The sequence below is a fragment of the Ochotona princeps genome, chromosome 16 (assembly GCF_030435755.1).
Source record: "Ochotona princeps isolate mOchPri1 chromosome 16, mOchPri1.hap1, whole genome shotgun sequence".
Classification (NCBI taxonomy): domain Eukaryota; kingdom Metazoa; phylum Chordata; class Mammalia; order Lagomorpha; family Ochotonidae; genus Ochotona; species Ochotona princeps.
In genome coordinates this window covers 47,560,879-47,697,185 of record NC_080847.1, presented here as the reverse complement: position 1 = coordinate 47,697,185, position 136,307 = coordinate 47,560,879, and the positions used below count along the sequence as shown (strand labels likewise).

The 136,307-nt window shown below is 52.4% G+C and overlaps 10 protein-coding genes and 1 long non-coding RNA gene across 15 annotated transcripts in view; 2 read left to right on the top strand and 9 right to left on the bottom strand.

Annotated features, from left to right (window-relative positions):
* UPK1A (uroplakin 1A) overlaps positions 1-2,155 on the bottom strand; it is an 8,666-nt gene extending 6,511 nt beyond the window's left edge. The window contains exons 1-2 of the mRNA XM_058674857.1: positions 2,078-2,155; positions 1-192 (exon numbers count right to left, since the gene is read on the bottom strand). The exon at positions 1-192 is cut by the window's left edge and continues 9 nt beyond it. Coding sequence (XP_058530840.1) covers positions 1-192; positions 2,078-2,155 — 270 coding nt within the window. The remainder of the gene's footprint in view (positions 193-2,077) is intronic.
* Positions 2,156-7,785: 5,630 nt separating this feature from the next.
* On the bottom strand, positions 7,786-16,168 carry LOC105942350 (cytochrome c oxidase subunit 6B1). The gene is made up of 4 exons (XM_012929796.2): positions 16,041-16,168; positions 14,668-14,783; positions 11,622-11,722; positions 7,786-7,972 (listed from the first exon to the last, which is right to left on the bottom strand). Exons 2-4 carry the CDS (start codon positions 14,771-14,773, stop codon positions 7,919-7,921), a joined length of 261 nt encoding a protein of 86 aa, XP_012785250.1. The 5' UTR covers positions 14,774-14,783; positions 16,041-16,168; the 3' UTR covers positions 7,786-7,918.
* A 4,666-nt stretch (positions 16,169-20,834) lies between these two features.
* On the bottom strand, positions 20,835-23,369 carry ETV2 (ETS variant transcription factor 2). 2 transcript variants are annotated; one of them, XM_058674021.1, is made up of 7 exons: positions 23,048-23,369; positions 22,834-22,920; positions 22,645-22,731; positions 22,446-22,517; positions 21,744-22,190; positions 21,175-21,287; positions 20,835-21,037 (listed from the first exon to the last, which is right to left on the bottom strand). In XM_058674021.1, exons 2-7 carry the CDS (start codon positions 22,901-22,903, stop codon positions 20,837-20,839), a joined length of 990 nt encoding a protein of 329 aa, XP_058530004.1. In that variant the 5' UTR covers positions 22,904-22,920; positions 23,048-23,369; the 3' UTR covers positions 20,835-20,836. The 2 variants fall into 2 exon arrangements, with proteins under 2 accessions (XP_058530004.1, XP_058530005.1); XM_058674022.1 differs by lacking the exon at positions 22,446-22,517 and having other exon boundaries at positions 20,837-21,037.
* A 2,454-nt stretch (positions 23,370-25,823) lies between these two features.
* Positions 25,824-34,779, bottom strand: RBM42 (RNA binding motif protein 42). 3 transcript variants are annotated; one of them, XM_004595048.3, is made up of 10 exons: positions 34,553-34,779; positions 34,249-34,393; positions 33,104-33,185; positions 32,935-33,003; positions 31,648-31,713; positions 31,399-31,571; positions 29,868-30,197; positions 29,534-29,651; positions 26,155-26,349; positions 25,824-26,065 (listed from the first exon to the last, which is right to left on the bottom strand). In XM_004595048.3, exons 1-10 carry the CDS (start codon positions 34,678-34,680, stop codon positions 25,953-25,955), a joined length of 1,419 nt encoding a protein of 472 aa, XP_004595105.2. In that variant the 5' UTR covers positions 34,681-34,779; the 3' UTR covers positions 25,824-25,952. The 3 variants fall into 3 exon arrangements, with proteins under 3 accessions (XP_004595105.2, XP_004595107.2, XP_004595106.2); XM_004595050.2 differs by lacking the exon at positions 31,648-31,713 and having other exon boundaries at positions 31,399-31,550; XM_004595049.3 differs by lacking the exon at positions 31,648-31,713 and having other exon boundaries at positions 31,399-31,553; positions 34,553-34,778.
* Positions 34,780-40,690: 5,911 nt separating this feature from the next.
* On the bottom strand, positions 40,691-47,222 carry HAUS5 (HAUS augmin like complex subunit 5). The gene is made up of 19 exons (XM_004595136.2): positions 47,076-47,222; positions 46,536-46,598; positions 46,420-46,452; positions 46,271-46,295; positions 45,654-45,759; positions 45,414-45,573; positions 44,901-44,970; positions 44,735-44,817; positions 44,284-44,341; positions 44,051-44,175; positions 43,808-43,871; positions 43,583-43,713; positions 43,211-43,373; positions 43,006-43,086; positions 42,769-42,914; positions 42,482-42,593; positions 42,265-42,397; positions 41,209-41,341; positions 40,691-41,080 (listed from the first exon to the last, which is right to left on the bottom strand). Exons 1-19 carry the CDS (start codon positions 47,171-47,173, stop codon positions 40,963-40,965), a joined length of 1,902 nt encoding a protein of 633 aa, XP_004595193.2. The 5' UTR covers positions 47,174-47,222; the 3' UTR covers positions 40,691-40,962.
* Positions 47,223-57,382: 10,160 nt separating this feature from the next.
* Positions 57,383-58,912, bottom strand: LOC105942352 (uncharacterized). Its single transcript, XR_001168416.2, has 3 exons — positions 58,864-58,912; positions 57,789-57,908; positions 57,383-57,579 (listed from the first exon to the last, which is right to left on the bottom strand). It is a non-coding gene; the product is annotated as an uncharacterized LOC105942352 (long non-coding RNA).
* Positions 58,913-59,082: 170 nt separating this feature from the next.
* ATP4A (ATPase H+/K+ transporting subunit alpha) lies at positions 59,083-113,459 on the top strand. Its single transcript, XM_058674120.1, has 22 exons — positions 59,083-59,381; positions 102,787-102,930; positions 103,034-103,093; positions 103,286-103,489; positions 104,539-104,652; positions 104,832-105,084; positions 105,290-105,558; positions 106,408-106,606; positions 106,813-106,922; positions 107,005-107,139; positions 107,354-107,546; positions 107,938-108,113; positions 108,588-108,724; positions 108,824-108,974; positions 109,060-109,228; positions 109,341-109,495; positions 110,479-110,602; positions 110,691-110,836; positions 112,173-112,306; positions 112,675-112,776; positions 112,869-112,960; positions 113,160-113,459. Exons 1-22 carry the CDS (start codon positions 59,379-59,381, stop codon positions 113,186-113,188), a joined length of 3,099 nt encoding a protein of 1,032 aa, XP_058530103.1. The 5' UTR covers positions 59,083-59,378; the 3' UTR covers positions 113,189-113,459.
* PMIS2 (PMIS2 transmembrane protein) lies at positions 67,296-68,031 on the bottom strand (the record flags this gene model as incomplete). Its single annotated transcript, XM_058674121.1, has 2 exons — positions 67,296-67,742; positions 67,906-68,031. Coding segments are annotated over 2 exons (255 nt in total), but the record flags the coding sequence as incomplete, so codon positions are not given.
* Positions 113,460-116,416: 2,957 nt separating the features above from the next.
* On the bottom strand, positions 116,417-118,157 carry TMEM147 (transmembrane protein 147). Of its 2 annotated transcripts, XM_004595053.3 has the most exons (7): positions 117,956-118,157; positions 117,807-117,876; positions 117,359-117,418; positions 117,143-117,279; positions 116,920-117,004; positions 116,707-116,828; positions 116,417-116,619 (listed from the first exon to the last, which is right to left on the bottom strand). In XM_004595053.3, exons 1-7 carry the CDS (start codon positions 118,030-118,032, stop codon positions 116,496-116,498), a joined length of 675 nt encoding a protein of 224 aa, XP_004595110.1. In that variant the 5' UTR covers positions 118,033-118,157; the 3' UTR covers positions 116,417-116,495. The 2 variants fall into 2 exon arrangements, with proteins under 2 accessions (XP_004595110.1, XP_058530717.1); XM_058674734.1 differs by lacking the exon at positions 117,956-118,157 and having other exon boundaries at positions 117,359-117,471.
* A 133-nt stretch (positions 118,158-118,290) lies between these two features.
* On the bottom strand, positions 118,291-127,040 carry GAPDHS (glyceraldehyde-3-phosphate dehydrogenase, spermatogenic). Its single transcript, XM_004595055.3, has 11 exons — positions 126,869-127,040; positions 125,281-125,443; positions 124,115-124,211; positions 123,875-123,981; positions 121,132-121,222; positions 120,938-121,056; positions 120,551-120,632; positions 120,119-120,270; positions 119,805-119,967; positions 118,599-118,696; positions 118,291-118,513 (listed from the first exon to the last, which is right to left on the bottom strand). Exons 1-11 carry the CDS (start codon positions 126,933-126,935, stop codon positions 118,441-118,443), a joined length of 1,212 nt encoding a protein of 403 aa, XP_004595112.2. The 5' UTR covers positions 126,936-127,040; the 3' UTR covers positions 118,291-118,440.
* A 4,260-nt stretch (positions 127,041-131,300) lies between these two features.
* On the top strand, positions 131,301-135,782 carry SBSN (suprabasin). The gene is made up of 5 exons (XM_058674856.1): positions 131,301-132,045; positions 132,232-133,536; positions 134,752-134,814; positions 134,908-134,952; positions 135,653-135,782. The coding sequence occupies exons 1-5, from the start codon at positions 131,431-131,433 to the stop codon at positions 135,674-135,676; spliced, it is 2,052 nt and encodes a 683-aa protein (XP_058530839.1). The 5' UTR covers positions 131,301-131,430; the 3' UTR covers positions 135,677-135,782.
* The last annotated feature ends 525 nt before the right edge of the window (positions 135,783-136,307 follow it).

The window sequence follows — 136,307 nt, the reverse complement described above, 5'->3', positions numbered from 1 at the left end:
CATGGGGCGGCTGCGGCAGAGTGCTGCGCCCACCCCGAAGCTGGCCACCACGAAGAAGGAGAAGCCGCAGAAGATGGCGATCCAGGCGCCCGCGAAGACGTCGTCTTTGCCTGAGACGCCCATCAGTGGATACACGCGGTACTGGTCGGCTGTCACCCACACTGTCTCCGCGAACAGGGCCAGGCCAGACAGCTACAGCAGAGCCTTTGGGTTAGGGAGGGGGCATCCCGCCAGCGGCACTGGCTCCGTGAGCCTCTACGGGCAGCTCCCTCCTCCATTCTGAGCCTCTGTTGCCCTCTCTGCAAAGTGGGCACAGAGCAGGGGCAGAAGCTGGAGCCATCCTGGGGTCGGTTGCCTAGGGGACGGCAGGAGAGACTGCCAGCAGCGCCTGGCTGGGCCCAGAGCAGGGGCAGGCTGGGGGAGGTTTGCAGGAAAACAGAAGGTAAGCTTAGAGGCAGGTGTTTGGCACAGCAGTTAATACATGGCAGTTAATACCGTGGGGAGTGTCTGGGTGCCAGTCCCACTGCATGTGCCACTCTAGCCTTTTCCTAATGTGTACCCCAGGAGGCAGCAGGTGATGGCTCAAACACTTTAGTCTTTACCACCTACCCACCTGGGAGACCAGGATGTAGTTCCAGGCTCCTGCCTGGTTTGGCCTGACCCAGCCCTGGCTGTCTGGGGAGTGAACCCAGAAGTGAGAGATGTCTTTGTCTCTATGCCTTTCAAATAAAATACATGCAGAAAACACACACACACACACACACACACACAAATTTAGATGGGACTATTGTGATGGCTGAGTTGGCTCATTCTCTACCTACAAGTGCCAGCACCCTTATGGGCTCGGGTTCATGTCCTGGCTGCTCCATTTTCCATCCAGCTCCCTGCTTGTGACCTGGGAAAGAAGAGAATGGCCCAAAGCCTTGGGACCCTGCACTTATGTGGGAGACCTAGAGGAAGCTCCAGGCTCTCTCTGGTCAGCCCATCTCTGACTGTTGTGGCCATTTGGGGAGTGAACCAGTGATGGAAAATCTCTGTCTCCCCTTCTCTCTGTGAAAACTGCCTTGCCAATAAAAATAAGTAAATCTTAAAAAGAAAGAAAAAATGGAGGCTAAACTGCTCTTGAGGCAGAAGAATTGAAAGCCTCGTATAGTGTTTTTTCCATGCGTGTGCTGGAGCTCTAATAGTGCTGTTCTTTAAGGAAGGGCATGACTGGCCCTGACCCTGGAAATGACAAATGCCCTCTGGCCTAGCCCTTTCCCTCAACAGTAATCCTGCATCAAGGGACGGTCCTTGGAGGGGGTTCCTGGCTTCTGCCTGGCCCATCCCCAAATCTTGCAGCGATTTGAGGACTGAAGGAGCAGACAGAAAATCTCTTTTTCTGTCACTTCTCTCTTTCAAACAAATAAATCTTAAAAAAAAAAACATGAAGAGTAAAAGCTCATGAGTGTTTTCACTGTGTGCCAGGCACTGGTCCCAGTGCGCTAGGCACTGCTTTGTGTGGGATTTATTTTTGCTACCAGCCATAGGGTACCGCTGTTCTGGCCAACCCAGACAGGAACCACAAATGCCAGACTCGACACAAAGCCTATGGACCTAGTAGCTCACTTTCTGCTCACAGCACCCCTGACTCATTTCTACTTTACCAAAGGGGGTCACTGGCCCCAAGCCCCACACCTGGATCTAAACCCAGGCAGCCCAAAGCCATGGGCACGCATCACAAAGGTTGTTCACTGACGTGCTCACTGCCATGACGATAGACATCCAGGGCATCAAGCATTTCCTTGATGCCCACGGTAATGATGATGATGCTAGCTGGCATGAGCCTGGCACTTTCTCTGGGCCTCAGGCCATGTGTGGGTGAATCCACACAATCGGGACATGCAATCTATCCCAATCTAGCGGGCAGAGAAATTGAGTGGCTCAGTAGGGTTCTTTCACTGAGGAGAGGTAGAACCGGGATTGGAACCCAGACTGTCTTGAATGGGCAGTGCTGGCAAGATGGGGCAGTCCCGGGCTCCAGCCTCCCTGCTGCCCATCCCTGCATGGCAGGCTGGGTTACAGAGGGTCATCTCACCAGAATAATGATGTTGCCCACGACCAGCAACCCCACCACCACTGGAGACCCTTTCTCCACTTCTTCTGCAGGAGCCATGGTCCTGTATGGACAGAGAGCAGGTTGGGGGAGGAAGAGAGACTCACCCACTCCATCTCTACCCCACATCCCAACTGCAAAGGGCTGCTTCCTGCAGAGGATGTGCCCAGCCTCCTGGAGGCCTGGTGGACAGCAAGGAGGACACCAAGGCGATGGGGCGGTCAGTGCCTCCCCGAGTCTCAGCACCTGGCAGCTTCCCACCACTGCAGTCCTAGACTCTGCTCCTCACCTCAGCTCCAAGCTTCCGCAGCCAACTCCACTCACAGTGCCTCCCTAGCTATATATGCCCAGGCCCCTCCTTGCACCAGAATGTCAGGAGGAGGGGTGGGTAGGAGGGCGGGCTGCTGGAGGAGCTCCCTGCCACAGGGCTGATTTATGGACTTGCTATTCCTGATTGTGTGAATGTCTGCCCCCCCGCCAACACGCACACACACCTACCCCACTCCCGGGGAAGGGTGATGAACCTGTGGCCTTTGGTTCCCAGGCTGCCCTGGCAGGGAAGGGGGTGGGGTGGGAGAGCAAGTGCCTTCACCAATGCCTCTCCCTCCAGGTGGACCTTCCCAGGGAGGCAGGTGGAACCTGCTTCTGAGTTCAGAGCCCCAGAGCTGCCTCCCCTACTGTGTGTGCCTTTGGATCTGCAAGGTCCTCTTCTGGAGCAAAGGGAGGGAGGTCCAGTTAGGGATCCCAGCAAGTGATCACGGTGCTGGACTGAAGTAACCAAAGTGAACGGCATGAGAAGGGGGGTGACCGCACGGGTGGGCTTGGTGGAAGGAAAGTCCCCACAACCCCAAAACACACACACACATGTGCACACACTAGGTGTGTGTCTTCCTAAATTAGAGATATAGGTTCAAATTTCATTTCTGCCTATTTTAGGCGATGTGGTTGGGTGTGCACTTTTGTCCATTAGTAACCTGGATAATATCCTCAGCCCACTTTCCCAGGAAGTGGTGGCTAGGGGAGGGAGGGAAGCCGTGTCTACAAGCAGCCAGGGACAGGACCTCAGAGCTGCCCAGGGCTTGCTTGATGGCGCCCTCTTGTGGTGCAGGATGATGCTCGTGTGACCGAGGGGATTCCAGCATCAGAACCGGCCTGCTGGCCTCGCTGATCCTCTCCAGCACAAGCTGGGTCAACAAGTGGTGCTCAAACTGTCATCCTTTTCTCTTGATTTACGTTGGGTTCTTAAGGAATAAGAGTAAATTTATTTTAAAAATTTTATTTGTAAAATTTGTATTGGAAAATCAGATATACCGAGAGGAGGAAAGACAGAGAGGAAGATCTTCCATCCGATGATTCACTCCCAAGTGGCCGCAACAGCCAGAGCTGAGCCGATTCGAAGCCAGGAGCCAGGAGCTCTTCCGGATCTCCCATGTGGGTGCAGGGTCCCAAGGCTTTTGGCCGTCCTCAACTGGTTTCCCAGGGCACAAGCAGGGATCTGGATGGGAAACAGGCTGCCGGGATTAGAACTGGCGCCCATATGGGATCCTGACACTTTCAAGGCGAGGACTTTGGCTGCTAGGCCATTGTGCTGGGCTCATTTTCACTATTGTTCCTTACCTTTATGCAAGTTAGTCTTCAAAACAACAAACACGCACATGGGATCCCATATGGGCATCGGTTCTAATCCCAGCAGCTCCACTTCCCGTCCAGCTCCCTGCTTGTGGCCTGGGAAAGCAGTGGAGGACGGTCCAAAGCCTTGGGACCTTGCACCTGTTGGGAGATCCAGAAGAAGCTCCTGGCCCCTGGCTTCAGATCAGCTGAAATCCGGCTGTTGCAGCCACTTGGGGAGTGTCCCAGCAAACGGAAGATCTTCCTGTCTTCTCCCTATAAATCTGATCTGCCTTTCCAATGAAAACAAATACTTCTTAAAAAAAAATAATAATAATAAAAGAATAGCTTCAAATACATGTAGGAGCTTTGCTCCTAAATTTGGAATCTTGGGCGCTCCACATTCCTTCTCAGTTGTCTTTCTTAGGCCTCAGGTGTCCGTTGCAAAGGCGTACTTTCCGCCTGGTTATTTCGCACCTCGCACCTCCCGTTTTACATTTATTTGCAAAACCACATCCCAGTCTCTTTAGTGCCACCTACTGGCTAACACTGGAATAGGTTTAGTATAAAAAGGTATTTCAAAAATGTTGTGGAAATGGAATTCTAAATTTTTTGGTGGAAGACATTTTACAGGTGGAGGCTTAAATTGTTAGGCCATAATGTTGGCCCCTGGAAAAAAGTTTTAATATTCATGTTTAGTTTCTTCATAATATACATCTTGAATGAACTTTTTAATTAAAAAAGAAAAAAAAAGACCTATGGGCCTGGTGCTACGTCCTCCGGTTTGTGTCCCAGCAGCTCCACTTCCCATCCAGCTCCCTGCTTGTGGCCTAGGCTAGTAGAGGACGCCCTTAAGCCTTAGGACCCTCCACCCACGTGGGAGACCCAGAAAAAGCCAGACTCCTGGCTCCTGGCTTTGGATTTTTTCAGCTTTGGCTGGGGACGGAAGATTGACAGTGGCACCTCAGACCGCCCCCACAAGCACGTGCTGGTGGCCAGCATTGACCGCTCTCCTCACAAACTGACGGCCGCCATGGGCAAGAAGATGGCCAAACGCTGCAAGATCAAGTCGCTCATGAAGGTTTATAGCTACAACCACCTCATGCCCACCAGGTACTCCGTGGATATTCCCTTGGACAAAACTGTGGTGGACAAAGATGTCTTCAGAGACCCTGCTCTGAAACGCAAGGCCCGGCAAGAGGCCAAGATCAAGTTTGAGGAGAGGTACAAGAATGGCAAAAACAAGTGGTTCTTCCCCAAGCTGCAGTTTTAGATATTTTTTTCACTTTGTTTCACTAATTAAAGACTAAAAAAAAAAAAAAAGATTTATTTGTTTTTATTGCAAAGTCAGATATACAGAGAGGAGAGACAGGGAAGAAGATCTTCCACCCGGTGGTTCACTCCCCAAGTGACGGCAACTGCCAGAGCTGAGCCAATTTGAAGCCAGGAGCCAGGAGCCTCTTCTGGGTTTCCCACGCGGATGGGGAGGGTCCCAAGGCTTTGGTCCATCCTCGACTGCTTTCCCAGGCCACAAGCAGGGAGCTGGATGGGAAGCAGGGCTGCTGGGACATGAACCAGTACCCATATGGGATCCTGCCACATGCAAGGCAAGGACTTTAGCTGCTACGCTACTGTGCCAGGGCCAAAACAAATAAAGAGGACCTGGACTTATGAGTTGTGGGGTCCATTCCCGGGGGATCCGAGAGCAAGGCCTAAGGACGAGGGGGTGGCCTCGGTCTCCCGTGCTGGAAGTTCTCCCTGCAGAGGCCAGCTGGGCAGGAAGCAGGTGCCAAGCAACAAGCAGTGGTAGATGAGAGCTCTTCCGGGGTACGCAGCTCCCAGGGGCAGGTGTGGGAAGTGGGCTCAGGCAGTGGGCTCCTGTCTGGACCTGACACCAGCTCTGCTTTCTGGGTCATCTCCAAAGCCTGCCCCAAACTTCAGGATCCCTTTGCGTGCACAAGGGTCCTGTTCACAGCTCATCCTCCCGGGGCAGCCACGCAGCCCACCATCGCCCGACACACACCGGCACGAGACTCATCTCCACTCAGCACAACCCTCTGAGAGATCTAGAGGACTCGGGCGCTGGCCCTGTTGGTCCCGAGTCGCAGCTCCCTGCTGGCTGTGGTGACGTCTTCAGGTTGCACTGAGGTCACGTGAACAGAACAGCCTTCACTTGTCCTTCACGACTTCCTGTCACAACCCCGATTAATACGAGACCCAGTGTGCAGGGAGAAAGGATAGCTTAGGCAGAAAATCGCTTACGCTCACAGACCAAGAGGTCACAGGCCAGCATGGTGGCCCAGTGGGTTAAGGCTCTGCCTGTAGCACTGGTCTCTCACCTGGGAGTGCACAGTTCCTGTTAGTGTGCCTGAGTTTAGTGAGGTTGGCCGAGGGCTAGCGTCCCTGTCACCCAGGTGGGAGAACCAGATAAGAGTTCCTGGCTCCGACCTTCAGTTTGGTCCACCACGGCCGTTGCAGGCGTTTAGGGAAAACACCAGCGGTTACATCTGTGTCCCTCACCATCCCTTTACATTTCAAACACATGAGTGAATCTCAAAAATGTATAAAAAGGGCCTGGCATGGTAGCTTAGTGGTTAAGTCATGGCCTTGCACACCAGGGATCCCATATGGACACTGGCTGCCCCATTTCCCATCCAGTTCCTTGCTTGTGGCCTTAGGACCCTGTACCTGCGTGGGAGACCCAGAAGAAGCTCCTGGCTGCTGGCCTCGTATCGGCTCAGCTCCAGCTATTGCAGCAGCTCAGGGAGTGAACCGACAGATCTTTCTCTCCTTCTCTCTGTGAATCTATCTTAAAAAGCGGGGGGGCGGGGCAGCATGGTAGCCTAGTGGCTAAAGTCTTCACCTTGCGTGTGCTGGGATCCCATGTGGGCACCAGTTCATGTTCCGGCTGTTCTACTTCCCATCCAGCTCCCTGCTTGTGGCCTGGGAAAGTGGTAGAGGATGGTCCAAGCTTTGGGACCCTGCACCGGCGTGGGAGACCCAGAAGTGGCTCCTGGCTCCGAAAGAACTCAGCTCCGGCTGTTGTGGCCACTTGGGGAGTGAACCACAGGAGGATTTTTCTGTCTCTCCTCCTCTCTGTGAATCTTTCAAATAATAAAAAAAGGATAAAGAATTCATAATTAATTCCTTAGATATATTAGTGATGGTTCGGCCATGCTTAGACCATCTACTTGGGGTGAATGTTTTGGTGCAGTGAGCTGAACTGCAGTAGCAGACTGGCACATGGCAGTGCTGGTGCCAGTGCTGGTGCCAGTGCCGGCTGCCCCACTTCCCATGCAGCTCCCTGCCACGGAACAGGCCGGGGAAAGCAGCGCAGGATGGCCCAGGGGCTTGAGTCCCCATCATCATGTGCAAGAACTGAGAGTAACACCAGGTTCCTGGGTCTGGCCTGGACCAAACCTGGCTGCTGTGGCCATCTGGAGAGTGGACAAGTGAATGAAGATCTCTCTCTCTGTTGCTCTGCCTTCCAAATAAGCCAATTTCTTCTAAAAAATTTTTAATGCACCTGGCATGATAGCTTAGTGGCTAAATCCTCACCCTGCATTCCTGGGATCCCATATGGGCACTGGTTCGTATCCCAGCTGCTCCATTTCCTTTCCAGCTCCCTGCTTGTGGCCTGGGAAAGCAGTTGAGGACGGCCCAAAGCCTTGGGACCCTGCACCGTGTGGGAGACGTGGAGGAAGTTCTGGGCTCTTGACTTCAGCCTGGCCCAGGCCCAGTTGTTGCAGCCATTTGGTGAATGAAGCAGGGATGGAGGATCTTTCCCTGTCTTTCCTTCTCTCTCCCTGTAACTCTGAAATAATATCTAAATAATCGGGGCAGGCATGCAGATCAATTTCAGCCCCAATAAGGGCCTTAATCATACTCTGCAGTCACTGTGGTGACTGGCACACAAGAGGTGGTTGAAGGGAAAACACAGTGAAAAAGCACAGAAGACCAAGACAGACTCCCTGGAGGCCTGCTTCCAGTCAGGCCCTCACTCAGCAGAGCTTCCTGCCCAACTCCCAGCTCTTAAAGCATGTGTGTACAGACAGACACACAGACACAGACACACACACACACACGTTTCCAACGAGATTTTGTTTATTATGGTTCAGTCATGATTCAGGGTCCCAGGGCAGGGGTCAGTGTCCGCGGGTCGCCCTTGACCACCTGGGGAAGAGGGACGGAGCAGTTGAAGTGGGTGGAGCCAGTTCAGATCTTGCCAGGAAAGGTGCCTTCTGCACGGCGATCGTCCCAGGTGGAGATCTGCAGGAAGATAGCCAGGGTCACTCCCTCATCTGGGGGAGCCCAGAGGGTGCCTTCTATGCCTTCCTCAGGCTTCCCACCACCCCGTACCCACAGGCTCCTGCTATGGGCCAGCACTGCCCCAGGAGACAAAACCAGTTTCTTGGGCACAGTGCAGTAGCCTAGCAGCTAGGGTCCTCGTCTAGCACGTGCTGGGATCCCATATGGGCACCGGTTCTAATCCCGGCGCTCCACTTCCCGTCCAGCTCCCTGCTTGTGGCCTGGGAAAGCAGTCGAGGACGGCCCAAAGGGACCCTGGGACCCTGGATGGCCCTTGGGACCCTGCACCCGTGTGGGAGAGATTCAGAAGAAGCTCCTGGCTCCTGGTTTCAGATTAGCTCAGCTTTGGCTATTGCAGCTACTTGAGGAGTGAACCATCGGATGGAAGATATTCCTCTGTTTCTCATCCTCTCTGTATATCTGACTTTCCAATAAAAATAAATAAATTCCAAACAAACAAAAACCCAGTTTCCCGAGTGAGCTGATACACTGCAGCCCCACTCCTGAGGGCAGCGGGGATGCAACCACCCCGGCCTGCAGTGCTGCCTCTTGGGGCCGCAGCAGCAAGCCAGAGTCGGCGTTGAGCTGGGCACCGAACCTAGCACTCTCAAATGGAATAGGGGCCTCCCACCTGTCTAACCAGTTGGCCTAACACCCACCCAACAAAAAATATTTTAAAAGATGTGGGACCCTGTGTCCTCATGGGAGATCCGGAAGAAGCTCCTGGCTCCTGACTTCAGAATGGCTTAGCTCTGGCCATTGCGGCCATTTGGGGAGTGAGCCAGTGGATGGAAGATCTTTTTTTAGTCTTGGCTCTCTGTGGATCTGATTTTCCAATAAACAAATAAAACAAGTTTAAGGTGAGAGCAGAGAAGAGCTGTCTTCCCTTCATTGGCTCACTCTCCAGATGGCCACAATGAACTGCTCTGGGCCAGTCAGGTTCAGAGCCAAGAGCCTCTCCCAGGCCTCCCCTGTGGGTGGACAGGGTCCAAGCACGTGGGCCATCTTCTGCTGCTTCTCCCAGGTTTTTGGCAGGCAGCTGGATTGGAAACAGTGAGCAGCTGGGACACTGTGCAGGCAGCAGCTTTACCTGCCATACAGCAATGCCAGCCCTATCACTTCTTTTTATTTTTTTAAAGATTTATTTATTTTGTTACAAAGTCAGATATACAGAGAGGAGGAGAGATAGAGAGGAAGATCTTCCGTCTGATGATTCACTCCCCAAGTGAGCCGCAACAGCCGGTGCGCGCCGATCCGAAGCCAGGAACCAGGAACCTCTTCTGGGTCTCCCACACGGGTGCAGGGTCCCAATGCATTGGGCCATCCTTGACTGCTTTTCCAGGCCACAAGCAGGGAGCTGGATGGGAAGTGGAGTTGCCGGGATTAGAACCGGCGCCCATATGGGATCCTGGGGCTTTCAAGGTGAGGACTTTAGCTGCTAGACCACGCTGCCAGGCCCAATATGACTTCTTTTTAGATTTCTTTATTTTTATTGGAAAGTCAGATATACAGAAAGATCTTCCATCCACTGATTCACTCCCCATATGGCTGTAATGGCCAGAGTTGAGCTGATACTGATCCGAAGCCAGGAGCCTTTTCCGGGTCTCTCATGTGTGCAGGGTCCCAAGGCTTTAGGCTGTCTTCTGCTTTCCCAGGCCACAGGCAGAGAGCTGGATGGGATGTGGGGCTGCTGGGACATGGATCGGCGTCTACATGGGATTCCGGTGAGTGCAAGGAGAGGACTTTAGCCACTAGGCAACTATGCCAGGCCCACTTCTTTCTTATTTTTAAAGATTTACTTCTTATTTTATTAAAAAGGCAGTTACAGAGACATAAGTATCTTCTCTCACTTGTTTCATTCTCCAAGTGGCCACAATGGCCGTAGCTGAGCTGATCTGAAGCCAAGAGCCAGGAGCTTCTGCTGGGTCTCCCACGTGGGACCAAGCTCTCAGTCCATATTCTGCTACTCTTTCAGGCCAAAGCATGGAGCTGGACAGCTCAAGTCCTGGCCTGCACCCATGTGTGGGAGACCTGGAAGAAGCTCTTTGATTTGAATGGGATCAGCTCTGGTAGTTGCAGCCATTTGAGGAGTGAACCAGTAGATGGAAGATCTATCTCTCCTTTCTCTGTACCTCTGCCTTTGGAATACAAAAAACTAATACTAAATATTTTTTTAGAAAAAGTATGAAATACCCCAAAGTATGTCCCACAGTAAACAGGGTTCTTGGATGTGATGAGACAAGGCAATATTAAACCTAAGTTCTTCATTTAAAAAACCGCACAGGGGGCCCGGCGGCGTGGTCTAGCAGCTAAAGTCCTCACCTTGAAAGCCCCGGGATCCCATATGGGCACCGGTTCTAATCCCGGCACCTCCACTTCCCATCCAGCTCCCTGCTTGTCGCCTGGGAAAGCAGTTGAGGACGGCCCAATGCATTGGGACCCTGCACCCGCATGGGAGACCCGGAAGAGGTTCCAGGTTCCTGGCTTCGGATCGGCACGCATCGGCCCGTTGCGGCCCACTTGGGGAGTGAATCATCGGACGGAAGATCTTCCTCTCTGTCTCTCCTCCTCTGTGTATATCTGGCTGTAATAAAATGAATAAATCTTTAAAAAAAAAAAATAAAAAACAGCACAGGATCCAGCGTAGTGCCTCAATTTGCTAATCCTCTACTTGCAAGTGCCAGTTCCCATATGGGCGCTGGTTCATGTCCCAGCTGCTCCACTTCCCATCCAGCTCCCTGCTTGTGGCTGGGAAAGCAGTCGAGGATGGCCCAAAGCCTTGGGACCCTGCACCCACATGGGAGACCCAGAAGAGGCTCCGGGATCTTGGTTTTGGATCAGCTCAGCTCTGGCCATTGTGGCCACTTAGGGAGTAAACCAGTAGACTGAAGATCTTTTTCTGCTTCTCCTTTGTAAATTTGCATTTCAAATCCAAAACCAAAAGAAAAACAATGGGCACTAACCAACAAAAGGCCCGATCAGGTCAAAACTACGAGACAGGTGTGTTCTACAGCAGTAGGTATGAAGCCAAAGGACTGGGCTTTTGCTTCAGAACAGTCCACAAAGAAAGAAGAAAAAGAAATGGGGCACACGAAGGAAACATGGAAGAATCTTGGTGATGTGTCCGGGGCCGCTGAGCTGCTCACTTTCCTACGATGTGAGAATGATCAGAACCCAGGCCAGTCTGCCCGAGACTGTGAGATGCACAGAGTCAGGAAGCTGGCACCGTGCAGGCACATCGTGGTGACTCAGGAGCCCAGGTTCTCGAGTGGAACCATGGGGGCCGGGAGGCCCAGGGTCCCCTGTGTTCCCAGTGCACAGAAAGCAGTCAGGTGAGCGTGCAGCCACTTTATCTAAAAAACTACAGATCTTAATAACAAACACTGCTTAAAGCAAAACAAAACAAAACAAACAAAACAAAACAAAACAAACCACAAACAACAACTGCTACCAATCATCTGATTGGTTGGAAAATCAACGCAGGCCAATTCACCACAGACCTCACGGACCACGTGAAGCCTTGTCCCTCTGTGTCCCTCACAGTGCAGCCCCCACCATGTCAGCACGCTGCCCACCCTGCATTCCCCCCAGCCCCCGGAGGAGGACATACCCAGGAGATGGGGCAGAGGGATTTGTACACGCGCCGGTACCACTCGCAAACAGAGACGTCACCCCCTTTTGCTGTCATCGCCTTCTCGCAGCGGTGGAAGTCTGGGGAGAAAGAGATTGGGGGTCAGTGTGGACTGGAAGTAGTTTTTGATCAAAATTCCATGAGAAATACTATTTCGTTTTTATTTTTTTCAGATTTCATAATCACTTGTACACACACAGAGGAAAGCAGGCTTACATGTGTACTACAAAGCCATCTGTCTCTATTTGGATGCGCAGCCCCTCGAGCAGGGCTGAGCAAGCTTTTATCTGCAAGGGCCACTTGGGTATTTATGACATCATCCACGGACCCTACAAAATCGTCAACTAAAAATCAGTTGTCTACAGATTCACTGAATTTTGTTTTTCCTTTTTTTTTTTAAAGATTTTTTTATTTTATTGGAAAGGCAGATGTACAGAGAGGAGGAGAGACAGAGAGGAAGATCTTCCGTCCGATGATTCACTCCCCAAGAGACCATAATGGCTGGTGCTGTGCTGATCTGAAGCCAGGAGCCAGGAACTTCTTTCCAGGTTTCCCACGTGGGTGCAGGGTCCCAAAGCTTTGGGCTGTCCTCGACTGCTTTCACAGGCCACAAGTAGGGAGCTGGATGGGAAGTGGAGCTGCTGGGATTAGAACCGGTGCCCATATGGGATCCTGGTGCATTCAAGGTGAGGACCTTAACCATTACGCTGTTATGCCAGGCCCTGTTTTTCCTTTTTCAAAGAATTATTTTGTCGTTTTATTTAAAAGGTAGAATGAGAGAGAAAGAGGAAGAGGGAGAGAGAGCTTCTCCATCTACTGGTTTACTCCACAGATAGCAGCAATGGCTGGGCCTGGGCCACACTGAAGCCAGGAACCAAAAGCTTTACTCTAGTTCTCCCCCATAGGTTCCAGGGGTCCAAAGACTTGGGCCATCTTACACTGCCCTCCCAAGTGCATTAGCAGGGAGCTGGGTCGGAAGTGGAGCAGCCAGGGCTTAAAACAGAGCCCATGTTGGATGCCGGCTTTGAAGGCAGAAGCTTAACCTACTACATCACACTGCCGACTCCAGATTTATTGACTTTTGAGTCCTGCCCGTAGCTGCTTTGACAGAGCTGGTCTGAAACGGGCTGCTGCAGGCCAGACATTCTTGGCCTCAGGTAATGGGTGTTCCATGTGAAAACCATGGGGCCAGGAAGTATGGGGAACAAGATGTGTGGGGGTTATGGGAATCCAGAACCAGGGTAAGTTAAGGGGAAGGTTTTGATGCCAAGTTGTAGAGAGGAAGGTAAGTGAGGATTAATCTGGTTTTTCAAAGTAAACAATTAAAAAAGAAAAACATACAAGCCCAAAACAAACAAACAAAAAAACCCCCCACACTTGCTGTAGTCTACTCCTGGGTAAATTTCCCCAGAGGACAGTTCACACAGCCATAAACTCACAAGAATGTTCATGGCTGCAGAACTCCTAAAAGCTCCCATACGGAAGCCACACATGTGTCTAGGACCAGAATACACTGTCCACAGCGCATGGGAATGAAAACAGGCAAATTACATGCCAAGGCTTAGATACACCTGAACAGCCATGGGAGAAGTCCAAGCACCAAAGAACACCACACAATGCCTAAAAAGACCACAAAGAGGCAACCAGGAGGTAAAACAAATGGCAAATAAAAACACAGACAGAAAAGCTCAAGAGGGGAGGATAGGGAGGCCTGGTGCGATAGCATAGCAGCTAAAGTCCTGGCTCTTATATGGTCACTGGTTCTAATTCTGGCAGCTCCATTTCCCATCCCGCTCCCTGCTTGTGGCCTGGGAAAGCAGTGGAGGACGGCCCAATGCGTTGGGACCCTGCACCCGTGTGGGAGACTCGGAAGAAGGCTCCTGGTTCCTGGCTCCTGGCTCCTGGCTCCAGATCGGCACAGCTCTGGCTGTTGTGGCCATTTAGGAAATAAATCAGCAGACAGAAGATCTTTCTCTCCATCTCCCCTCTTCTCTGTAACCCTGACCTTCCAATAAAAATAAATAAATCATAAAAAAAGAGGGGAGGATAAAGTCTATGTTCAAGGTTAAGCAAGAAGAGGGCAGTGAGAGACACCTGCAGGCAGTACCTGCTCTTCCCTCTGGGTTAGGGTGTGTGGGGAGTTCACGTCACCACGCAGCTGGGCGTGTTCCCTTTATGTATGTATGGTACTGTATATACACACAGGCAAGCACATCCCCTTCCGTTAAAGAAATATCATTGTGGGGCTGGTACTGCAGATCAGGTTAGGCTGCTGTCTGCAATGCGGACAGTCCCTCTGAACACCAGCGCAAGTCCCTGGCTGCTCCATGTATTTACTTATTTTTTTAAAGATTTATTTTATTTTTATTGGAAAGTCAGATATACAGAGAGGAGGAGAGACAGAGAGGAAGATCTTCCATCCGATGATTCACTCCCCAAGGGACCGCAACGGCCTGAGCTGTGCCAATCTGAAGCCAGGAGCCAGGAACTTCTGCCAGGTCTCCCACACAGGTGCAGGGTCCCAAGGCTTTGGGCTATCCTTGACTGCTTTCACAGCCACAAGCAGGGAGCTGGATGGGAAGTGGAGCAGCCAGGACCAGAACTGGCACCCACATAGGATCCCAGTACTTTCAAGGCAAGGACCTTAGCCGCTAGGACACGGCGCCGGGCCCGCTGTTCCACTTCTAACCAAGCTCCCTGCTAACGTGCTTGGAAGAGCAGTGGTGGACGGTCCAGGTGCTTGGGCCCTGGTTACCCAGGCAGGATTTCCAGATGGAATTCTGAACTTCTGGTTTTGGCCTGGCCCTGTCCTAGCACTCGCAGCCATTTAGGGAATAAAGCAGCAGGTGGAAAATTTTCTTTCCTTTTCTGTAACTGTTTTTCAAACAAATAAATAAATCTGTAAGAATCAAAGTTGGACCCCCACTCTGCCCACAGGAGGGGCAAGGGCTGTCAGCTCCCCTGGGATGAGTGGGGGTGCAGGGGAGCCCTGTATCCGCCACCCTCCACGCGGTGCACTGCTTACCCAGGTAGTTCTGCCAGCAGTTCCTGGTCTGGTTCTGGTTGGGGAAGCGGCTGTCAAAAGGAGCGGTCTTGTAGTTCTTGATTTTGGTCTTGATGTCTTCGGCCATGATGCTGAGACTGCGGGCCCAAGGAGTGGTGTTAGCCTGGGTTGTGCACGTGGGGACGTCACACCCCTGGGGCGGGTGGGGACACATGACCACCTCTACACACACACCCACTCACCCATGCACACACTGGAGTGGGTGTTGGCCTGGGTTGTGCACGTGGGGACGTCACACCCCTGGGGTGGGTGGGGACACACGACCACCTCTACACACACACCCACTCACCCATGCACTCACTGGTGTGGGTGTTGGCCAGGGTTCTGTGCATGGGGATGTCACACCCCTGGGGCGGGTGGGGACACACTGCCACCTCTCCCCTCCCCTCTAGTCCCTGCCACCACACACACAAGTGCGCACACTGAAGGCAACTCCTTGGCCAAATCAGGCCTGGTAGTGCCCAAGACCTGCCATCCCTGGCCGTGCGCCTGGCGCTGCTGCACAAACCTCATGTCCACCTCCCACCATCCCTGTTGCTCAGACAAGGCACAGCGCGTCCAGGGGCCTCCCCAAGGTCACACAGCATGCAAATGGTCAATTGTCTCCATGCCCAGTGTATGCTAGGCTGCAAAAATCCCTAACCTTGCTTCCTTTCTGTTTTTAAATTTTGGTGCCACAAATTCTAATGAACCCTTTGTCTTAACTCTTCCAGAATATGCTTCAATGCATTTAAAAACAAAACTGCCTGGGGTCACAAAGGGACAGTCCTCCTTAGCTGAGAATGTGCGACATGGCACAAACTGTGAGGTCCTCCTTGGGGAGAACGCTGCCGAGTGACAGGTGGAGGTTATCACAGTGACATGAGAACAGTGCCACTTCAACCGGCTGCACATCCCACCGAGGCCACGGGGGTCCCCGTTCCCACCCGAATGGGGTGCCCTGCCGCCAGAGGTCAGTACACCAGGGGTGGAATGCCCCTTCCATGCACACGCTTGCACTACGGATTCTGCAGCTAGCTGGGAGTCTGAAGCGGCGGCACACAGTTCCCCTCAGCCATTTCCTAAGTGCCTATTTACCACGGAATCCGGGGCGACCCAGAGGACCCCCTCCCAGGGGAAGGGTAGCCGGGGGAGGGAGCGGGAGGTGGCGGTGTGCAGAGGGGAGGGAGGCGGCGGTGTCCAGGGCCGCCGGCCTAGCGGGCAAGAAGCACTCGATTGCAGGCTGGCCAGCAGGGTCCAGGGGGCCGCTCGCCCGGCTCCGGGGAGCAGCAGGGGTCCGGCTTCTCAGCCCGAGAGGCTGGGTCCCCCGCGGCTCCCGAGCCTGCCACACTCACCTCACGACGCCCCCGAAGCGCCTCCAAGCTCAATGTGACCCTCAGCAGAGACGCCAATGTCAGACAGGAAGCGGAATTCAGACGGGCGGAAGCTGGACGACGAGGAGGAGAGACGAGGGGAGGAGTCTTCCGAGGGGCTAGAGCGTTCGGGTGGGGTGGGAGTTCCCGAAGCCTTTTAGGCCACGCCTACGCGGAACTGGGCCCTCCTACTGGGCCGAATACCTGTCCATCAGGAGCAATCGGGGTCGGCTGTGCTGTGTGTGAGCTGGGTCTCATCCAGGACATGTCACCTCACTAGGAGTTCCAGGTCCCGAGGTTGATTGGAAAGCGGGAGTAGAAAGCTTGTTCCAGCCGAAGTAATTTTCCTTACGTAACAAAGATGTTTTGAGGGGCTGGTGCGGTAACTCAACAGGCTAATCCTCCACTTGTAAGCGCTGGCATCCTATACGGACATTGGTTTGTGTCCCAGCTGCTGCACTTCCCTTCTGGTGTCCATGCTTGTGACCTAGGAAAGCAATGGAGGATGGCCCAAGTCCCAAAGGAAGCTCCTGGTTCCAAGCTTTTGAATTGGCTTAGCTCCTGCTATTTTGGCCAATTTGGGAGAAAACCAGTGGATGGAAGATTGGTCTTTCTGTCTTTCCTTCTCTCTGTAAATCTTAAAAAACAAACAAACAAACAACAACAACAAAAACGAAATGAAAAGAAAGAAAAGATGTCTGGGTAGCTTACCCTGTGCTGAGGACTTTGTAAAGATTGAGAATGCATCATTGGACATAAAGCAAGAATCCCCGTTCCAGTAATTGTTAGGAGTCTGTTCTCAGGGAATTGAAAACCAACCCTCCTCCAGTACTGCTGGTTTGAAGAGGCCCACAGACTTCCTGCTTAAACACTCTCCATGGGGGCCCGGCGGCGTGGCCTAGCGGCTAAAGTCCTCGCCTTGAGAGCCCTGGGATCCCATATGGGCGCCGGTTCTAATCCCGGCAGCTCCACTTCCCATCCAGCTCCCTGCTTGTGGCCTGGGAAAGCAGTCGAGGACGGCCCAATGCATTGGGACACTGCACCCGCGTGGGAGACCCGGAAGAGGTTCCAGGTTCCCGGCTTCGGATCGGCGCGCATCGGCCCGTTGCGGCTCACTTGGGGAGTGAATCATCGGACGGAAGATCTTCCTCTCTGTCTCTCCTCTGTATATATCTGGCTGTAATAAAATGAATAAATCTTTAAAAAAAAAAAAAAAAAAAAAAAAAAAACCACTCTCCATGGGCTTGGTGCAGTAGTCTAGTGGCTAAGGTTCTTGCCTTGCGTGCACTGGGATCCCATATGGGTGCTGGTTCGTATCCTGGCTACTCTACTGCCCTTTCAGATCCCTGCTTGTGGCCTGGGAAAGCAGTTGAGGACAGCCCAAAGCCTTGGGAGCCTGCACCCATGTGGTGGGAGACTCAGAAGAAGCTCCTGGTTCCTGGCTTTGGATCAGCTCAGCTCTAGCCCTTGTGACCATTTGGGGAGTGAATCAGCAAGTGTAAAATCTTTCTGTTTCTCCTTTTCTCCATAAATCTGATCTGCCTTTTCAATAACAAAAAATCTTTTGTTTTAATAAAACCACTTTCAGAATATTCCTTTGCCACATCCAGTTGAAGTGAAAGCCGACCCATTCTCTGGCCCTAGTCTCCCACTGTCTCTCAGCCTCCGCCCCTATCCCCGTTAACTTGATGCAACCACCACCTCCATGTAGCCCTCAGGCTGACCGGAGCCCACGTGGCCATCCTCCAAGTTCTCTAGAGAACACAATGCCAGCAGCCAACCAGAGGAAGGACATGAACACATCAGGCCAACAATTGGGTGCTTGGACAAAAGCTGAACACATGTATACCTCCCACCTCCAGCCTTCGTACCAAGAACCTTACCATGAACCCCTGGGGAACGTGGGAATGAAGCCATATTGCCTAGCTCCTTGCTCAGTGTTTTCCCTTGAATGCCTACTTTTTTAGCCACCTCAGGGTCAGCTATTGACTTCCTGGGCATCGTGGGTGGACTGAGGTTTGGAGGTTGTAGAACAATCCATCCAGCCAATTTTGGGGGTGTTCTATGATGTAAGTCATCATCATCTTCAGCTTGGTCACTCCCTGGCTCGGCGTTCCTGTAGCTGCCTACAGCCTGCCCACTCAGCCAGCGGGCTGCTGTGAAGGCTGTGGTCACATGACAACCTTGCTGGAGCAGAACTCTCTCCAAGGCTTCCAGTTTTCACTTCTTTTTAAAGATTTATTTATTTTTATGGGAAAATCAGATTTACAGAGAGCAGGAGAGACAGAGATAAAGATCTTCCCGCTGGCTCACTCCCCAAGTGGTCAGTGGAGCTGAGCTGATCTGAAGCCAGGAGTCAGGAGCAGCTGGGATATGCATCTGGGATCGCAGCACATACAACATGAGGACTTTAGTCACTAGGCCTCTGTGCTGGTTCCCATTTTTTAAGTTAAGATTTACTTATTTCTATTTGAAAAGCAGACTTTACAGAGAAGGGGAGATACAAAAGAACTCTTCCATTTGCTATATCACTCCCCAAATGGCCACAACCTCCAGAACTGAGCTTATCTGAAGCCAGGAGACTCTTCTGGGTCTCCCATGCGGGTGCAGGGTCCCAAGGCTTTGGGCCGTCCTCGACTGCTTCCCCAGGCCACAAGCAGGGGGCTGGATGGGAAGTGGAGCAGCTAGCACACAAACCGATGCCTCAGGTGTAGGCTTAGCGTGCTACACTGCCACTGCAGCCCCATCTTTATTCAAAAGCCAGAATCCTTAAGCATGACTCAACATAATTTGACCTCCTTTATCCCCTCAGCTCTGACCACTCTCCTCATGCCCCCTGCTCCAGCCATAGTAACCTAGCAGATCCTTAAACATGCAGGTTGTCATCTACCAAAGGCCTTTGTGCTCACCACTTCCCCTGTTCTTGACTCCAAACTAGTCTATTTTTTTTTTTTTAAAGATTTATTTATTACGGGGATGGCGTTGTGGCATAGTGCGCTAAGCTACCATCTGCAGTGCTGACATTCCCCATGGTCACTAGTTTGAGCTCAGACTTGCCCCACTTCCAATCCAGCTCCCTGCTAATGTTGCCTGGAAAGCAACAGAAGACAACCCAAGTGTTTGGGCCTCTGCAGCTACATGGGAGGCCTAGATGAAATTTTTGGCTCTTGGTTTCAGCCTGGCCTAGCTCTGGCTTTGCACTGCATTTGGAAAGTGAATCAGTGGATGGAGGCTTTCCCACCGCCCCTTCTTTCTCCATAGAGATTTATTTATTTGAAAGGCAGAAAGAGAGAGATCTTTCTTCTGCTAGTTCCTCCCCAGATGGCCTCAGTAGCTTTGGGACTTTTTGCCCAGCATTGCCCAGAGAAGGAGCACCCAGCCGATCCCCAGGTTCAGGATTTCCAGATTGACGTAGGCCCCCCAAAGGCTATGTTATGTCTCCAGGCCTGAGTTCTACCATCTTCTGCTTGGAGTGGAAAAACAGCATAGATGTCATATGGGAAGCCAAGCATTAGGTCTAATTCCTTGAGAATCCCTAGTGGGGCTGGTTTTTTAGTTTTTTTGTTTGTTTGTTTGTTTGTTTGTTTTAAGGTTTATTTTATTTATTTATTTTTTTATTGGAAAGGCAGATATACAGAGAGGAAGAAAGACAGAGAGGAAGATCTTCCATCCGATGGTTCACTCCCCAAGCAGCCGCAATGGCCAGAGCTGAGCCAGTCCAAAGCCAGGAGCGTCTTCTGGGTCTCCCACACGGGTGCAGGCTCCCAAGGCTTTGGGCTGTCCTCGACTGCTTCCCCAGGCCACAAGCAGGGAGCTGGATGGGAAGTGGAGCTGCTGGGATTAGAACCAGTGCCCATATGGAATCCTGACACGTTTAAGCCGCCAGGCCACCATGACAGGCCCAGGGCTGTTTTTTAGAATTCTGTTTTTAGGGTCTGGCATGGTGGCCTTGTGAATAAAATTCTAGCTGGAATTCAATGTGGGCGCAGGTTTGTTTCCCAGCTGCTCCACTTCCCTTCCAGCTCCCTGTTTGTGGCCTGGGAAGGCAGTGGTGGATGGCTCAGGGCTTTGGGGCCCTGCATCCACCTCGCATAGGAGACCTGGAGGAAGCTCCTGGCTCCTGGCTTCAGGTCAGCTCAGCTCTGGCTGTTGCAGCCATTTGAGGAGTGAACCAGTGGCCAGATCTTTCTCTCTCTCCTGCTCTGTAAATGTGCCTTTCCAATAAAAAATAAAAGATAAATTAAAAAAAAATCTGTGACATTAAAATTCTTTGTTTTTAGAATCTGTGTGTCTTCCAGGGACACACAGCCAAGTGTTGCCATTAGGTTTGATTCCTTTATAAGTTGTGACTCCGGGCAGGCACACAGTGGGCCCTGTGTGCCTACCTCATCTCAGGTGGGTACCCGGTGAGCGCTAGCGATGTCTTAGGGTCTCCCCACAAACCTGGGGAATGCCTGCTCCCCAGCCCCACCTTCCAAACTGCTTGAGGGAGCTGGGCTTGCATGGAGAGAGGGGCAGCGAGGGGATGGAGCTTAGGTACTTGGGCGCGCGGGAGAGGAGGGGTCATTGGCCTGTTCTCCTGGGTGAGCCCTGCGTGGACTCCCAGGCAGCCAAGGGACAAAGACGAGTGTTTCCGGGTGATGGGAGAGAGACGAGGGTGCGGGCGCTTGGGTGGTCGTCTAGCTCCCAAATGGAAGGTTGTACTCTTGGGCGCGCTGGCGGCGCCCATGGGAACAGAAACAGACAAGCGCGCACGACGAGGCTGGGTTAGGATCATTTTATTGAGTCTCTGCCCCCAGTCCGTCGCCCGCAAAGTCCAGAGAGGTGAGACCCGGCACACAACCCCCGAAGCGGTACGTGTATTTGCGTCCCCCGCTCTTGTGCACGATGTTCCGGCGGTAGTAGTAGCGCAGGCCTCGGCTCAGCTTCTCATAATTCATACCTGGTTTCCGCTTGCGCTCGCCCCACAGCCGCGCCACCTAGGGCGGAGGCAGGGCTCAGTGGGTCCGGGGCCTGGGGCGAGTGAGGGCTGGGGTCGTGTAAGGCTGGGGTGGGGTGCTGGCGGGCCCCAAGGGCTGGAGGTCAGGAGCCCCGCGGGGCAGGGGAGTGGCCCCACCTCCTTGGGGTCGCACAGCTGGAACTCGCGGCTGTTGCCTGTCCAGCGGATGCAGCTGCGACGCGCCCTGTCGTGCAGTAGCTCCAGGAGGAACTGCCACAGCTGAATGGGACCTGCGGGGTGGACACCGGTGAACACCCTGCTTGCGGACCCTGCACCGCGCTGCTTCCAGGACTAGAAGTGGAGCTCCCTCACCGCCAAGGCCCGAGGACCCAGATCCTCCTAGCTCGGGACCAGATCCCTGAAGCCGACCCGAGAGGAAGCCTCGGGACTCAGCCGTCTGGACGCGCATCTCTTTTCGTTTCGCAATACTTGAGAGCCGGAGTCCACTTGTCCTTGGTCCCTGAATGGTTCCCTATCCACCCTCCCACCCCCACCCCTCCCAGGACCCTGGAGGGCGGGCCACTCGCTGGCTCCATCCCCTCCAGCGCTGAGGTCCTAAGTCCCGCCCGCCCCAATGATACCCGACTCTGGAGTCCTGCACCCTTAGGGACCTGCACCCTTAGGGACCTAGGGACCTGCCACCCTGTCCCAGCTGAGTTCTGGGCCCAGATTTCAAGAACCCTCACCTCGGTGGTTGGTTTTGGGGGCACGAGCCAGACTAGCAGTGTCGGAAGGCTGGCTCAGATTGGAGGAAGAGGTGAGAGCTGAACTCTGGCACCCCGAAAACGTGGCGCATTCGGCCTGCGGCCCCGGGTACCAGGAGCTGTTGCAGTCGGAGCCCGCAGGCCAGCCCCAAGACACGGTGTAATCCACAAGCGGCTCTCCGCCCAGGCCGTCGCCCCAGCAGATGGCGCCGTCGGGGCTCACAGCAGAGTCCCAGCTGGTGGTGCTCCTGGAGGTCTGGGCACACGACCACGAAGTGGCCTCTGAGGCCGAGGCGGCAGTTGCCACTTCAGCCCCAGCACAGGTGTGGGAGAAGCGGCTCCAGGGGTCTGAGGCGGGGCACGCTGGGTCGGCTGGGCACACCGAGTCCGTGCAGTTGGCTGACCACGCCTGGGCCTGAAAAGCGGGATCTGGGAGGAGAAATAGCCAGCACGTGAGGGGAGTCCAAGTGTCCAGGGGCAGCCCCTCAACATCCCCTTGAAGGGTTGGGGTACCCTAAGCACTCAGCCTTGGTGCATTGGGCGCGGATCTAGGCCAGGTCACCTTAAGGATGCAGGTACCCTAGGCCTAACTCCCTTTCTCCAGATTAGGGGTTTACATTTCCAGCCTCGCTGTCCCCAGAGCTCAGGGCACCCCTACCCCATAGCCTCTTGGCACACACTCACCAGTCCCCCAGGGAGCTGCAGGCTGCAGGCTGCTACCATCTGTGGGCGGTAATGCTTGGCTCCAGGCCAGCTCTGGAAGGGAAAGCTGACATTAAGGGATTCCAATTCCGCGCCTCCCTCGCTGCATCCCAGAGTTCAGGCGCCTGTGAACCCCGCCTCCCTGCTTCCTTAGCACCCAGGGATCCCAGCCAGCAGCCACCTTTCCAGCTAGTCTCCGCGGTGGGCGTGTCCCCTGGGAGAGCCAGTTCAGGAAAATAAAAACCGAAGTCGGCTCCTTCTGCAGGCACTAAAGGATGAGAATGGGGCCGGGTCAGGGGCCAGCCGGGCTCCCCACCTGGGCACCTGCTCCCCACTCAGGGCAGTGGTCTTGGCCCCCTTAGCAGCCTACCCAGCGCGGACAGCTTGTCCCCATGGGGCACTTCCTGCGGCGCCGTTTCTTCCCAGCTCCACAAGTCCATGGGTGCTCCGGAGCGTTCTGGGGCAGCACAAATCAAGAGGACAGTGGATGAGCCCGGAGACTCACCCCATCCATCCCTCTTCCTCCCTTGGATCCAGCAGTCCTGGCACCCTGGTCCTTCCCAACCCCAACATTCATGGCTCACCTCTGGCGACTTCTTCTGCCCCCAACTGGGGGTCTCAGCCCCATTTCATACCACCCATCCCCTCCCATGGGGGACTTGGGCAGGGGGGAAATTTTCCAAGACGTCAGAGCCTGTGGTCGCAGCCTGGGTCAAGTTGCAGGGGTGGGGGCGGGGCCCACTGCATCCCCTGCCTCAGGGCGTGGGCACTGGCCTCTGAGCCTCCAGGGTGGCTTGGGCTGGGATGGGGCAAGGAGAGCAGAGGGTGGGGCGAGACACAGGGGTTGGGGGCGGTGCACGAGGTGATGGGCGTGGAGCAGGGCAGTGGAGGAGGGTCTGGGGTCAGTTGGGCTGGGCCGGCTTATCAGCAACAGGAAGAGGGATTTCCGGCCAGATACTAACCCCCTTGCTGACGTCACAATCGGTAGGGTGCCTGTCAGGCAGTGGGGGTCAACTCAGAATCCATCACCCCCCACCCCCTGGCCAAGTTGGGGATGGCATCCTGGGGTTGCCTCTGCAAAGTGTCAGTGATAACATCAGCCATATAAACAGTAACCATAACAACAGCTAATGGTAAAGGCAGGCTCCTGCCGCCTGCTGAGCCCTGGGTCCTCATTGAGGCCTTTTAGGAAGCACAATTCTTAATCCTACTTTATGAAGGCAGAAGTTAAGGTGAACTTCCTATTCTAAGCTGGAGCCTCTTCCATAATACCAGAGTTCAGGACAACTGGGGACATTTTGAATGTGAATGGAGAGGTATGAGAGGAATTGTTGATATTCTTAGATGTGATAATGTGTTGCTATGATGTCTCTCTATCATAAGAAAATGAACACATACTGAGGTGAAGTGTTGCAATGTCTTTTTTTTTTTTTAAAGATTTATTCATTTTATTACAGCCGGATATACAGAGAGAAGGAGAGACAGAGAGGAAGATCTTCCGTCCAATGATTCACTCCCCAAGTGAGCCACAACGGGCCGGTGCGCGCCAATCCGATGCCGGGAACCTGGAACCTCTTCCAGGTCTCCCATGCGGGTGCAGGGTCCCAATGTATTGGGCCGTCCTCGACTGCCTTCCCAGGCCACAAGCAGGGAGCTGGATGGGAAGTGGAGCTGCCGGGATTAGAACCGGCGCCCACATGGGATCCCGGGGCGTTGAAGGCGAGGACTTTAGCCACTAGGCCACGCCGCCGGGCCCAAGTGTTGCAATGTCTTATAACTTGTTTCATAGAATTCAGCAAAAACTAGAAAACATTCAGTGTGTAGCTTAGCTTGATACACTATTTGGGACACATTTTTTAAAAATCTAGAATTCAGTAACTTAGGTCTCCTGTTGCTCACTCTAGCAGCCCCTCAGCAGGTAACCTGGCTTTAGGGATTGACTGCTTGTCCCCATCCTGCTGTTAGGGAATGCGTTCTCTATGATTCTAAGTCTTGTTAACACCGACATTTTCCAATCCACAGCTTCCTCGTCAGCACCTGCCTGCCATTCTGGAAAGGAGCTTGGAGGTGCTGAGGGACACCGGGCCTCAAGCAGTAGTCTCTTGGGACCCCACGCTGCTGGAGGAAGGGCCAGAATTAGATCCAGTGTGGGAGCCACAGAGCCCTGGGTGCCAGGGTTCCCCAATCCATGCAGCACAGGTGGCTGCCCTGGCCCCATGCTGCCTGACTGCACCCTAGCTTTGACTGTTGCAACATGCCTGGCTCTAGTGGCCACGTCATCCATGTTCTGAGACAGAGATCTCAGACCCCAGGTCTTTCTTCTCACAGGTTTTCTCCCCATCTCCTGTCTCTGCCTCCTGCAGCCTTCTCTGTCTCCAGGGAGGCTTCATGGGGAATCAGTGGTTACAGGGTTGGAAGGGCCAGTGCTGGCCCAGGAGTCTCAAGCTCCTGAGGCTGGGTGGTCCAGGCCAGGTGGCAGGGGGCTGCAGGGGACTTCCTGTTAGGGAGGAAGGCCATCACCCCTCTGGCCAGACTGGAAAATGTGACGTCAGAGACAGGGCCATGAAGACCGGAAAGGAGGAAATTCGACACCTCTCCTTCCCACCAGGTCCCTTGAGTCCTTTCCAAATGGTTCCCTCCCCAACCTACAGCTCCAAGGGTGTGACCCCAGGAGACACTCATTCCCTCCTGACACTCCAGCCTCTTTCCAGACCTCCAGCCCAGAGGCAGCCTCTAAGGACTGCCATGCCAGCACCCTGCTTGCTGCTGTCTTTACAGAAACATCCAGGATCCCAGCTGGGCATGCATGCATGGTCCTGCATGGACACCTCTTCAGACAGGGGAGCCCAGCCTGGGGCTGGGAAGAGCGGAGAAAGAGCAGAGACTCACACAGAAGAAAACGACACAGAAAACTCTGATTCACATGACTGCAGCCGGGGTTTGACTGGCAAGAGAAACAGAGACCCAGCAGGTGAGGATGGCAGGAAGGGGACAGAGATTCTCGGCAGAGGGCAGCTCCTGCAGGAAATCCCTCCTGGCCCACAGGCTGGTGCCTTGGGCTGCCCCACCCCTACCCTGACCACTCGAGGAGCACAGCCTGGAACTGCTTCGGTCACCATTCTGTCCCCAGTGAGAGCCTGCCGAGGAGAGGCAAGCCAGGAACGCCAGGAGCACGGGCTGCAGCTAGCCTGGCCCTGCCCTTGCCAGGAGCCCGACTCCCTCCTTTGGGCTGGTCCTGACTCAGCAGGCACTCCAGAAGCTTTAGGACATGAAGCCCACACAGGAGGGGCTAATGTGACTACCTGCTGTTTGCATGAGTGAACTGGGCTCCCCATGATGTAGTTGCAGCTTAGGCAGGAATGGAAAGGAACATAAATTTATTGAAACTTGTTTTGGGGTAGGCGAGCGGATAGCTGGGGGTTTTCCAAAGAGAACTGCGGGGAGAAGCCAGGGCCCAGCTGGGTGGGAGCAGGTGCCCAGCCACAGGCCCTATCTCAGGCCCAGCTTCTTCTTCTCCTTCTGCTTCTTGCGGACCACGTCCAGGTTCCGGTCCTTCCACATGCTCTTGCGAAGCTTGATGGGGCGTGAGCCCACATACTTTCCTATGGGAATAGAGAGTTCAAGGTTAGGATAGGGTCAGGCTTAGGCCAGAGGCCTGCCATACCCAATGTCTGGGGAAAGCCTCACTCACCATTCATTTCGCGCATGGCACGCACATAGTCACTGGGGTCCTTGAAGCTGACAAAGCCATAGCCCTTGGTCTTGCCTGTGCGCTTGTCACGGATCACCTTGGCCTTAAGGAAGGATGGGAAGCGGCTGAAGGCGCGTGCCAAGATGTCATCATTGACCTCATTGCCCAGATCCCCACAGAAGATCCGGAAGTCATCTGGAGTTGGGAGAGAACAGGTCAGAGAATGCAGATGCCTGGCCTGGGGCTTCTGTGAACAGCCCTCCCTTCACTGGAGGGATACCCTAGTCTTCCTCTCTGTCCTCTACACCTCGCCCTAAGACCTCTCAGTAAGAACAGACCATATCTGTAAGTACCCAGAGAGATTTTGACACACTGGGTGTTTCCAACCCTTTTATAAACTCTGAAGAGAAAGTTCACACCATAGCCCAAAGTTACCCAACCTAGAAGTGCAGAGTGGGAGCAGGGCTCAGAACGCGGCTCGAGTCCTCCCAGTCAGCCTCTAGCTGTGCTGTCCTTCCAGCGTCCTCCAGGCTGGCCTCTAGCTGTGCTGTTCTCCAGGGCCGTGTCACCCATCCCCAGTGTCCCCTGGGCTCCTGGGCATCTCAGGGAGATGCAGGCCTGCCACCATCAGCTTCATCCTTCCTCAGCTCTGCTCCTTCTGTGAAGTCCACTCTGACTGCCCACCCAAACCTGGACATTGCCTGACTGCGGCTGCTATTCTTCTGCCCATCTTTGGCGTGGGCCTGCGCCTCTTCTGAACGAGCTGAATTCCAATGCTTCCTTAGCTTTCCTAATGAGGCCTACACGATTACTCCCAGGAGGAAAATGAAGTTTGAAAGAGAAGTAACTTGTCCAAGGTTACAGAACTAAGTTCTCAGATCTGCACTGAGCCAGGATCAGGACAGGTGGAGAATTCCAGCTGAAGAAGCCCACCCAAATGAAGGCCTGAGTGGAGGGCAAGGTCTCTTGTGAGCTGTTGCTGCAGTTGCCAGGGCACTGAGAACCAGCTAGGCCACCCCGAGAGACCTTAGGAGGCCTAGGCATGTCACAAATATTACGTACAAATCAAAGGGGGGAAGACGGAGACCATTCTCAGAGAGACAACCTAGAGGGGCTGGTATTGTGGCACGGTGGAAGAAGCCACTGCTTGTGAGACAACGGCAGACTAAATTAGAGTGTGGGTGTGAGTCCTGGCTCACCCGCTTCTGATCCAGTTCCTTGCTCATAACGCACCAGGGAAGGCAGTGCAAGGCGGCCCATGTGCTTGGGCTCTGCCCGCCCAACGGGAGACCTGGATGGAGTGCTTGGATCCTGGTTTCCACTGGCTCAGCCCTGGCCATTGAGGCCATCTGGAGAGCAACCCATAGATGGAAGATTCTCTCTCTCTCTCTTTTACTCTGCCTTTCAAATCAACAGAAATAAACTTTTAAAAAAATAAAGAACCTTCATCCTTAGATCAGCGATATCAACATTTCAGAACTAGTGAAACCACCCAGTGCGATAGCTTAGTGGTTAAAGCCCTCGCCTTGCACACGTGGGATCCCACATGGGCGCTGGTTCTAATCCTTTAAACCTTTTAAATATTTATTTTTATTGGAAAGTCAGATATACAGAGAGGAGAAGAGACAGCGAGGAAGATCTTCCGTCGCATGGTTCACTCCCCAAGTGGCCACAACAGCCAGAGCTGAGCCAATCCGAAGCCAAGAGCTCTTCTGGGTCTCCCACGCGGGTGCAGGGTCCCAAGGCTTTGGGCCGTCCTCGACTGCTTCCCTCGGCCACAAGCAGGGAGCTGGATGGAAAGTGGGGCCGCCAGGATTAGAACCAGCACCCATATGGGATCCCGGTGCGTGCAAAGCGAGGACTTTAACCACTACGCTATTGTGCCGGGCCCAATAAATAAATCTTTAAAAAAAAAAAAAAAGAAACCACCTGGGTAGAATCCTTGGAGTATGCTCCACACTGGGGACCCTGGGCTGACATCAGGTGGCCATTCCCCATTCCGGGGTATGGGGTGGTTGGGAGGCTGTGTATAGCTTCTCCCCTTATCCCCTCCCTTCCCCCAGGAACAGGAAGAAAAAATGGAAAATTTGGGAACAACGATTATACCCACTTGTCCCTGATCCTTCCCACTCTGATCAACTAAGTAAACATCATCTAAAAAGAAAAAAGTGGAGTAACTAGAGACATACAACTGTATACATCTTGCTTTGAAGAAAAAACAGCTCTAACAGCGTTGGGACAAGTAGAGAAACGTGCATGAAGTTACTGAATTCTGAAACAATTAGTAGGATTGCTGTTAACCTTTTTTTAGATGTGATAATGGTGTTATGAAAGAAAATATCTTCTTGTTTGGAAATGACTACTGAAGGTGTTTAGGACTGAAGTAAGAACTTCATTTATAACTTGCTTCAAATAAAAAGCCCCCTGCACATAAACAGAGGAATACTATGAATACAGCAAATGTGGACTGCTGAATCTATGCGGTGGCCAGATGGCCCTTCACTGGGTCATTCTGTTCAAACTTTCTCAGAAGCTGGGAGGCAGATGCCTTCCTCTCCCCTAAGATTTATTGTTTTATTTTTTAATCAGAAATGCAGATTTACAGAGAAGGAGAAACAGAGAGAGAAAGATATCTTCTGTCCGCTAGTTCACTCCCTAAGTAGCTACAACGGCCAGAGCTGAGCTGATCCGAGGCCAGGAGCCAGAAGTCTCTTCTGGGTCTCCCATGCAAGTGCAGGGTCCCAAGTCATTGGGCCATCCTCGACTACTTTCCCAGGCCACAAGCAGAGAGCTGGATGGGAAGCGGAGCAGCCGGGACAAGAACCGGTGCCCCTTTGGGATGGCAGCACTTGTAAGGTGCCATTGAGCCACTGCACTGGGCCCAGGAACCAGGTGTTCGGCCTTGCAGTTAAGATGTCTGTATCCCACACAGGGTACCTGGGTGGCACCAGCTCTGGGAGGCAGCAGCAGCAATGACTCAGGCCGCTGTGTTCCTGCCACCCACAGGAGACGTGAATTGAGCTTCTGGCTCTGGCCTGGCCCACTGCCAGCTGTTGCGTGCATTTGGGGGAGTGAACCAGTGGATAGGAGCTCTGTTTCTCAAGTAATGAAGAAACAAAAAGCTGGGAGAACCAAAAATATGTAACAAGTTTTCTGATTACTGGCAGGTTAGGCTCTACATGAGTAAAAAAAATCTCTCAGTACCAATCACGTTCAGCTGGAGGAGGGGCCTGCCCCACTGGGCCGTGGTCATGATCTCCGTGAGGTGGGCTACGACAGTACCTGTCCTACAGAGCAGTGTGCTGCGCCCTGGCTCACTGCCTGCCTACAGCCTGTCCTGGGCTGTAAAAGGTCAGCTCTTGCACCTTAGTCCACTCACCCGCATCCCACTCCAGCAGGCTGGGGTCCTCCCAGCTGCTCCCAGCTGCGGTGCGAATGCAGCGCTTCAATTTTTCTGGCTTCCCTTTCTTCTTGTCGTCCCCCAAGGGCTCTGGGACCTGCAGAGGGAAAGGGGACATGGTGTACAGGGTCTGGAGTTGCCTCCCGGCCCTCCTTCCACCACCCTAGAGGACTGGATGGGAGGGACAGACGTCTCCCACCCCCAAGTCCTCCTGCCCTGGGATGCAGCACTGTGTGCTCCTGCACGGAAGCGCTTAGAGGTGCCCATCTGCCTCCTCGGCCCCTCTGTCCCCTCACTGCTGTTTTCAGCTTACCTCAAGAGCCATGAGGCCAGGAGGCGGCTCAGGCCGAGGGGGCCGTGGTCTTGGACGCAGGGACAGCAGTTCTGGAATGCGCAGAGGAGGCAGCAGGCCACGCACTACCTCCAGAGGGAGGGGCAACGGCTCTGGCTCTGGCAGTGGCATGGCCAGGGCCAGCGGGAGACTGGGTCCGATGACTGCAGGGCCTGCTGGGGCACCTCCTGCCCCCACAGCCACTGCTGCACTGGCCTCCTCCAGTCCAGCTGCCGCCACCACTGCTTCCTCCTTCTCTTTCAGGCCCAGGCCCAGACCCAGGCCCAGCTCTCGGGGAGCTGCTGGCTCTTCCTGTGGGTAAGAGGAGGACGTGAGTGGGGACCAGTCATAGGCTCTGACTTGACTTCCAACCCCATCCCGTGCAAGCAAGATCTGGGAGGCAGAAAGCAGGCAAACAACACCAAGACAGAGAAAGGAGTCATTGTCAAAAATACAAAAAGCGTGGTGGCATAACAGGTAACGCCGCTGCCCATGGCACTGGCATCCCATGTGGGCACTGGTTCCTGTCCTGGCTGCTCTACTTCCAATCCAATTCCCTGCTAATGCACCTGGGAAAGCAGCAGAACATGTCCCAAGTCTTTGGACCCCTGCACCCATGTGGGAGACCAGGAAGAAGCTCCTGGTTTCAGCCTGGCCCAGCACTCTTTGTTGTGGCCATCTGGGGATTGAATCGGCAGATGGATAATCTCTTTTCCACTTGCTCGCTCTGTAGCTCATTCAATAAATCTAAAACAAACACAAACACGAAAACAACCCTTGGGCAGAAACGGAGAGGCAGGCTGACACAGGGACAAAAAAAAAAATGTTAAAGACAGAAAAGCAGAGAGAAACAAAGAGAGGCACAGACATAGGATTACTGTTAATTTTCTCCGGTGTGACAACATTATGATATGAAATATCTTTTTCTTAGGAGATGAATACTGACATGTTTTAGATTGAAATAGTAACTAGTGATTTCTTCAAATGACTGAGCAAGGATGTCAGGGTGATCTGGCTGCGACATATGTCGCCCCATTGATCACCAGGGCTGATTCGGCTGATCTGGATGGCTAGGCGGGTGTCCCCTTCCTCCCTCACCGCTCCATGTGCGTCCCTCTCAAAGCTGTGTACTCGGTCGAAGAGGACGACCATCCCCACTAGAGGAGGACCGGTCTTCGGTCAAGGGTATATGAGTAGTTGGGCTCTCCTGCTAGAACCTCCAAACAAGCTCTCAAATGACAGCGCAAAACCCAAACAAAGCCTCCATATATTCACAGAGAGAAATAACATGAATAGAGCCAAATGTATAGCATGAGTATTTTGCTGCTTCATAAAAGCAAAGACAAAGATTTGGCCAAAGAAAGGGAAACACAAAGGCACAAAGAGAGACAAAGCTGGCACGTGAGAAAGCAGAGAAAGGCATGGCAGGAGGCCAACTCAGACAGCCTGGCGGACTTGTACCCAGAGCCTCCTGCCTTCTGCACTTGACTGTCAGCTCCCTGTGTACACTTACCAGAGGAGGCCTCAGAGCAGCCATGGAGCTCAGCGGGGGCCCTGGGGCTCGCGCCATGGGGGGCAGCATCATGGGAGGTCCAGGAGGCCCAGGCAGAGGGGGCCCCACGAGGGCCTGGTGTGGAGGCCGCAGGGCCATAGGGCGGGGCCCACCTGCTGCAGGAGAGACAGACTCTGTCAGGGTGTTAGCAGGAGAGTCCAGGGGCCTCGAGACAGTTACGTGGCATGGATGATGCTCCTGGCCCCTCACCTGCTCTCTGTAGCACGTGGGGGATGAAGGCTGGACACAGGATAGGGGCCCTCTGAGGGACCACAGCTGTGGGAGAGAGAGATGGGTGCGGTGTCACGGGCCAGGGACACTAGGGGTAAGGTGTGTGTGTAAAAGCAATCCTGGAGGAGTCTGAGGGCCCTTCTTGAGGTGTGGGGTTCTTTTGCTACTGGGGAGCTGCTCCGGGCCCTTTGGCAGGTGATGCCAGGAACACAGAGAATGCTGCTTCTTAGGGTGCTGGGCTCCAGCCTAGGAAGGCCGGGGAGCTGTTGGGGCCTAGAGGAGCACTCCAACCTAGCCAACAAGTCTTTGTGAGCTGAGATCTAAGGGGTAATGAAGACTTAGTGAAGTGATGGGTAAGTAGAGATGTTTTGGTAAGAGGATATTTCTAAGTAAGTCTTTACCCCTGTTGAGTTTAGTGTGACTGTAAGTTGGAGGTTAGAGAGCACTGTGAGGGTGGGGTAGGGCAAGAAAGCGGTAAGCATCAGATCACAGCCTTCCCTGCCAGCAGTGGGTGTCAACTGAGGGCACAGGAGGAACAGCAGCTCCGCAGGCCAGCCCAGGCAACTAGGTCACATGCGCATTTTGATCAGAACCACACTACAGAATATTACAACTTCTCAGGTAGCACACACAAGTCCTACTAGGACTTAGGTAACAATCAACAAGTGTGACTTAATTTTACAATCAAATGCACAGATTCAGCCTTTTTAAGTAAACAAGAAAGTTGTATCACATAAAATGGCAATGGGCTTGGGTTTCCTAGCAACACAGGCCGGGATGTGGAGATGGGCCCGTGGAAAGGGCAGGCCGAAAGACTACTGCTGGACAACAAGGCACCTGGGAGGAGAAAAGACCAATAGGCTCGCTGCTGGCACAACTCAGCACTGTGCAGGGCTCCTGGCCAGGCCATCTTTGCTCCTCCCGCCAACAGAGAGCCTGTAATGCCTGCCTGGTAGCCGGTTCTGAGCCTTTCGCCCCTCACGGAGCTTCTATTTCTGAGGAAATGATGACAAACATATTAAGTCAGCCATGCAGCTTGTGGAGTGGAGGAACACAGTCAAGCCGGGGATGAGGGGTGAGTTTAAGGGGCTGGTCTGGGATGAGCCAGCCATTCACGCTAGGCTGACCTAAAGCCACCAGCAAGCACATCAACAGGCTGGTGCTACAGAGACATCAGGATGGGGATGGGATGGCAGGTGGAGACGAGCTGCTGAAGCTTCCTCACCAACAGCGCCTGGCTAGCTGTGCGTCCCCAGCCCAGCTTACCTGCACGCCGCAGGAACATGGCCTCCCGGGCCTCTGCGCTGTCCAGCCGGTCACCAGGGCCAAAGCCAACTGTTGGGAGGTGAGAGACACAGATGGTAAGATGGCCCTGGGTATCCCTTTTCACATGCCCCTGCCTGCTCCCCAACACCTCTCACCTTGTTGCACTTACCTGGGCCCACGAAAGGACCACCCACCATGGGAGGCACTACTGTGGCTGCAGCAGCGGCCCGGGCCTCCAGCGTCTGTTGGACCTGTGTGGGAGGAGGCTGAGATGAGAGGCTGTTCGCCCCCAGCTCTCTGCTGAAACGTCGCCTCTCGGGGTGGCCTCTGGGATCACGTAAGCTACTCTCAACAGCAACTTCTCCCACTACTGTCTTCTCTCCCCCACAGCACTCGGTGGGTATCATGTTCGACCTCTCCTCCAGTCACCTGGGATACCACCCTGCGCAAGCCACCTGTATGTGTATCATGGAACCCCAGTCCCTGGATTCGGTGACTGAGTCCTTGCCCTGCACAGTCCATTCTCCACATGGCCAGCCTAATGTTGCCAACCTGTCACATCGGGCCATATCACCCATCTTAGAGAAGGAGGCCAGTACGCACAACCTGGCCTCCATCCCCTTTCTCTCCCTTTCTCTCCTCTCCTTTGCCCTCCTGCTCTCCTCTTAGCTCATGCTGCCATGGGAACACGACAGGAGTGCATCTGTCTCTGGGCCCACCACTGGCCAGGGATGCTCCGTCTAGGTTCTTCCCATCGTCTCCTTCGCATCTTGGCTGGTACCACCTGACTATGGTGACTAAGCCCTGCTCCCTTTACCACACTTGTCTCTCCCCAGTAGAATATAAGCTCCACAGAGCCGGCATCTGTGGTTCTTATCTCTGACCTAAATGCCTGCTGTCTCCAAGTACACAGTGCCTAGAAGGTGCGATACTGACAGCGGTGAGGTTTAGGTACACGTACACTCACTTAACAGTCTCTTCCTTTCTCAGCTAGCCACATACGCGGTTGGCTACTAAGTATACGAGATGTGTTCAGTGGTTGGCTACTAAGTATATGAAATGCATTCAGCGAGGAGAAAGCACCTAACTTGACTCTACAAACTTTAGACACGTGACATGCCAACCCTGACAGAAAAGTCTGACTGGACAACATGCCCCAAAGGGCCCGAACAGTGGGGGTCTCAGCCCTTCCTCCGGCCCAGATGCCCTGCACAGACGCTATTGGTGATGCGCAAGAATCACCAAGGCGGACATCCACAGCTCTCCTACCCGAGCACCGCGTTCCCGGACTTGTGCATCTCGGCCCCACATTACCTGTTGGTACGTGTTGGTCGCGATGATCGGGCGGATCACGGGGGCCGCAGGGACCTGCATGGGGTCCACCGTGGGGACCGTCGGCACTGTGGGCACGGCTGCAGGGATTCCGGGCACCGGAGCCCCCAGGACCTCCTGCTCAAACCTGAGGGTGGGGTGGGGGACACACGGGCCACCGTCAGGACTTGCTGATAGCGCCCCGCTCCCAGCCCCCTTCCCCAGCACGGAGCTCCGAGTCGGGGCTCGCGCGGCCTGGAAGCTCCGGCTGCGGAGGAAGCCCATCCCACCCCGATGCGGGCCTTACAGGGCCATCTCCGCCTCCATCTCCTTCAGGCGCTCCTCGCCGCTCTTGCCCGGGAGGCCGGCACCAGGGCCCGGGACGACGGGTCCTCCTGCACCCGGGAGTCCCGGGGCCGGCCCCGCCCCGGCCATTGCTGCTGCCGCCGTCACTACAGTGTCGGAGCAGCCGCCGTCTGTTGTGCTGTCTACTCTCAGCCTTCGTCAGAGTAGGCGGCCGGGAATGACCTGCGGGCCAAGCGACGGGCCCCAGTATGTGACGTTTACATCCGGGTGCGATGGCCAGTGAGACGTGGCCACACCCCTAAGGGAGAACATGGACCAATCAGAGACCGGAAGGAAATTGCAGGAAGAACCCGGACTCCCTCAGAACGCCGTGAAAGCGCAGCGGCCACTCCCTAATGCAGAGACGTAGCCCAATGAGAAAAGAGAGGAGGCGCTGGTTCCCGCCCCCTAGGGCGGTGTCTGTGCCTCCGGGAACGACAGGAAGTTCAGCGGCCCCTCCCGGCCACCGCGAGCTTCGCGCCGTAAATTGATGTCAACGCGGAAGTGGGTGTCCGCGCTAGGCTGCGGCTGCCAACTAGGGGATGCCTGGGGAGTCATGTTACAGCAAATCCCAGACATTTACCAGTTTATCCGATATCCTTTCTAGCAGATAGTAAGCTGTTTATTTTTAAAAAGATTTATTGGAAATTCAGATATACAGAGAGGAGAGACAAGAAGCTCTTCCGTCCGTTGATTTACTTCCCCAACCAGCCGCAAATGGTCAGAGCTGAAACCATCTTAAGCCAGGAGCCCGGAGCCTCTTCTGGGTCTTCCACGTGGGTGCAGGGTTCCAAGGCCTTGGGCTGTCCTCGACTGCTTTCCCAGGCCAAGCAGGGAGCAGGATGGGAAGCGGGGCTGCCGGAACCGGCGCCCATATAGGACCCCAGCGCATCCCTTTACGTTTTGAGCTGCAAACTTTTTTTTTTAGTAAGATTTTTTTTTTACGTTTTTATATTGTTTTATGATACAGCTCCATAGATCCCTGGTATTTCCCTTATCCCATCCCTAATCCCCCCCCCCACTAATTCCTCTATATCATTATTATAGTTCTTCATACACAGTCCTATGTCCATCATTGCGGGTATGGACAATGGCAGAGAGTCCAGCATCCTATTGTCAAGATAGAGTAAACAGTTTCATTGTAAATCCATCTTTGCCTGGAAGTAGAAATGCATACTACATTGTATCCTCACATCTGGATATGTTAGCCTCCATTTCACAGCTACTGTACATCCCCTCAAATGAAAAGTCATAATACCAAGTCAACAATAGAAAAAAATAGAAATTTACAATGCCATGAAGGTAAATAACATGTTACTAGATATGACAGTCGCCATTATACAACTACTATACACCCCTTAAATGAAAAACCGCAAAACAAAATCAGCATCAGGAAGAAAAAAGAAATTAACAACACCATGAAGTTAAATAACATGCTACTAAATGACTAATGTGTAGCTTAAGAAATGAAAATCAAGAACCTTCTTGAAGAAAATTGATGGTACTGTATGATCTATGAGTCATTGAAGAATTTAATCAGAAGAAAGTGTTTTGAAGAGATGAAACAGAAAACATCAAAACCCATGCGATATATTTTCTGCTGATTTTTGTTGCTGAAATGTGTCTCTTCTAGACAACAAATAGATGGGTTTTGTTTTGTAATCCAGTCTACTAATCTATGATGTTTGAGCTTAAGCCATTTATATTCAGGGTTAGTATATAGGGGTGGTACTTTGGTCCTGTCATTTTAGTAATGGGTTAATTTAGTCTTCTGTTGTCATTTTACTGGGATGTTCTTCACATTTGCCTTTGGTTTTGGTGGGTGCTATTCCTCTTCTCTGTCAAGAGAACATCTTGAAGTATCATTTGTAGGACAGGTTTGGAAGAAGCAAATTCTTTTAACTTTTCTTTACTGTGGAAGAATTTTATTTCATTTTCAAAGACAAGAAGGCTTTGCTGGACATTTTATCCTAGGCTGACAATTTTTTTCTTTTTGAATATGGAATATGTCACTCCATTCTCTTCTTGCCTATAGAGTTTCCTGTGAGTTTAACTGGCTTTTCTTTATATGTCAATTGATTTTTTCCACGTGCACATTTCAGGATCTCTTGCTTATGTTCAACTGAAGAGAGCTTGATGATCATATGGCTTGGTGAAGATAGCTTTTGATCAGGCCTGTTGGGAGTTCTGTGCCCCTCCTGGGTGTTGTCTCCCAATTATTTCTCTAGATTAGGGAAATTTTCCTTTATCATTTCATTAAATATATTTGTAAAACCAGTTTCTCTTTCTGCACCTTCTGGGATTCCCATAACTCTTATATTTGGCCTCTGAATAGTGTCTTTCAATTCTTGAATACTTTTTTTTGGCCTGATCCAGCTCTGCTTCCAGCTTTTTGTTTGCTTTCCCCTGATGACAGGAAATATCTTCCAATTCTGAGATTCTTTCTTCTGCTTGCTTCATTCTATTTTGGAGACTCTCCACTGTACTTTTAATTTGCTCTACTGTGTTCTTAATTTGTTATATAAGCCTTGATTTGCTTTATTGTTGCTATTGCTTGTGCAAAATATTCCTTAAATTCTTTGAACTCTTGTATGTGCTTCTCATTGTTAATCAGAAGCTTTAAAATAAGTTTTTTGAATTCTGTGTCCCCCATTTTCTCGATGTCTTCCTCAGTTAACTCTGAGGTTGGCATAGAGTTTTGCTCCTTTGCAGGGGAGTTTTCAGTAATATACATTTTGCCTTTGCCTCTTCTTTTGCTCTTGGTCATTGTACTTCTGGTTAGCAGAGTCTTCTCCTTGGGGCAGGTTTCTAAGCTGTGTCACCCACAGGTCTACAGTTTGACTTTAGTTATTGCAGTTGGTACACAACTCTTTGCTTGCAGCCAATTGCGCCACTCCCTCCAGCGAGTTCCAGGTCTGGGTTCTTATGTGAGATTTCCACAACAAACTCCATAGCCCCAACTCCTGGCTCACCAATCTCCAGCTCCTGTGCTACCATGCTGAAGCTGCACCATTGTCTGTACAACCTTTCTCCCACTTCCGGTTGGAGCAGGTCCCAAGATTAGGGAGACACCAGATGTCTTACATAGCTAGGTTGTTGGTGGCGCTGATCTTGCTGGAACCTGTTGGACGTTAGGTCTGGGTGCCACACAGACCTATTTTGACCTGTACAATCCCACAGTCTGTATTTTCCTGCAGGACCAGTGCAATCCACGGAACTCAGTGAATTCTTGCGAGCTCAGCACATGCGCAGTTCACTGCAGTCCTAAAGCTTTTGCCACAGTGTACAAAATGGCGCCTGACGTACCCCTACTAGAGTTCTTGATATGCTGGCCGTCAGGTCTGAGGGCTACCTAGACTTGTCTTGGGTGGAACCTGTAGAATGCCACATTGATGCAGTTCACTGAGTTAGAAAAGAGTTCACTCCCAGGGCCCGGCGGCATGGCCTAGCGGCTAAAGTCCTCACCTTGAACGCACCAGGATCCCATATGGGCACCGGTTCTAATCCCAGCAGCTCCATTTCCCATCCAGCTCCCTGCTTGTGGCCTGGGAAAGCAGTTGAGGATGGCCCAAGGCCTTGGAACACTGCACCCGCGTGGGAGACCCGGAAGAGGTTCCTGGTTCCTGGCTTCGGATTGGCGCGCACTGGCCGTTGTGGTAACTTGGGGGGTGAATCATCGGACGGAAGATCTTCCTCTCTGTCTCTCCTCTCTGTATATCTGACTTTGCAATTAAAAAAAAAAAAAAAAGAGGCCACTCCCAGCTCAGCGTATGCTCAGTCCTTTCCCTTGCCTTTGCCCCCTTACGCAAAATGGTGCCCAATTCGGCTCTAGAGGGCTGACTGGGCTGTGAAATCCACCCTGTTCTCATACTGCCTGTCTGGGATTTGTTGCTCTGTCTCTGTCCCTGGTCAAATCAAGCAGACCAGCAGGATGGGCAGTTCTTTGTCTGTGTTCACCTCCCAAGCTTCCAGTGAAAATGCCTTCCCACCTTGTTGTTGGTGGAGTTCCGGCTGCTGGTGGAGTTCAGATGGCTGTTAGCTGAATGCCACTGGAGTATCAGTCACTGCAACACCACACTCTTGTGTTCACTGCTTTCCAGTGTCTGTCACTCTCCAGACACCCCTCTGCTGTTGTTCTGTTCTCTCCTATTTCCTGGAATGTGTCCTCTCTGCTTCATCCTGATTAAATATTTCTTCCTCCATTTAAACGTGTCCTTACCCTATTCTGCCATCTTGATTCTCCTCCTGAGCTGCAATCTTTGTTTTTAAACTTAATGGAATTCAGAAAGTCAAGGGGAGAACCTCCATCCATAGTTTCACTTCCCCCAAATATTTGTATCAGCTAGGGCGGGGCCGGACTGAAGACAATGGCAGAGAATTCAATCTGGGGCTCCCACTTGGAGACCTGCTGCCTCCCAAGGTGTGTATTAGTGGGAAGCTGGATTTGAGTGGAGTAAGGACTCAAAAACTAGATACTCCATGTGCCATGTGGCTGTCCCAAGTGGCATGGTACCTATTGCACTAACAGCAACCTGCCTCAGGTACAGATGTTTTCTGACAACCCATTAAAAGATTTTTGCACTTTTTTTTTTTTTTGCTATGCAAGACTTGTTTTTTTTATGGGGCTGTTGTAATGGTGTAGGACTGCAGCGTTAGTACCAAGTCCCAGCTGCTCCACTGATGTTCCAGCGCCCTGGTAATACACAGGAGAAAGCAGCAGAGGGTGGCCTCGGGCCCCTGCACTCATATGGGAGACCTAGAAGAAGCTTTGGGCCTTAGGCCCAGCTTTGCAGTTGCAGTCATTTGGGGAGTGAACCAGCAGATGAACCAGCCATCTGTCTCTGGCTTTTTATAACCCTTTCAAGTTAAATGGATCTTTAAAAAAAATTATGTAGTTAAATGCATCAATATTTATTTATCTACTTATTTATTTGAAACACAGAGAAACATCTTCCATCCATTGGTTCATCCTCCAAATGTCTACAACAATCAGGACGGGGCCAGGGCAAAGCCAGGAGCCTGGAATTCAGACTGGGTCTCTCACAGGGATGTGGCAGGGCCAAGTACTTGAGTGGTTATTGTCTCTCCAGGTGCTCTGATGTGCAATGAGGGAGTCCCCAGTGCACCCTAACTGTTGGCCCAAATGCCTGCCCTGCAGCTAGCCAACAGCTCCCCTTGCTGCATCTAGATTTTGCAGCACAAGCGTTGCTAGAGTTCTAGTTTATAGAGATTCACCTTTATGAAGCTCACATAATATTTACTTTTTTTTTTAAAGATTTATTTTATTTTTATTACAAAGTCAGATATACAGAGAGGAGGAGAGATAGAGAGGAAGTAGAGCTGCCGGGATTAGAACTGGTGACCATATGCGATCCCGGCGCATTCAAGGCGAGGACCTTAGCCACTAGGCCACGCCACCAGGCCCGAAGCTCACATAATATTTAAGGGAGAAAACAAAAGATACTAATAAACAAAGTACAACGATTTATGTTAGAAGATGTGTTATGGAAACCAATTCAGCAAGGAGAAGACCTCCTACATCCAGAGACTAGTAGGACGCGCTGTGGAGCAGGGGACACTAGGATGTGTGAGCAGGGTAGCTAATATGTAAGACTGTGACAAGGCTCCAAGAAGAGAAGCAAAGTTGGGAGTTGGGGGGTGGGGTCAGGTCTCAGAGGAGCTGGGAGGAGGTGGACAACAAGGTTCAAGATGGCAAAGATGTCAAACTATCATCCATTGGCTTTTGTCTGGAGCTGGGAAGGTTAAGTGCGAATTTCTCTTTATTTTAGGGGAAAACGTAGCAAGCAGACAAGCAAACCTTGAACAACAAGGACTATCTCACATCCTACAGGATATCACAAAGCTTTTGTAGCCAAAGCACAGTGGCAATGACAGGTGGAGAGTGACACTGGACACAATAGGCTTGGCACGTGCCACAGCTGCCGCCCACGAGCCCTTCTCAGACACTCAGCTGGAAGGGGGCCTACTGCTTAAACCACACACGCACCTGTTCTATTCTCTACAGCAGCTAACCTATCTACTTGTCAACGATCTGTCTCCATGTCCTAGATTGCAGCTCCCAGAAGACATCCAGGAGCATCCAGAGGAGATGCTCAATTGCTTTTTGATGAGAGTGAAGGTGACAAGGCCTTTCAGGGGTGCTTGGAGTGCCCTCTTGGCTGAGGGAGGGGGGATGAAGGGGCAGGGCAAAGGCCTTGTGAGCAGCCACAGGACAGCATGTGAGCAGGGCTGCAGATGTGGCGACAGGCAAAGGGGTGGGGGCCAAGTCCTGGCAATGTGTCCTTCTGGGAAGTGTGAAGTGGCTGTGATGGGTGGACAAACATGAACACGGTGACTTTTGTTTGAGACCGTTCATCTGCACAGCTGCTGTAGGGCCCCCTGGGCCTGCACCCAGCGCAGCCGCCACTGGCACAGGGACAGGCCTTGGCAGAGCTCCTCGGTGAGGGCGCCTTGGCCCGGCTGCTCCCACCTGGGGAGAGGCACAGTGTCAGCGGACAGGCCCTGCATGCAGCCTGTCACTGACCTCGCAGGGCCCCTGGCCTAAATGCTGACTCGCCCAGGTGCCAAGTGCCCTGCTGCCCCCTGGCCCCAGCTTACCAGTCTGTCACAGCCACCTGCAGCTCGGGGATTCGCTCCAGTGCCTGTTTCAGCAGGTTCTCAAGCCTCCTCAGGGCTCTGCCGGGATTCTCCTTCTGTTCCTTTTCCTGCACTGCCAGGATCTGCAGCAGCTCTGGAAGGGGAGAGATCGCAGGTGGCTGAGGCCTTGGGCTTGCAAGCGCTTGTCAGCCACCTAAGCTGTCTCCTAAACCTGTCCCTCACATCAAAGTAGCATCTCAGGTTGCTGAGTGTTTCCCCACCAGCTTCCTCACTGGGCCAGTCTCTGTTCTGGTGTACCCTCCATCAGACAGCCAGGGTGATCTTCCTGAAGCCTAAACCTGATCCTCTCTCTCCCCTGCCTGGAACCCTCTGGGGCTCTCCACTTCTCCCTAGGCAGAGTTCAAGGCTGCAGCCTGGTGTCTGAGAGTTTGCACTCTGTGCTCTTGGCTCAGCACACCTGCAACCAACCTGGCCTCGCCTCTGAGCCCAGGGGAAGACACCACCTTCTCTCCTGAAGCACCTTCCCAGCCTCCCTCTGCTGGGCCTCCCTCCTCCGACTGCTCCAGGCCTTCACTCTGGTGGTGCTTCTCTCCTCAGGCTGAGTCCACGTCCACGTGGCCAGAACTGTGACCAGCTCAGAGCAACTGCAGCTGCGCAGTGCAGTCTTGGCTCTCAATCCTAGTTCCACCTTGATCCTTGACCTGTGGCCTTGATAGCGACACTGGCCCTTTCTTGTGCTACATCAGCTGTCGGGTGAGATTATGTGAGCTGTAAGCTGGCAGGGCAGGGGCAGATGGGAAGACTTTGATGATGAAACTGACAGGGCTTACTAAGGAGTGGAAGGTGGAGGATCAGGGGTTGAGAGGAATTCCTGGTGACTCCTGGGATTCTAACTGCCATACCTACAGGAGGGTAGAACAACTCACTGACCTATATTTAGAACACTCGGCACGTGGTAAATGCCATGTGCGTGAGGGTGTTGTGTGTGCTAAGCTCTGGAGGCCAGCAGCTGGCAGCGGGGCAGAGTGCCACACAGGGGAAGCAGGGCAGGCCTACCCTGGGGGGATGGTCCTGGAGGCAGGTTGGTCTTCACTCGGAGCAGGTCCCAGCCCCGAAGATGCTGCTGGTCCTGGAGCAACAGAAGGTCCTGGCGAAGAGAGGCGGCCCTCGGGAGGAGCAGTTCTGGTGCCTGGAGGAAACGGCATGATGCTGGCTTTGAGTAGGGGGTGGCGATGGAGGGAGGCAGCTCATGCCCCAGGGGAAAGGCACTCACCTGCCCTCTGGGCAGCCCCAGGGTGCCGGCTAGCGCTATGAGGCTTGAGCTCTGTGGGGAGGCAGGGTGCAGCTGGTAGACAGACGGCAGGAATGTGGGAAGGGGTTCCAACCTGGGGAAAAAGTTCAGGTAGGGTCAGGCACCGAGACCAAAGCCTGGTTTTAGAGGCTGTGGGGACCTGGAAACTCAGAGGTAAGCCCAGTGACAAAGATGGCAAACTGGAGCTGGCAGCTAGAGGTGAGTTCTGGCCCCTGGGGGACTTGGGGGTGTGGGGATCCTGGTCTCACCCTCCGGGGCTGGGCCGTAGCAGGCTGTTCAGGGGAAGGTGGGCCAGATGACTGGCTTCTTCCTGCAGACAGCGAAGCAGCTCCTGGCTCTGTGGGGCTATTGCCTCCGCCATGGGGACCACCTTCCGCTGAACCAGGGCCAGCACCTGTGAAGAGGCAGAGGCAGGAGCTGGGCAGGGCAGCCCTGGGCCCCCCAGCCCCACTCCTCCTCCGATTTCACCCTAACCCCCAACTGACCTCCCCAGGGCTCCGGCCCAGGCGGGTCTTGCTGGCCGAGTTTCCCTTGATGAGCAGGCGGATCTGTTCCTGTGTCTCCTCCTGGGAAGCAGGAGGCCGCCAAGGCTGAGCGCTCCTCCGTCCCTCCCAGCCTCAGCCATCTCTCTGCACTCTTGGGCCCTCCCAGGCAGGCCCAGCCACTCCATCCCAAGGCTCCGCCTCTCACCACCCGCCGACGCCAGTGTAGGATCCGCTGCTGTTTGGCCTGCAGCTCTCTCAGCAGGAGCTGCTGGTGCCTGGCCGCATCCTCCAGCTCCTTGCTCTGGGCACGCAGGGCCTTGAGTTCTGCCTGCAGGCCACACCTCCGAAGCTCCAGCATTAGTGCCTGCCTGGTGGGGGGGGTGCGGGAAAGACAGCAAAGGAGGTAGGAGGGGAAGTGGAGTGGGGGTCACACCGCAGGAGAGAGACAGCACAGGGCTGTCTGCAGAAGCGCCCAGGGAGGAAGGCAGGGAGTCACAGGGCAGAAAAAGTACAAAGCCTGGAGACATCTGAGGGGAGGGAAGGCCCGGAGGCCCCTGCTCAGGGAGGCCGCCCTCACCTTTCGCTGGATCCCAGGGTACGGCTCCCCACCTCCTCCACCAGGCTCTGAAGGTGCTGTCTCAGGACTTGATGCTCCTTGAGGAGGGCGCCCCGCTGGGAGAGCAGTGCACCCACAGTCTGCCAACCCTCCTGGTAGGGGGATAGTCACAAAATCAGGGCGGGTGTGGTCCACGGGGCTGAGATGATGCAGTGGATCTTGGGATGGGAGGGTGCCTGGGGTTACCTGGAGGAGATGTACCATGGATGGCAGAGCCTGGCTGGAGTCCATCTGGTCCAGGGCCTGGGACCTGGGACAAGGACAAAGCTGCTGAGGGAGGAGTCCTGGGTCCTTGCCTTGGTGCCTGGGGCAGCCACCTTGGCCCCACCCCCATCCCACTGCCCTGTCAGAGGTGATACTCGGTTCTGACGCTGTCCCAGCTCACCTGGGACATGCAGGCCATGCCTGCAGGAACACTCTATTCCTTACCTGGGTGGCTCCACATCTCCCAGCCTGTGCCCACTGCACAGGGACTGAATCTCAGACTCCCGCTCTGCAGCTAGGTGCTCCAGGGCAGCCAGCACATGGCCTGGGGGGTGGTTGGTCAGCAGTGTCTGATGGGAGGCAGAAGTGAAGTCAGAGCAAGGGCTGGGAGCTGGGACCCTCAAGTAGGACAAGGGGGTTGGGGGGGTATGGCCTCGCCTCAGAGTCCCACCCCTCACCTCCACAGAGCTAAGCCACTGCTGGTAGGAAGCTCCAAAGTGGTCATCAGGGATGGTTCTGTGGGGTTGGGAAAGTGGACGGAGAATGTTGTGAAGTCACATCAGCTGTCCTAATTATCCCACTACCCTGTGGGGGAGGGGACGGTACTGTTCCACCCATGGCTGCTAGTGTGGAGTTTCTCCCTCCTCACCAGAGAGCCCTACCCTCCCTGCCTCCTTAGCTGGGTCAGACACCTCCTGGGTGCCCAGGGCCTCTCAGGCTTCCCCCTTCCAGGCCCGCCAAGTCCTAACTACCAGGCCATCACTGCCTGTGTCCTCCTCCCAGCCTGGGAGAACTGTCAGCTCAGGGCTTGGGACGGCCATAGTCCAGCAGGTGTCTGGGGAATTCATCAAGTAATTTCCTCAAAGCTCAGTTTCTTGGGAGGGGCTCTGGGGTTTGGGAGATGCTCACGGGACACTGCCTTCCCTGGCCTGGGGAGTCAGGAGGTTCTGCAGGAACTGAGCCCGGAGGGTGCAGACTGTTCGGACATCACGCTAAAGAGAAGAGGATGGAGTCTGAAGGGGACCCAGGCACCTGCCTGATCCCCAACCCTTCTTCCATGGCCCAGGGCTCTTACCAGGACCACAGGCTCCATGCCCAGGGATGCTGGTGTCAGGTGTCCAAAGGTCACTTCTGCTTTGGCCTTCCTGCAGGAAGGAATACAGCTGGGTCAGGAGGAAGAAGCTGGGGATCTCACTTGGGGCAAGTGAGACCAGTTGAGGGACACCAAGCCTGGCTGCCAGGGCCCACCTCCAAGGTCAGGTCGCTGTTGTCTCCCACATTAGCCTCCCCCGGGTCTCTCTGCTCTTGTACCCCCAGTCTGTTCTCGACCCAGAGGTCAGTGACTGTCAAAAGCTAACAAAGAGGTGGACACTTGGAAGGATCACAGTGCTGCCAGGGAGACTTGCACCATTGTGAGCACACTAGAAACAGGTGACCGAGGTGACAAAACCCTGGACCTTAAGGGCTCAGGATGAGCTCAGCACTCTGCACTCCTAGAAAGGACCAGGACAAAGTACTTGGGATCTCTAAGCAGACTGTCCAGCTGGCCAGCCTGGTTGCGGCTGGTCTCTGGACGTGTGATGTCCACCTTTCGATATCCTGCAGGTGGCTGAGCTGGTTCTGCAGCCGCTGCATGGGATCTTGGAGCCCACGCTGCTGTCTTCTCATGGCTCCTGCTTTGGCCCGGAGGAGGAGAGCACAACGCTGCGTGTCTCGCACATTCTGCAGTGCCTGTTCCATGGCCGTGTCTGCGGGAAGATCGGGGGTGTCTGTCAGCACCTTCCCCAGGCCGTGTTCTGCCACCCATCTGCCTGGCCCTATGGGTCACCATGAGTCTCGTTCTCTTGCTCTATCAGCTCCAGGCTCTGTTCCAGCTCTTGGATCTCTGTCCGTAGATGGGCCACGGTGGCTTCCAGCTCTGACTTCTGACGAACCTGGTGGGATCCAGTCCAGGGTCAGATGCATAGGTGTGATTGGGGCTTAGGCCCCTCATCTGCCAGGACTGGGGCGGCCCAAGGTTCTTCCAGAGCAGCCTGTGTGCTGGACTGAAACAGTAAGATGCTATCCTGGCCACCTCCTTCCTCCTAGGTTGGCCTCACCCACCTGTGTCTTTCCAGTCTGCTTCCCGTTTCTGAATGTGGACACCCACACGCCTGACTCAGACCCAATCTCCTTCCTGAGACACCCACCTGGGAACCGTAGGGCCTCCCGAGGACCTCCCCCTGAGATATCACGGGGACCTCTTACACCCCACTGGCCTTGGCATCTCTCCCATATCTGCTCCCTTTATCCAATCTACCCTCACCAGCTTGGATGCTACAAATCCATGTCCTTCCTTTCCACCACCCCCAACTCTTTTGAGTGCAGGAGTCAGCCATGTCTCCAGATCCGGTGACCCCCAGCATTCTCCAGCACTAAGTTGCACATATAACACATGCTTCTCACCTCTGGGCTGTCCTGGTGGCCATACCTGAGGAAATGAAGCTGGAGTTAGAGTCTGACTGGGGGCAGGGCACGAGATATGAGGCTGCGGGTGGGAGTAGTGGGAGAGGCGGCTGGGAGGACAGCAGGGGGGCAGTGTGGACAGCACTTACCAGAGCAGGTTTCCTCGGATCTTCTTGACAGTTCTAGAGTGGGGAGGCAGAAGGAAGAGGAGTGACTGGGGAGCTCCCCCTTCTCCTCCCTCCAGCACTCCTGCAGCCCAGCTCACCTCTGGCTGTACACATGCCGCAGGACGTAGGCCCAGATGTCGGCCCCCTGGCCCAGACACAGCCTGTGGGGACAGTGGGGACAAGTGAGTCTGGGGTGTTACTGTCACGGGAGTCTTCCTGAGGGAGTTGTCACTTTGCTGGAGTGGGGGGGATCTTTTGGGGGTTACATACTCCTTCCTGGGATGCTGTCTCTGAGTGTGGGTGGGTGGGAGGAGAGGGGAGACGGATTGGCTCTGGTCTCTCCCATGGATAGATTTAACGGCCAGTGAGTGGTCAGTGGCCTCGCTGGCTCCAGGGGTGTCGGGTGGGGTGGTGCTCAGAAGACAGCCCATTCTCACAGGGGCCGGGGTCCTCCCTCAAGCCGCCTCGCAGCATAGGGGCAGGAGGGCAGGGTCGCCACCAGGGCGTCCGCACAGCAATCTAGCACCCGCTTTCTGAAAAAGGCGGGCAGCCCTTGGAAACTCGCGGTCATTCTCGGCGGGCCATGGGTTGAGCTCTCATTGAGGGCACGGGGTCTCTCAACCCCGGGAGACTCTCACCTACGCAGCGTCGACTCCGAGGGCCGGGCCGCCGCGGGCACCCCCATCTCCTCGGCCGCCCAGCAGCCCAGTGCCCGCACTTCCTGCGCCAGCTCCATGACCAGTCGGGCTAGGAAGCCGCCCCCACCTCCCGCACTTTCTTCAAAGGTGGCGCCCGGTTCTGACGTCACGAGCGCGCCGAGGGGAAGCTGCCAAACTTGCGGGTCCGGATTTCAGAGAATGGCGGCTCAGGTCTGGGTAGCGGGGCAGTTAGCGTACCCCACTGTTTCCACGACACGACTTCTTGTTGACTACTTCGTAAAGGTTCATGGAATCCATGACGCTGGAGCCATCGTAGGGGCCTAACAGTGGAGTGAGGAGAGCAACGCCTTCTTTTGCAGGGCTGGGTGATAGAAAATAAGCAGGCGGGAGATGAAGGGGTCAACTTGGGACGCAGGGAGTGTCCGAGATGCAATCGTTGCCGTCCACAAAGCGTGAGGTCAGCTGTTCTGGAGCGCCCATTAGTCGAGGACGGAGATACAGGGGTGGCTGTGGGGTCTGTGAGAAAATCCAGCCTCAGCCAGGGCCCCCCTGAGAAGCACCAGCGCTTAGGGATCTTTGGTCACTAACCCGCCATGCTCCCTCCTAAACAGTTGTTGAATAAACAGAGAGGAAAAGAGGAGATTGTGGGTCGGAATAAGATGAGATAAAAGCCGGGTACCCCCAAGGAGAAGGCTGGACGGACTGCGGAGTGGGGTCAACCAGGTTGTAGTGCCGGGTCCTGGGTATTGTGTGCGAACCTGATAGGAAGAATGGTTGAAGAGGAGATGTGGCGCCCTGCGAGGGCAGAGAGCCAGGGGGGCCTCTGAGAGGAGACTCGGGTCTTGAACAGTGATTACTACTGAGACAGTGGCTTTAGGCTGGATATAGGGTAGCCAGCTTCATACATTTCCCAAGGACCAGGATGCTGACTACGGAGGATTGAAGTGGTCCAAGTGGGTGTTCTGGAGGCAAGATGCCAACTGTGACTCCTTGGTATCTCGCTTCTCAGCTGCCATTCCCCCTAAACATCTCCAACTTTCTAACCTGTGTGTTTCAAGATTTATTTATTTAAAAGGCATAGTGGGGCCCGGCGGCGTAGCCTAGCTGTTGAAGCCCTCGCCTTGAACACGCCGGGATCCCATATGGGCGCCGGTTCTAATCCCAGCAGCTCCACTTCCCATCCAGCTCCCTGCTTGTGGCCTGGGAAAGCAGTGGAGGACGGCCCAAAGCTTTGGGACCCTGCACCCGCATGGGAGACCCGGAAGAGGTTCCTGGTTCCTGGCTTCGGATGGGCGTGCACTGGCCGTTGCGGTCACTTGGGGAGTGAATCATTGGAAGGAAGATCTTCCTCTCTGTCTCTCCTCCTCTCTGTATATCTGACTTTGTAATAATAAATAAATAAATCTTTTAAAAAAAAAAGGCATAGTGGCAGAGAAAGAGAGCCAGAAGGTGAGATTTTCCACCTACTGGTGAACTCCACAAATGTTTGCAGCAGCCTTGGCTGAACAAGATAGAAGTCAGGAATGTCTTGCTATTAGAAACAAAAAACAACAACCCCCCCCCCCCCCAAATCAGACAACATGTCTTCCATGGATGGTGAGCTTTCCTGGAGAACTCTAATATGTTTGAGACCTTTAGAACATACTGCCTGGGGCTGGTGTGTTGGCTTAATTGCTAATCCTTCACACTGGCATCAACATCCCATATGGGCACCAGTGTGTGTTCCAGCTGTTCCACGTCCTATCCAGCTCCCTGCTTGTGGCCTGGGAAAGCAGTGCAGGACAGCACAAAGCCTTGGGACCCTGCACTCCTGTGGGAAACCTGAAGGATGTTCCTGGCTTCTGGCTTGTAGACTGGATGACATTTGCAAACAGTAAGTAAAGGCTGAAACCCTGACAACAACAAATATTGGCAGCGATGTGGAATAGCAACAGTTCTCACTTGTGCTGGTAGAAGTGTCAAACAGTACAGCCATATTGGATGACTACTGGCAATTTCTTTTCTTTCTTTTTTTTTTTTAAGGTTTATTTATTTTTATTGGAAGGATAGTTTACAGAGAGAAGGAGAGACAAAGTGGTTGCAACAGCCAGAGTTGACCTAATCCGAAGATATATATATATTTGTATATGTATATGTGTATTTATATATGTATATTTATACATGTGTGTTTATATAAATATATCTATGTGTTTATTTAGTTTGTTTGAAATATTTGTTGAGAGCTGGCACCATGATATATTAGGTTGGGCCTCCATCTGGATTGCCCGTTTAAATCCTGGCTGTTGAACCTGGGAAGGCAGTGAAAGATGGCCCAAGTCCTTGGGCCGCTGCACCCACGTGGGAGACCCAGAAGAGGCTCCTGGCTTTGGGCTGACCCAGCTCTAGATCGTGTTCTCTGTCTCTGTAACTCTGCATTTGTAATAAAAATAAATAAATCTTTACAAAAATATTTGTTTATTTGAAAGGCAGACTTACAGAGAAAGAGAGTCAGAGAGAGAGATTGAGATCTTCCATCTGCTGGTTCACTCCCTAGATGGCTGAAATGTCCAGGCCTGGCCCAGGTTGAAGGCAGAAGCCAGAAGCTGCTTCTGGGTCTCTTGCATGGGATACAGGGGCCCAAAGACTTGGGACCATCCTCTGCTGCTTTCCTAGGCACATTAGCTGGAAGCTGGATAGGAAGTAGATCATTTGGGACTTCAACTGTGCCCATAGGGAATACTGGCGGTAACTTAATTGATCAGAGCTAGCCCTGATCAATTTTTTTGAAAACTGTTTTGAACCTACTAGGCATATAAATTGTGTTTCATGTCTGATTTGAAAGTGTATTAATATATTTCATAGGTAGGTGGCAAAAGCTATTGTCATGTTTGACTCTCTCTTCATCTCCCAGACAAAACTTCTTTATGCGCTTCCTTTTTTAAAAAAGATTTATTTTATTTATTATTATTTTTTGGAAAGTCAGGTTTACAGAGAGGAAGAGAGACAGAGAGGAAAATCTTCTGTTCAGTGAGTCACTCCCCAAGCAGCTGCAACGGCTGAAACTGCTGATCTGAAGCCAGGAGCCAAGAGCCTCTTCCAGGTCTCCCACGTGGATGCAGGGTCCCTAGGCTTTGGGCTGTGCTCAACTGCTTTCCCAGGCCACAAGCAGGGAGCTGGATGGGAAGCGGGGCTGCCGGGATTAGAACTAGTTCCCATATGGGATCCTGGTGTGTGCAAAGTGAGCCGCTAGGCTGCTGTGCGGGGCCCTATGTGCTTCTTTTAGAAAGATTTATTTGGAAGGCAGAGTTACAGGGAGAGAGAAAGAGAGGTGTTTCATTTGTTGGTTCACTTCCCAAACGGTCTCAACTGGGGCTGGGCCAGTCCAAAGCTAGGAGCCAGGAGCTCTTCCAGGTCTCCCATGTGGGTGCAGGGGCCCAAGGACTTGAACCATCTTCTGCTGCTTTGCCTTACACATTAGCAATGAGCTGGATCTGAAGTAGAGCAGCCAGGGCTAGAATTGGTGCTCATATGGGATGCTGGTATTATAGGTGATGGCACAGTGCCAGGCCCTCCCCTCCTCATATTTTTCTTTTTATAAGATTTATTTATTTTTATTGCAGAGGCAGATTTATAGAGAGAAGGAGAGACACAGATCTTCCATCTGCTGGTTTACTTTTTGGATGGCCACAGTGGCTAGAGCTGAGCTGATCTGAAGGCAGGAGCCAGGAGCTTCTTCATGGTTTTCCACATGGGTCCAGGGTCCTAAGGACTTGGACCATCCTCTGCTGCTTTCTCAGGCTATAAGCAGGGAACTGGATGGGAAGTGGAGCTGCCGGGATGTGAACCAGTGCCCATAAGAGATGCTGGCACTGTAATGTGGATGATTAGCTGGTTGGGCCATGGCACTGCCCTCTTTTCCTCCACTTTTTTTTAAAATTTATTTTTTGATGATGGTAACATAGTTGATCAGGATGGGAAGGATCAAGGGACAGGGAAAATGGATTTAATCATTGTTTCCAAATTTTCTATTTCTTTTTCCTGTTTCTGGGGGAAGAGAAGAGATAAGGGGAGAAGCCATACCCAGCCTGCCAGCCGCCCCAGTACGCGGGAATGGGGAATGGCCGCTTGATTCAACCCAGGGTCCCAATGTGGTGCATGCTCCTAGAGTTGTGCCCAGGTAGTTTTGGCAATTCTGAAATGCTGTCGATCTCATTGATTGAAGAATGAGGAAACCCAGTGTCCAATGGCTGACACTGTAGACCTTAGAGTCTGCATTTGCCCCAATTTTTGCTGTCACCTTTTGGCTATGGCAGTTGTCCAGTCTGTCCTGCTCTCCTTCCTCTGCTGTGGTACTAGATGTCCTCTGCAGGCACCAGCAGGCTGCCGCATTCCCCATGTTCATCATGCCCTCTGCCCACTGCTCTGTCTTCCATTGAGGAGGACCAGTTCTCACAGGCTGGCCTAAGGCCCCAGACCTGTGACCCAGGCCCTGCCAGACCTCTGTTCCTGGGGCTAATGGACCTGGCACCTGTGGAGCACAGGTGAGCCCAAGGACCCAGGCCAGGCGATCTGGACCCCACCAGACACCCCACCCTCAGGGAGATGGTGGCCCAGGCCCACCCAAGCCCATTTGTTTTATCCAGGTTATTTCTATATCTAATTCAAGCATGTTTTTTTTAAAGATTTATTTTATTTTTATTGCAAAGTCAGATATACAGAGAGGAAGAAAGACAGAGGAAGATCTTCTGTCTGATGATTCACTCTCCAAGTGACTGCAATGGCCGGTGAAGCCAGGAGCCAGGAACCTCTTCCGGGTCTCCCACGCGGGTGCAGGGTCCCAAGGCTTTGGGCCATCCTCTACTGCTTTCCCAGGCCACAAGCAGGGAGCTGGATGGGAAGCGGAGCTGTCGGGATCTCACACACACTGGTGGGTCCATGGCCCAGCTTGACTTGGCTCACCTTCTGTCTTGGTAGGAATAGCAGTCTTGCCTGACCAGTCCACACTCAAACTGCCTCCTGTTGGGTGCTACAGCCCAGCTACACCCAATCCACCCTCAGATCCCCAGATTCACTTATTGAACCAACTCTCACGTGTTTCAGTCGGTGCTGAGGCCTAGCCCAGCCTGTCCACCCATCTTAGTTCTTGTGAGGTGCTAGAGTCAAGCCCAGTCTGGTACCCCTTAGACTCAGTCCACACCTTGCTGAGATACACTGCAGTCATGTCCAATGCAGTTTGTCAACCCCATTCCAGCTCTCACACTCACCAGTGAGAGCTACAATCCAGCCAGGGCATCCCCTTCGCTCCCCAACCAGGCCTGCTGCCAGCCATATCTCTTGCATGTGTTAGTGGTTGCTCTGACCCAGCCTGACATAATGCATCCCTGTCTTTGCTTTTGTCATCAGATGCTGCAGCCTGGCCTGTCAAGGCCTGCCCCCAGTCCCAACTCTCACTGGTGAGTGCTATAGCCTAACACTGCCCAGTATGCTCCCATCAGGTGCCCCCATCCAGTGTGCCCTACAACCGGTAGATGTAATAGCTTGCCCAGCATGGCCCACACTCCATCCTGGCTTCTGCACATGCTAGTGTGCTTAGGTTTGACCTGGCCCTGCTCTGCCCCCCTAGAACCAACCCACACACTTGCTGACAAGTGGAACTACCTTGCCTGGCCTGACCAACACCCAGGCCTGAATCATATGCTTACCAGCAGAAGCTATGGCCCACCGGGGGAGTTCCCCAAGTCCCTCACCAGGCCTACTTCCAGACGCAGCTCTCACATATACCAGCAGGTGCTAGGTCCTTACCCAGCATAGTTTGCCATGCTCTGTCTTGGTCTTTGTGTGAGCTGGTGGATGTGGCCTGGCCACATTGGGTGTGCCTATGGCTGCTGCAGCCTGGATCAGCCAGGCCTGTTCCCATTCCCAGTACCTAGTACCCATGAGTATTGGAGGGTTCCGTGGTCTTGCCTAGTTTGGCCCATCACTACCCCCAGCACTTGAGCAAACCAGTGGATATTGTAATTCCACAGGGGTGAGTCCACATATCCCTCACAGAATCTGCCCCAGATCTAGTTCTCTTGCGTGGTTAGCATCATGGTTCAGCCTAAAATTACCTATCCCCTCTTCTGACACTCACTGGCTGGTCCCCAGCCGTAGTTTTAGTGTATGCTGGTGGGTGGTGGTCTGTACTGGTTGATGCTAACTAGCCCAGCTCAGGTCTTCCATGTGGGCAGGTGCATCAGTCTGATCCAGAAAGGTCCTCCAGTTTCTCTCCTCCAAACCACTTTGTCTCACCCCCCTATCACTTGCCTGCAAGTACAGTGACCTTATTGATGGAAGTCCCCAGAAATCATTCCTCATCTGCAACATACTCCTTCAGTGGTTCTCCCTGAACAATGCACAGTCCCAGTGTCTGGGATCACATGGGTTTCCCATAGCCTGGTCTTCCCAAGTCCAGTCTTCTGGTGGGGTGGTATGCTGGCCTGGAGCTCTGCCTGCCCACTAGGAACCCAAACCATAGACTGGTCCCCAGATCTGGTCCTCTGGTACACGTGCTGGCCTGGGACCTTAACCTTCCTCCCGCCTGGGACAAAAGTGCATACTCGAGACTCCAGGACTGGCCCACCATGGCATACCACAGGAGTGTGGGTTTTTTTCCCTTGTCCCTCCCCACCTGAAATACGTGCACAATCTCAGGCCCACTCCGATAGCCCCCAGCCCCCAGCACAACTCCCAAGTCCCCAAAGCTCATGGAAGAGAGCAAAGCCTCTGACGATTCTGTCTCTGCAAGGCGCAAGATAAACTTTTTTTTTAAAGAAAAAAACTTCAGAATAAATATTATGAAATATACACGAAATATAACCATGGAAAACTACAAAATATTGCTAAGAAAGAAATTGAAAAAAGGTCTACATAAATGGAGAAATAGGCTATATTCTTCAATTAGAGCTGTTGAGTCAATGACTTGTGGATCTCAGTGACAAAGTGACAATATGCACAGGCTTTTTTTTTAATTGACAAGTTTATTCATAAACTTGTTTGTAAATAACTAGAATGGGTAAAACACCTTTGAGCTAGAAGAACAGGAATAGGGACTTGATGATCTTTTAATTAAAGGCTTGTTATAAAGTCGTAGTGATAAAGACTCTGGTTAGCAGCCTGTATAATGAAAAAGAACATTAAATTCTTGGTTCAGAAATAGATGAAAATATACATGGAAAATTGAGTTTTTAAAGGTTCCTAGGCAATTCATTGAAGAAATCTAGTCTGACGAATGGTCCTGGAATAATTGAATATCCATATGCAAAAAAACGAACACATCTCTGCTTTGCACCAAACAACAACGAACTCAGTCTGGATCCTAAGCCTAAGTATAAAACTTGTAGAGGAGAATATTGGAGAAGATATTTAGGAAAAGATGTACAACGATAAAAGTATTATTAAAAATTGATAAAATTGGTCTCCATTAAAAATGCTGCTGTTATTCAATTTCACCATTAAGAAATTTAAAAGACAAGCTGCAGACTAGAGGTGGTATATATATACCACATTTGACAAAAGGCTTGATTCCATAATATGTCACGAATGCTTAAACCCCAATAGTAAGAAGATAAGAGGGGCTGGTGCCATGGATCAGTGCTTTTTTTTTTTTTTTAAGATTTACTTATTTTTATTGCAAAGTCAGATATACAGAGAGGAAGAGAGACAGAGAGGAAGATCTTCTGTCCAATGATTCACTCTCCAAGTGACTGCAATGGCCAGTGAAGCCAGGAGCCAGGAACTTCCTCCAGGTCTCCCACGCGGGTGCAGGGTCCCAAGGCTTTGGGCCATCCTCTACTGCTTTCCCAGGCCACAAGCAGGGAGCTGGATGGGAAGTGGAGCTGCCAGGATTAGAACCAGCTGCCCATATGGGATATCAGCACGTTCGAAGTGAGGACTTTAGCTGCTAGGCCACCGCGCTGGGCCCAGTGGCTCAACACATTATTCTTCCACCTTCCAGTGCTGGCATCAAATTTGGGTGCTGGTTAATGTCCCAGCTGTTTCACTTCCAATTCATGTCTCTGCTAATGCACTTGAAAAGCAGCAGAGGGTAGTCCAAGTCTTTGGGACCCTGCATTCACCTGGGAGACTTGAAAGAGACTCCTGGATGCTAGGTTCGGATCAATTCAGCTCTGACTGTTGCAGCCATTTGGGGAGTGAACCAGTAGGTGGAAGATCTCTCCCTTCTGTTTCTACTTCTCTCTATAAATCTACCTTTCTAATAAAAATAAATAAAATATTTTAAAAAAAGGAAAGCAGGAAAAATCCAATTAAAATGGGCAAAATATTTGAATAGACAGAACTCCAAATAGGTTTATAGATGGCAAATAACTATTTGAAAAGGTGATAATGGAAAAGTCATCAGGGAAATGCAAGTAGAAGTTACAATGAGATACTTATGAGAATGACTGAAATTAAAAAGGCTATTCCAAGTGCTGATAAGGATATGGAGCCACTGAAACCATTAAACACAATAGCTAGAATGAGAAAATGGTAAAACTACTTTGGAAAAATACTTAAGCAACATCACTGGAAAAGATAATCTTTTTTTTTTTTTAAAGATCTATTTATTTTATTGCAAAGTCAGATATACAGAGAGGAAGAGAGACAGAGAGGAAGATCTTCCGTCCGATGAATCACTCCCCAGGTGAGCCGCAACGGCCGGTGCGCGCCAATCCGATGCCGGGAACCAGGAACCTCTTCTGGGTGCAGGGTCCCAAAGCATTGGGCCGTCCTCGACTGCTTTCCCAGGCCACAAGCAGGGAGCTGGATGGGAAGTGGAGCTGCTGGGATTAGAACCGGCGCCCATATGGGATCCCGGGGCGTTCAAGGTGAGGACTTTAGCTGCTAGGCCATGCCGCCGGGCCCTGGAAAAGATAATCTTTTAATCTGATATAAAAATATGCTTTTGTAGAAACTCTCTTTTCTGTAAAAGTTTCTAAAAAGTTAAGCCTAGTCTCTTCTTGCTCATAATTCACTGGCTCAGAGTAGATTGGTTCTGGGGACATTCGGTCCACCAGTTCAAACACTGGAAGGCAGTTATCATGAGTCAAGACCCTACAGTTTGATGGCTTGGGTTTGAATGCCAACTGTACTGTCACAAGGCTTAATGACCTAATGCGAATCTCTTGGCATCTCTGGCTTCAATTTCTATTATGAGTGAACTGGAGACCATAAATGTGAAGTACTTACCTTTCAGTGTCAATGTGGAGTTTTCATGAGCTAATATCCACCAAACTCCTTGGGCACTCTCTGGCTGGAACACAGTTTACTGATGACGTGGTTGAGGATTCAGCCTCTTCCTCCTGTAGTTCTTGCTTCCTCCTTGGCTCTGTACCATCCTGGAAACCCCAGGCCACATGGTAACAAAATGGCTTACCCTTACCCTTTGGGGTTGGAGTGAGGAAGAATGGTGTGGTTGTGAAAGATGTAAGCTGCCTCTCTATTTTTAAAAATTTATTTTGAAGGAGACAGATCTTCCATCTGCTGGTTTACTTCCCAGATGGCCAAAATAGCCAGCACCAGGCTAGGCAGAAGCCAAGAATTTCATTTGGGTATTCCATTTGGGTGGCAGGGGCCTAAACACTTGGGTTGTCTTCTTGCTTCTTTTCCCAGGTACACTTGAATGGAGCTGGATTAAGAATGGAGCAACAGGGACACAAACTGGTGCCCATATGAAATGCCTGTGTCACAGACAGTAGCATTACCCACTGCACCACACCACCAGCTCCAGCCTCTTTCTTGACTAGTAGTTTCAGACACCAATTAAGCCTCAGTGCTGCAGGTAGGGTCAGACTCCCCTTGGCTGAGCTAGAGTGTGGCTCCTCAACCTTCTAATGACCATGACACTGTTCTTTTTAGACTGTTCTCTACCTAGTCCATCTTGGACAATGGTGGTACAGTATCCCCATTTCCACTACTTTCCTTCTACACCATCTCCCAAAATTCTAGGAGGGTGCTGTGGCTACAGGTGACTTGGCCAGCTTCAGGGTTTTGCCAACAGACCTCGAACCCAAGTTAGAGCATTGATAAACGTGTCTAGGTTGTTGTTCAAAAACCCTTTAAGAAACAGGTACAAGACTGATTATTAGGTGTGTCCAGTCCCCAGCTTGTTAGCCTTTGGTATGACAACTGTTATATTGAGTGGTAGGTTAGAAAGAACATTTGAGTTTCTTCCTTTTTTTTTCCCCCTTGAGCTTAATTAGCTTGGGATTCCAAGGGTTGATGAGCCAAGTGTCCCCCTCGCCACAAATAAGTATTCACAACCAGGGTAATTGACACTGTTATATATATTTGATGATTTGTTCATGAGCTGGGAAGGGGGTTATTTCTGAAGTAAGTACAATGAAAAAAACAACAGGGGGATAGTGAAGATTCCCACAACAATGCCTGAGATAGCCATGTAGTACGCTCGTCTGGAGGTCTTGGCTGCCCGTTCATACTCATTCGATTGATTGTAGTGCATTGTCTGAAGTTCGGGGGGGGGGGAGGGAAGACAGGAGAGGAGGAGCTTAACAGTGTTACTGATTGTGGGACACTAAGGACCCAGGGTGGGCACTGAACCCACAAGAGGGGCTACCACTAGGGTTCCTAGCACAAAAAGAACAAGGGAGCAGTAAAGTTGGGGTCAGAGTGAGGATGGGAGAGGACTGGGGACTGGTGATGGTAGATTCTCACCTTGTGAGATAAGATCAAGGCTGCAGTGCCTAAAGGAAGACACCAAAGGAAGGCAGTAAGGGACAGGCAGAAGTGGTCATTAGCTTCGATGTCCATGTGGTCAACCATAAGTTCAAACTCCTAGGAGCAGAGAGCAGTTATGCCTGAGTGAGCCTTCTGGATCCTCCCGTTCCTTGCTACTCCATCCCCACTACCCCCACACACCTCTCCTTGTTTGCTAGAAGATCTTCATTAACGCACCTCCTTAACATTGACTCACTTCCCACCAGGTCCCCTCTAACCTCTATCCATTTTAACACCTTCCTACCCCTAGAATCTTCTAACCTTCCCTGTGGTCCCTTGCCTTTGTCCTATAACCTCTTCCCCAGCCTCCATCATATTTCTCACTTGGTCCTCTCTTCCTCTACTGTCTCCCAAGGAATCCCGGACTCTGATGGCACTCAAATGGCCTTCCTAAAACCCCAATTGGCCTCCCCATAACATTTTGTTCCTATGACACCATCACCACCCCCAAATCAGCCTTCCCTTTGCCCCCTCAAACACCCTACTAAGATGAACTTTACTAAACATGTGAACATTTTCCCTTTCATCAGCAAAACACCCGTTATAAATTCACTGTTTTATGATAAAGCCTCACCCTGCGAAGCTCCTCATGTCTACAATAGCTCTATTGACTGTCCCATCTATAAAACCCCCATTCCCTCATCCTGTGAATCCTTTATAGTCTTGATATGACCTTAAACTGTTGACCCCATAACTGCCCCGCCCCTAACCTCTCTGGTGATTCCTCTAAGACTTCCGATCACTCATCAACTCTGCGGGACCACCCATAGCCTCTGCTCTGTCCAGTTATAAAGTCTAACTGCCCGGTCTCCCTGCAACACCCCTCTGCCGGGAAACCAGCATGTTGATCCTTTGAACAACGCCATGGATGCATAACAGCTTCCCTGTTCCCCGCGGTGGCCTAGCGGCTGAAGTCTCCTAAACCCTAAATACTTCTCAGTTCGCCCGAACCACCCCTCTCCCCCCTAGTGATAACTCTTCTTGACCCCCTCAAACGTTCCCAGTAGGGTACCTGAACTTGGCACTATCAGAGAGCCACGGGGGGGGGGGGGGGGGGGGGGCTACTCAGAACCAAGGAAGAATTACCATGGAAATCAGACAAGCCCTTTCCTATTGGCAGAGGGGTGGCTGTGGCTAATTGGATTGCAGAAGCCAAGACCTGGCTGCTAATTGGTGTGGTGGTGGGGCGGGTCATTTTGGTTCTCTCAAGTGACTGGTCAACTTGGCTCAGGTTCCGCCTCCAAGCAGGAAAAAGGCGTGGCTTCCTCGTGCTGACTTCATTGCCCGGTCCCAGCCCAGAGCCCTGAGAGAGAATTGACCACACAGCGGGGAGGGGCCAGCTGAAACCAGGAATCGGGAGCCTCCTTCGGGTCTCCCAAGTGGGTGCAGGAGCCCAAACAAGTAAGCCATCTTCCGCTGCTTTTCCCAGGCCATTAGCGGGAGCTGGATCAAAAGTGAAGCTGCTGGTATAGGAACTTGTGACCGTAAGGGATTCAGGTTGCTGCTTGCCACAAAGTCGGCCCCTAAATGGTACTGTTTAAAATTTTATCTGTTGACTGCTCAAGGCTAGCATATATCTTGTGTACTGATACTGCAACCTGCAGGCTTGCTGACCTCGTTTTATTAGTGCTAGAAGGCAAACAAGTCAACTGTAATTAAAGGTTGTTGGACTCGGTCCAATCAGTATGCTATTTCTCTCTTTTTGTGACTTACTGTGTTGATCTGGACTTGCAGCTGGAGATTGAGCAGCCCACAACTTGCCAAGCTGTCCAAGCCCAGACAGCCTCAAAATGACGTGGGAGAATTGTACTGCTTGGTATCCCACCAGCCTGGCACCAACTTTTACAAGCGCCTCTCCCCAGGCATACGTAAATCATCAGTGTCAGTCAACACCTGTCCAAGTTACCTGCTCATACCTGCCTGACCGCAGGGGATGCGGTCTCTGCACATGTAGGACTCCCTCCCTGGCTGGGGATCCTGTGTAGAGATGGCCACCTGCACCACGGGGGCCCAGCTGAGTGACAACCTTTCTTCCCCTACCATGTGTCCTGTCACTAAGAAAAGTCTTGGGCCTGGCGCGGTGGCCTAGCTGCTTAAATCCTCGCCTTGGACACGCCAGGATCCCATATGGGCATTGGTGCTGGTCCCGGCAACCTCACTTCCCATCCAGCTCCCTGCTTGTGGCCTGGGAAAGCAGTGGAGGACGGCCCAAAGCCTTGGGACCCTGCACCTGTGTGGGAGACTCAGAAGAAGTTCCTGGCTCCTGGCTTCGGATTGGCTCAGCTCCAGCCATTGTAGCCTTTGGGGAATGAATCATCGGATGGAAGATCCTCCTCTCTGTCTCTCCTCCTCTCTGTACATCTGACTTTGCAATAAAAATAAATTAATCTTAAAAAAAAGACTTATTTAATTTTATTGTAAAGTCAGATATACAGAGAGGAAGATCTTGCATCCAATGGTTCACTCCTCAAGCGAGCCGCAACGGTAGCTGCTGAGTGCAGGGTTCACAAGGCTTTGGGCCATCCTCTACTGCTTTCCCAGGCCACAAGCAGGGAGCTGGATGGGAAATGGGGCTGTCAGGATGAGAGCTGGTGACCATATATGATCCTAGTGCATGCAAGGCGAGGACTTTTAGCTGCTAGGCTACCGACCTGGGCCCTTTTGTTTTTGTTGTTGTTGTTCTTTTATTTTGTCCTGTTTTTGTTTTTCAGGATCAGAACATCAACATCCTTTTCCAGTCCTAGTCTGTTGAATTTCTGTTGGGAATTCTTTGTATTAGTTGATGTGATCATGTGGTTTTCGTTCTCTAGGCAGTCAAGATAATAACTGATTAATGAATATATTCATTGATCTTTTTTCTAATATTGAATGAGCTTGGTATTTTGGGACTGAACTTCAGTTGTATTTTTTTTATTATTGCAAAGTCAGGTATATGAAGAGGAGGAGAGACAGAGAGGAAGATCTTCCATCCGATAATTCATTCCCCAAGTGACTGCAACAGCCTGTGCTGCACCGATCTGAAGCCAGGAGCCAGGAACTTCCTCCAAATCTGCCACGTAGGTGCAGGGTCCCAAGGCTTTGGGCAGTCCTCGACTGCTTTCCCAGGCCACAAGCAGGGAGCTAGATGGGAAGTAGGGCTGCCGGGACCAGAACCGATGCCCATATGGAATCCTGGTGTGTCTAAGGCGAGGACTTTAGCTGCTAGGCCACCGCACTGGGCTCGGTTGGTGTATTCTGTTTGTATACATCTTGTTTGATTGGATAATACCGTTTTGAATATTGTTCTGTTTATATTCATGTATAGCTTTCTGTTGATAATATATTTTATGGCTTTCGTGTTAGTATAATACTGGCCTCGTACAGTGAGTTGAAAATAGTCTCTCCTTTTTGATTTTGGGAGGAGACTCTATGGAAATGGAGTTATTTACTTGGTATAATTTGCCAATGAAGCCATTGGGTTCTGGAGATTTTCAGAAGGCTTTTAGTTACAACGTCAGTTTTTTAAAAAGCAGTTTATTTGAAAATGAGTTATATCAGAGAGAGAGAATCTTCCATCTGCTGGTTTACCCCCTGCGTGGCTGCAGTGCTGAGCCAGGCTGAGATTAGGATCCAATTACTTTTTCCAGATCTCTCAAATGGGTAACAGGGGCCCAGGCATTTGTGTCATCTTCCACTACTTTTCTCAGGTTATTAACAGGGAGTTGGATTGGAAGTGGGACAACCAGGGCACAAATCAGGGGCCATAAGGGATTCTGGTTTTTGCAGGCAATGACTTTACCCACTATGCCACAAGGCTGGCCTTAACATCAATAATTATTATGTATTAGGAATTATTCAGGGGTTGCAGTGTTGTGGCTCAGCAGTTTAAGCTGCTGCATATAATACTGGAGTCCATGTCAGAGCCTGGTTTCCAGTCCCAGCTGTGCTGCTTCCAGTCTGCTATCTGCTTATGTGTTGTCTGGGAAAGCAGCAAAAGGTGGCCCAAGTACTCAAAAACCTGTTACCCATGTGGGAGACCAGATGGAATTCTGGGCTCCTGGCTTCAGGCTGACCCAGCCTTGGCTGTTGCAGGCATTTGGAGAATGAACCAGCAAATAGATCTCTCCTCTCACTGCCTTTCAAGTAAATAAATATATTTTTAAAAATCATTATTAAAAACAAATGGTTTGTTTATTTCAGCATCATGATATTGTGGGTAAATCTGCTGTCTGTAGACCAACATGTTATATGGGCAATGGTTTGAGTCCTACTTGCTCCATTTATGCTCAAGCTCCCTGCCTATGGCCTGGGGAAGCAGTGGAAGATGGCCTGCATCCTTGAGCCTCTGTACCTATGTGGTAATCCTAGAAGAAGCTCCAAGCTCCTAACTTCAGATTTGCCATTGTGGTCATTTGGGGAGTGACCCAGCAGATGGAAAAATCTCTTTGTTTCTCCTCTCTGTAATTCTGTCTTTTAAATAAATTAAGTCTAATAAAAAAAAATTATACCAAGTTGCTTCACACCAACTTTTTAACAACAACAACAACAACAACAACAACAACAGATTCTATTTATTTGAGAGATAGTATTACAGAGAGGAGAGCTACAGAGATCTTCTATCTGCTGATTCACTCCCCAGGTGGCCATAATGGCCAGGACTGGGCCAGTCTGAAGCCAGGAGTCCAGAGCTTCTTCTGGGTCTCCCATGTGGGTGCAGGGACCCAAGCACCTGGGCCATGCTCGATAGCTTTCCCAGGCCACAAGCAAGGAACCGGATGGGAAATGCAACAGTGAAGGCTGAAACCTGTGGCACTGGTATGGGATACCAGCATTGCAGGTGGCCACTTACACCACTGAATCACAACACTGGCCCAACCCACACATTTTATTTTGCTGACACTGCCTCTTTGCTCACTAGATAAGAACCACCTCCAAATCAAAATTATACAGTAGATTCATGTCCAAGTAAAGGATTAAAACAATATATAAGAAAACAATATCCATCGTATATTAAAAGAACAATAGATTATGACCTAGTAAAATTTTCCCAAGAGTACAAAGGATGACTCATCAGGAAAAATTTGGTTAACTAAATCTGGATAAATTAAAATTCCACATATTACCTTAATAGATATTGGAAAATATCTGTTGTACTTCAACACAAATTTCTTTAAAAATTTTTTTTAAAGATTTATTTTTTTTTTAATTGCAAAGTCAGATATACAGAGAGGAGGAGAGACAGAGAGGAAGATCTTCTATCCAATGGTTCACTCCCCAGCGGCTATAATGGCTGGAGCTGAACCAATCCGAAGCCAGGAGCCAGGAACTTCTTCTGGGTCTCCCACACGGGTGCAGGGTCCCAAGGCTTTGGGCCATCCTCCACTGCTTTCTCAGGCCACAAGCAGGGAGCTGGATGGGAAGTGGAGCTGCCAGGATTAAAACCAGCACCTATGTGGGATCCTGGCACATTCAAGGCGAGGACTTTAGCTGCTAGGCTACCACGCCAGGCCCCAACACGAGTTTCTAATGAAAAGTATCTTTAAGCCAGGCATCGAAAACAACATATTAAAGCAGATGGAATTTTTGCCAAAAAATCTATATCAATTGTATGCTTTAATAGTAAAACCTTAGGAACAATATGACAATGCCTGCTATTATTAATAATACTTTGTATTTTATTGAAGACTTTAGCTAAAGAGCTAAATGAAAACTATAGAATGGAATCCTAAAACTGTTGAGAGTTCAAATTTCACATAGGCAATTCATGCATGTAAAATGATGGATTTTATACCCAAAAAGTTCAGCATGATAATCAAAGCAAATATTGACATGAGAAAATTATCCCAGTGAGCGTTTGGCCTGGTGCTGAGACACCATGATGGGCTGCCTGCATCTCATATTACAGTGTTTGCACTTGAGTCCTGTCTCGGCTCCTAACTCCAGCTTCCTGCTGAATACCATTTTGGGAAAATAGTCAGTGATGGTTGAGTGGTCCCTGGTACTCACGTGGGAGACCTGGATTGTTCCTGATCCTGATTTTGGCCTTGGCTGTTGTGAGTGTTTAAGGAATGAATCAGCAGATGGGACATCTCCCTATCTCTCTGCCTTTCAAATAAATAAAAATACAGAAAGAAAAAAGAAAGCATCCCAACAAATAACTTAGATTGCTCTGATAATAGCTTAGATTACCTAATGAAAGAAAGCTGTTTATTATAAATTTTTATTTAGTTTTTTGAAAATCAGAGTGACAAAGAAAGGGGAAGACAGCGAGAGACACCTTCCATCTGTTGGTTCACTCCCTAAATGATTACAATGACCAGGAGCCAGGAGCTGTATCCTGGATTCTCACATGGGGGGTGTGGCAGGCTGGAGCCCAAGTATTTAGTCATTGTTGGAGCTGAGTTGGAAACAGAGCAGCCGGGACTTGAACAAGTCCTCCAATATGGGATGCTAGAGTCACAGGTGGCAGGTTAGCACATTGTACCATAATTCCGGTCCTTATAAAGGTGAACATTTTGATCAGTTTGACCTTGTAATAATAAAACATATCTTTGGGCCCGGCGGCGTGGCCTAGCGGCTAAAGTCCTCGTCTTAAACGCCCGGGGATCCCATATGGGTGCCGGTTCTAATCCCAGCAGCTCCACTTCCCATCCAGCTCCCTGCTTGTGGCCTGGGAAAGCAGTGGAGGATGGCCCAAAGCCTTGGAACCCTGCACCCGTGTGGGAGACCCGGAAGAGGTTCCAGGTTCCCGGCTTCGGATCGGCGCGCATCGGCCCGTTGCAGCTCACTTGGGGAGTGAATCATCTTCCTCTCTGTCTCTCCTCCTTTCTGTATATCTGACTGTAATAAAATAAATAAATCTTTAAAAAAAACAACAAAAAAAAACGTATCTTTATAACAGTTCAATAGAACTGAAATACCTGTGAAGTTATCTGCAACACAGGTATCAGAAAAAGCATTGACTCCATGAAAAAAAAGGAAGGAAAATGTTATCAACCGTAAGAAATAGACACCACAGAAAAGTGGGAGTTAGATAGCACACATGATTTCTAAAAGAAACCCAAGTGATACAGATTTAGGTCCTTGATCCATTCAGAGTTCATTTTTGTATAAGGTAAAGGCGGCATCTTGTTTCTCCCTTCTGCTTGTGGATATCCAGGTGTCCCTACTGCATTTGTTGAAGAGGCCAATGTTTTTCTCTGGGTTGAAATAAAAGAAGGACTGTCTATGAAACTGTTTAACATACCCTGACAACTTGATACTAGATTTTCTTCCATTGCCTATACCTACAATGTTATGATACACTTAAATAGCAGAGTGTTGGGATTGTGACTGTAGCTGAAGGACTACATTATTCTAATAATATGGGAGAGATGGAAGGTAGAGAGAATGGGGAGGGAGGAAGAGGAGCTAGAGTAGGGAATTCCTGTGCCTTCAAACCTGTATCATAGAAAATCATAATAACAACAATAATAATAATAAAAAAAAGAAACTGAAAGGATTAGCAAGCATCTGAGTTGCTTGGACCGTCCTAACTACCTGCCCGAGCCTGGGCTGTGCATTTCCTCATACTTCTGAAGGCTGGCAATCCTGCAGCGTGCAGCACAGCCAGGTTCTGGGGAGGACTGTCTCACTGGTCTTATCCTTAGGTCCTCCCAGAGGGCAGAGGCAGAGAAGGAGAGCAAGAGAGCGAGAGAAAGCGAGACAATGAGAGAGAGAGAGTACAAGAGAGTGAGAGAGTGCGAGAGGGTGAGAGAGAGAGCAGAGAGAGGGAAAGAAAGAGACAGAGAGAGAGAGGTCTCTTTACTCTTGGGAACTAATGCTGTCACAAGGACCCACTCCCCTAACCACCTGCCACCCTGATTACCTCATAAAAGCCCCTGTCTTTACACACAGTTGTCCCTGGAGGTTTGGGCTTCATTGTGTATCATTTAAGAGGAAGAGGCCAGGGGGACATAACTCAGTCCCAAGCAATGACAAAATACACCACTCTGTGAGAAATGTAAATTCCACCAGTAAAGAGGGGCAGGTGTTTGACTAGGAGGCTAAGAGGCCGGCACTCTGGTTTGAATCCCAGCCAGCTTCTTTCTAACATGTTCACCCTGGGTCCCTGCTGCTTTTGTAGGAGATCTGGATGGAGTTCTCCACTTTATTGGAAAGGAAGATATACAGAGAGGAGATGCAGAGAGAAAGATCTTTCATCCACTGGTTCACTCCCCAACTGACTGCAATGGCTGTAGCCGAGCCAGTGCAAAACCAGGAGCCAGGAGCCAGGAGCTTCTTCTGGGTCTCCCACACAGGCACAGGGTCCCAAAGCTTTGGGCCATCCTCTACTGCTTTCCCAGGCCACAAGCAGGGAGCTGGATAGGAAAGAGAGCAGCTGGGATATGAAGCAGCATGCCCATGTGGGATCCCAGGTATGCAAGGCGAGGATTTAGGCACTAGGGTATTGTGCCAAACCCATGATGGTGCTCTTTTTTTTTTTTTTTTTTTAAATATTTACTTTATTTTTACTACAAAGTCAGATATACAGAGAGGAGGAGAGGCAGAGAGGAAGATCTTTTGTCCGATGATTTACTCCTCAAGTGAGCGAAATGGCCGGTGCTGTGCCGATCTGAAGCCAGGAACCAGGAGTTTGCTCCAGGTCTTTCACACTGGCGCAGGGTCCCAAGGCTTTGGGCCATCCTCGACTGATTTCCCAGGCTACAAGCAGGGAGCTGGATGGGAAGTGGAGCTGCCGGGATTAGAACCAGCGCCCATATGGGATACCAGCACATTCAAGGTGAGGACTTTAGCCACTAGGCCACCGTGCCAGACCCGATGATGCTCTTTAAAAAACATTTCTTTAATTAAAGATTATTTGAAAGGCAGAGTTTAAGAGAAACAGATATCTTCCATCTCCTGGTTCACTTCTCAAATGACTGCAATGACTGGAACTGAGTCAGGAACTACATCTGGGTTTCCCATGTGGGTGCAGGGGCTCAAGGACTTGACCAACATTCTGCTGCTTTTCCAGGCCACAAGCAGGGAGCTGGATTGGAAGCTAAGCAGTTGGGTCTTGAACTGGTACTCAGATGGGATGCCAGTGATTTTTGAATCTTAATTGCTGAAAGAGGCTTTTTATTTTACTTTTTAAAAAATCTCACTAGGAGCCATTACAAGCATAACATCCTACCTTGAACAGTGAAACCCTTAGAGAAGGAGCAATGATTCAAATTTCTAAATGTCACTCCATGTTCGAAATGGTTGTGTATGCTTTCCAGACAAAGGAGCCAGGCTCTAGAGAAGGATTATGTTCAAGGATGTAACTTTCTTTTTTTAAGCATCAGAGGTGGTAGGATGTACACATGTGTCAGCCTGATCTCCATGTCAGAGACCTCACAGTTAGGATGTCCTGGTATCACATAGCTTACCAAATGCACAGCCCTAGTGAAACACAGGATGAGCTCACACACACACCAAAACCAGAATATTCCCTTCAATTTTATTTGCTTAAATAAGTATTTGGACGATCAACCCAGTGTCCAGGAAGTAAGGGAATCTTGGTACATGGGTCTCTCAGGTGGATGGAGACAATGCTGGAGGTCAGTTGTGCTGAGGTAAGGCAAACAGGTGGTCTGGATATTCCTGGGCTGATGGGTTAGTTGGATGTTGAATTCCTTGGTTGGTAGATTTCTTGGGTAGGGAATGTCTTAGCTGTTGAGTTTCTTGCATGGTGGCTGACTTGTGTCTTCGTGGGTAGATCTTTCAGGGCATTGACCCCTGGGATGCTGGGCCTGGTCTTCAGGTATATAGGGCTAATCCATAAATTAGGCCCAAACCAATGAGGATGCCAAATACACTCAGCCAGCCGGTTCGACCTGAGTTGGCGTAAGCCTCTTCCCATTTGCTTTCCTTGTTGGCGTCTATCGTCTGTAGGGATGGAAGCATAGTTGTGGGTTTCAAGACCAGATAGCATTGGAAGGTTGGATAACTTCAGTCACTGAAGAAAAACCCCGACCCAAGTCCTAGGATAGAAGGAGATGCAAAGAGCAAGTAGAGGACAGGATAGGACATAACATGGGCATTGTATTACCTTTTTGCAGAAGTAGCAAGCTGCAACTCCCAAAGGGAAAAAAAGAATTATGGCCAAGATAACCAAGCACAAGTAATTTGGAGCATAAAATGCCAGTTCTTCTGGTGTCTGTTTTTCTTCTTCTTTTTGTTCTTTGGCACCAGGAGCACCAGGGGCACCTGGGGCTGCTTTGGCCGCTGGGGCAGCTGGGGCTGCGGGGGCACCTGGGGCAGCTGGGGCTGCTTTGGCCGCTGGGGCTGCTTGGGCTGCGGGGGCACCTGGGGCAGCTGGGGCAGCTGGGGCTCCTGGGGCAGCTGGAGGAGGTTGGTCAGCTGGGGCAGCTGGAGCAGCAGCTGGGTCTGCCATGCCTGAGGGTGTGGGGGCCAAGACCCTAGATAGACCCTAGAGCTTGTTAGAAACAGAGCCCCTGCCCTCCACTGCTCCCCTTGTATCTAAAATCCCAAGCCCTAGACTTAAAAGGCTAGTCTTCACAATGGAGAAACTAGCACCTCAATCCTCAATGACTGCTCTCATAAAAGGGTGTGGCTCCAATGTCCCCAGCCTCCCCAGGCCTCAGACCACCCTCTCTCTCCAGGACTGCCCCACCCTCCCATCCCCTTTGCCAACTTTGGTAGGGCTTGGCTGAAAGTTCCAAGTGTTGAAGCCTGATTCTTCTTCCTTACTGTATACTCTGGTCTGCAGTCAGAGAATGTGGGCAGAACCAGGAGGAGCTCTCCCAAGAGCTGTGGGATGGAGTAAGTAGACAAGGTTAGTAGGAGAATTAGGAGATTTCCAGGTAGGAGAAAAATATACAATGTCAGTAGTGGATGATAAAAAGCACTGGGTTAAGAAGAGATTCTCTCACCCAGGCTGACAAAAAGAAGGAAATAAAGGATGACAAAAGAAGGTGAATCGAGGGAAACTTTCTTAAAAAAGGATACCACCTAACGAACATAGATGGAGTGATGCGGTAGGAAATTACCAGTGAGGTAGGCAGAATTTTCTGGTGACCCCACGGTTCCTACACCCTGCTGAAAATACACACACCTTCCTCCCTGTTAGTGAATCAAACACTAACTTGTGAACTGCTGTAAAAGGATTTTGCTGATGTGATGAAAATCCCAAACCCAAGTTTAAGGAGTAAGAGTAGCTTCAGGTTAAATCTTATGAAGGTGTGAGTCTCTCTGAGCAAAGAGGCTCAAGACAGGAGAGGCGGGGAAACACCGGAGGGTCTCCAGTGCTGGACTGGGTGTGCCTGAGTGAGGCAGCAGCCTGTAACCCAGCAAGCAGCCAGCCAGGAAACAGGGAGTTCAGCCAAAGGGGAATAAAGCAGGAGCAGGTAACATAGTTAACTATATGACAGCAAGGATGTGAATGTTGCTGCAGCCACATTCATTGGGAAGAGCACCTTGAGTTCCGAATGAGAGCTCAGCCTGGCTGGCCTTAATTTCAGCCATGTGAGATCCTGAGCCATTCTGACCCGCAGAACTGTTAAGTGAACTGTTAAGTTCGTAGGAGTTTATCATGTGTTTTTCGAACACTGTCATTTGCAAACACCATCGTTAATTATTGAACCACGTAAGAAGCACTAGCAGATGTCACCAATGCAGTGCCACCAGGTTGTAGATGGTGGTTCCTTTAGCTGCTTTTTAAAAGAATATACACTGTATAAATTTTATTTTTGAGACTTTTTACATATTTGATTAGGGTGCAAAGGGTTAAGGGCTAGAGGAAAGTGGGTGTGATCACTGTTTTGACATTCTCTTTTTTCCTTTCTGTATCTGGGGCATGGAGAGAATCCACACCCAGCCTCCTAACCATCCCAGGGTCTACCATGTGGGGCATGCTCTGAGGGTCCTGTTCAGTGGTTTTGATAGTTCCACAGTTCTGTATTGCTGCCAGTCTTGCCCATCCAACCACGAAGAAATCTTTCCAGAATCCATCAGCTGACATAGTCCACCTTAGAGTCTCCATTTGCCCAAGTATTCATTGACAACTCTTGGCTGGAGTAGTTGATTGGTTTGCTCTGTGCTCTGTGCTCTGTTGTGGTACCAGGTGTCCTTTGCAGGCTCCAGTGTCCTCTGCCAAATCCTCCATTTGCATCTGGGTATGCTGTCCACTGCTCTGTCTAAGCCAATGAGGAGGCCCAGCTCTGACACGTGAATTCCACAAGCAAACCATGGAACCTGCAATTTCCTCCATGGTTGAAGTTAGGAGTCCAGAGGTTAGGTTGGGGGGATTCCCACAGAAACTTTATCTGAGGTGATCCCAGACTGATTCTTGTGTGTACATGCCAATACAGGGTCCGGCACAGTCCATCACCCAAATTGGCCTACACGCACAGTTAGTTGAAATTACTGGGTCAGTTATCTCCATCCCTATCTTCTTTTTTTAAAACTATTATTTTATTTTTATAATCTTTACATAGTTGATTAGGGCACAAAGGATCAAGGGCTACAGGAAAGTGGGTATGACTATTGTTTCCACATTTTCTTTCCTTTTAAATATTTATTTATTTATATTGGAGAGGCAGATGTACAGAGAGGAGGAGAGACAGAGGAAGATCTTCTGTCCGATGATTCACTCCCCAAGTGGCTTTTAAAGTGTCCGAAGCCAGGAGCCAGGAACTTCTTTCCAGGTCTCCAAAGCGGGTGCTGGGTCCCAAGGCTCTGGGCTGTCCTCGACTGCTTTCCCAGGTCACAAGCAGGGAGCTGGATGGGAAGTGGAGCTGCCGGGACTAGAACCTGCCACCCATATGGGATCCCAGCGTGTTCAAGGCGAGGACCTTAACCACTACACTATTGTGCCAGGCCCACCACATTTTTTCCTTTCTATATCTGGGGGGCGGGGAGAGATAGATAGGGGGAGAATCCACACCCAGCCTCCCACCCATCCCAGAGGCCCCGATGTGGGGCATGCTCCAAGGGTCTTGCTCAAGTGGTTTTGATAGTTCAACAGTTCTGAATTGCTGCCAGTCTCACCATTCCAAACATGATGAAATCTCTCCAGAATCCACTGGCTGACATAGTCTACCTTAGAATCTCTGCCCGGATTTTGACCGACAACACGTGACTGGGGTAGATGATCCTTTTGTTCTGTCCTCCATCTTCTGTTGTGGTACCAGATGCCCTGTGCAGATTCCGATGGACTGTCATATCCTCCATGTGCACCGGGACATACTGTCCACTGCTCCATCTGAGCCTCTGAGGAGTCTCAGCTCTGATACATGCACTCCATGATCAGACCATGGAACCTGCACTTATCTTTGTGGTTGGGGTTCTGAGATCAGCAGTTCAGTTAGAGGGATCCCCAAAGAAATTTCATCTGAGGCGATTCCAGACCTGATTCTTATGTGTGCTTGCCAGCACAGGGTCCAGCACAGTCTGTCGTCCCAATCAGCTTATGCTGGTGGTTGCAATTGCTGGGTCAGTTCAGTTTCCAGACCTGTCTTCCACACGAACCAATGGGTGTTGCAGTCCAGCCTGAGTCTGCCCAGCACACACTCAGCCCTCACACAAACCAGTGGGAGCTGCAGCTTAGTCAGAGTGACCCACAATAACCCCCACCAAGCCTGCCCCCGTCCTGGTTCCTGTGCTTGCCAGTATGTATGGCAGACTGGTCCAGTCTGCCCCACATCCCATTTAGCTCTCATACATGTCAGTGGGCATTGAAGCCTAGTTCAACCTAACCAGACCCACTATCCAGCCCACAGAATTGCTGGCGGGTGCCGTTCTGTCCAGCCACGTCTGCCCCAGTCCTGGTTTACATGGTCTCCAGTGAGAGTGGTAACCCAAGAGGGGGGTACCCATTATTTCCCTACTGGCCCACTCCCACTCCGGCTTATGCACTCTCCAGGTGGTTCTGAAGTTTAACCTGACAGAATTAGCTCCCAGAGCCAGCATCTGCCAGCTGGTGCTGTGGCTAAGCCCAACCAACCCTCACCCACTCTGATTTATGCTTGCACCAGTAGGAACAATCAGCTCAGCCTGGCTTTTTCCTGATCTAGCTCACATGAGGCCCACAGGTGTTGTAATCCTGCTTAGTCTGGTCTGCCCCTATCCCAGCTCATGCTGTCCTTGGCCGTGGTGGTCCAGCAGGGGAGCCCTCCCCATTCCACCTACCGGTTTTGCTCCCTTCCCCGCTGGTTCTCATGTGTGTTGGTTGAGTGCTGTGTCCCGTTCTGGCATGACCCGCCTCATCTCGGCATTTGCCAGTGTGTCCTGTAGCCTGGCCAGGCCCGGCCCACCCCCAATTCCAGCTCAGGTTGGTGGGGTTACAACTTAGCCCAGCCCAGCTGACACCCAGTCTCAGCCATAATGTAAGCTTATATGTATTGCGACTGAGCCTGGCTCGAACCATACTCTATCAAGTGAATTTTTTGACTGAAAGGACCTTTAGCTGGTCTGTCAGTTTGTCTCTTGGCTAGAGCACCACTTACCACTTACCAATAAGAGAGTGAACTGAGAAACTACTTTTTATGCATAATATCATAGCAGGTGAACTGAAGAACAGTGTTCAGTGTGAATGTCTCCTTGCTATGGGATGGCTTAATGGATGGCCTTCTTGATCATTGGAGGTGATTGGATAGAAAGAGTTGTGCGGCTTAATAGTTCATGACGACAGCAGGGCAGGACATTTTCCTCCTGCTCCATGCTCAGTTCTGGATAGAAGATTCATGGATGTGGAAGGGGTTGAATATGTGGGAGGTTAGGCATTAAGCATTGGAAACAATGCCACATGATCATAATGTATACAGCAGCTGGGACACCCAAGGGAAGGTTATGACAACTGAAGGCAGGTGAATGATCTGATTAATATATATATATATTTTAGGCTATTTCTCATCCTTCTCTGCCTTCACCATCTCCTGATTTGTCTTTTTTATTATTTTCTTCTTCATCTTCCTTTCCCTGTATGGGAGCTTTCTTTGTCTTGTATGGTTTTCAGAAAGTAATGAATTTTCTAGTCATTAAAAAAAAACAATTAAAAAATTAAAAAAAAATATTGTTTGCATAGTTGAGAACAATACACTGCCATGTGAGCCTCTGATTAGGGTAGGGAGGGTTGAGATATGGAGAAAGGTGGGTGGGACAAATATTTCAGATTTTAAAATTTTTCTCCTGTGTCTACAGTTGGGGAAGGGGAGGGAGCTGCTCTTTGCTATCAAACTACATCAGAACCCAGAGTTGGGGGTTTGATGATGCCGTAGAGATCCTGAATGGGGAAGAATGTTCTGAGGGTGTTATTGTTTTTTTGTACCCTTTAAACATTTTCAATTATTATTATTTTAATTTTTAAAATTTAAATTATTATTATCATTTTATGATACAGTTCCATAGGCCTTGGGATTTCCCTTCCCCTTCCTCAAGTCCCCCTCCCACTGAGTTCCCCTGTATCATTATATAGTATAGTTCTTCATAAACAGTCATATGTCCATCATTGTGGGTATGAGCAATGGCAGAGAGTCCAGCATCCTATTGTCAAGATATAGTTAACAACTGCTGGGGGCACCCGGACTGGGTCGGACCCCATGCTTGGGGCCCTGGCTACAGCTACCATGACCACAACCATGACCACGCGGTGAGCTGGGCCCAGGCCTGCCTGGGTTCAAGAGGCTTCCTCTTCCTGGTGAGTACGCTGGGAGGGGATCTCTTGGGAACAAGGTGGACCTAGGCTCCATCTGCCACCAATATTGAGCAGTGGGAGGGACCAGAGGTGTGTGACCTTGGGGTCTGGGTAGATAGAACTTTCAGCAACCACAGGCTGCTGGGGGCACCCAGGCCAGGTCGGACTCTATGCTTGGGGCTCTGGCTACAGCTGCCGCAACCACGCCATTTGGCACCAGGCTCTGCCTGTTGGCCACCTGGTGGCAAACTCTGGGGTCTTAGGAGTGTGAAATTGCTGCCTAGGTATTTCCATGTTGAGGCTGCTGTGCGTGTTGGTGAGGAATCAATGCTGAGAGACTCTCAACAACAGAGTAACTTTTCCTTGAAGGTAGGCGAGGGTACTGAGACCTGGTGGTTTTGAGGAGGGAGACTGGATGATATAGGAGTCAGATTGATACACCAGCCCACTTATGAGTCCTATATGGGACTTGTTATCACTGAACAATGCTGACCACCACACACCAGTCCATGCAAAAGCTAAGGCTGGGGCCCTGTTTAGCAGGGTTAGATCCTAGTACCTGACAGAATGTTGGATCAGGGCATAGGCCACACTAGGCAGGGCCATGACACTAACCAGCACACAAAAGAACCATGTCCAGGGGTAGATTCTGTGGAGGATGTGTGGGCTAAACCCTGTGGAAATACTAGTTCCGCTGGTTAGCTCAAGAGTTGGAGTGGTGATGGGCTGAGCTAGGTGTGATCATGGAACCTGCCATCAGTCATGGGTAAAGGAATCGACAGCAGTCTGGGCAAATCAAGGCAGCAGCACCCAAATGTGCATCCTAAAACAGGGTGAGGAGTGGGTCAGGCTGCAATGATCACCAGCTCATACAAGGCCAAAATGGAAAGGTAGACTATGCTGGGCACTGGCCTAACACCCACTGCCATGTATGAGATCTGGGTCTGGGAGTGCGTCAAGTGGGAGAACTTGGGAAACTCCCCTAGTGGGTCACAACTCTCTGATGAGCACATGGTCCAGGCCTGGGGGTTGGACAAGCTGGGCAAAGTAGCTCCAATTGCTGGCTAATGTGTGGGTTGGATATGTAAGGGGGTAGACTGGGCAGGGCCAAGCGAACCTTAGTTCACAAGCAAGAACAGAAATCAGGCTGGAGCACAGGTCATGCTGGGCTAGGATATCACACCTACTGATTTGCATGAGCCAAGGATGCTAGGCCACAGCATCTAAGGCAAAGGCCAGGACAGGTGAAGGGTGACAATGGAGAGAGGGCTCCCAAGACCAAACTTAGAGGGGATCATGATCAGGGACAGGAAGGGAGAGGAGAGGAGAAAGCAATGAGCAGGGTTCTGGGTGCAGGGTTCTGGGCAAGGCTAAGAGCAGAATGGGGGTGTGCAGGTCATTGGGATTGGGAACTGGGAGGGTGGGGTGGGAAAGGGGTTGCAGCTGGGAGCTGGAAACACACCTGTGGAAAGGGTGGCCAGGTGGGGTTGGAGGATCATTCTCCACCTAGCAAGCCAACCAACTTGGCGCAAGTGCAGTAGCTCTCCCTGCCTGGGGATACCGCCCCATGGATTCAGGCACCAGGGGCTGGAAATGCTCGCCCCCAGAAAACTGTATTACATTGAGCACATGCAGCCTTTGTTCCTAAACACAGTGAGGCAGCTGCTTGCACAGCAGTTTCACTGTATTGGACAGTCAATGAAATCTACAGGTGGGGTTGGGCATGCAAGCGGGAACTTCCACCCTACCAGCTGCACGCAGTTTTGACTTGTAGGAGGGAGCGCATCCTAGCTTCCTGACCCAAAAATTTCACCTCGCCAGCTGCTTAAATGCAGCTGGCACCATCTTGGGTCAGGCAACCAGGGTACCAATGTTTTAGGGTAAAAGCCCTCTGGCTACCTGGCATCAAGCTCTGGGGACTTGAGGGGTGTGGGCCTATCAGGGGCCTTGTGGTTGGCACAGGAGGGGGCATGTAGGAACCTGAGAATTCATGTCCAGGTGATGAATGATTTCTGAGGGACTTCCATGGACATTGCCACTGTTCCAGCAGATAAGCAAGGGAATGGGAGGAACTTTAAGGGTCAGATTGAAGTACCAGTTCACCAAGGAGGCCTGAGCTGGAGCAGTGAGCATCAACCATCACAGAATACCACTCAGAGGCACATACTGAGGCTGGGATGGGGGCCTCCTGGTAGGGCTGGATCAAGGTTCCCACCAGTGAGAGTCGAAACAGTGAATGGACAATGAGTGGCAGGACCATGACACTGAGCAGCATGTGATGAATCAGGACTAGAGGGCATATGGGTCCTTATTCCTGTGGAACAACAATCTCCATTGGCATGCACAAGAGTTGTGGCTGGGAACAGGCCTGGTTAGAGTACTAAGGGGACTCCCTAGCTAGGTTGGGGTTTTTACTGTTGAGTGCAAGAGCCAGAACGAAGATAATGATCTAGGGTGGACATGACTGCAGTCTCCCTCAGGATGGGTGAGACTGGGTCTGGGGAGTGCCAGACTGGGCTAGACTCCAGCACCCACTGATACGCATGAGAGCCAGCATGGGTGTAGAATGGGCTAAGCTAGGTCTCAGCTCCCGCTGAACCATGTGAGAACTGTATCTGGGTGTGGATCAGGTATGGCTGGGCTGCAGCACTCAACAATGAGAGGTGAAATGGTTGTGGGCTGGTCAAGTAAGGCCACTGTTCCTGCCAGGACAAGAGGTGGACAAAGTCTTCCTGGGCCAAAGACCCACCAGTGTGTGCAACATCTGCCACTGGGAGGAGACCTGATAGAGGAGCTTGGGAAACTCCTTTGTCAGAATGCAATCTCTTCCCTGCATCCAGACAAAAGATGGATTCCCAATGAAACTGTTGGACATGTGTAGACAATGGGATGCTGGACTGTCTGACATTGTCTGTACCAACAGTGTTGGGGTACACTTAAATAAGAGACTGATTGAATTATGATTCCTTATGAAGGACTACACTATTGTAACAAAATGGGAAAAATCTGTTGGGGGGTGGGAGTTTGGGGGGGGAATCCCAGCCTATACAAAACTATACCACATAATTCAAAATTCAAAATAAAAATATTTAAAAAAAAGAATGCAATCTCTGCAGATGAGCGTAAGAACCAAGGCAAGGAGCAGCCCAGACCAGGCCAGGTTGTAAGACCCACCAGCATATACAGGGATCAGGTCCGGGAGCGGGCCAGGCTGGGCCAGTTTACAACAGCCACTAGCAGATCTGAGAACCAGGATGGGATGCAACACCAGCCAATTCACATCAGGACAAGGACTGGGGGCTGGCTTGGCATGGCTGGGCTGCACAAACTGGACCTGGGGCAGGCTGGACCAAGCCAGGCTGCAGTACCTGCTGGTGGATGCTGAGCTGAAGCGAGTCATGACAGTCAGGGGAAGGTGGGTGCTAGGCCCGTGAGCCCTGGTGGTGGGAGGTCTTGGAGGACTCAGGTTCCCTGGCTTGGGTCCCTGACCCACCTGTGAGATGGATCTGTGAGTCCCCGGGTACAGCAGGGCATGGGTTGCCTGGCCTGGGTCTGTGGCCTGCCTGTGTGGTGGAGGTTGGGGCCATGAACCTTGGGGTCAGGGGATCCAGTGGGGCCTGGGTTGCCTGGCCCAGGATCCTTGGTCCACTTACGTGTTGGGTGCCAGATCTGTGAGTACTGGGACTGGGTATCCTGCAGGGCACGGGCCACCTGGCCTGGGTCCTTGGCTCATCTACACATTGGATACTGGGACCCTGAGCCTCAGGGGCAGGTGGTCCAGTGGGACCTGGGTCACTAGGCCTGGGTTCTTGACGCACCTGTGTGGTGGGTGCCAGGTCCTTGAGTCCCATGGGTGGGGGGTTTGGCAGGGCCCTGGTCGCCTGGCCTGGGTCCTTGGCCCGCCTGCGTGGTATGTGCTGCATCTGTGAACCCTGGGGTTGGGGGTCCAGCAGGGCCATTATCACCTGACTCAGGTCCTTGGAAGACCCCAGTTGGAGTTTCGGGTGCCTGGATGCGGCCTGGCTCTGGCTGTTGAGAGTATTTGGGGAGTGAATAAGCAGATGGAAGATTCTCTGTTTCTTAACCATCAAACAATTGTAGAACATGTCAGTCTACCCTTACTTGGATCGGCCTCCTCTCTCTGTGACTTTGAACTCTGAGCCCTAGAAGTCAGCCTTGTAGCCATGAATGTCAGCAGGAGGAACAGGATTGAGAAGGGTCATCAGGCACCAAGGACTGGGGTATCCATGCACTGGGTCACCAACAGAAACACTTGTCACATGAGTGAACCTGGTTTCTGACACCCCACTCCCCCATAATACCCTGGCTGGCCATGTAACTTCCTCCAAACACCACACCCAAGCCCAGTCTGTGTCTTCTCTCTCCTTTTACCCCTGCTCTCCCCTCTTCCAATCTGAAAAGCATTCAATGCCTCTCAAGCTCAGGCACACAGGGAAGACTCTGTTTTCTTTCTTTCTTTTTTTTTTTACAATTCTAAAAAATTATTATTATCATTTTTATGATACAGTTCCATAGGTCTTGGGATAGCTATTACTCCCTCCCTAATTCCCCTCCCCCACCATTGAGTTTCCCTATTTTATTACTGTAATATAGTTCTTCATAAACAGTCATATGTCCATCATTGTGGACATAGACAATGGCAGAGTCCAGCATCCTATTGTTAAGATATAGTTAACAGTTTCATTAGGAGTCCATTTTTGATCTGTAAGTAGAGATGCATACTGTATTGTATCCTCACATCTGGATATGATAATCTCCATTATACAGTTACTATAAATCCCCTTAAATGAAAAGCCACAATATAAAATCAACAACAGGACCCTGGCGCAGTAGCCAAGCAGCTAAAGTCCTTGCCTTGAATGCGCCAGCATCCCATATGGGTGCCGGTTCTAATCCCGGTGGCCCCGCTTCCCACCCAGCTCCCTGCTTGTGGCCTAGGAAAGCAGTGGGGGATGGCCCAAAGCCTTGGGACCCTGCACCTGTGTGAGAGACTGGAAGAGGCTCCTGGTTCCTGGCTTTGGATTGGCTTAGCACTGGCCATTGTGGCCTCTTGGGGAGTGAATCAATGGACAGAAGATCTTCCTCTCTGTCTCTCCTCCTTTGTATATCTGACTTTGCAATAAAATAAATAAATTGGAAAAAAATATTCAACAACATTAAAAAAATAGAAATTTGCAATGCCATGCAGTTCTCAGGAGGCTTTGATAGTTCAAACGGTCCTGAATTGCTGTTGATTCCACCACTCCAATCACAATGAAATCTCTCCGGAATCCCCTGGCTGCTTTGGTTCACTTTAGAGTCTCCATTTGCTCAGATACTCACTGCCAATGCTTGGTTGGAGTAGTTGATCAATTTATTGTCTGCTGTGGTGCCAGGTATCCTCTGGAGGCTCCAATGGACTGCCATATCCTTCATGTGCATTTGGATATGCCACCCACTACCCCTTCTGAGCCATTGAGAAGGTCCAGCTCTGACATATGCACTCTGCGGTCAGACCATGGAACCTGCAATTCTCTCCATGGTTGGGATTGTGAGTCCAGCAGTTCAGTTGTTAGGGAATTGCCAAAGAAACCTCAACTGAGGCCATCCCAGACTGATTCTTGTGTATGTTTGCCAATACAGGGTCCAGCACAGTCCATCACCCAAAATAGCCTATGCACACACTGGTAGTTGCAATTACTGGGTCAGTTCTGTCTCCAGCCCCATGTTTTTATGCAAATCAGTGGGTGTTGGAGTCCAGCCTGATCTTGCCCCCCACATACTCAGCCTTCACATAAACCAGTGGGAGCTGCAGTCTAGTTGGAGTGACCTGCAATAACCTCCACCAGGCCTGCCCCCTACCCTGGTTCCTGTGCTTGCCAGTATGTACAGCAGACTGGCCCCATCTGTCCCATATCTGATTTGGCTCTCATACATGTCAATGGGCATTGAAGCCTAGTTCAACCCAACCAGCCCCACTATCCAGTCCACACTGGTACCAATAGGTGCCACCATCTGTCTAATTGTGCCTGCACCTGCCAGAATTTGGCCCCCTGTGTCAGCATGGACTTTGCCACAGCAAAGCCCAACCTACCCTCACCCACTCTGGCTTATGCATGTACCAGAAGGTAGAGTCAGCCCAGCCTGGCTTTTTCCTGATCTAGCTCACATGTAGGCCATCATATGTTGTGACCCTCTCCATCCTGGTCTGCCCCCATCCCAGCTTTCATGCTCACCAGTGGGAGTAGTGGACCATTAAGGGGCCCCTGCAGATACCCAGTGGGTCTATCCCCCTCTCCCAGGTCTCATGTGTGCTGGTTGGGTGCTGCAGCTCAGTCTGGAACAACCTGCCTCACCTTGGCACTTGCCAGTGGGTGCTATAGCTTGGCAAGGCTCAGCCCATCCCCAATTCCAGCTCATGCTGGTGGGGGCTACAGCCTGGCCCTGCTCTGCCAGTCCTCAGTCCCAGCCCTAATGTGGACTGGCTGGTATTGGCGTCCCGATCCAGCCTGACCCACACTCCATTCTGGCGCTCAGATTTGCCAGTTGGTGATATGGACTGACCCAGCCTGGCCTGCCCCTGACTTGTGCTAAATGTATGTCAGTGGGTACTGTATTTTGGCCTGTTCTGGGCTGCTCCCTGTCTTGGTTCTTGCACTCAGCTGAAGGGACTGTGTCCTGACGGAGGAGTTACCCAAGCTCCTCCAACAGGATCTCTCCCAGTGCTAGATCTCATGCACACTGGTGGGTCCTAGCAGGAACATTGGCCTTTCCTGACCAGCCCTCACCCATTCTAGTTCTTGTTGTTGGATGCTACAGCCCAGCCAAGCCTGGTCCGTACCCAGACACAGCTCATGCATGGGTCAGCAGGGGCAGAGACCAAGCCTAGCCCATCCTACACCCACCCTGGTTCTCATGAGCACCAGTGAGTGTTGGGGTTGAGCACAGTCTGGTGCATCCCATAACCAGCCCACACCTGTGTCGAGGGATCCTGCAGCCATATCCAGGCCAGACCGCAGTCCCCACCCTGGCCCTAACGCTCACCAGTGGTAATCACAGCCTGGCCAGGGTGTCCCCTTTGCTCCCCAGTCAGGCCTTTTCCTAACTACAGATCTCACGTGTGCCAGTGGTTGCTCCGACCCAGCCTGGCATAGCCCCTCATCTGTCTTAGCCTTTGTCTTCGGATGCTGCAGCCTGGCCTCACCTAGCCAGCCTCCCAAGTCCCAGCTCTCACTGGCAGGTGCTACAACCTGGCCTTGCTTGGTCTGCTCCCATCCCTGGCTCATGTAAACCAGTAGGTGTGATACCCTTGCCCAGCATGACCTGCACTCCAGCCTGGTTTCTGCACTTGCCAGTGGGCTAAGGTTTACTTGTCCAGTCTGCCCCCTTCTAAAACCAATCCACACATTAGCCAACAGATGAGGTTACCTTGCCGAGCTTGCCCAAACCCTGGGTCTGGACCACGTGCTCACCAGTGGGAACTATGACCCACTAGGGGAGCTTCTCAGGTTTCCCCACCTGGCTCAGTCCAGACCCAGATCTCATACATGTCAGCAGGTGCTAGGCCCTCGCCCGGCATACCCTGTACCTCCATCTTGGCCTTTGTATGAACTGGTGGATGTTGTCCCACCCCATACCCTGTTTTAGGATGTACACGCAGGTGCTGCAGCCTCGACCTGCCCAGCCTACTCTTGGCCTCAGTACCTTTGAGTGTTGGCGGGTTCCACGTTCACACCTAGTTCAGCCCATCACCACCCTGACTCTTGAGTTAACCAGCAGGACTTGTACTTCCACAGGGTTGGGCTCACTTATTCCCTGTGGAATCTACCCCCCGGACCTGGTTCTCTCATATGCTGGTTAGTGTCATGGCCCTGCCTGATGTGACTTGTTCCCACACTCAGTCACGTACTGGGATCTAGCTCGGCTAGCCAGGCCCCCAGCCATAGCTTTCGTGGGGTGGCATGTGGCAGTCAGCGATGTTCTGCACTAACGAGCCCATCTCAGGACTCCCATGTGGACTGATGAATCAGTCTGACCCATAGAGATCATCCAATCTCTCCCAAACTACCAGGTGTCAGTCCCTTCGCTTATCTGCAAGTGGCCTTGTTTTAGGTGTCCCTCAGGATTCTTTCCTCACCTACAGCTATGGTGACCTTATCCAGGGATGTTCCTAGGCAGTAATTCATCACCTCGAGTCCCCAGAGCTCGACAGTGGGCGGCTATCAGGCGGAACCTGGCGCTGATTAGCGTTCTGGCCGCCTAAGCCAAGATGGCCCCTACTGCTCAGAAGCAGCCAGGCTAGGTCACACCCCCTACCCTGACCAGCCAGAAGTGGCTGATGGGGTGAGGGGTCCTGTTTGTGCACTCAGCTCTCCAAGCTCTCCAAGCTCTCCAAGCCGGAGCCAAGATGGCCCCAGGCGTTCTGAAGTAGCTAGGCCAGGCAACACCCCCTCTTTTTTCTTTTTTAAGATTTTATTATTATTATTATTATTTGTTTGAAAGACTGACACTGAGAGACATCTGGTGGTTCACTCCCCAAGTGATCACAACATCCAGGACAGGGCAGGACCAAAGCCAGGAGCCAGGAGCTCCTTTCAGGTCACCCACATAGGTGACAGAGGCCCAAGAGTTTGGACTGTCTTCTGTTGCCTTCCCAGGAGCATGACCAGGAAGCTGGATTGGAAGAGAGGTGGTAGCGGCCTCCATCTGGAAGGGGGGCATCTTCCTGGGGCAGCTTTACCCGCTGGGCAAGCTCCAAGAATCTGCATTTCTGACAAGTCCCCAGGTGAAGCCAATGCTGCAAACTCAGAGAGCTATGGCTTGGGCTTCTCCCTCCTGTGCCCTCTGACATCACAATCACCCCCGTAATCCTTCCCTGAACCCTACATGCCTCACCTTATAACTCTGTCTCCCCGCCAAAGAAGCAATTAGAGTTGTACGTTTTGCTTTCACTAAGTCCAATCCCTTAGCTCTTAGCAAATCCATCTTCTATTCTCCAAGCCCATATCCTGCAAAGGTCCAAGAAAATGATCCCCTGGGCCCACTGTGGTAGTCTGGTGGCTAGGGTCCTTGCCTTGCCCACGCTGAGATTCCCATATGGGTGCCAGTTCTAACCCCGCTTTTCATCCAGCTCCCTGCTTGTGGCCTGGGAAAGCAGTGGAGGATGGCCCAAAGCCTTGGGACCCTGCACCCGCGTGGGAGACCCAGAAGAGTTCCAGTTCCCGGCTTCGGATTGGCCCAGCTCCAGCCCGTTGCGGCCGCTTGGGGTGTAAACCATGGGACGGAAGATCTTCCTCTCTGTCTCTCCTCCTCTCTGTATATCCGACTTTGCAATAAAAATAAATAAATCTTTTAAAAAAACATATCTTTTTTTCCCCTTGCCTATTATTGAAGAAAATCAATCTTTTTTTTTTTTTTTTTTTTTTTAACAGAAATTGTAGCCCAAGTTGCCTGTGTTTGGTATTTCTGCTGGCTTTCCTTCATACAACTTTCCTACTGTGACCTTCACAGCTCTCACCACTTCCCTGAGCTAAGTATCAGCACAGTGCTTGGAAGTGCCAACCCCACTAAATATTCTTTTTTGTCCCCAACAAGCCAGCCTCTTTGATGCCTCAGAGTATTCATATTTGCTGTTGTTCTTGCAACTGTCTCCTTCCAGAATTTTCTGTGGCTCTCTCTCACTTCAGATTGGCTATTAATTCCCCAGTGAGAGCTTCCCTGTGCCATTGTACCTTACTTCTCCGGATCCCCCCCCCTTTTTAAAAAAATATTTATTTTTATTACAAAGTCAGATATACAGAAAGGAGGAGAGACAGAGAGGAAGATCTTCCTTCCAATGATTCACTCCCCAAGTGAGCCGCAACGGCCGGTGCTGTGCCAATCCGGAGCCAGGAACCTGGAACCTCTTCTGGGTCTCCAACACGCGGGTGCAGGATCCCAAAGCTTTGGGCCGTCCTTGACTGCTTTCCCAGGCCACAAGCAGGGAGCTGGATGGGAAGTGGAGCTGGATGGGATTAGAACCGGCGCCCATATGGGATCCCGGCGTGTTCAAGGTGAGGACTTTAGCCGCTAGGCCATGCCGCTGGGCCCCTCCGGATTCCTTAATTTCATACTGTAGAACACTTCCAACATGCTTTGGTTCATTCTTACAGCCACTAACAACGTGTGACACATTGTATTTAAGTGAATTATAATTAAAATATTGAGGGGCAGGCCCTGGGGTAGTGGTTAGAGATTACTTAGGACCCTCACATCCCATTTCAGTACCTGGGTTCAAGTCCCAGCTCCACTTCTGGTTCCAGCTCCCTGATGTTGCATACCTTGGCAGGAAGCAGATAAAGTAGTTGGGTCTCTGCCACTCATGTGGGAGATCTGGACTGAGTTCCAGCTCTCGGATTCAGCCTGGTCCAGCCCCAGGCTTTGTGGGCACTTGGGGAGTGAGCAAAGGCAAGGGGTTCTCTCTCTCTTTTTCTTGGGGTTTCTCTCTTCCCACCCTGTGTATGTATGCATCTACTTTTCAAATAAAAACTTTCGTAATAAATAAACCCAAGATTGAATTGCTTGGGTGCACTAGCCACATCTCAATATGTGGCCGACAATAGAATTATAGACTATGGAACATTCTACCACTGGTGAAAGTTCTATTGGACAGAACTTTCTGCTAGTCATCCCATCGCTCAACACTTTACCCTTTTCTCTGTCATCTCCATGCACAGATTGTTCTTGAAGAAGTTCCTGGCAAATGGAATTAAAAGATAAATTTATTTTGGTGCAAAAAATGTTCAAAATGCATGCCAGAAGTTTCTGAACATGAATATTATGAGAAAAAAAATTACACATGAATTTCAAATGTTTTTGGTTTGTACCAGTCAACTTATCTTTTAACTTTATTTTCTAGAATCTGTTTGAAATACCCTGTAAAAATTGTCTAGGGGTCAGTGCTGTGGCTCATCTGGTTAATCCTCCGTCTTCATGTGCTGGCGTCTCATGTGGGCCAGTTCATGTTCGGGCTGCTCCACTTCCCACGCATTTCCCTGTTTGTGACCTGGGAAAGCTACAGAGGATGGCCCAAAGCCTAGGGACCCTGCACCTGCGTGGGAGACCTGGAAGAAACTCCTGGCTTCAGATCATCTTAACTCGAGCCATTGTGGCCATTTGGGGAATGAACCAGTGGATGGAAGATCTGTCTCTCCTACTCTCCATAAATCTTACCTTTCCAAATAAGTCTTGAACAAAAAGTTTTCCAGGGGCAAATAGTTCATCTGTTTAAATTGGCACTGAATTCTAAAGACTTAAAACTGGGCCATATGTGCTTGGCGCGGTTTTCCAAATAAAGCTCACTGTGTGAATGAGCCCCCCATGATCCCTAGCCAAACGGGACTTCCGGAGCCCGCAGAAGGCTCCTAATATAGTTTATTGCTCTAAAACACGCTGCGGTTGGGAGACTTGCTCCGGCAGTACTGATAGTTGCTGATGTCCGCTGGTGATTGAATCCTTCGTTGGTGAGGCAGGCAGGGCTTTGCGGCTGGGCTCACATTTTCAGTCTCCAGACTCTGAGTACAACGGAGAGAATTGTCACCACACTACCCATCAGCATGCTTAGGATGCTGAAGGCTAAAGCCAGCTTGGAATTTCTCCGTGCCAGTTCCCGATTCTCAAAGAAGTTGGCTTCCCGGGTCTGTGGGGAGGAGCAGGTGGAGGCGAGCTGGTGGGAGTGGCCTGCAAGTCACCTCTACCCTTCCCAATAGAAAAGGGTGGGGGAGCGAGCAGGACGTGCGGGGTTGGGGGTAGGGGAAACACTGGACAGAGGACAGGACGAGGAGCTGCAGGCCAACAGGGGACCCCCGGGACAGCGCAGATGGAAGCAGCTAGGCCCTTGGGAACATGAGGAGGTCGGGGAGGCAGGATGGGGGTCGGAGGGAGCTGGCTGAGCCAGGCGTTCCTACCTTGAGGGAGAACACCAGGGCCAGGATTGCCAAGGGGAAGAAGAAGAGGATGGCCAGAACGGACAGAAACAAATAATCCTTGGGTGGGGGGAGCAAATGTGTCGGGGTGACCGGCTGCAATCGGGGGGTTGGCTGTAGTGGGGTGACCGGCCGCAGTGGAATGACCTGGAGTTCGGGCTCCTTGGGGTCAGTCATCGTAGTCATGGCCTGAGGAGGAGAGGCCAATTAATGGATTCTGCTGGGGCACAGGGCGCATCTGAGTTTCCCACAAACAAATCAATCTCTTGGGCTGGAAAGATTGCAAACCCACACTGCCCCAACTAGGGGACAGTGTCCTGAGCCAGAACCCACTGTGGCTGTGTTTTCCTTCATAATAGCCTTCCTAGCCCTGTAACGTCCCCCGACCCTTCTCCCTCTGGGCCCCACATGTTCTGACACTTAACTGCTTCACTGTCCCCTCCAACCCCTCCACTCTTTCCTGTCATCCCGGTGCACACCTCCTCTATGTCCCTGGGACTGGACTTCTCGCTGCCGGAGTCGCACGGAGTTATGAGCACCGCATCCTACTGGCGACCATCGCATTATGATTGGCTACTCCATTATAGGCGTGCCCCCAGGGCATATATCTGGCTTCTGATTGGTCCGGTGTATTGTGAGGGGTGGTACTCGACTACGCACGCACCTTACCCCCAACTCCTTTGTGATGAGGTCTGTAGGTGAGCAGCTGGGTAACTTTACTTGCACTTCTTGCTGTTGCTGTTCCAGTTTGAATTCCTGATGGATCCACCCCAGCTAAAAAATAAATAAATAGGTGCAAAATAAAAAGTCTATGTCATGCAATGAAGGAAACATTTAAAAATGTTTATTTTTAATATTGTTTACACAGTTGAGAGGGGTGCATGCCTACGTGTGCCTCCGGTTAGGGCGGGGAGGGTCAGGTATGGAGGTGGGTGGGACACACGTTTCAACCGTTTTTTCCCCCCTGTGTCCAGAGGGGAGCACGAAGAGAGGGCCGTTTCTTGCTAAGACAGATAATCTAAACTCTACCTTTTCAAAAAACACTGGGCTCAAGCTGGTTTTACAGCTCCGTAAGTCAGGGGACTAAAAATTCTCAATATTTGTAAATGTTGGACACCATAGTGACAGCTATCTTGCCCGATTTTTTTTTATTGAATGACTTAAATTCAACATGAAAGTTTGGGAATGGAAATAAAGAACTCGTTGTGGACCAATTTTATTGATTACTACAGATCCAAAATGTATAATTGGCAAGCAAAATTTACTAATATGTAAAAAAAAAACAAACACGACCCAATAATTTTGCTCCAGCAATTCAAAGATAACTTGTTGCTGGAAAAGTTTGGAAATATTATCACTAAATATTTACAGAAAGTGTAAGATGACATTACATTTGTAGAATCTGTGATTGTCATCATAGAAATCTTTTTTAAGATTTATTTTATTTTTATTGGAAAGTCAGATATACAGAGAGGAGGAGAGACAGAGAGGAAGATCTTCCATCTGCTGATTCACTCCCCAAGTGACCACAATTGCTGGAGCTGAGCTGGTCTGAAGCCAGGAGCCTGGAGCTTCTTCCAGATCTCCCATGTGGGTGCAGGATCCTTGACTACTTTGGCCGTCCTCGACTACTTTCCCAGGCCACAGCAGGGAGCTGGAATGGAAGTGGAGCTGCCGGGATTAGAAATGATGCCCATATGGGATCCTGACATGTGCAAGGAGAGAATTATAGCTGCTAGGCTACTGCACTGGGCCCATCATTCTAGCAATCTAAACAACCCTACTAAAAAGTACTAGGATTATTAAGATACCTAGGTATTAAATATAATAGCTTACTTGGGTACTAGGAATGAAAGTATGAAAAATTCTTTTTGTTGCAAAAATGCTTTTTAAAAATTTAAATATTTTAAAATGTATTTATAATTAAATGTGTGAGCTCTCAATTAAATTACACAACTTATCGATCTGGAAAAAAAAAGATGAACATGCTCCTCAAACAATGTAAAAGCTTAAGATCCTAAAAATGTTGAAACGTATGAATTTCCTGGGCCTGGTGTGATAGCCTAACAGTTAAAGTCCTCAACTTGAACACGCTGACATCCCATATGGGTGCCGGTTCTAATCCCGGCAGCCCCACTTCCCATCCAGCTCCCTCCTGTGGCCTGGGAAAGCAGTTGAGGACAGCCCAAGGCCTTGGGACCCTGCACCCGCGTTAGAGACCTGGAAGAGGCTCCTGGCTCCTGGCTTCGGATTGGCTTAGCTCCAGCCATTGTGGCCGCTTGGGGAGTGAATCATCGGACGGAAGATCTTCCTCTCTGTCTCTCCGCTTCTCTGTATATTTGCCTTCCAATAAACATAAATAAATCTTTTTTTAAAAAAAGAAAGGTATGTATTTCCTGAGATCTAATTCTAATGGAAGTTTTTTTTAATGAAGAAATGGTTAAATTCTTTTTTTTTTTTAAAGATTTATTTATATTTATTACAAAGTCATATATACAGTGAGAGGAGGAGAGACAGAGAGGAAGATCTTCTGTCTGATGATTCACTCCCCGAGTAAGCGCAACGGGCCGGTGCTGTGCCGATCTGAAGCCAGGAGCCAGGAACCTCTTCCCTCCTCTCGCTGTATATATGACTTTGTAATAAATATAAATAAATCTTTAAAAAAAAAAGAATTTAACCATTTCTTCATTAAAAAAAACTTCCATTAGAATTAGATCTCAGGAAATACATACCTTTCTTTTTTTAAAAAAAGATTTATTTATGTTTATTGGAAGGCAAATATACAGAGAAGCGGAGAGACAGAGAGGAAGATCTTCCGTCCGATGATTCACTCCCCAAGCGGCCACAATGGCTGGAGCTAAGCCAATCCGAAGCCAGGAGCCAGGAGCCTCTTCCAGGTCTCTAACGCGGGTGCAGGGTCCCAAGGCTTTGGGGCTGTCCTCGACTGCTTTCTCAGGTCACAAGCAGGGAGCCAGATGGGAAGTGGAGCTGGATGGGATTAGAACTGGCGCTCATATGGGATCCCAGGGCACATTCAAGGTGAGGACTTTAGCTGCTAGGCCATGCCGCCGGGCCCGAAATGGTTAAATTCTAATAGAGCTATATTAAAGAGTGGCTAAGAAATTATGAATAAGGGGCCGGCTGCGATTGCCTAGTGGCTAAAAGTCCTCACTTTGAACGCACTGGAATCCCGTATGGGCGCCAGTTCTAATCCTGGCGGCCCCGCTTCCCATCCAGCTCCCTGCTTGTGGCCTGGGAAACCAGTCGAGGATGGCCCAAAGCCTTGGGACCCTGCATCCGTGTGGGAGAGACCCAGAAGAAGCTCCTGGCTGCTGGCTTCGGATGGGGTCAGCTCCAACCATTGTGGGCGCTTGGGGAGTGAACCATCAGACGGAAGATCTTCCTCTCTGTCTCTCCTCCTCTTTGTATATCTGACTTTGCAATAAAAATAAATAAATCTTTAAAAACATAAATATTTAAAAAATTATGAATAAGAAAGAACAGAAAAAAAAAAACCCAGCAAGGGAAAGTTTTGTGTTCCAAACCTGTTTTAAATTTCATTATAAAACTAGGATAATCAAATGTGAATAATGTATCAGAAATGCTCATTATATTACATTGTCCATAAGAGACACACTTAGGATGTCGAAACAGGGCCAGCACCAGGGTGGGGGAGGGGGAGAGAAGTGCTGAGTCCTACGGGGGGACGGGCTTGTCCCCTCAAACCCTTTTTGTAGGGTGTCAGTCCCATTCATGGAGTCAGCACCACCACTTTGGGGGTTAAGCTCATATGGTTTGGAGATGTCTTTGTGTTTCCTTGGAAAAATCTCTAAAGGCTCCCATCTGCCTTTGGATAATAAAAAATAAAAAGACTACATTGACATGGTTACATTCTTAGAACCCTCAGTTCTTCAAGGGTGGACGGAAAGACTGACATCATTACCTTACTAGAGTGTCTTGGGCTTGACAGAGTTCATGCTGAGAAATAAAATTTGTATTTCTATTTTCCTCCCTTCTTCCCTCTCTCCCTCCTTCCCTCCCTCCTTCCCTCCCTCCCTCCCTCTCTCTTCCTTCCATCCTAACTTTCTTCAAGATTTCTTTATTGGAACCAGCATGCTGGTGCAGCAAACCAATCCTCTGCCTTGTGGTGCTGACATTTTTAAAAGATAAATCTTTCTTTTTTTTGAAGAGAGACAGCATTTTTTTTTTCAAAACATTTATTTCAACTGGAAAGGCAGATCTCTAGTGAAAAGGAGAGACAGAAAGATCTTCCATTCGTTGGTTCACTCCCCAACTGGCCACAATGGCCAGGGCTGAACAAGGCTGAAGCCTGGAGCTTGGAGCTTTGTATAGGTCTCCCATGTGGGTCCAGGAGCCCAAGCACTTGGGCCATTTTCTACTGCTTTCCCAGGTGCATTAGCAGTTACCTGGATCAGAAATGGAGCAGCCAGGAGTTGAATCAGGGCTCATATAGGATCCTGGCATTACAGATTTGTTATCTTCACAACCTAGAGCAAGGCAGGACATACATACTAGGTAAATATCAATATGGATTTGGCATGGTGAACTAGTGGCTGTTCTCTGCAGTTCGAGACCCGGCCGCTTCACTTTCTATCCAACTCTTTGCTGACGTGTCTGGGAATGCAACAGAAGATGGCCTAAGCTCTTGGGCCCCTGTATCCACATGGGCGATCCAGAGGACGCTCCTGGCTGCTGGTTTCTGACAGGCTAATAGGCCCAGTTCCAGCTGTTGCAATCATTTATGGAGTGAACCAGTGGAGGGAAGAGCTCTTTCTTTTTCTCTCTCTGAAACTCTGTCTTTCAAATAAAAATAAATATATATTTTTAAGATTTTATTATTATTATTGTTATTGGAAAGCCGGATATACAGAGAGGAGGAGAGACAGAGAGGAAGATCTTCCATCCGATGTTTTCACTCCCCAAGTGAGCCGCAATGGGCCAGTGCGCGCCAATCCGAAGCCGGGAACCTGGAACCTCTTCTGGGTCTCCCACGCGGGTGCAGGGTCCCAAAGCTTCGGGCCATCCTCAACTGCTTTCCCAGGCCACAAGCAGGGAGCTGGATGGGAAGTGGAGCTGCCGGGATTAGAACTGGCGTCCATATGGGATCCCAGGGCGTTCAAGGCGAGGACTTTAGCCGCTAGGCCACACCGCCAGGCCCAAATAAAAATAAATATTAAATACATAAATAAACATGCCCATGAGATAAGTTTCACCAAAATTGAGACTCCAGCTTATCAAAAAATGTCATTAATAAAATGGTAGGACTGACCTTTTAGCCCAGCAGTTGAGACACCAGCTAAGGCATCCTTTGTTAGAGCACTTGGACTCGGATCTCCGCTCCAACTTTCTGTCAATGTAGACCCTGGGAGGAAGCACTGATGACTCAAGTACTTCCCTGAACTCCTGCCACCCACGTGGGAGATTTGGATTGGAGTCCTGACTCCGGCCTTCAGTCCAGCCCAGCCTCAGGTCTTTTATGCATTTTGGCAATGAGTCAGAAGATCAGAACTATCTTTTTCTCTCCAATAAGTCAATAAATAAATAAATAAAGAATTAAAAGGCACATAGACCACAGACTAGAACAAAACACTCCCAGCACAGAGGTTGAACATACGACCATATCTAAAACACATATTTAAAAACCTCTATTGATCCATAACAAACAGCTAACCCAGTTAAAAATGAACAGAACAGGGACTTGCATTGTGGCGGCATGTTAAGCTGCGACCTGTGATGCCAGCATCCTGCAGCAGTGCCGCTTTGAGTTCAGGCTGCTCCACTTTTGATGTCGCTTCCCACCAAATGCACCTGGAAAAGCAGTGGAAGATGGCTTAAGTGCTTGGGCCCAAGGTGGGAGACCCGTGTTGAGCTCCATGCTTTTGGCAAGGGTAGGAGGTCCTGAAAGGAAGCTTGGTGGCCCTGCCCAGGTGTGGCCACTTCTCACCCCACTTGGAAAGAGAGTTAAGGTTGTTGGGTGCTTATTTGCTTTTATTTTCTTCTTCTTCTTCCTCTTCCTCCTCTTCTTCTTCTTCTTCCTCTTCCTCTTCCTCTTTTTCTAAGATTTTATCTACATATTTGAAAGACAGAGGGACACACAGATTTTGTCTGTTGCTTCACTCCCCAAATGGGCCAGCCGGTGCTGGGTCAGACTGAAGCCAGAAGCCTGGAGCTCCATCCAGGTCTCTCACATTGGTGGCAGGGACCTAAATACTTGGGTCATCCTCCGGTACTTTCCAAAGAGCATTAGCAGGGAGCTTGGTTGAAGGTGGAGCAACTAGGACCTGAACTATAGCTCATGTAGGATGTCAGTACCACAGGTGAAAGTTTAACTCACAGTGCCACAACACCAGTCCCAGAAGAGGGCTTCCCTGTCCCCCCCATAAGGATTATGTAGTATCCTCAGAGAGGAAGAGAAAATGTCGTATTCCTGAATAGTAAATAGGAGCCTGCGAAAATGGTACACTTAGCAAGCAAGCAGGACCTCACTGGCACAGCATACCACTGGCACTGACATTTCCAAAGAAATTTTTGGAAAATCAAGCTGAAACCATCCAGAAAATGGGTCAAGAAAAGCAAGGAGGAGGACAAAGCTAACAACCTGAGCAGATGATCCCAGAAGAAACAAGGCCACCAGGAAGCCCTCGCAGAGGGACACACAGGGACTGCATAGAGAAACATCATAAGAAAAGTATGCCGGGGCAGGCACAATGGCTCATCTGGCTAATCCTCTGCCTCTAAGCACTGGCATCCCACATGAGCACTGGTTCTTGTCCTGGCTGCTTCACTTCCCATCCAGCTTTCCTGACTGTGGTCTGGGAAGGCAGCAAAGCATGGCCCAAAGGTTTGGGACCCTGTACCTGTGTGGAGACCCAGAAGAAGCTCCTGACTCCTGGTTTTGGATCGGCTCAACTCTGGCCATTACAGCCATTTGGGGAGTGAACCAGTGAATGGAGTCATAATCGGTGCTCATATGGGGTCCCAGTGCGTGCAAGGCGAGGACTTTAGCCACTAGGCTACTGCACCGGTCCCTCCTCCACATGTGTTCCATCTTCCTGCTAATGCACCTGGGGGAAGCAGGTAGAGGATGACCTAAAAGCTTGGACTTCTGTATCCACATGGGAGATGGGGAAGAATTGCTTGGCTACTGGGCCAGTATTGGCCATTGTGGCCATCTGGGGAGTGAAGTGGTGGATGGAAGATCTCTCTGTCTCTTTGGCTGCATGTGCAGCTCTGACTTTCGGGGAGAGGACTGCGACCAGGGGCTTCCATTCAAATCAGGCTGGTCAAGGAGGTTGTGAGAGGAAAGCAACATTCAAGCCAAGATCTTCTGGGGGGCAGGAAGGAGCCGAGTGCAGAAGAGGAAATAGCAGACGCAAAGGCCCTGCGGCAGAAGCCCATTTGCTGTGTGTGAGAGACAACAGAGAGGCCTGTGTGGCTGGAGTAAAATGAACCAGGGAAAGGCACCGGGTCTCGGCACTGCCGCATGTGGATTCTGCCTTGAGCTGGAGTGAGGCGCAGCCAGGGGCAGGGCTCTGGGCCCTGGTGGCCCCACCTGACTCTGGGCTCATGGGCTCCCTCTGGCTGCAGAGGAGAACCACCTTTCGGGGCAGGGATGGGGCAGGAGGAGGAGACTGGTTTGTCCAGATTGGGAAGTGGACAGAGGCTCGGGGATGGGGGTGGCCGGCAGTGCAGGAAGAAGGGTGGACGCAGTGAAGCTGGGTGATTTCCTGCAGGACACTTTGCCACAGCTGGGAGAGGAATGGGGTGCAGGAGACATGGCCGCCAGCTTGGCCAGGCTGGGACCTTACCTTTGTCCCCTTCTGCTGCTCCTTGACCCAGTGCTTGTGGTCGAAAAAGAAAGTTCCTCAGTTCCCCAGTTCCAAGCTCCATCTCCTCCTGGGGTTGGAGAGAGGGTGGAGGAGGTGAAGGTCACTGCTGGGTCCACTATCTTATCAGAAAGACGCAAACACATACCAAGCGTCAAGGTCACAAGGGGTTCTTGCACTGGGCAAATAGGCTGAGGAGCCGGCCTGAGCCAGGTGGGGCAGAGCACACGGCGGTGACTGTGTCCACCTGGGACCTGCCCCTACAGCCTCCGCGACGTAGCGGAGGGCTCACCAAATCCTTCCCTCCTTCCTTTCTCTCTTTTGATTTATTTGAAAGCTGGGGTTATGGGGGGAGAGGGAGAGAGAGAGAGAGAGAGAGAGAGAGAGAGAATTTTCCACCCACTCATTCAGTCCCTAAAGGAACACAATTACTTGGGCTGGTGCCAAACCGAAATTAATAACCTGTGATTCCATCTGGGTCTCCCATGTGAGTACAGGGGCCCAAGGACCTGGGCCATCTGCTGTCTTCTCAGTTGCGCAGCTGGAAGCTGAATGGGACGTGAACTAGTGCTTGGATGGGATATCAGCATTTCAGGTGGCAGCTTAACTCGTTATGCCACCACCCCAAACTCTCACCATCTACTTCATCGTCTAATCTCTACTCCCTTCATCATAAAGTAAAAAGCCCTTTCAGTTCTGATTGCTGAGTGTTCTCAAGAAAGTCTCCAAGGATCAATGTGCCCAGGCTCAGGGAAACTTGGTTCTGCTGTGGCAATCAGAGCATGCCATGCTTGCAACATCGCTGCGAGAAGGCGCTGTCCCCAGTTTATGCCATGTGCATCAGCCTGAAAGAGCATCACACTGTCCCCCTGGGATGCATCCCAGGGTGCCAAGAATGCTGGGCTACTTCCTGCTTCACTGATTCTGCGTCACCCTCCCAGAGTTGTGGTGAGCCTGGCTTGGACACTCCAGAAGAGGACAAATTCCAAGTCTGGAGCTGTCACAGTGGGTAAAGGGACCACTTGCACTCCCGGCATCCTTGTGGGAGCACCAGTTCCAGTCCGGCATCAGGTCAACATTCCACTTCCAATCCACCTCCCAGCTAATGTTCCTTGGGAGGCTACAAAAAGTGACTGCAGAAAGTGGCCCAAGTGCTTGGCAGGGGGCCAGGATGGAGTTCCTGACTCCTGATTTCAGCTCAACTCAGCTCAGCCTAGGATGTTGTGGATAATTGAGGAAATGAACCAAGAGGTGGAAGATCCAGGATAAATTGCACAAGAGTGACCCCTGTCACCCCACGACAAGGAATGATTTGAACATAACCAAGGGAGCACCAGTGAAATAGGGTGTAGTGGTGGGACTGCTGGAATGGTCAAGGTCAGCGCACTGGAGCAGGATTGGGTAGAGCCAGATGACACCTTTCAGGGATTGCATGTGGGACTTGGAATCCCTTAAAGACGTTCTCTTAAATCCCTTAAAGATGGGGTCTTGGGGAAATGACTGGGAGCTTAGGCAAGCAACCTTCCAGAAAGTCTGCCCTGTTCTACGATGGGCTTGAGAGGGAGGCACATCCTGGCCTGAGGACCTGAGAAGGTCCTTGTGGCTCTCGCATTTCTGTCAAGAGCGTGCAACCTGAGTGCAGCCATGAAGAAGCCTTGGTAGAGCCCAACCCAGGGAGACTCTCCAGAGAATTGGTACCTGTTCTTCTGGAACGCCAGGCTCATGGGAGACACGGCCGACTGAGCAGGTGCCACTGACTGGGAGAGCCTGGAAGCAAAGGGTGATCCAAGATCAGCTCTTGGACTGGGAAAGTTCCCTGGGAGATGCAAATAAACCTCTAGGTTAGTTAGCAGTGCCTTGTGAACGTGAACTCTGTGCAGCTCACCCTTCTGCGGGAGCCCAAGAGGATGTCCACGTACGCTGATGCCTAAGTGTGGGAGAGCTACATCCTTCTTCCAATGTACTCTCAAATGAGTCAGACCAAGATCGAAAAATATATATTAATTTTTTTCTTTTTTAAAAATTTATTGATTTATTTTATCATTTTATGCTACAGTTCCATAGGTCTGGGATTCTCCCACCCCCAACTCAGGTCCCCTCCCCCTACTGATTTCCCCTATATTATTACAACAGCAATAATAAACAATCATAAGTTAATCATTTTGCTATTCTAGCATATCCTGATTTTGTAGGTATGGACAATGGCAGGAAGTCCAGCATCCTATTGTCAAGATATATTTAACAGTTTTATTAGGAGTCCATCTTTGATTTGGAAGTAGAGATGAATACTGCATTGTATTTTTACATTTGGATGTAATAGCTTCTATTACACAGTCACTATACATCCCCTTAAATCAAGAGGCATAAAACAAAATCAACAGGGAGAAAAAAAGAAAATTTACAACATGGAGTTCAATAATATGCTACTGTATGACCTATTTGTCACTGAAGAAATTAATAAGGAAAAAACTTATTTGAAGAAATGAAAATAAAAACAAAAACATCAAAACCCATGAGATACAGCCAAAACAATATTGAAAGGAACATTTACAGCATCAAGTGCTTATAAAAATCAAAATATCGTGAATAAATGATCTAATAATGCATCTCAAGGACTTATTAAAAAGGAAAAATGATCAGGAAGTGAGAAATGATAAAAATCACGGCAAAAATGAATGGAATTAAAACTAAAAAACTAAAAATTGCAACAAGAGCCATCTTTTAAAAAAGATTTATTTACTTTTATTGCAAAGTCAGATATACAGAGAGGAGGAGAGACAGAGGAAGATCTTCTGTCCGATGATTCACTCCCTAAGTGACCGCAATGGCCGGTGCTGTGCTGATCTGAAGCCAGGAGCCAGGAGCTTGCTCCAGGTCTCCAACACGGGTGCAGGGTCCCTGCTTGTGGCCTGCTTTCCCAGGCCACAAGCAGGGAGCTGGATGGGAAGTGGAGCTGCTGGGATTAGAACTGGCGCTCATATGGGATCCTGGCGCATTCAAGGTGAGGACTTTAGCCACTAGGCCATGGCGCCGGGCACAACAAGAGCCATTTTTTTTGTAAGAAGATGAGCCAAACAAACTTTTATCCACACTAGGAAAGAAAAGCAAAAGAGAAAAAAACAAGTAAAATTAGAAATGAAAGAGAAAACATCATAGGAAAGCAGTAAGGTGATCTCTCCTTGCTGAAAGGATCCTTCGATCATGACACGGTGTCCTTCTTCAGCTCTTTTTAATACTCTTCACATCAAAGTCTACATATATGATATAAGAATGGCTATACCAGCTTGTTTTTCTTTACAATTAACCTGGAATATCTTTTTCTACCCTCTCACTTTCAGTTTCCACAAATCCTTCTTAGTGAGATGTGACTCCTTAGGTAATAGATAGATGGGTTTTATTTTTGACCCAGTCTGCTAATCAATGATGCTTGATTGATGAGCTTAAGCTATCTACATTTAGGATTAATATTGAAAGGTAGTGATTTAATCCTATCATTTTAGCAATGGGTGGTTTATTGTTTGATTTAGTCTTTTTTTGTTGTTTTATTGGAATGTTATCCACATTTGCCTTTGGTTTTGGTAGGTGCTATTCCTTTTCTGTCAAGAGAACATCTTTGAGTATCATTCGTAGGGCAAGAGGCAAATTCTTTGAGCTTTTCTTTACTGTGGCAGATTTTTGTTTCCTTTTCAAAGACAAAGGAAAGTTTTGCTGGATAAACTATTCTGGGCTGACAATTTTTTCCTTTTAGAACCTGGAATATGTCACTTCATTCTCTTCTGGCTGTAGAGTTTCCTCTGAGAGGTCAGCAGTAAATCTATGTATTAATTGATTTTTCACATGCATATTTAAGGATTTTTACCTTTTTTCAGCTGAAGAGAGGTTGATTATCATGTGGTGAAGATTGCTTTTGGTCAATCATATTGGGGGTTCTATGCTCCTCCTGTATTTTGTTTCCCAATTCATTCTCCAAATTAGGGAAATTTTCCTTTATTATTAATCGAATACATATTTAAGCCCAGCTTCTCTTACTGTGCCTTCTGGAAATCTCATAGCTCTTAAAATCTGTCCCTTAATTCTTGAATACTTAGCTTGACTCAGTTCCTCTTCCAGCTTTTTCATTTTTCCCCCATTGTTGAAGGAAATGTCTTCCAGTTCTGAGATTCTTTCTTCCTGTCTTACTCATTCTATTATTGAGGCTTTCCACTGGATTTTTAATTTGCTCTATTGCATTCTTCATTTCTAGTAATTCGACTTAATTTTATTGCATTGTTGCTATTTCCTGTGTGACATATTCCTTAAAGTCCTTGAACTCCTGCATGTGCTTCTCATTATTGTTAAGAAGCTTTATAACTGTTTTGTAAATTCTTTTTTTTAAAAGATTTTATTTTCATTTTATTACAAAGTCAGATATACAGAGAGGAGAGACAGAGAGGAAGATCTTTCGTCTGATGATTCACTCCCCAAGTGAGCCGCAACGGGCCGGTGCGTGCCAATCCGAAGCCGGGACTCTTCCAGGTCTTCCACATCAGTGCAGGGTCCCAATGCATTGGGCCGTCCTCCACTGCTTTCCCAGGCCACAAGCAGGGAGCTGGATGGGAAGTGGAGCTGGATGGGATTAGAACCGGTGCCCATGTGGGATCCCAGGGCGTTCAAGGCGAGGACTTTAGCCACTAGGCCACGCCGCCTAGCCCAGTTTTGTAAATTCTTTATCCCCCATTTCCTCCATGTCTTCCTCAGTTAACTCTGAGATTGACAAAGACTTTTGCTCCTTTGCTGGGGAGGCATCAGTAATATTGTGCTTCTGTCTCTTTAATTTCTCTTGGGCACTGCTAGTCTGTTTAGCAGATTCCTCTCCTTAGGGTTGGTTTCTAAGTTGTGTTGCCCACTGGTCTACAGTTTGATTTTACTGATTGTGTTCGATACCCAGTTCTTTGTTTGCAGTCACTCATGTCACTCCCTCCAGTGAGTTTTAGTCCTGGGCTCTTATGCTAGGCTTGCACCCCAGCTCCTGGCTCACCACTTTCCACCTGCTGTGATCCTGTGCTGTAGTTGCACTGTTGCCAGCACAGCCTTTCTCACTTCCAGTTTGAGCAGTGCCTGGGATTAGGGAGATGCCAGCCTCCTAAATTGCTGGATTGTCAATGGTTCTGGACTTGCCGGAACCTGCTGGCTGTGTGGTCTGAAGGCCACTTGAACCTATTTTGGGTGGAACCCATAGGATGTCAAGTTGATACTATTTTCCCTGTGAGACAAGTAAATGCATTGAGCCAGAAATGAGTTCTTCCTCGGCTCAGCACCTGTGCAGCTCGCTGTTGTCCCTTGAGCCACCACAGCCTTTTTCTCAGTAACAAAATGGTGCCCAATGGGCACTGGTAGGGGTCTGAGCCTGGTGGTCATTAGGTCTGGGGGCCATACAGACCTATCTTGGCCAGAACCTGTAGGATGTCAAGTTGGTGCTGTGCTCCTTGTGGGACCAGTGCAATGGGCTGAGCCAGAAACGAGCTCACTCCTGGCTCAGAGTATATGCAGCTCGCTCTTGTGCCTCCAGCCCCACAGCCCTTTCCTCAGTAAACAAAATGGCACCCGATGTGGCACTAGTGGGGGTCTGAGCTGTGAAATCCACCCTGTTCCTGCACCTGCCTGCTTCGGCTCTGCTGCTCTGCTTCTGGTCCAATCAAGCAAATCAGCAGGACAGGCAGTTCTATGTCTGGGTTCTGCTCTTGAGTTCCTGGTGAACCCCCCTTCCCAGCTGGCTGCTGGTGGAGCTCCAATCTCTGATTGCTGACTGCTGCTGGGATATCTGGTCACTACAACACCACTCTGCTGTCTCTGCTGTTTCTCTGTGTCCACAGGTATCCAGGTGTCCCTCTGTCATCGGCCTGTTCTCCTCCTATTTCCCAGGATCGTGGCCTCTCTGCTTCAACTTGGCTAATGATTTTCCATCTGTTTAAATGTCCTTATTCTATTCCACCATCTTGTTTCTCTCAAAGATTTATTACCTTTTAAATTGAAAGGCATAATTACTGGACCTGGCACAGTAGCCTAGTGGCTAAAAGTCCTTGCCTTACACACCCCAGAATCCCATATGGGTGCCAGTTTTAATCCCGGTTGTCCTGCTTCCCATCCAGCTCCCTGCTTGTGGCCTGGGAAAGCATTAAGGATGGTCTAAAGCCTTGGGACCCTGCACCTGCATGGGAGACCCAGAAGAGGCTCTGGGCTCCTGGCTTCGGATCGGCGCAGCTCTGGCCATTGTGGCCACTTGGGGAGTGAATCAACGGCTGGAAGATCTTCCCTTCTGTCTCTCCTCCTCTCTGTAAATCTGACTTTCCAAAAAAAAAAAAAAAAAAAAAAATCTTAAAAAAAATCTGAAAGGCAGGATTACAGAGAGGAGAGACCAATAGCTTCCCACCCACTGATTCATTCCCTAAATGGCCGCAATGACCAGAACTGGGCCCATCTGAAGCCAGGACCCAGGAGCTTCTTCCAGATCTCCCACATACTCTGCTGCTTTCCCAGGCCACAAGAAGAGAGCTAGGTGGGAAGCGGAGCAGTCAGGATTTGAACCAGAATTTGTAAGGGATACCAATGTCCAAGGAGGAGGCTTAATTTGCTATGCCACACCACTAGCTCCCAGACCAAGATCTTAAGTCTCTCCCTTTCTGTTCATATACATCTATGCATCTCCATCCATCATCTCTCTACCCATTATGTATTCATCCATGCATCATCTAATGTATCTATCAATCAGCTGTTATCTATTCAATGTTATCTATCTATCTATCTATCTATCTATCTATCTATCTATCTATCTATCACCAATGGAGCAAAGCAATGACTTTGTATGAAGGGTAAGAAGGTGTTTTGTTTTGTTTTGTTTTGTTTTTTTCAAAGTCAGATATACAGAGAGAAGAGACAGAGAGGAAGATCTTCCATCTGATGGTTCACTCCCTAAGTGACCGCATTGGTCAGAGCTGAGCCAATCCGAAGCCAGGAGCTTCTTCTGGGTCTCCCACGCGGATGCAGGGTCCCAAGGCTTTGGGCTGTCCTTGACTGCTTTCCCAGACCACAAGCAGGGAGCTGGATGGAAAGCGGGGCTGCCAGAATTAGAACTGCTGCCCATATGGGATCCCGGCGCGTTCAAGGTGAGGACTTTAGCCGCTAGGCCACTGCGCCGAGTCCAGCAGGTGTTATTTAACTACTGCTCTAGCTTGTAGGTTTGTAATATCTAACACTGAACATTGAAAATTCAAATAACAAAACAAGACATGAGGAAGAAGACTAGCAAGGCAGAACCCAGAGGAGGATGCTGCCCCACACCCTGTTCTAGTAGAGGTCACCCAGCACCCCAGGCTGTTCTACCATGTCCCTTGTGGGTTCTTTAAGCTATGCAGGTGCTACTCCCACATCCTGCCCCAGATCCTGGACACTTTGGGGCAGGAGCTGGTGGGCAGGTCAGAGGGGGCAGGAGGAAGCGTAGTGTACCTGAGGGGGTGCTGAAGCACCTCCTAGGTGCTTTGTCCCAGCCACCTGCCGAGGTGGCCCTGGCCAGCACTCAGGAAAACTTGCTGAACACCTGAGAGGTGTGCTCAGCTCCTGCATTAATCAGCAGCACGCACCGCTGCGTCTTGGTCTGTTCTACCAGGGGTCCATTTGGATGCCACGTAAATGAAACGACATTGGGAATAGGAGGCAGAAAAGGGATGAGTGGCAGTGCTGCTGTGGGGTCAGGACAGCACAGGCAACCTCTGTGCTGAGAACTGCAGGACATGAAGACCAGGACAGGAGGGTTCCTCACAGAGGACCTGCACCTGCTGTGGCCTGATGTGGCAGGCAGCATTGACTCGGGCCCATACGGGGCACAGCCAGGAGCCCGTGGAAGCACTGGAGAAGCTGAGGTGGGGCAGGTGACCTGGGGCCAGGTGTGGCCTTCATTCTGAGCAGGAAGGTACAAGCAGTCTCACGTGCCCACTGCCAGTCGCCAGTGAGACCGTGGCTCCTGCCTCCTGCCCTCCACGCTCCCTGTAGCAGGCTGCGGGAGTGACCAGGCTGTGGGTGTGGGGAGGCGCTGGGGCTGCCTGCAATTTTTCAGGTGACCTGCTCCAGAGCAGAAGGACATTACCAAGGCGACTATCTTATCAGGGCCACTCACACCTGCCCCTGCAGACACACCCACCCATGAGGCCCAAGCTCTGCCTGGCTGCTCCACTGGGAGGGGAGTTAGAGGGGAACCCCTGGTGTCTGGGCCCCCAGACACACCCTTTCCTCAGCTGGCAGCTGGGTTCCTCATTCTGACCGGGCTTGGGTGGAGCTGTTGGCTGGGGGCACTGGGTGCCTCAGTTTTCTCTCTGCACAGAGATGCTGGTGTAGCTGTCACAGGGTATGATGCCAGGGCCTGAGAAGCCACATCTGTGCAGAATCTGGCACGCCCTTGGGATTTTCATGCAGAAGTTTTGGTTTTCTCATTAGGGGGCACCATGGAAGGCCCAAAGCCTGCCCCTCATGTTTTGTCATCACATATCTACTTTTTCTGTGGTTTCCTTATCTGTACAATGGGGCCTCTAAGGGGAAATTACAGGGCCATGGAAGAAGCCAGTGAAATCTTTCTAATACATGGGGTTGTCACAGGGGGGTGGTAAGTAAAGCCTCCATGGCAATGCCGGTTCAAGTCCCTGCTGCTCTACTTTCCATCCAGCTCCTCTTGGGAAAACAGGGGAGGATGGTCCAATTTCTTGGGCCCCTGTGTCCATGTTGGAGACCCACAGGAAGTTCCTGGCTCCTGGCTTCAGCCTGGCCCAGCCCTGGTCATTGCGACCATTTACTTTGCCTTTCAAATAAATAAAAAGAAATAATTCAGTTGCAGCACAGAGCGAAACCTGTCCCCCGTATGTATTCAGGAGCTGTTGACTGCTGAGGGCCTGGTCCCCTGGGTCTTCATGAGACATGGCATATGCAGCCTAAAAAGACACCTGATTCTGTGCTGCCCCCAGCCTAGGGGTCCTGGGCATGTGATCTGAGCCCTCTGTCTCAGTTTACCCACGTGCACACCCAAGGGGGTACTGCTACTCCTCGCCCAAGGCTGTGGTAAAGCTGTGTAAGCAAAAACCATGCATATCCCTAGGGGCTCCCTGATCTGAGTGGCAGGTGAGAGGTGCCCTGGGCAGTATGGGGCAGCTTGGGGCAGCTTGGGGCGGGGGTGAGGGGATGGAGGTCACTCCAAGGAGTCCCATAATCAGCTGCAATCAGGCTGGTTCTGCCCCACCCCTGCGCTCCCTAGTATATTAGGGCTGGGCCAGACCCCAGCTTGGCCCAGGGCAAGGAGGGCAGTGCAGCAGGCGGCAACCATGGGGAAGGTAGTAAGTGGGCCCCGGTGTGGGGGGTGGGAGGGCAAGAGGCTGGAGGCTGGAGACCAGGGCTGCCCAGGCTGCCTCTGATGCCTCCCTTGCACCCCGCTCCCTTACCATCCCCAGGACAATTACGAGCTGTACTCCGTGGAGCTGGGGCCTGGCCCTGGCGGGGACATGGCAGCCAAGATGAGCAAGAAGAAGAAGGCAGGTGGCGGGGGAGGCAAGAGGAAAGAGAAGCTGGAGAACATGAAGAAGGAGATGGAGATTGTGAGTGCAGGGCTAGGTGGGGGGCCTGGGCTGGGCCTGGTCAGGACTGGTGGGAGGCAGGCCGTGAGACCCAAGTGCAAGTGCTCTGCTCCCCACCACACAGAACGACCACCAGCTGTCAGTGGCCGAGCTGGAACAGAAATACCAGACCAGCGCCACCAAGGTGAGCGGGGCAGGGGGAGAAGAGGGAGGACTTGGGGACACGGAGAGGGGGAGGTGTAGGAATTGAGACATGGAGGGGGCCAGAGGGAGCCACATGGAGCCTGGGACAACTGCACAGCCTGAGAACCAGGGGCTGCCCTGGGGCTGTATGGTCTATCTCCCGCCTCACCTCGCCCCTGCCTTCTGTTCCCAGGGCCTGTCCGCGCGCCTGGCGGCTGAGCTGCTGCTGCGGGATGGGCCCAATGCGCTGAGGCCACCGCGGGGCACCCCAGAATATGTAAAGTTTGCCCGGCAGCTGGCGGGAGGCCTGCAGTGTCTCATGTGGGTGGCTGCTGCCATCTGCCTCATCGCCTTTGCTATCCAGGCCAGCGAGGGTGACCTCACCACAGATGACAATGTGAGTGGTGGGCGCAGGGGCCCGACATAGGATCTGGGGGATGGAGGACACTGAGTGTGCGACATGCGATGGGGGAGATGGAACCCCAGAAACTCAGTCCCTAGACGTGGATGGTGGTGCAGGCTGTGGGACCCATGCAAGCACATGGGTCACAGGGAACCCAGGCACAGTGAAAATGAGTCTTGGGTATGAGGGGTGTGGCAAGGGTACAAAGGCATTGAAATGCAACATGTAAGATAAGATAATGCAAACAGACCACAGGATGTAGGACCCATCAAGGACACAGGGCATAGGTGACATTGGGACTCAGACATAGGACATTATGGCAAAGGAACATTAGGGACACATGCCTTAGGACACTGTACAGGGAGAAGATAAGACAGCAGACACACAAACACAGAGATGGAGGAACAATGGAGATGCAGGACAAGGAGACACTGGACATATGGCAGGGCTACAGCAAGGGGCCTGGGCACCTGTAGACGGCTGGCACTGGACTTAGGTTTGAAGTCACAGGACACATGACCTTGGACACAGAGAGACACCATACGCTGGGAGCACAGGGAGCGTTGCTGTGGAGGAGAGAGGCTGTGAAGGACACAGAGACCCGGCAATGAGGGTAAATAAGAGTGGGTGAGAGAGAGGGTGAGGGACGCACCAAGAGTAGTCCTGGGGCACAGGGAAACACAGGCACATCAGCCGCAGGACAGGAGGCACCGCACCGGGGCAATGCAACACACAAGAGACAGTGACAAGTCACCATGTATGGGGACAGGGGAGACTTAGCATTCAGGAGCTGCAGAGCTGATGGGATTCAGGACCTAGGGCTACGAAGCCCTTAGGATGCAGGGCAGGCAAGTAAGGGACACGAGGAACAGGGCACAGGGAACACAGATCCCTGAGAACAGTGCGTGAGGCTTCCTAGGAGAGTGGGGAAAGTCAGGGCAGTGTCCCGGGAAGCAACAGGGAGCAGGTGGGTAGCCTCGGTATGCAGGGAGCTTCTGGTCCCTAGCCACCTCTCCACCGCAGCCCCCTTCCTCCACCTGCAGCTGTACCTGGCACTGGCCCTCATTGCCGTGGTTGTGGTCACTGGCTGCTTTGGCTACTATCAGGAGTTCAAGAGCACCAACATCATTGCCAGCTTCAAGAACCTTGTGCCACAGGTGGGTTCTATGCGGCAGGCTACTTCAGAGGCCAGAGACACCCCCCTCAGCCCAACCCTGGCAGGTTCCTGGCATCTCTCTGTGGCTCCTCTGTGGGGGCTGCTCCACACCCCGCATCATGCTCAGTGTAACTGCCGTCCTTGGCCCCGCATCCATATACTCCTATGCCCCTACCACAGCAAGCCACCGTAATTCGAGATGGAGACAAGTTTCAGATCAACGCAGATCAGCTGGTGGTGGGCGACCTGGTGGAGATGAAAGGCGGGGACCGCGTGCCAGCTGACATCCGCATCCTGGCGGCCCAGGGCTGCAAGGTGGACAACTCGTCGCTGACTGGGGAGTCAGAGCCGCAGACCCGCTCGCCTGAGTGCACCCACGAGAGCCCCCTGGAGACCCGCAACATTGCTTTCTTCTCCACCATGTGCCTGGAGGGTCTGTGAGGCGCGCATCCTGTACCTCTGCCCCCTCTCCAGTGCATGTTCTTGCTGTTCCTTGCTCCCTGCCATGTTAGGTGGGGGTGACCTCCCTGCCTTCTGGGGCTGCCCCTCCTTCAGCTCAGGTGGCCTGGCTACACACCCATGGAGGGTCCCTGCAGCCACCTGGCTGTTCTGAGTCGTGCTCTTGACTCTCACGGTAGGCACGGCACAGGGCCTGGTGGTCAACACAGGGGACCGCACCATCATTGGGCGCATCGCCTCCCTGGCGTCAGGAGTGGAGAACGAGAAGACACCCATTGCGATTGAGATTGAGCATTTTGTGGACATCATTGCGGGCCTGGCCATCCTCTTCGGCGCCACATTCTTTGTGGTGGCCATGTGCATTGGCTACACCTTCCTGCGGGCCATGGTCTTTTTCATGGCCATTGTGGTGGCTTACGTGCCCGAGGGGCTGCTGGCCACCGTCACAGTGAGTGGGCGAGGAGGGGGAGGTGGTAGATGGTGCAGAAACCTGCCAGGCTTGGCCTGTCTGTGTGCATGTTCATTGGTGCAGGTGCCCATTATCCCCCTACCTGCCCATCCACCTGCTCACCTTCCCAGCTACCTGTCTGCCCTTCTGCTGTCCATTCATTGGGCACATGTGCATTGGGGCAGCCTGGGGCTGTATCATGAGCTACACAATGAGGCTTCAAGACACACAGGTAGGGGCCAGGACTGGAGGAGGTGGAGCTCCTGTGTGGGCAGTGGGCGTGGAGTTAGGCCTTCAGCCATCAGCACTCAGTCCAAGGGCAACCCAAGGAAGGCCGAGGGGATGTTTGTTTTCCCATTTAAAAATTATATTTTAAAATGTATTTGTTAATTGGAAAGGCAGAGAGACAGAGAGAATCTGCCATCTGCAGGTTCTATCTCCAAAGGCCCACAACAGCCAAGGCTGCACCAGGTGGAAGTAGGAGCCCGGCACTCCATCTGGATCTCCCATGTGGGGTGACAGGGACCAGGATCCATGAGCCACCATCTGCCTTACAGGCTGAGTATGAGCAGGAAGCCAGGGCTTGTCCTTGACCCCAGCCACTCCAATTTAAAGACATTCTCGGTTTGGCTGTATGGACAAGAGAACTTCAGGCGCCCAGAGAGGCTCTGCCGGTGTGTTGGGGGCAGACAGATGCAGGCACCCTGGGCAGAAAGCCAGGAAGGCCAGAGTAGAACCGTTTACACACAGCTCCGTGGTGGGGTAGAGGATCCTCAGGGCCGGGAGAGAAGAGGAGTGGGGCAGGAAGCTACGTGGGTCCCCAGCTTGCCTCCCCCACCTCTTCCGCAGGTCTGCCTGTCCCTCACCGCCAAGCGGCTAGCCAGTAAGAACTGTGTGGTCAAGAACTTGGAGGCAGTGGAGACGCTGGGCTCCACGTCCGTGATCTGCTCGGACAAGACGGGGACGCTCACGCAGAACCGCATGACAGTGTCCCACCTGTGGTTCGACAACCACATCCACACAGCGGACACCACGGAGGACCAGTCAGGTGCGGGGCAGGGTCTGCGTGGGGCGGGAAGGGATCTCCTTGGAGACCTGTTGAGGCTCCTGGAGCGAAGGCTCCGCCTGGGTGTCTTGAGTCGGAGGAGACCCCACCTGGAACCTGGCTGCGATGCTTGGTGCATGCGGGGACCGGGAGGCCGGGGAGGGAGCAGCCGCTGACTAGTGGCCCCAGCCTGGACGCCTGGTTTCCAGGGCAGACGTTTGACCAGTCCTCCGAGACGTGGCGGGCGCTGTGCCGCGTGCTCACCCTGTGTAACCGCGCCGCTTTCAAGTCCGGCCAGGATGCCGTGCCGGTGCCCAAGGTGAGAACAGAGAGGACTCCCTGCTACAGAGCCTGGCAGGGGTAGGAGATCTTGGTCCTCACATCGCCCCCGTCCCCACTAGCGCATCGTGATCGGAGACGCGTCAGAGACGGCGCTGCTCAAGTTCTCGGAGCTGACGCTGGGCAACGCCATGGGTTATCGCGACCGCTTCCCCAAAGTCTGCGAGATCCCCTTCAACTCCACGAACAAGTTCCAGGTGCGCAGTCACCTGCTGCGGAGCCCCGCCCACTGCGTCCGGGCCCCACCCCTACCCTCCTACTCGTGGGGGCTCTCAGCCCGCTGTGGTCCAACTCCCCATCCCAGGGCCCTCACCGCGCGCCTGACCGTGTCCCTGTCGTCCACCTCTGCCTGGCACACATGTCCCTTGCCCCGTGGCCTGGCCCACAGCTGCGTCCCCTCCGTGCCCGCAGCTATCCATTCACACCCTGGAGGACCCGAGGGACCCACGGCACCTGCTGGTGATGAAGGGCGCCCCCGAGCGCGTGCTGGAGCGCTGCAGTTCCATCCTCATCAAAGGCCAGGAGCTGCCTCTAGACGAACAGTGGCGCGAGGCCTTTCAGACAGCCTACCTGAGCCTGGGAGGCCTGGGCGAGCGTGTGCTCGGTGAGGCTTCCTTGGGCGACAGCGGCGGGGTGTCACAGACCACGCCGCCCCTCCTGGCCCAACGCTGGCTGCTGATCCGTGGGTCCTGACCCCTGGCTAACCCCCAGCTCCTACCTTCTCCCTGGCCTCTCACCTGTTGTCCTGCTGGAGCCTCTCCCTTTCCGTAGTGGAGCCCCAGCCCTGGTTCTGAGCTTCACCTCCCAGTGTCTTGCTCTTGAGCCTTTCTCCCAAAGCTTCAGTTTGCACATGGGCAAGGTGGGGGGTGTGGTTAGAAGATGGGTGCAGGCCATGGAGATGAAGGCAGTTTGCAGGACTTAGGTGCTGTGCAAGAAGCCCTGCCAGGGCCGGGTCTTGCCAGGACTCCTCTCTGACCTTCCTCTTTTCTGGCCAGGCTTCTGCCAGCTCTACCTGAACGAAAAGGACTACCCGCCTGGCTATGCCTTCGACGTGGAGGCCATGAACTTCCCAAGCAGCGGCCTCTGCTTTGCAGGGCTTGTGTCCATGATTGACCCACCCCGGGCCACAGTCCCTGACGCTGTGCTCAAGTGCCGCACAGCTGGCATCCGGGTAGGGTCCTTGGAGATGTCCAGGAAGGGGTGAGGATGGAGGACAGCTGCCTTAAGAGATATCAATGACAGCCTACCCCCCTTTTCCCAATCATGATTCTGCAGTGTCCTGGGCAGTGCAGCCTCAGGCATGGCTGGACCCAGGAGATCAGTGTCATCAGGACTTGGCCTGGGTCCACCATTGAGCTCTGTTCTTCTCTCTGCTGACTTTATTCTCAAGGGGCTCCTCCATCTCCAGTGGCTCCAACCAGTAGCTCCCACCTGTCTTGCCAAAATGGGTCCTAGGTTTAGCATTAGTCTCTGGTGGACAGGAGATCTTTGATTGGCTAGGTCTTGACCTGACGTGCCTTACTTTAACCAATAGCCTGGAGAACAGTGGTGATTCCCCAGTGACCCAGCAGGGAGGAGCCAGGGCTGTACAGGAAGATGATTGGGCTGATCCAAAGGGCTCAAGGGTCGTCTGTTCCCCTTCCAGGTGATCATGGTGACAGGTGATCACCCCATCACAGCCAAGGCCATCGCGTCCAGTGTGGGCATCATCTCAGAAGGCAGTGAGACAGTGGAGGACATTGCTGCCCGCCTCCGTGTGCCCGTGGACCAGGTTAATCGGAAGTAAGCACTCCTCAGCCTTCCCCAGGAGTACCCCCACTCCACCTCAGCACCATGCAGACCCAGGCCCCAGCAAGATCCCACTGCCTCCCTCCTCCCCAGGGATGCCCGCGCCTGTGTGATCAACGGCATGCAGCTCAAGGACATGGACCCCTCAGAGCTGGTAGAGGCACTGCGCACCCACCCTGAGATGGTGTTCGCACGCACCAGTCCCCAGCAGAAGCTGGTGATCGTAGAGAGCTGCCAGCGACTGGTGAGACCCTGCTGATGGGGGCCGATGGCTAGGTTGGCCAGGCTCAGGACTGGCCTCTCAAAGACCTCTCTCCCATTGCCTGCAGGGTGCCATTGTGGCCGTGACAGGGGACGGTGTGAATGACTCCCCAGCCCTGAAGAAGGCAGACATTGGGGTAGCCATGGGCATCGCTGGCTCAGACGCTGCCAAAAATGCAGCTGATATGATCTTGCTGGATGACAACTTTGCCTCCATCGTGACAGGCGTGGAGCAGGGTGGGGACTGAGGGCAGGGTCTGGGGTGGGGATTAAGGATGTTTACAGTATGGACACAGGAGGAAGTGGGTGATGGGGGAGGCTGAGATGTCTGTGGTACCCTCCCCCACAGGGCGGCTGATCTTTGACAACCTCAAGAAGTCCATCGCCTACACACTGACCAAGAACATCCCTGAGCTGACCCCCTACCTCATCTACATCACAGTTAGCGTGCCCCTGCCCCTTGGATGCATCACCATCCTCTTCATTGAGCTGTGCACTGACATTGTGAGTCCCTTACCACTGTGTTCCCTGCCCACCTGCTCATACATATTGAGTGCCAGGCATTCTTGCACACCCAGTGACCTGGGAAAGACAGTGTCACACAACGCCAGCAGGCCAGAGTGGACAGATATACAGGGAAGCAGGGACAGATGTAGGGCCACAGAATACAGACACTCAAACACAGCTAATCTGGCTGAGCTTGGGGTGCTTACACTCGGACACCCCTACACGGATAGATAAAACCCCTCAGATAAACCCCAAGGTGGACAGATGGACAGGGCCCACAGATGCAGACCCTGGTGCTACGAGATGCATGGCCAAGTCCACCCACGGTTGTGCCTCAATGCTTGTGTAGCATTTACCTGGGCCAGGAGCCTGCTGATGCACTAATTCTGCTCTCATCCCCACCCTGAGAGACAGGTTTCATGATCATCTGTCCCTGTTTTGCAAATGAGTTCACAGAGACGCAGACTGGTAGAGTGGCTTGTCTCAGGTCACCCAGATGCTAAGTGGCACAGCTGAGATTGGAGCCCTAGTTTTAGGACACTGCCATCACCCCGGGGGCTGCAGGGAGTTGGGGAGTCGATACAGGTATGCAGAAACTGAACAGGCACAGAGGTGGGGAGTGACAAAGTCACATACAAGCAGAGACATAGTTCAAGAGGGCGGGGGGAGGGCAAAGAAACAGAATAAGGGACAGAACAAGAGGCCACAACCATAGAGTCCTGGAGACTGGAGAACAGAAATGCAGACAGCGAAGGAAGAGGAGGAGACACAGAGTGAATAAGCCACACACAGCACCAGGGGAGACAGAAACAGATGTTCTTATAGAAATGGACACCAGAATACGTGAGCCAGATACACCATCATGCCCACAGGAGCCGGCTGGACCCAGGCTGTCCATATATGGGGGGTGGGCAGGGGAGACCCCAGAGGACAGGGAACCCAAGCAACACTCAGCCCTGGTTCTTTCCACCTCTGGCCAGTTTCCGTCGGTGTCCCTGGCGTATGAGAAGGCCGAGAGTGACATCATGCACCTACGCCCACGGAACCCGAAGCGGGACCGACTGGTCAACGAGCCCTTGGCTGCCTACTCTTACTTCCAGATCGGTGAGTGCCCACCCGCCCCACATCTACCTTTGTCCTGGGCATCTGCCTCTTCTGTTCCTGTCACTTCCAGTGTCTCCGACTTCCCCAGGAGCCATCCAGTCATTTGCGGGCTTCACTGACTACTTCACGGCCATGGCCCAGGAGGGCTGGTTCCCACTGCTGTGTGTGGGCCTGCGGCCACAGTGGGAAGACCATCACCTCCAGGACCTTCAGGACAGTTATGGCCAGGAGTGGGTGAGCACCCTTGTTCCCAGTGTGTGCCCCCCACCTATTCCTCCATGTGTGACCAAGTTCGGTCCCAGCAACCCAGATGCCCTGGCTGCCAAGGCTGAGGAAAGGGGCCCTTCTCACCCCCGACTCTAACTCTAAACTCCTGCCTTGGATCATCCCAGCTCCTGAAAGCTCCTCTCCCACTCTCACAGAAGACACAGTCTCAGGGGTGGAGCCAGACTTAATCTGATTATTATTTAAAAAAATAATTTTTTAAAAAAATATTTATTTGACAGGTAAAGTTACAGATGGAGAGACAGAGAGGTCTTCCATTCACTGGATCACTCCTTAAATGGCCACAGTGGCTGGGGTGGGGCCAGGCCAAAATCAGGAGCTTCATATAGGTCTCCCGTGTAGGTGCAGGGACCCAAACACATGGGTCAGTCTCAGTTGCTTTCCCAGGTGCATTAGCAGGGAGGTGACTGGGAGGTGGAGCAGTCAGGTGTTCTTGGGTTGCCAGTATTGTAGCCAGGAGGTGGGGATGCTTAATCCCAGGGCTGGCTCTGTATCTACTCCTTACTTTCTCAGCATTGCTCCTGCCATGGCTTTTCATGTGCAGCCCATTCTAAGGAAGGTCTGGAACTCATTGAGGCTAGACCAGGCTAGCCGATGTGTTTTGTTGGCCCTGGAGAGCAACAGAGCAGAATGCTCCCCTAACATCACTGTGTGCGGCCAGATTCCCCAGATTTGCGGGGGTGGCGCTATTCCTCTGTGACCCTGGTCAAGTTGCTTGGCCTCTCTGTGTGTTTTCTCATCCGTAAAGTGAGAACAGTAATGTCCTCCCTCAGCAGTGTCCGGTCTGTTCCCCAGCCAGCAGCAGTTGTGACATCTGGTGACATTGTGTGAAAGGCACCTTCCATGTCCCCCCACCTTCTTGAGTCTGAAATTCTCAGGGGTGGGGCCTTGAAATCTGTCCTCTGCAGCCCTCCCAGGATTCCCATGTATGTGGAGCCTGAGCATCACTCATCTACCCCCAGGGCTACTGGGAGGATGGAATGTTACATGGGAAACACCAGGTCCCTGGAAGCCAGGGAGTGTCCAGTCTGCTGGTATGAAGGAATGGACTGGCAAGTGGCAGTCTCTTTAAATCGGCCTTCAGTCCTTGGTTTCCCTAAGGCCACTGCATTTATCTTTGGCGTGTGCCGGGCCCCCAGCCTCTCAGGACTGAAGTTCCCTTTTCCTGTGGTGAGAGGGAGCACTGGGGCATCAGGGTCTCAGGATGCTGGTGCCTGGCCGGCTGACTGCACAGACACCCCCTGCCTGGTCTCAGGCTGCTGCTTCTCCCCTCCCCGGTTCACAGACGTTTGGGCAGCGCCTCTACCAGCAATACACCTGCTACACTGTCTTCTTCATCAGCATTGAGATGTGCCAGATTGCTGACGTGCTGATCCGCAAGACCCGCCGCCTCTCTGCTTTCCAGCAGGGTTTCTTCAGGTGGCCCTGGACCCCTCCCCTGCCTCTCAGTTTCCAGGACCATCTCCCATAGCTCCCCAACCAGCCATCCCAGGCCAACGTGGGTTGTGGTAGTGCCAGGGGCTGAAATACAGATATCCTCCCCCTAGTGCATGGCTAGTGGCTCCTCTCGCATGCTCCCCACTGACCCTTCTGTGTCTCAGCATGGGAAGGAGCCATGCATAGGCCTGGACACGTGCTGGGGAGGGGCAGACCACTCCAGTGCTGGACCCTTAGAAATACTGTGTTGGCCAACTCCCTCAGACCCAGGGCCCTGCCTGCCCCCTGATGGCTTAGCTTCAACCCAGGCCTCCCAGCCTGAGCCTGCTCCCCACACCGCACCCCTGCAGGAACAGGATCCTGGTGATTGCTATCGTGTTCCAAGTCTGCATCGGCTGCTTCCTGTGCTACTGCCCCGGGATGCCCAACATCTTCAACTTCATGCCCATTCGGTGAGGGCTGCTGAGGCATGCCCGAAGGGACGGGGATGTGGGGCACAGACTGGGGGACGGCGTTCACCTTGCCATCCCATCTGTGGCCCCAGGTTCCAGTGGTGGCTAGTTCCCATGCCCTTTGGCCTCCTCATCTTCGTCTACGACGAGATTCGGAAACTCGGTGTCCGCTGTTGTCCAGGGAGTAAGTGTGCAGACCGGGTCCTCAGAGAGGGGGTGGAAATGTCCCCAGAGCAGCTGTCCTGATCTGGAACCCTCAACAACTGACCTCCAAGTCCTTGATCTTCCTTGTCAAGCCACCACTGGTCCATGACCTCTGAACTCCGTGTCCCTATCCCTTGGGTTGGTGTCTGCCTGGAACTGAGTCCCCCTTTCTCCCGCAGGCTGGTGGGACCAGGAACTCTACTACTGAAAAAACAGCCATTTTTAGGCCACTGTCCCTGCAGCCACCACAGCCAGGTGGGGGCAGGGCTTACAGGAACCCTGGACACTCGCCACAACATAAGGACCACCCCACATCCACATCCCACCTGTGTCTGCCTCTGCTGCCCACTCCCATCCTTCAGAGGAACAGCCCTTTGAGGTGGCAGCCCCTCCTGATGGGTGTCCACCCTGAGGACTGCAGGCTGGGTAACAGGGCTGCCGGGGACTCTGCTAGAAACTCTTGTGTTCACACGATGGTAATAAAGTCAGCTCACATTGATTGCCCTGTTATTCCCGCCCAGTAAGTGGCTTAAGCACTTGCATAACGCCTTGGGTCTCACAAAATCCTGGTCTAAGGTCGATGCACTCAGGGCTGTATTAGTACTGCCAGATGTACAGTACACTGTCCCTGGGAAGGAGGCCTTCCATGCCTTTGTCAAGGGTTCAGCATTCAAAGGCTGCAGGGGGCCTTTAACCACAGCACTGTCCTACCCAGTATCTCTGGGCTCTCTCCTTAGCACTTCTCCTTGCTTGGAGGCTCCTTGACCTGAGGGACACTGGTGTTGTGTTATAGTGGATAGAGCCACCACCTGTGATGCTGGTATCCTATACATGTGCTGATTTGAGACCCAGTTCCCTGTTTGTGGCCTGGGAAAAGCAATGGAGAACGGCCCAAGTGCTTAAGGCCTCATGTAGGAGACTGAGATGCAGCTCCTGGCTTCAGCCTGGTTCATCCCTGGGTACTGCAGCCATCTGGGGAGTGAGCCAGCTGATGAAAGCACTCTGCCTTCAAATGAGTAAATTTTTTTTCCCCAAAGATTTATTTTTATTGAAGGGCAGATTTACGGAGAGGACAGAGGGAAAGATCTTCCGTCGCTGGTTAACTCCCTAAGTGGCCACAATGGCCAGAGCTGAGCTGATCCAAAGCCAGGAGCCAGGAACTTCTTCTGGGTCTCCAACGCGGGTGCAGGATCCCAAGGCTTTGGGCCGTCCTTGACTGCTTTCCCAGGCCACAAGCAGGGACTGGATGGGAAGTGGAGCAGCCAGGATAAGAAGTGGCACTTATATGGGATCTTGGCCACCAGGCTATCACACAGGGCCACAAATGAATCAGTCTTCAAAACAACACATAAAATCCCTTTTCCTCATCAAGTACTGCCCCACACCTTTCTACCTTGAAAAGTTACCCCCTCCACAATAGGCTACTCTTTCCCAGTCCCCTTGGCTTGCCTTTCTGTTTTAGCTGCAATTCTCTGCCTGGGTACTGGGCTTCTCCTTTCTCCTCACTATAACTCCCTGTGCCCTGCCAATTTGTCCATCTCAGTAGTGAAGCCCATATCTGTCTCCAGCCTCTCCGGGCATCTGCACTATGCCCTGGACTTGTCCCATCAGCATCTCCTACTCCTTGGGAAATGTGCTCCCAAGTATGCTGCCCCAGATTCTTTGTCCCTTTCTTCTCCGTCCTCTCCATAGTGTTCTCTGTTGATTTTTTAAAAGGCCCACTGCCTATCCACTTGGCTCCTAGCCACTCTTTTTTTTCCTGCCCCCACCAGTTTGGCTTGTTCCCAGCCCTGGCCTCTGAACTTCCCCACACAACAGTCCCGAAGAGCCTGGGATCTCAAATCTGACCTTGGCCTATAACCGCCTAAGCTGTTGCAGTTCCCATAGCCTCCGACAGCCTTCATAGCTGTGGCTTACCCCTTGCCCCCTCTGCAGCGTCACTAGCTCTTCTACATTTGATCTTAGTTCTGAACTCACCCCAGATGGCCCTTATGGCTCCCGGGAAGGCCAGGCCTGGGTTCGGTCCTTAAGACCTTTACACCTGCCTCTAGGCCAGGTCAGGCAGCTTCTCCGGGTCCCCATAAAGTCTATGTTTTCCATCATAACCCAGAATGCTGATGCCTGGCTCGTGCCAGTCCCAGTGCTGCCATCTTCACCTGTCACAGGTTGGGTACTGTGACCCAGCTCATCCTCCCGCCCAGGTTCTCTGCTTCTCTGTGGTCATTCTGGCCTCTGCTCCCACCTCACTCTAACCACTCATTCCTCTCCCTGAGCCCCCTCCCCTGTAAGCTGGGATTCAACCTTGTCTTGTCCCAGGAAGCATCTGGGTGGGAGAATGCAATTCCACCATGTCCCTACCCAGATGGGTGGTAGGAGGGCCCACCAGCCACTTCCTTTCCACACCACTGCCCCGATCACCCCCACCACTCCCAGGCTACAAGCTGCCCACGGAATCTTAGTTTAGACTAGTGTAAAAGCCAGGGGCCACGTGGCACCTACCCGCCTGAGGGGAAACATCCCTTCCATGAATGAGGCTGTCATAGCAGAATGGAGCAGAGCTGTTCTTGGTGCAGCAACCTGGAGGGGGCAGGAGGAAGGGGAAAGTGCCCCCTGGGGACACTACAGTCAAGCAGCACCTCCTGAGCGGGTGGGGCGTGCATCAGGGTGGAGCGGAAGCACGGCAAGGCCTCGCTTTGGATGAGTCCCTTGAGGAGATGGAGAATATGGGGTCTGCTGGGCCAGGGAGGGCTGGGGAAGGAGAGGAAGAAGGGAAGAGGACATTAGGAACAGGCCAGGTGGCTAGTTTGCGTGCCCTGCTGCTGGAGTGGCTGCAGCTGTTGGCTCAGGGAAGGCCTCAGCCCAGACTGAATCTGAGAGCCAGAGAACCACGTTCAAGCCCAGAGGCGAAGGCTGCAGTCCACAGCTCTGACCCTGCACCGTCCTGCAGTCAGAGTGGTACGCCATGTAGCTGGGCAGATCACCCCAGGTAGCTGCCCCAGACAGACCTGGGACAGGACCAAAGGTCAAGCAGTTATTGAGGAACCACAAATGGCTGTGCGCACAGGTCACCCAGGAAGACAGGGCTCCAGGATCCCCCTGGCCACCAGGAAGAGGTTGCATCCGAGTGGACGCTTGGCATAGGAGTTCAGGAGATGACCACCAGCTGGGGCGGTGCCACATGGAGGCCGTGAACAGAGGAGGCGCAGCTCCCACAAGCTGTCTCTGGGATTCCAGCTGCCCTCTGCCCCTTTCCCAAGGACCTGACCTCTCCACAGCTGAGCCCATCCACTGCCTTGGGGAAACTAGGGGCCCAGGGACTGCTCTCAGCACAGGCCAAGGCAGCAGACTAGCCAGCCACCTCGTGGGCCTCTTCCCAAAGCTTGAACAAAGGCCTCTGAGACCCAGGGGGACGAGAGAGGAAAACAGAGGCAACAACCAGGTTTCAAATACTATTTACTCCCCTATAACCCAGAGGGAGGCAGGGAGGTGGTGTGTCCGTGTTCAGGAGTCCAGGCCTAGGAGTGCACGTTGACCACAGCGACATACAGGCCCAACGTGCTGAGGGCCAGCAGCCCAGTCACCACAGCCCGGGCCAGCAGGGCCGTCCAGCTGCCCAGGGAGCAGAGGTGGACGAAAGTCCTGCAGGACAAACATCACAATAAGGGGACAGGATGAGAAAATCTAACCCTGTTTGCACCCAGCCTCACACCCCTTCCCGGGGCTCACTCCATGACGAAGGCCTTGTAGACGCTAAGAAACATGAGCAGGAGGACGGCTGGCCGGAAGGTGTGGTAGAGATCGTAACGTGTGATCATCCAGACCTGGGCGGATGCCACGATGTAGTGGACCTGCAGGAGGCAGCGGGTTGGCCAGGCTTTGGGCAGCAGCTCAAGCACTGGCAGAAAGTGTGTGTGTGTGGGGGAGACGTGGGCTGCCTACCAGACTGATGTTGGAGTCGATACTCATCTGGATGTACTTCCAGTCAAACTCGATGCCTCGGGCTCCGACCCAGAGGGGGATGCAGCTAAGGCGGAGGGGCGGGGGAATTCTTTAGCACCCAGACACCCTCAGTACCTGGGCTTGCAGCACCCACCCTCCAGCACCCTGGGAACCCAGGAGTCCCTCTCCAGGAGTCCAACTCCGGGCCACATATGGCACCCACCGGGACATAATGAGCTCAGCGGTGGCCCAGCCCAGGGCAGCAACCATGATCTTGTACTCCCCTTTGCCTGCGTTCCTGGACATGACAAGGTTTAGGCCTATGAGGTCGGCCACATCAACACTGGCCTTCATGAACTCCTGTGGGTCACGAAGAGCTGGGTAAGCATGGGGGTGGCCCTGGCTCCTGCCCTCCCAACCCTGGCCATGTCCTACTCACCCCAATGAAGTCATAGATGCCACCCTCCCAGGTGGGAAAGAATGTGGCTAGGAACAGCATCTGGGAAGTTTGGAAAGCCGAGGGGTCACCTTGAGGTTAGGTGTGCTGGGTCCCTTGTGGGAAATGGGTGTGCATGGGTTGGGGTAGCAAATTGAGGTCTAAGGGACTTCTGGGAGAGAGGGCTTCTGAGGGCAGCACACTCATAAAACTGGGGGAGACGGGGTTCCTTGATGAGCCTGGAAGTTTCTCTTCTGTAGTGACCACAGGTAATCTGAATCAGCCCAGGAGCGGCTGGAGTGGCCACCCAGGGACACACCTTGCTCTCAACTTTACCGGAGGAGCCAAGTACCGTGATGACCGCTCTGCACCCCGCAGCCCTCGGTAGGTGCCCCGGGGCACGCAGCAGTGCCCGGGAGCCCAGACACGTGGGCTTCGGGCGGCCTCTCACCTTGCACAGCTGCACGAAGAGGTAGGTGACCCCGGCCTGGACGCATTTCCAGAAGGCGTTGTACTCTGACCTGGAGAAGCAGGTGGTGAGGGGGGGGTCGGCCCTGCCCCGAGCCCTCTCCACCCCGCACACGCCCGCCCCGCACTCACAGGCCGCTGCACTTGTACGTGATGAAATAGGGGAAGTAGGCGAGAGCGAAGCAGTTCCCGAAGTGGAATAAGGTCATGATGCCGGCGGGCGCGGGTGCTCACCGGCTCCCCACCTCCGCCGGCGCCCCGGGACCCGACGCCCACCTGTCCGGCCACGGCCCGCGCGCGGCCTTCTGGGAGCGGTAGTCTCAGCGCCTGGCGTCGCGCGCGGTGACGTCAGAGCGCCCGCGCTCGCACTCGCTCTGTGGGGCCCGGTGCCCCAGCCATGGTGGTTCCGGTCCCCAGCTTCTGGTGGGATCTCCATGGCGGCCGGCACAGACACACGGGGCGACAGCCATGAGCATCTGCTTTTTATTTCATCGCGGACCTAGCGGGACCTGGCCCTCCCGCTGGGAGCCCTACTTCCTCGGGGAGCCCGGGGCGAGAGCGAGGTGAGGGTTCGAGTCCAGGAGGAGTACAGGGAAGCGAAGGGGAGCCTGCCCACTTCAGTTGTCTCGGCTGTACATGTAGCGGAGGAGGTCTACCACCCGGTGACTGTAGCCGAACTCGTTGTCGTACCTGTGAGGAGGAAGGTGGTTAGGCATGGGGCTCCCGCGCTGCCATCGCCCCCTCCAGGATCCCCGCACAGATCTCCACCCCGTACCAGGAAATGAGTTTCACGAAGTTATCGTTGAGCGAAATGCCTGCCTTGGCATCGAAGATGGACGAGTGGTGGTCTCCCACGAAATCGGTGGACACAACCTGGGAGCCAGGGCAGGGAGTCAGATGGGTCAGTAGGCGGAGTGGAGTGCCGGCATGTTGTCCATCCTAACATCTCTGATGTTTGATAGAGTCCTCGGGGGGCACAGGGTGTGACCAAGGCCGAGGAAGGCTCTTCCTGAGCGGGGACACAGACTGCAGGCCACCCGAGGCCTCACCAGGGGCTGCCAATTGATGTCTGCAGTGGGCAAGCTTGGAGATCCCACTCTGAAGGCTGGCCCTGAGCCTGTGTGTGGTTATAGCTCAAGTCGTCCCTCAGTACTGTGTCTGAGGTGGAGAGGGCCCTGAGGGTTTTTGTGCTAGCCTGGCTGAAGATCCCAGGAGGGTGTTCAGCTGTGCAGTAGGTAGGTTTTTAGGAGGATTCCCTCCTTTGAGACGCAGACGACACGCCCATCTGCCAGTTTACTCCCCAGAGCCAGGAGCAGGTCTCCTGCTTGAGTGCCAGGCATCCAGTCCCTTTGGATCCCTGTATTAGCAGGAAATTGGCCTTAGGCAGTCAGGCAGTGGGGACATCGTCAGCAGCTTGCTGCGGGGCTAAACACTGGTCCTGCAGAAACAGTGATCCCATTAAGACAGGAGCACCTTGTGGTGGTGACAGTAGACCCGCAGGGACAAGAGATGTGAACAGCGGCGACGCATCTGATGGTGATGTGCACGCTTCCTGGGGAAGGCAGCTGGCCCTGGCCTGGCTCCAAGCAGGTGTTGAAGAAAGTGGGTGCTGCTGCCGTCTGCCCATCACTGCACTGAGCTGGCCCTGGGGAGGTGGCCATAGGTCCAAAAATACAAGAATACCCTGCAAGTTCCTGCTTTCCTGTAGTGCACATGCCCTTGAGGCCAGCAGTGACTATGATATATCTCAAGAAGTCTTTCTAAAGGGCACACTGGTGGGGTGGGACTGGAGTAGACCCTTGCAGAAAGTGGGGGTAGACTTATAGCTCCCCAGAGGTGGGGGAAGCTTTCAGATTTCAGGAGCTGCTAGTGCAAAGACTCACACACACAGCCGTGACACCCCTGCTGTTCTCTTGGGACCTGCCTGGCAGGTGGCAGCCACACCCCCTCCTTTACCTGGCCACCTGTTCTTAGCCCCTACCTCATCTTCAGTGTAGGCAAGGATGCCAGCCATGGACCCCTTGGCTGCTGCTTTCACAGCATCCTTGATGGCTGAGTAAGAGGTAGGTTGGGCCAGGCGGCACGTCAGGTCAACAACAGACACGTTTGGAGTTGGCACTCGGAATGCCATTCCTGTGAGTTTCCTGCAAAATTCCACATCAGAGGCACAAGTCAGAGCCTGGGACATTGGCTCTTCCCCTTGCCTTGGGATGCAGCCAGCCCCTGCTTCCCACTAAGACTTGAGGGCCAGTCCAGCTTCCAGCCCCTACTGCTCCCTGTCCCCTGTCGTCCTACCCTTTGAGCTCTGGGATCACTTTGCCCACAGCACTGGCAGCCCCCGTGGAGGCTGGAATGATGTTCTGGTGGGCACCGCGTCCATCTCGCCAGGCCTTCTTGGACGGCCCATCCACTGTCTTCTGGGTGGCCGTGTAGGAATGGATTGTGGTCTTGGAGAAGAAGAGGGCCACAGTGAGGACCTCCTGTTCTTAAGCTCCCCTGCCTCCTGCCAGCACTGGGAAGTGTAGCATAGGTGTGGAAACTGTTGGGGTCACCACTATAGACCCCAGGAGGGCCACGTGCAGGCAGGACAGTTGTCCACCTGTGGCCCGCCTCCTCCCTCTGCTAAGCAGCCTTACTGTAAATGCTGTAGCCTGAGCAAGGGCCAGGAAGGGAGAGGCTGTGTTCCCCTGCCGTCTCTCCTGCCTCAGACCCTCAATCAAAACTCACCATGAGCCCTTCCACGATGCCAAATCGCTCATGGATGACCTTGGCGAGGGGGGCCAGGCAGTTGGTGGTGCAGGATGCATTGCTGAAATGACCAGGGCGTGCAGACCCCCGTGTGACATAAATCACAGAGTTGTCCCTCCCCACCTCCTGCCAACCCTCAGGGTGTACACACGCTACACTGTGGGGGAAGGACAGGACAGGGCTGGGAGGAACTTGTGGGGGAAGCAACAGCAGACTGGTGTGAAGACGGCACCAGGGGTGCATGCCAGTGGGGAGGGGGAGCCCCCACCCTACCCCAGAGGTGCGTACCAGTGGGGAGAGAGAGCCCTTCACGCCCATGCTTCACAAGTGGGCATGCATAACTTCCAGGATGCGGCTGCCCATTACCTGATGACGTTCATGGAGCCAGGGTTGTAGTTGTTTTCGTTCACACCCATGACAAACATGGGTGCATCAGGTGAGGGTGCTGAGATGACCACTCGCTGAGCACCTGCATTGATGTGTGCCTAGGGAGCGAGCTCAGGTTTCGGACTCTGAGGACGGTCAGCCCCACTGGCCCTGGGCACGCACCACCCACTTACCGAAGCAGCCTCTAGGGAGAGGTACACGCCTGTGGACTCCACCACGTAGGGGCTCCCAACAGACTTCCAGGGGATCTCCTTGGGCTCCTTGCTGTGGAGGGTGACAGGGTTGTCAGTCTCCCAGCACAGGCCTTGCCTTCCAAGTCCAGCCTTCATTGTGGGAAGGCTGATCAGCTGCCTTCTTGCCTGGCCTGCACCACCCACTTCTCCCCCCACAAACACATACCTTCCCCAAATGCAGCAGGTGGTGCTATCTCTGCTGGCCTTGCTGCCCCTGTGTGGCCCACCTTCCCCTACTTATCTCCACTCACCCAGCCCCGCTATGCCCAGTGACAGGCTGCCTCTCTGCCAACACCAGCCCAAGGGTAGACCCTTGCTACGTAAGCTGCCTAGCCAGACATGGACCCTGCTGTGGTGGTGACCTACCCAGCTGCTTGCTGGTCCCAAGCTCTGGCAGCCCCCCTTGTCACCACCACTCAGCTCCTGCAACAGGAACAGCCTGCTGCCCAAGACCAGAAAACTAAAGATGACATAGCTTGGTTCCAAGAGCAGCTCCCTAGAGAGGCCCGAGGCAGTGTCAGGGCTGACTGGGGCAGGCTGGGGCTGGCAGCTGACGAAGTAGAGGCTTTTTGCAGGCTGTTTTCTAAGTCTGTGCCTGTATTTGATGTTGTAACCCAGGTTTGTACCTGCACCATAGGAACCATCTAGCAAAGGAGCCCATGGTGGTTCCTGTGCTGATCTTCCCCCCTCACAGAGCCCGTCACAGGCAGTAGGGCCGCTGGCCTCTGTCTCCTTGTCTGCTGCTGGTCTTTCTCCTTTTCCACTGAGCCTGCTTCCCCACAGGGTTCCTGTCATTGTCCATGGGTCTGAAAACTGGGCCATTTTGTGCCTGCTTCCTGCTGCTGTGTGCCATATTCCCGCTGCTTGTTGGATCTGCTTGAAGCTCATCAGAATCCCTGAGAGGCAGTGTTGTCAGGGTGAGGTGAGGAGGAAGGGGCAGGGGCACGGGGATGCAGTGCTGAACTGGGTCTCCTCCTCCCTGGACCGCTGCAGGCAGCATTCCCTCTCCCCGGTCTCTGCCTCATCTGTCCACACTGATCATCAGCTGACCCAGGCAGCTCTCGCCAGTGTCTCCACCCTCTGCCTTCTGGGCTGGGGACACGTCAACAGATCCCCCTGTAGCAAGTGCTGAGTTGTGGGGCAGAGCCCCTCCCTCCCACCACAGGGCTGTTTTCAGAACTCCTTTCATTCATTCATCCTTCACAGAAGTACCAAGGTTCTACCAGGGGACAGGCCGGTAGCTGCCAGTACCAAAGCAACAGGGCGAGCTCACTGCAAGGGGGCCACAGCCTGGTGGAACTGCCCACAGGGAGGGTTCCACAGCGTAAGAGCTCCCAGTCACGGGCCCTGCTGCTGTGCAGGGTGTGATCGTCCTCCCACCGGACAGGCGGTGAGGCTCTGCCAAATTTGGTCCTCTGCTCAGGGTTGTCCAACTAGGTAGGGGTAAAGGATACATGAACAATGTGACTCATATTGAGAATGATGGCGGTGCACCACTTGGCATGGTCTGGAGAAGGCAGAACGTGCGTGTGGACTGGGTTGGGAAGGGGACAGCCCCATGTGGCAGGAGCAACAGTGCCCAGGCAGAGGTGAGGAAGGACATGGGGCAGCTGAGCAGCTACCAGGCTGCTGGACTTGGTTCTAGCATGTGATTTCAATGCAAGGCAGCAGTTGCATCCCTCTTCGTTGATTTCGGGCCCCAGATCTTTTTGCCTGTTCCCTGCCCTCACCCCACTCACTTCACCAGAGCCCTCCCTCCCTGGCAAGTACAAGGAGAGGGCCATTTGGCGCAGTGCAAAGGGTTCTAGAGGGTGACTGTGTGAGCGCACTGCCAGGGGACCAGCAGTGGCCAGCATCTTGTATCAGAAAGGTAAGGCGGGCTTAATGAGTCCCATTTATAAATTAGAATTGCTTTTGGTATCTTTGACATTTTTGTATCTGAAACAATGTGTAGCATGACTGCTTTCGGAGATGCTGTCAGCAATGGCATGGAATGGGTGCCAAGGGTTGGCATGGTTCAGGGTCCCTGGAGGGGGCGGTCACAGAGGGGACTCAGAGAGTGAGGTGCACAGTGCAAGGGGCCCTTGTGCAGCTGTCAAGAGCCAAGCTGTGGACATGCTAAGTTGATCTGCCTAGGAAGAAGCGTGCAAGTGTGTTCAATAAAAAGTGCTCCCGAGGGGCTGGTGTGGTGGTACAGCATCCCCTAGGAGTGCCAGTTCAAGGTTGTCACTTAGACTGCCTCCTCTCCCCTCCCCTCCCCTCCCCTCCTCTCCCCTCCCCTCTCCTCTCCTCCTCTTCCCTCCCCTCCTCTCCCCCCTTTTCCTCCTTTCCCCTCCCTTTCTTCCTTCCTTCCCTCCTCTGTTCCCCTTCCCTCCCCTCCCTCCCTTCCTTCCTCTTTTCTTTCCTTCTTCCCTTCCTTTACTCCCCTCCTTCCCTTATTTCCTCCCCTCCCTCCCCTCCCACTCACCTTCCCTCCTCTCCCTTCTCTTCCCCCCGCCTTTTTTTTTGACATACTCTAGAGGGCAATGGCGTTTTTTCTAGGAGCCATACAGGGTGCTGAGACCTCTGAACAAGGCTTTCAGTAAACAAGCCTGCGGATGCAGGCATAGTTTATGGATATGAGCCCCAAGGAGAGGATGGAGATCCAGCTACATTCCAGGTGGGCATCAGAGGCTGGCCTTACCACTGGTACACGGTGATCTCATTGTTGTCTACCACCAGGCGTCCATTCTTGTATTCCACACTTCCCTTGTACCGGCCGTGCGTGGAGTCATACTTAAACATGTACACCTGCAGGAGACAGAGTGGATGCTGGCCTCAGTATGGCAGAGTAACAGCTCTGGAGAGAGTACCCCACCCCCATCAGGCTTCCCTGAGCCCTATCCCAGCCCTGGCTTGTCCCCTGTCCCTGCCCGAGGCTCACCATGTATTCCGGGTCGATGAATGGATCATTTATGGCCACCACTCTAACACCCTTTTCCAGGCATGCGCGCAGTACCAGACGACCAATACGTCCGAATCTGACCAGGGACAGGTAAAGAGGGGGATGGGAGAGGAAGAGGCAGTGGTGAGGTCATGATTTCAATGACCCCACCAAAATGCTCCTGCAAATTGAATCCCCCTGGTGAAGTATTAAGAGGGTGAGAGCGTAACTCATCTGCAGTGTGGAGGTGGGGGGTGGGAGGGTGGGATGGGGGTAGGATTGGGGGAAGTAATTAGGATTAGATGAAGTCAGGAATGCAGGCCCTCTTGGATGCATTGGAGGCTTTGTGAGAGGAGCAGCAGCCTGAACTAACCAATCGCAAAGTCCCCAGTGGCAAGAGGGCCTCACCAAGTGTGGCCCCTTAAGCTCAGACTCCAGAGCCACCCTCCAGAGCCCCATCTGTGGTGTTGAGTTACAGCAACAGGAAATGGGCTCAGGTAAGGAGGAGGGCTGGGTGGCATCCTCAGTCAGAAGGGAGGCCACCACTTCTGTGGGAGTGCCATCATCTCCTGTGCAGGTGACTGTCCAGCTGCTTAGTGACCTTTTCCTGCCGCCATTTCTCACATTCCTGCTGCTCAACCCTGTAGCTAGAAGGGAATTTGAAAGCTTACCAGGTTGTCTCCTGAGACCTAGACTCCTCGCCATAGTGGTCCAGACCCTGTCTGGCGTCCAGCTCTCCACCTCGCTTTCCCTTCCTGGCCCTGCAGCAGCCATACAGACTTCCTGGCTGGCCTTGAACTCACTGAACTTGCCTCCTCCAACCCAGAACCCTCGCTTGTCTCTGCCTCAGAGGTTTTCCCCAGCAAGGTGCACAGCTGGATGCCCTTTGTCACTCAGGCCTCCTATGTCCTGTTGCTTCCCCAAGGCCTCTCCTGCCAACCCAGCTAATGCTGCCCTCCATGCGCAGACTTGCTGTCTTCAGTCCAGCATGTGACACGCATCACCAAGCCCTCTGGTTTCTTTGATCATTTTTGCTGTCCTCACTGCTGTGAGCTCTCTGCTTGCCTTGCCCGCCTTACTGTTTATCCTGGGAGGGCAGAATGAGCTCTGATGGTGAGAAATGTGGGGATACTTTGGAAATAGTCCATGGGCCAGTGCAGACTCACCCATTGATGCCAACCGTTAACTCCCGAATGCTAATCTTCTTATGGGGAGGAGAGGTGGGAGGAAGGGGTGGTGGCTGCGGAGCTTCCTTAACTGGCTCCGGCACTGCTTCAGGCTTCGGCTCAGCTTCGATCCTGGGCTCAGGCGGCGGAGGGGGTCTGCTTACTGAAAGAGGGAGAGAGGTCAGTGAATTGCCCCCCATCCAAGCCAGTGGTCCCCAAACTGTTCTGACAATACAGCTCAGCCAGGCCAGTGTCTGCTGAGACACACGTGACTTGGTGGATCTGTACAGAAGCGTAGGAAAGTGGGTGAAGGACACCATTAGAACCAAAGGAGAGCCAGGGGGCTCCTGCCTCTGCAGGCACATGCTGATGCACCCACACAACCTTTTTAATACCTGTGCAGGGAGGATGCTTCCTAACACCTGCAGGTGGAGGCAGAGCCAGGGGAGCCTGAGGGTTCTAGCTGGCTGCTAGCCCTGGCTCAGTCACCTGCTGCTGGGGGTGGGGATGTTGGTATAGCATGTTCTAGAGCCACAGATGGCAGGTGGATTTAACGAAGGAGGTGAGAAGTCAGATACTAAGCACTGAGGGGCTGAAGGGTGACTGGGAGTTGCTCTAAGCACAGATTCAAAGAGATCCCAGAGCTAGTGAGACTAGACGCTGGGGGCCTTTGTGTTTCCTCACCTTTCCTGGGGCCCACAGACCATGTGGCCTGAGGCCAGGCCAGTGATGTTTCCAGGAGCAGAGTGAGCTCACATAAGTGTTTGGGTTTATTGGCGGTAGTGACCCTGTCCTTATTGGTGCCCTTGAGGATGTTTGCATCCCCAGAGGTTGTGTCTTGCTGTCATGGAGGCAGGACATTTATACAACTGGGTTGGGAATGGAGCAAGGCTGCACTCCTGTAATTCCAGGATTGGGGGAGAATGGAGTGGAGTGGAGGGGGGCGAGGAACTGGGAAGCAGGTTGCCCAGTGACTGAGAGGAGGAGTTGGCAGGTCAGCAGCTCGGCTGAGACTCAGCAAAGTGGTTCACCCTCTTTTGATCTCTGGCAAACACCCGGGCTACACCTGGAGCACATGCCTCCCAAGTGATTGGCACTTGACAGCATGTCCTTGACAGTTTGCCAGCTCCTGGCTGTACCCAATCCTGGCAGAGCTGAGCCAGCACTCCAGTAGCCCCCAGCATCCGACTGTACCTGCAAGTCCCGCTTAACTTCTCCTGGCCAGCGCCCCGCCCTCCGCTCTGCGCTCCATCTCCGGTCTCAGTCCCCCATGTCTGCCCTTCCCATCGCGTTGTAGCAGCACAGAGCCGACCCAGCCCCGGGATGGTGTGTTCCCATCATACTACCCGCCAGCGTCAGAGACCATTGGGTGCGCAAACCCGCAAACCCAGGGAGTGGGGCGGGGTAGGTGAGGTGGATGGGGATGGAGGGTGGCAGCCAAGCTGCTCCTGCGCCTCCTGCTGGGTGGACGCAGCCAGCCATGCATCCGGTAAGGAGATCCCTCCACCCCGCAGGCCGGATGCGGCAGGAAGTGTGTTGCGGCTGTCCCTTCTTCCCCTCCCCTGGATCGCTCCTCAGCCTCCCTCACCTGGGCATGGTTGTCGCAGCAGCTGGACAACCGTAACATTGGTGAGGACAATGTCACGCTTCGACATGGCCTTCTAAGATGTCATGGCCTAGCTGTTCCGGAATCTGCCGTGATGTTACTGAGGTGTGAGGGCGCCGGGACTAGTGGGTCCTGAGCTTCTGGGCATGACACCACACGGTTGTGACGTCACAGAGAGGCCGTGTGCGCGCGTGTTGACCAGAGGCATAGGGGCCTCCCCATGCCACCCCCACGAAGACGGGTGCCTTCCGCACGTGTTGCCATAAGGTTTTCAGGCCACCTGCTGGTGCCTGCGATGGAACCCACTTCTTCACACAGCCCCTCCCTGACACACTGGCCCTGCAGAGCCCCCTGGGTTCCCTGCACTGCTGCCTTTCCCCAGGAAGGCTTGCCATCAAAATTCCCTCCCTTTGTCCATCAGTTGGCACCTCTGCCCCCATGCTCTGCAGTCCCTCTCTGTCTTCCAGGAATCTCTGACTTAGCACATTTCTCCCTGGAAATCATGCTTATTCATTTGTTTTCTTGTCAGTTGCCTCTGGGAGGGCAGGGACCTCCTCTATCCTTGCCACTTCTGTAATCCCACAGACCGGAAGCCTGTTTTTGGCACTAGAAAGGGCTTGTTCAATAAATAAATGAATAAGTAGCCAATATCAACCTATCAGATTACCTCTGATCCCCAACTTTTAAAGCACCCTATTCTTGTCCTTGTGTCTTGTTTAGTTACTGCTCCTCTTGCTCCGTGTCTTCCCTCACGGGTTTCTGAGCACCCCAGGGGGAGTATTCCTGCCAGTTTCGTTCGCCACTGTGCACCGGGCTTTTCCTAATGCTTGGAGACTAGCATAGAGCCCAGTGGCTGTCTCCCCTATAGCCCAGGTGTGGGGGCTTGCCTGCACATCAATGATTCAGACTGGCTCTGACACACAGCTGTGTCAACACTTAGGGAGGGTGGGTGCTAATGCTAGGAAGTAGTTATCATCCTAGAGAGAGGGGTGAGTGTGAGGAGACGCAAAATGACATAACCATTTCTTTCCTGAACCCCAGTGGGCATCCAGTTGGTCAAGCACCTGCTGTAGGTACGGGATCAAGGGTGAAACCTGCCTGCCTGGAGGGACTGGAAGGGGGGGAGGGGGATGGAAATCAATGGGTGTTCAGACAAGCAGAACTCAGGACAGCAAGAACAACAAACAGGATGAACTAAAAGTGGAAACCACATGATTATTGTTCTTTTTTCTTTTTTATTATTATTATCATTTTGTGATACAGTTCCATAGGCCCTGGGATTTCTCTATCCCCTCCCCCAGTTCCCTCCTCCCCCACCATTGAGTTTCCCTATTTTATTACTATAGTATAGTTCTTCATAAACAGTAATATGTCCATCATTGTGGGCATGGACAATGGCGGAAAGTCCAGCATCCCATTGTCAAGATATAGTTAACAGTTTCATTGGGAGTCCATCTCTGATTTGGAAGTAGAGATGCATACTGCGTTGTATCCTCACATCCGGATATGATCGTCTCCATTATACAGTTACTATACATCCCCTTAAATGAAAAACCACAATGCAAAATCAACAACAGGAAGAAAAATTGAAATTTACAATGCCATGAAGTTGAATAACATGCTACTGGATATGATAGTCTCCATTACACATTTACTGTACATAGGGTTAGAGAGAAAGACTGTCAGACACAGTGCTCCCATTTAATTGTGTCACTACCCAAATGCCTGCAATGGAAGGACTGGGCAAGGCTAAAGTCAGGGGCTAGAAACTCAATCTAGATATCCCACATGGTGGTTATGGACCCAATCACCTGAGCCTCCCAGGGTGTTCCAGCAACCGGAGGCTTGAGCTGGGAGTGAAGCCAGGATGAGCCCAGACAGTCTTGTCTGAGACATGGACTGCTTAACTGCTGAGGTCGAATGCCTCCCTTTAAAAAACCGATATTTGCAAGGCAGTGAGACAGACATAAAGAGATGGAGACAGAGGAGTAAATAAAGGCCAAGAAACTTTTCATGTGTATAGTCGAGAAGAAAAAAAATCAGCACACACATAACCAAGATGGAAGTGGGGCTGGTTTGGGGCCACTTTGAAAAGCAGGATGCAGTTAGCATTTCTCTTTGAACATATATGGGATAAAACTAGTGCAGGAGAAGATGGCAAATCTGGGTCAGATACAAGAGGGGAAGCGAAGAGGTGAGACCAGACATACCTGAGGCTGGTCTTCATGCTAGTGATGTAATCAGCAGCCCTGCTGGGGAGCAAACCTTGACCATTCTGCACTATCTGATGCGGGGCTTTGGCAGAGTTGGGCTGCCCAATGGCAACCCTTAATGTGGGAAGGCTATTAGGGCACTTAGGGTAGGGGCCTGTGGCGGGGCCAGCAATTGTGTGTTCTGGTGAAACTTCCTCAACTCATTGTAGGAAGCCAACACAACCTTGTTGCCCAAACCAGCAGAGGCTGGTCAAATCTGAGCCCATCTTAGTCATGGAAACAGATGTCAAAGACTTGAGTTAGAGAATTACTAATGGGAACAGAAAGACTCATGTGTGCGAATGAAGCTTCCAAAAGAAAGACAATGGGGTAGAAGGAGAGAGGCAGAGGCGAAAAAGATGAGCTGCAGTGACTTCAAAGGGAGCCACCCCATGTGTGGACCTGGAAGCAGGTTGGGATTCCAAAACGCCTCATCCTGCTCTCCTCCCAGCTGTCTCCTGACATGGGAACATCCAGTATTGAGATGCCAGACAAGGGCAGAAAAACCACACCTGAGCTTGCCTGAGGATTTGGTTTTGTTTCTGAAGCATAAAACTGGAGAACAGAGCCACTAAGCTCACACTCGCTTAAGATGGCATGATTAGTCACCTTCTGTCGGTAGAGCCCTGGTCTATGGCCTGGGATGCCCGGTTCTGGGTGGCACCAAATGTCCAGAATCTAGGGTGGAGTCCTCTAAGGCGAGCACGTGGACCTTGGCACCTTGGTTTGGGCCAATCTGAAAACACGTGCGGATTCTCACCACACCTGGGCACCCACACACGCATAACTCTGCCACCCCCAGGTGCTTACTCCCTGCTCATTCCTTCCTGCCTGGCCTTCCCCCCAATGATGCTATCCCCACTCCCTCTCTCAGTCTCACCCTTGGCATCAAAACCCAAATATCTTCCATTCCTGCACCCAACCATACCCACCCATGGGCTCATGTTCCTCTGCTCTAAGCCTTCTTCCAAACTAGCCCCTAGGGAGATATGCCACCCACAAGCTTGCCAACCATCACCTGTCCTTTCAACTGCCATGCAAGACCAGGCTTGTGGCTATCTGCCTGTTTAGCCCGGGCCACTATGGCAGTATGTGGGGGCTTCAGGTTAGGGCTTTGGGGCCCCAGAGGAAGAAGGGAGGAGGACAGGAAGGATGAGCTCCTGGCCCCTAGCCCATGTTCTGGCTAACAGCTTCCTGATGCCCCAGGTCTTCAGCCCCTCCCAGTGGCTGCCTCAACCTGCTTTTCAGGAGACACTGCGTCCCATCCCAGCTCATGACAATCAGCCCCCTGCCCTTGCCCAAGGGCTGGGAGGCAGGAGGGCTGGTGGCCACAATGAGAATGTGGCTGTGTCTCCACAGTCTTTATCCCTTCCCTAGGGATCCTTTTGCTGCTGTAGGGGCTCAGGCATGCTCCCCTGCAGCACCCATGGGGACTTGGTCTCTGGATCTCTCCCCTTGGCTTCTTCTGGTCCACCCATGTGTCACATCTGTGTTGACTGAGCCCCAAGCAGTGCCAGCAAGCTGAGGCTACAGTAGTGAACAGCACAGACCAAGGCCCTGGCCTCGGGAACATTACCATGTGGTAGATGAGACAATAAAAGCTGCAGGTGACTGTGGCTCACAGTAACTGCTGCAAAAAACAAGGAAGACACTGCAGAGAGCAGGTGGGAGAGCAAGCTCTGGTGGGAGGTGGTCGTCATAAGGGGTTTGGGAGAAGGTGGCGTCAGGGTTGAGCCAGCAGCATTAAAGCCTGGGTTCTGAATTGCAAGTGGAGAAGGGCGAGTGCAAAGGTCATGAGGCAGGGGTCAGTGTAGTTTGCTGAGGCACAGGGAGGCTGCCTGGGCAGCTGGGCAAGCGAGGGGTGGAGGGTCTGCAAGATCAGGGTCTGATGACTGTCCCACCCTTGCCCCGAATCTCGCTGCAGATGAGACTGGATGTGCAGCTCGCCGAGAGGAGTGATAGTGTCTAGGGCTGTCCCAGTCCCAGAGATGGAGTGTGGCTGAAGTGGACTGGAAAGCAGAGGTCTGGGGAGTGGATGGCTGCAGGGACAGACCCTGTCCGCTGGGGTGGAGGGCAGGGCACAGAGGTGCTGAGGCTCCTCATCTCTCGTGACTCACCTCCACCTCTTCCTTGCTCAATTCCAAATCTCCCTGGGAAATACCTCCTTCACTAGGACCAAGCTGGCTTCCCAGGAGTGCCTGAGTCATGAGGGGTGGGGCAGAGGTGGGAGAGGATAAGTAGCTGCCAGCCTTGCCCAGCTGCTCTCTGCATCCTCCCCACCTCCCCAGCAAAATGCGTCTTGCCCGAGTGCTCGGCTCCTGCTTCCTGCTCCTGATCCTGGGAGCCTTGCCTGGATGGGCAGCCAGCGATGACCCCCTTGAGAAGGTCCTTGAAGGGATCAACCGAGGGTTGAGCAATGCAGAGAGAGAGGTGGGCAAGGCCCTGGAAGGCATCAATAATGGAATCACGCAAGCCGGAAGGGAAGTGGAGAAGGTTTTTAATGGACTTAGCAGCATGGGGAACCAGGCCGTCAAGGAGGTGGACAAAGGCCTCAACAGCGGCTTGGACAAGGTAGCCCATGGGATCAACAGTGGCGCCGGACAAGCAGGGAAGGAAGCAGAGAAGTTTGCCCACGGGGCCAACAACGCTGCTGGACAGGTTGGGAAGGAGGCAGACAAACTGATCCATCATGGGGTCAATCAGGCGGGAAATGAAGCAGGGAGGTTTGGCCAAGGGGCCCATCATGTTGTGGGGCAGGGTGGGGATGAGTCTGGGAGGTTTGGCCAGGGTGCCCACCATGCCTTTGGTCAGCCTGGGAAGGAGGCAGAGAAGTTAGGGCAGGGTGCCCACCATGCCTTTGGTCAGGCCGGGAAAGAGGCAGAGAAACTGGGTCAGGGTGCCCACCATGCCTTTGGTCAGCCTGGGAAGGAGGCAGAGAAGTTAGGGCAGGGTGCCCACCATGCCTTTGGTCAGCCTGGGAAAGAGGCAGAGAAACTGGGTCAGGGTGCCCACCATGCCTTTGGTCAGCCTGGAAAGGAGGCAGAGAAGTTAGGGCAGGGTGCCCACCATGCCTTTGGTCAGGCCGGGAAAGAGGCAGAGAAACTGGGTCAGGGTGCCCACCATGCCTTTGGTCAGCCTGGGAAGGAGGCAGAAAAGTTAGGGCAGGGGGCCCACCATGCCTTTGGTCAAGCCGGGAAGGAGGCAGAGAAACTGGGTCAAGGAGCCCACCATGCCTTTGGTCAGCCTGGAAAGGAGGCAGAGAAGCTAGGGCAGGGTGCCCACCATGCCTTTGGTCAAGCCGGGAAGGAGGCAGAGAAGCTGGGTCAGGGTGCCCATCATGCCTTTGGTCAGCCTGGGAAGGAGGCAGAGAAGTTAGGGCAGGGGGTGCACCATGCCTTTGGTCAAGCCGGGAAGGAGGCAGAGAAACTGGGTCAGGGTGCCCATCATGCCTTTGGTCAGCCTGGAAAGGAGGCTGAGAAGTTAGGGCAGGGTGCCCACCATGCCTTTGGTCAGGCCGGGAAGGAGGCAGAGAAGCTGGGTCAGGGAGCCCATCATGCCTTTGGTCAGCCTGGGAAGGAGGCAGAGAAGTTAGGGCAGGGTGCCCACCATGCCTTTGGTCAGGCTGGAGATGAAGCTGGGAAGTTAGGGCAGGGTGCCCATCATGTCTTTGGTCAGGGTGGGGACGAAGCCGGGAGGTTTGGCCAGGGTGCTCACCATGCCTTTGGTCAGGGTGGGGATGAAGCTGGGAGGTTTGGCCATGGTGCCCACCCTGCCTTTGGTCAGGCCGGGAAGGAGGCAGATAGGGTAGTCCAGGGGACCTATCATGGAGTTAACCAGGCCAGAACAGAGGCTCAGCAGTTTGGGCTTGATGCTTATTATGCCGCAGGGCAGGCTGGGAAAGAGAGAGATGAACTTGTTCAAGGTTTCCATGCTGGGGCCAACCAGGCTGGGAGAGGACTGGAACAGTTTGGCCAGGACCTTAGCCGTGGGGTTAATGAGGCTTGGCAGGAGACAGAGCGGTTTGGCCAGGGGGTTCACGATGCAGCGGGGCAGGTGGGGAGGGAGGCAGACAGAATAGGCCAAGGTATGCATCACCAGGCTGGGAAGGAGGCAGGGCAGCTTGGCCAGGGAGTTCACCATGCCGTTGAACAGGCCGGAAAGGAAGCAGACAAAGTGGTCCAAGGGGTCCACGATGGGGTCCAGCAGGCCGGGAAGGAGGCAGAGAAGCTTGGCCAAGGGGTCCAACATGCTGCTGGCCAGGCCGGAAAGGAGGCGCAGAAACTTGGCCATGGTGTCCAGCATGCTGCCGGCCAGGCCGAGAAGGAAGTGGACAGGTGGCAGCAGAATGTTCATAATGGGGCCAACCAAGCCAGCAAGGAGGCCAACCAGCTGCTGAATGTAGGTGAACAGGGGCGGGCACCAGGGAGGGGGTGGCATGGGGAGGGAGAGGGTACACCCCGGGAGCCGCCTCTGTGGGGTGGAGGGATGACAGGCTGCTCTCTAGCCATTGTCCAAAGGAGCTGGTAGCAGTGGGCTGCTTGGGTGGATTAGGTTGTCTTGTCTGCCAAGCCCCACATCCAATTAGGGAGGGGCCCTGGGAGCTGTCCTCCTAGCTAAGGGGTTGGGGCAGTGCTTAAATATCTCCTGGAAATGGAGTGTGAACAGAGGGGGTGCTGAGCCAACCCTGAGCTATGGGCAGCGGAAGACCACTCTGCAGATGAACTCTGATTAGTTTCATTTTCGTAGCAACCCTGAGGTAGTCCCGGTGAGGATGTTGGCTAAAGCCAAAGTCCTGTGGGCAGTGCCGAGTTTTGGCAAGCTGCAGGCCAGGGCTCTGTCTCGTCCTTTACACTGTCTGAGTGGGGAGGCTTCCTGCAGGAGTCATCTCACCTGTCTGTGTGGAAGGAACGTATATGGGAAGCCAGGCAGGCAGTCCCCCTCACAGCACCACAGGCACCAAGGGAAGGGGGCCTGGGTAGTGCAAGGCAGGCTCTCTTCTGCCCCAGTCACCTGAGGTGGGCCAGGAGTGGCACCACCATGAGGACTGGTCCAGGCCTTGAAGCTGTCAGGCAGGGAGCCAGGGAGGATTTAGGGAGCTGGAGATGGGGGTGAGGAAGGGGCTCTGTGGAGAGGGCTCCGGGCTATGGAGGGCCCTGAGTGAAGGCCAGGAGAAGATGGCTGGTTTGGGACAGGCAGCCTGTGGGGTGGGAGCATCAGTGGGGAGGCACATACTGGAGGAGAATCACAGAGCGGGTCAGATGAGTAGGGGACAGGGCTAGACTGTGAACCCCAAGGTGCTTTCAGTCACCCCCTCACCTTCACCCCCAGCAATTGTGGGGTCCTGGGTTCCCTCTCCAGGTAGGCTCGCTCTCCTCGTTTTTCTTCACTACCATGAAGGGGAGCTCAGCAAAGCCATTGGCAGGAGGCTGACTTCCTTCCTGGCACTGCCCACAGAACTACCCTGGTGCCACAGCTACAGGGTTTCTTCCCAGTCAGTGTGGAGGCAGGCAGAGGACTAAGCCTGTGCCTGACATGCCACAGCCAGTTGCCCCAGAGGCCACCGGGGAGCAATGGGTGACAGTGGTGGTAACGACTCTGGGTTTCCGTCCACAGGGCGGTCAAGGCGGCTCTACCGGGCAGCACGCAGGGGGCGTAACCACTACAGTAGCATCTGGAGTAAGTTTGGGCATGGGGGTTTGAAGCTGCTTGGAGTTCCCTAAGGGTGGCAGGGGACAGATGCTGCTCACTGACCTTGTCCTTGAATTCCAGGCCTCGGTCAACAAGCCCTTCATCAACTTTCCGGCGCTGTGGAGGGTGAGTGCCACGTTCCCCCTTCCACCGGTCCGCCTCCCTGTCTGATCCCAGGCAGTTTTCCTGCAGGCAGTCTTGGCTCCCATACGGACCGTCCTACCTCTGCTCTTCTTGTTTGCTCTGTGCCTGGGTGTTTTCCAGGCCCATGGAGGCACACCCAGCTGGGCCCTGCTGCCCATGGGGCCAATGCTGCAGCCATCCTCCTGTGGTGCCCAGCATGTGTCCTTATCCCTGTCTTCCAACTCCCAGGCCTACTGGCTGTCCCTCCCCTCACCCCCAGCCCTGTCAGCCCACTGTGTTTACCTCTGCCTTGTATCAGTGTGCTGGGGAGGAAACGCTTGTGTCTCCTGTTGATCCTGGCCCTCAGTCTGGGTCCCAAGTCAAAGCCAAGTCCTGGCTCTTCGTTTTGCTTTGAGTGTGGGAGAAGAATAGCCCAGGTGCCATGGGGGTGGCAGAGGAACCTCTGAGACCAAACAGATAAGGCTTGTCGGTTCTGGTTCCTTCTGAGGCACCCCAGTGCCTGTGCGTGGCAGGGCTGGCTCCCCATCCTTCCGGAACCCAGGGACCACCGTCCTCAAGGCATTCCCCAGGCCAAGACTCCTGGGCCACAATAGTGTCCTTTTTTGCTTCTCAAGCAACAGGTGGGTGGTGCAGGTCCCCTCCTGCTGCTGTGCACCCCACATTTGCTCCTTCTCTTTTCCAGAGCATCGCCACCATCATGCCCTAAACAGACGTCCTGGCTTTGCCAAGCACGCGGGCACGCGGACGTTCCTGTTGCCCTATCAGCTGGAATGACTGGCAGGAGCTTGGAATGGGTTGGGGGCAGATTTCTGGAGCCCGTTAAAGGGGCTGTTTTGAGACTTATGAATAAATGTGGTGCCCTGTTTCCCACCTCCCATTATGGCCCTCTGTTCTCCCTCTCTCTCTCTCTTTCCCTCTCTCTCTCCAGGGAGTGGGGAGGTTGTCTTTGTGCTTCTTGCCACTCAGCTGGGGGAGGTGGGAATCTGATACACCTGCTGGGCAGGAGATGTCAGATCCATCAGCTCTCAGAGGGCAGTCAACAGAGACAAGCCATACCCTGTTCACGTGCACAGTTCATGCTTGGCACCCTGCAGGCTGGTGACAGGGACGGAGCGCCGGGAGGGCGGGGCGGGAGCATCCTCACCTGGGGTGCGGCACCAAGGGCCAACAATAGCCAGTTGTGCTTATTGCGCAACCCAGACCTGCTGGGTGCTTCCCAGGCATGACATCATTGCCTATCACTCCCATTTTGCAGAGGAACACGCAGAGGCTTGCACAGTGTAAGTAACACAGCCAAGGTCATACCTTCAGAGGAGGGCTAGAACAGCCCATTCAGA

Bases quoted from the DNA above. Each gene is read 5' to 3' on its own strand.
- LOC105942350 (XM_012929796.2), bottom strand. From the start codon at position 14,773: ATGGCCGAAGACATCAAGACCAAAATCAAGAACTACAAGACCGCTCCT. The intron at 11,723-14,667 runs GTAAGCAGTGCA...CTTTCTCCCCAG, and splicing joins CTGCTGGCAGAACTACCTGG to ACTTCCACCGCTGCGAGAAG. The intron at 7,973-11,621 runs GTATGTCCTCCT...ATCTTCCTGCAG, and splicing joins CCCTCTGCCCCATCTCCTGG to ATCTCCACCTGGGACGATCG.
- ETV2 (XM_058674021.1), bottom strand. From the start codon at position 22,903: ATGGACTTGTGGAGCTGGGAAGAAACGGCGCCGCAGGAAGTGCCCCAT. The intron at 22,732-22,833 runs GTAGGCTGCTAA...CTCATCCTTTAG, and splicing joins GGACAAGCTGTCCGCGCTGG to TGCCTGCAGAAGGAGCCGAC. The intron at 22,191-22,445 runs GTGAGTGTGTGC...TTCTCCTCCCAG, and splicing joins TGCAGCTCCCTGGGGGACTG to ATCCCGCTTTTCAGGCCCAG.
- RBM42 (XM_004595048.3), bottom strand. From the start codon at position 34,680: ATGGCCGGGGCGGGGCCGGCCCCGGGACTCCCGGGTGCAGGAGGACCC. The intron at 30,198-31,398 runs GTAAGTGTACAC...TCTTACCCACAG, and splicing joins CTGCTCTGAGGCCTCCTCTG to GAAGAGCCAGCAGCTCCCCG. The intron at 29,652-29,867 runs GTAAGCTGAAAA...TTCCCTCTGCAG, and splicing joins CTGGCCTCATGGCTCTTGAG to GTCCCAGAGCCCTTGGGGGA.
- HAUS5 (XM_004595136.2), bottom strand. From the start codon at position 47,173: ATGGAGCTGGCGCAGGAAGTGCGGGCACTGGGCTGCTGGGCGGCCGAG. The intron at 44,818-44,900 runs GTAAGAGCCCTG...TCTTCTCTTTAG, and splicing joins GCATGGAGCCTGTGGTCCTG to CGTGATGTCCGAACAGTCTG. The intron at 43,374-43,582 runs GTGAGGGCGGCC...CCCCCCCACCAG, and splicing joins ACCCTGGGATCCAGCGAAAG to GCAGGCACTAATGCTGGAGC.
- ATP4A (XM_058674120.1), top strand. The intron at 105,085-105,289 runs GTCTGTGAGGCG...CTCTCACGGTAG, and splicing joins CTCCACCATGTGCCTGGAGG to GCACGGCACAGGGCCTGGTG. The intron at 107,547-107,937 runs GTGAGGCTTCCT...TTTTCTGGCCAG, and splicing joins CCTGGGCGAGCGTGTGCTCG to GCTTCTGCCAGCTCTACCTG.
- TMEM147 (XM_004595053.3), bottom strand. From the start codon at position 118,032: ATGACCTTATTCCACTTCGGGAACTGCTTCGCTCTCGCCTACTTCCCC. The intron at 117,419-117,806 runs GTGAGAGGCCGC...CAAACTTCCCAG, and splicing joins TCTTCGTGCAGCTGTGCAAG to ATGCTGTTCCTAGCCACATT. The intron at 117,005-117,142 runs GTGGGTGCCATA...CCTCCGCCTTAG, and splicing joins GCTGAGCTCATTATGTCCCG to CTGCATCCCCCTCTGGGTCG.
- GAPDHS (XM_004595055.3), bottom strand. From the start codon at position 126,935: ATGTCGAAGCGTGACATTGTCCTCACCAATGTTACGGTTGTCCAGCTG. The intron at 121,057-121,131 runs GTAAGTGGGTGG...CTCGCTCCCTAG, and splicing joins TCTCCCTAGAGGCTGCTTCG to GCACACATCAATGCAGGTGC. The intron at 119,968-120,118 runs GTAGGACGACAG...GGAATTTTGCAG, and splicing joins GTGATCCCAGAGCTCAAAGG to GAAACTCACAGGAATGGCAT.
- SBSN (XM_058674856.1), top strand. From the start codon at position 131,431: ATGCGTCTTGCCCGAGTGCTCGGCTCCTGCTTCCTGCTCCTGATCCTG. The intron at 132,046-132,231 runs GCCTTTGGTCAG...GCCGGGAAAGAG, and splicing joins TGGGTCAGGGTGCCCACCAT to GCAGAGAAACTGGGTCAGGG. The intron at 134,953-135,652 runs GTGAGTGCCACG...TCTCTTTTCCAG, and splicing joins ACTTTCCGGCGCTGTGGAGG to AGCATCGCCACCATCATGCC.